At 40.7% G+C, this 144,179-nt stretch overlaps 1 long non-coding RNA gene across 1 annotated transcript; it reads right to left on the bottom strand.

The window, feature by feature from the left end:
* Positions 1 to 70,124: 70,124 nt before the first annotated feature.
* On the bottom strand, positions 70,125 to 131,078 carry LOC119512726. The gene is made up of 4 exons (XR_005212449.1): positions 130,953 to 131,078; positions 111,433 to 111,576; positions 71,764 to 71,855; positions 70,125 to 70,243 (listed from the first exon to the last, which is right to left on the bottom strand). It is a non-coding gene; the product is annotated as an uncharacterized LOC119512726 (long non-coding RNA).
* Positions 131,079 to 144,179: the final 13,101 nt, after the last annotated feature.

The following is a 144,179-nucleotide window of genomic DNA, read 5'->3' as shown; positions in this document are numbered from 1 at the left end:
TCAGGAAATACAGTTAAGGCAAAACAATTAACTCATCTGTGCATAACACTCACAGAGTCTGCTTATGTTTTGAATCATTTTAATGTACATTCATATTCCATTCCCTCATCTATGGAATCTTGTTATGAGCAGGGGAACGGATGTTTCACCTTTCCTAGATTGGGATGAGAATTCTTTTCTAATTTCCCCCTTTCTATGGTAAAGGAAACCCTCTCTGAAATCAAAAAGGGTTTCTTCATGAAGGTTATGATAAACAGGTTCAAGAATCTGAAAGTAGGGAAGGAAGCAAACATTTGTTGGGCCCTTGCTAATGCAAGACACTGTCCTAGAAGATACAAATATTATCACAGTCTTATTACTCACAAAAACCTCCGAGGAAGTTATCGTCATCTCTGTTTTACAGATGGAATCACTGAGGCTCAGAGAAGATTCATAAATTATCCAAGGCCTCCAGTGGAGTGAGTGGTGGGGCCTCTTGGACTCCAAAGCCTTCTTCTTTCCACACCCCTTGCTACCTCCAGTGCATCCTATTATAATATAACACAATTCAAAGAAGGAATGTACAACATAAATGCTAAGTTTTGTGATACACCACTTAACTCTGTTTTCCAGCTCGCTGAAACTACCTTCCGTGTCTGGTGAGCAACTGAAGAAATTACATTTGTGATGCAATGACTTCAGTCTCCTGAAGAATAGGAGTTTTATAAATAAATGCAGCTCCCTTAAAAATAGTTCAAATGGTGTGCAAAAAGATAAATAGATGTTACAAAAGAAAAATAAAGAAAATAAATAAAAAGATAAAGACTATGCTTGGGAGATATGGAGTATAGGGCAAATCCATCCTCCCATCCCCAGACTCCCCCAAAATATTATTTGAACAAAGCCATGTAAGTTAAGGAAAGCCGTCTCTGATGGGTTAAATGCTCCTATTACAAATTCTCGCAGCACTGAGTACCTTAGCCCTTGGCACAGTTGTGAATTTACAATTGTGGAAATATTTGATGAATGTCTGTTTACCCTCAGAGATTATGTCCTCTTTTTTTTGGTCCTCCCTAGCACATAGTAGCTACTCATTATTTTTTGAATGAATGAGTGAATGACTTGCGTATTCCTGCTGTTCATTCCACTGGAATTTACCTCATGGACTGATCTATGTGCATAAACCCCAGGCCAGCTAGTAAAAGCACACTCCTCTTCTACTCCAGGTGCCTCTCCTGGCCCTTGCCCTGCAACCTGCTCCTGGCCATAGCCTGGAACCACCCCCAAATCCTACCACCACAGCATGGGGCCTGAAGAAATTGCTATGATCTACTCCAAGCGGAAAAGTACTCATGCGTATTTGTGTGTGTGTCAGCATGTGTTTGTACGTGTGTGCGTGGTGGTGGGGCTATGACTCTGTGCACTCACGGCATGTGGACACACGAGGGTGCGCTCTCAGGGCAGGGGAAATACCACAGTCTGCTTTCCTTTCCTGGTTACACTTTAAGTCCTGCCTCTCTTGGCAAGGTCAAAGGCAAGGATCTTGACTTGCAAATCTTTGTATCCTCAGCTCTAAGCAGAGGGTCTGCACATAATAAGGTTTCAACAAAGGAGACATTTGAACCAGGACTCAGAGGAGACGGATCCAAGAAGAAGCCTGAAATCATTGGTAGGGGTGGGCAGTGCCATCTTCTCACAAATTTCAAACCACAAAGGAAATAGCCTCAGCACCTCCATGAGGAGGTCTTAACCCTAGGACCTCTAGATTATCTCTCATACCTCTTGGCAAGCAGTTCAAGGGCCTAAAGCTCTGGCAGGAGAGAATCAAGCACCAACCATGTGCCAATGCCCGCATACAGCCACAGCCCTTCCCCTCCATCCCTTCCATGCCTTGTTGGCAAAGGAGCGGCCAGATACCAGATTCATTGGTCTGAAAAGCCTTATGTTCACCAGTAAGGAAATGTATCTGCTCAGCCAAAATCCATGTGAATACTGATGTTTTTGTCTTAATTGTTAGTTAATTTTCTTCAAACATGCATCCACTATTGCTTTGGCAAGGGCCTGTGGTTTTTTGAATTCAACTCTATTCAATGAGCACATGCTAAGTTCTTACTGTGTGCATGGCATGGTACTAAGTATAAGGGGAAACAAAAAGACCCAGATTAGTTTCTGCCTTCAAGAAGTTAACAGTCTAGTGGGGAAGACAGACATGTATGCAGATAACAGCAACATAGCTACTCGGCCTTTTGGTTTTCAGATTTTTATAAAGTTGAATTTGCATCTGCCAAGAAACTTGCTTAACGCCAGGCTCAATGATGGTTCTAAATATCTATACAGGAGGGTAGTGGGACAACAATCTGGTTGGAAAGGGCAATAGAAGTGCTTGAAATTAAAATTGTATTTAAAACTGAAAAAAAAAAAGGTCAGTTGTGCACTTCAAAGACTAAGAAGGCTTGTTAGAGGTTTGGTGTGGGGAGAGGATGAACTTCAGCACCAAGTGGACAAGTTTTCAAGAAACCCTAATTCTACTATTTGTTTATTTCTTCCCTGATAATCATCACAATCTAGAATTACCTTGTTTATTTATGTTTACGTGTTGATGCTCTCCCTTCCTCACTAGGATACCATCTTACATGAGCAAAGACCTTGTCTGTCTTGTTTACTCTGGACCTCCAGTGGCTTCTGGCTCCAGATCAGTATTTACTGAATAAATGTATGGCTAACGTCAGAGCTCATTAAAAGACAGATGCATATTGGTCTTGCATTTTGTCCAAGCCTAACTCTATGAGGACTAGATATAGATTTTCTCATTGGGATGAAACAGGCCTGCAAGGAGGGAATTATGACCATGTTGCCTGCAGTAATTATTTCATGGCATGTCATTCGTGATGGACAATGGGAGTGGTTTTGATTACATTCTTTATTGCCACACTCAAGTGCCCTTAAAAGAAAAGTACATAGTAGAAAGGAAATAAAAGCACCATCACCCAAGGACTTATTCTGATCCCAAGATTAGCACCGCTGGAGAAGGACTCTCATCAGTCAACACTCACCTCCCTGGAGAAGTAGCCCAAGCTGCTCCTAACCGCACTCCTTCACTTCTTCATCCAACATTTAGACAGCCTGTATCTGTCTAACATTAAAAAAAAAAAACCCGAAGAAGAGAAAGTTCCTGCTGAGACCACTTGTCTGGTATCCTGGGAAGAACTCAGGAGGACTGTTCATCTGTCTAGTGACAGGATTTTCCATGCTCAGTAAATTCTGTTGCTTGGTAATTGCAACCTTGCGAGTGGTGTATACCCTCTCCAATGCTCTAGATCCCTCTTTGTTTTTACAATTCCGGGTCTGGTATCCTGCAGGAGGTTTATTCTGGGTATTCAATGATCTTGAAGGTATCAAACAACAATTTCTCTACTTCCAATCATGTGTACTCAAGGAGGTGTCTACTTCTGAAAGTAACTATGCTATTTTAACAGGAAGTGATAATGGGGACAGAAAAGCGTGACTTTTCCCCAACCGGGATATACAGTCTCATCAAAATAATGGAAAGCTCAAAATTGAAGAGCAAGCCATTCTAAAAAAAAAAAAGTGAACAGGTAATGATAGTCTTCCTTTTATTCTAATTATTTACATATGTGTTCCTCATTAAAAGTCTGTAATTAGCCTAAAACTTAATGCTAAAAACAGCAGGCAGCACATCAGAGAAACATTGACATGGAAAGAACCACTGTCTTCCAGATCCAGACAGAAGCATGAATACCAGGCAGGCCCCTCATTCATTAAATGCCACAGATCACAAGGTGAGAGGATGGGTAGCTTTGTCCATTAAATCAGAGGTGTATGGAAAGGACCATACACATTGGTTGGCAGTTGGTAGAATCATTAAATTCTTGTGCCACTATCCACCATCCAAATCCATTCTAAATAAAGGGGAAAAAACATCAATAATCTATTGATGGTTTGGGGTGTCATCTTTGAACATAAAAGGTGGAAAAACATTCAGTCTTTGTAGGAGTGGTTTTTTAATTCAGAAAACACTATGTAATCATTTGATATTGAAGGACAGCCTTCTCCAAACCTCCAACAGACCTCCTACTTTTGCTCCTTGTTTATTTCCTTCCTAGCAGTCCTTTCAGTCTTTAATTTACCATATTTATTTATATTTACTTGTTAAACATTTGTCTACCCCCCTAGAAAGTAATCCCTTTGTGAGCAGAGTCTTGTCACCCACTAGGAACTAGAGAGAGACCGACTCCCTTATTCTCCCACCTTTTCATTCCTAAGACTTTGAATATAAATAATAAAAGACTACCCTCACCGAACACCTCTTCGGTGTTATCTTTAATTGTATTACATGCGGTGATTGTTACTCATCAGCAGAAAACTTCACTTCCTCCTCTCACGTGGCACTTTAGACTCTGTGGCCCCAATTTGGTTCCAAGTAAAAGAAACTCACTCACACTAGTGGGAAGTCAAGAGGAAGAGGAGTTTGTTGTAGGAACATAAGAGGTCTCATAGACTCTGGAAAAGCTGCAGACCCAGGCCTGAGCCCAGGAAACAGAAAAACAGGCAACCTCACGGACTTTCTCCTTCATTCTCTCATGTTGTTGCTGCTTTTCTCTTCGTGCCATTGTTTCTTCATAGGCCACATCTAACCCTCCTCTCCATCTCATAGTCTTCCAGTTTGTGCACCTACTAATCATCAACAATGGTCCCACAGTACCTAATTAAAAAAATGTGGAGCAAAGAATCAGATTGGCTCAACCTAGCTTTTCTCAAGCATGTGCCAAGATCTAAGTCACTGAGCATGTCTATCTGGGGCCATGCCCTTCTATCAGAGGACTATTTGTGGTCCGTCTTCAGTGGCCAAAGCAGACAGGGAAGAGAAGAGGTCAGGCCCATGCAGGAAACATGGGTTGCAAAGGGGCAGAGTCCAGGGGAAAGTACAGTGGACAAAACAGGGCAGGGCACATTTGGGTTCCAATCAGCCATGATGTTCTTTAAAAATTTCTTAGAACATTTTCAGTGTGGCTCAGACAATGTGGCTCACTCTTGTCTCCCATCTATACACAAAAACATGTTGAGGAAAAATGAGTACACTTTTCACAGTGAATTATATAGTATATTCCTCTCTCCAGCCTTTTGGCGTGACTCCGCTATGATAATGAATATGTTTGTAGTGATGATGATATTGATGATGATGATGATAAAATAGTTTATCATATCACACTTATTATATGTCAGACACTGTTCTAAGAACTTTACGTCTACAAGGTATTTTAATTCTCACAAAATCCCTATGACCTAGGTACCATTACAGATCCAAATTTGAGTTGAGAAAACTGAGTTACAGAGAGCTTAGCTTAAATAACTTAGTCAAGACTGCAGAGCTAGTAAGCAGTATGGATTTGAATATGGCTCCCATTAAATAATGAAAAAACAATTAGCAACTCTGATAACATAAAGTGCCATTTGATTCTAAATCCTTCTTGATATAAGAAGCTTCGCTAATGCCACGTTTCGGTTATAACTAATAAGTGCCAACTTCATGCCTTGCCAAAGAGAAGGCTATATGCTGCTCTGTATTTTGCCTTACATTTGTCAGTTGTTATTTAGAAGCAAGAGGGGTCCCCACTACTAAAATATAGAGAGTCCAGCGGAATTCTTTTCTTCAGCTCTTAGACAGCCATGGCTTATGAGAAAAAGATGCCACTCTCACTCTCTCTCAATGTAGAGAGGAGAAGAACGCTGATCAGTCTCACCCAGAGAGATTTCCCCAGCCTGCCCTCCTCACTTCCATTTTCAGAGATTTTTATTTCACCCTCTTGATAAACAAAAACAGATTTCTGGGGGAAAAAATAGCATAACAACTTTATGTTTTTTTTTTTCCAGAAAGACACTTTCACAGCAGATGGAACTCAGCATGCTATCACCCAAATCTTTAGCAAACCTAAAATATGAAGAGTCCCTTGTATTGAGGCCCATGCATCATCCCATCTTGCATCTTTCTAACTGATACTTTGAACCTGTGTATACTTCCTTAATCTGGCCCCATTATCAGCCTAATAATACCTCCTGATATTCATAAATGCCTAGCAAGACTCTCAGCTATTTTGTTCAAAGAAGAAATATCCAGCTAAATTGAGAAGATTACCACATCACCACATACATCAGTGACAGGCTCTGTGCCATTACAGTTGATTTTTGTTGACAGTTGGCTGTAGGCAGTTGTGTTTCAAATGCCTTTTTTCACTGGGAAATTAAACAAAATTCCATGCAAAATGCCGCCCTCCAGTTCAAAAACTGTAAATCCCAAATTAGCATTTCATACTTTAAAAGGTAGCACAGCACAATTTTTCATTGAAAGGTCTGCACCGTTGACACAAATGGGTACCTCAGACGTGACACTAATGCTACTGGTGCCTTTTAAGAAAGCCACCTTTTTCAGATATTATTTTCCTTCTCCCAGTAATCTGCATATACTATAGTTCTCGCCCATGAAAGTGAAAAAGGGAGGGTGAGGAAAAAACTCACTTACTGCCTTAAGCAAATTATGGGTCCAGAAATTCCTAACCTATAGGTTAAATTAAAGAGGGAGGGGTTAATTAAACTTCCACAAGAGAAGAAAGGAAACCTGGCAACAAAAGGTTAATAGGCACTTGCACCAAACATTATGAAGAAAATGATAGAAAGTCACCTGGGTCTAAGACAGTTCTCAGATAGGAGCCTCTGTCCTTTACTCTGAAACAGGGTAAGGCCCCATTTAACAAAATTTTAACATGTGGGGGGAAATTCACTGGAAGGGCATTGAATAGGATCATTGGATTCTCAAGACTGGAAATCTGTTTTCTTTCTTGCCCAAGAGAGTCTTCAAGTGAAAGTTTTAAACAGTACCATTCCTTCATCCAGAACAATTGCTATTTAATGGAAAACAAAAACAGAACAATAACAACGAAACAGACAATAGTTGTTGGTTGACTATCCAGAACACAAAATATTTAGAGAAAAAGATGTAATGTTTATTTCTGGACTGAGGCACAAGAGTAAAATACTAGCCAGGCAATTTCATTCCAAACCTTTTGCAAGCATCTCACCGACAGCACTTGTCTCTTGGCCATATAAAGTCAAATGTCCAGTGGTCAGAATTATTGTGCTGAAGCCAAATGGTGATGGGTAGTCTCAGGCTTTTCCTTCAACCATTTTCTAAAATTGAAGCAGAACAAAGGTCTGTACTCCTAAAAATAATAGCTTATGCCCCATAAGCTTACATGGCTGAAAGAAAACCATCAACTCCCTTATGAATGGTGAACATGTAAAAGTTAAAGATTCAAGCCCCATTCAGCTTAGTGATGGCTAAATGCATGGTACTGAGCCCATCATACGTACCAGTTTCTGTTCATGTGAAGAATGGGAAATTTATTTTATCAAAGCTGCTGGGGTAGGATCCTTCTGGGTCAAAAGATTCAAATGCAAATCTCATTCCAACTTTGTAGTTCTTGGTTAACCATGTCTTAGAGGTAACTAACTGGCCTAGGACTCAGGTAAACCTTGTTCCCACGAAGATTGGGGGCTTATCAAAACTGAATAAGCTCAACTCTGCTTTCTCCTTCATCCCAACCATATAGCTGATGTCTCCACAAAGGACTCACTTCAAAGGTGGACTCAAGAAAAGACAGTCAAGCAAACTAATCTAGGGTGACAGAAAGCAGATCAGTGGTCTCCCGGGGCTGGTTTGGGCATTGATTAGAGAGACACTTGAAGGAACTTTTGGAAGTGGTTGGAAATGTCCTGCACCTTGATGGTGGAGGTGGTTACACAGATTTTAAAAGGAATCTTGCTGGGTTGAATTTTATATATATATATATATATTTATAATATATATAATTCCAATATTGTTGTTCTTGGTTAACCGTGTCTTAAAAGTAACTTGCGATAGATAGTATATTGCGATCAAGTCCACTGGGAAAAAAAAAGAAAGGGCAATCAAGACCTTCTCCTATGAGCTAGAATTTCATATAGAAGCACAGCAGGGTGCAGAGTAGAAAGAACCAAGCCCCACATCAGTTTCTTCATAACATGGAAAATCTACACACTGTAGCTTGCACTCTTAATTGCAGAGTGAACAAAGCCCAAATTACACTCCTGTCCAGGTAAGGACAGAAGTGCCCTCATAACTTAGAGTAATTAATATCATAATGACTTGATAAACAGATACTATCTGGGGTTGATGTCTGAAGGAAACTCCAGAGTAGTTTTAAGAAGAGAAAGAAAATTTCCAATTCTCTAGGGAATTATTAGGTGACGTATCTTTTATCCTAGTTTAGAAGCTAGTGTTTCCCAGATCTCCTTAAAGCACCCTCTTAATATTTCTTTACCTGTTTCTCAAAGCAACAAATATGTGTGCCCAGTGCAGAAAGTTTTTTGTGTTTTTTTTTGCAGGGTAGTGATTGCTTTCTTGAACAAAGGTTCAGCTTCCTAAAGACTATAAAGGGACTTAATGGGAGATATTTCCTCTCCAATGCTGTTCAACAATAAACAGCTAGCTGAACAGAAAAGGAGATTTAGTCAGAGAGCTATACTGGCAGGCACTGATACTACAAGAAAAATTTTAACTGTAAGATATTATAATTCTAAATAATTGTTCCCCTTCAAAGGAACTCTCTATCCTACAAAACAGGTACATACCAAAACAAACAAATGCTTTAAATATAAATTCCCTTTTGTTCATTTAAAATGTTACTTAATTTTAAATTGTTTAGAGAAGACTTTTCATGAATATTTTGGTTATAAAGGAGATGTGCATCTGATTATGATCAGTTTTTAATCTATATCCAAGAATACATAACACAATTTTTTTTTAAATCAGCAGCCATAGCCTAATTGTTCTAATTTTGGCCTCTGTGACATTTCAAATGAGACAGACAATGGGTAAATCCAGCTTGCCCCATTTTTGGATGGGAAGTAGAGCTGCAGAGAGCATAAGTGATTTTCCTAGAGTTACACACCAAATGGCCCAAGAACTGATTTTCTGCTTCCAAATATAGTGCTCTTTCACTAGACAAATGTTTCTTCTTTCTGTAGTTATACTTGAAAAATAATATCTTGTATTGCTCATTGTCTTTTATTCTTCTCAAAGAACTTCTCATCTATTATTCATTCATTCATTTATTCACTCAGCTGAGAAATATTTATTAAGAATCTACTAATTGCCAGCCAATAAAATGGATGACACATGACCCTAGTCTTCAAAAGTCTAAGAATGTAGTTTGGGGTAAAAGTCACATTAACACCTTATAAGATAGTAAAATTCAATGATATAAGTAGGCATAGGGTTTTTAAACAATATTGAGACCTATTTAAGCCAGATTGCGGGTGGAAGGAAGAATTAGAGAAGAATTCTTGGAAGATGTGTCATCTGAGTTAAGTCCTGAAGACTTTGTTAAAGTTAGCCAGTGGGAGAAAGTGGTAGAGGGAAATGCATGTGTGTGTGTGTGTGTGTGTGTGTGTGTACATGCATGTGTTGCAGGATGGGAAGGAAATAGGATAAATGAAGATAAAACTTATCATAGCCTCACATTTTTAAGAATTTTAAGGAATACAGTCTTTGCACTTGAATGATGCAGAAGAACGCGACTCAGGGGTATTAAGCAACATGCACAAGCTCCCACAGCTAGTTGATAGCTGTGTTTAGACATTCTGGCTCCTACTTAGCTCTCTTTCTACTACTTCCCATTGTCAATTCAAATGAAAATGGTAATTAAATGTTCCTTAGTTCAATGAAAGGTGGTTGGTTATTGGTCATGTTTCTTCTTAAGAAAATTAAAATTGCTATATAAGTATCATGCTTTTTGAAACATTAATTTCTAGTTGGGAGCATCACCATTACCATCATTTGCATATCATTTTTCTCCCAAATGTTTTCTTTCATATTATTTCAAAATAACCCAGAAATTACAAAGGAAAATAATGTCATTATGTACAAATAAGAAAAAAAATAATAAGGTGAAGAAAAGAAAAGTGACTCAACAAAATCACATGGTAAGTGGTAGAGCACAGACTTGAACCCAAGCCTTCAGAATCCTGGGTCCAAGGTCTTCCCTGTACACTGAGGTTACCTCTGAGAAACAGGCAAGGAAGAATTTTTAATTTTTTTCAGCTTTAATAAGTCGCTGGTCATCATTTATCATTTATCATTCATATATATATGATTCCTCACCTTAAAATTCAGAAGTATTAATATTTGGGATGGGGAGTCAGGGTTACATGGTAATAAAGGAACCCAGAAACTTAGAACTATCAAACAGAAGCCACAGTATTCATGTTAATGCAATGCCATATACCTTTGATGTCACAGGTAAAGTGTGCAAAAGGGTAAAATATACTGATTTTTGAGAATAATAGCTTTTGTCTAAACTCATTCCAACCATCTATATGCACTGGCTTCTGTTTAAGACACTGGGGGAAAAATCTTTTGCTTATTTTGGTGCCATGTATTTGGGGAAAGAAACCATTTTCCATGTTATTTTTCAATCACCCGGCAAAATTCAAGTTCCCCTTGACAGGGATGCTATTCCCAATTCAACAATGCTAAATTTTAACTATCCTCCCTTTCAATTAGCTGGGTTTCTGTTTGCTTACTTTGTCCGTGGTTATAGCCTTTCCTCACAGATCTAAGATCACTGTTTTCCTTTCTCTTTATGCTCTGTGAGCATCAAGTATCATGGGGCATGCATGTAATTGTCATTCAGTGTGAAAAAGCCAGCTGGAGGTATCACAATCATGTCAATATACCAGTCAGCAAGAAAACCTCTAAGATGATTGTTTTCTATTTAGATATAATATTACATGCATTGAAAATTGCTGCTTCTACAAACTCCTAAGTGGTATAACTATGTTTTTCATACTTTTGTACAATCAACTAATAAAAAATGCATATATTCACATGTGTGCATGTATAAAATTGCATCAAAGAAAATAGCATCCATAGAACATCTACAGAATCAGAAATTATTGAATTAGTATTAAAAATGGAGACTTGGGGCTGTGAGAGCTTGTGAGAGGTCATCTGATCAGACCAGCTCACTCTCTTCAAGAACTGCAGTGAAATCCATCCAACGCAGGCTACAGCTTTCTCTTGGTAGAAAATTCTTCCACCTTAGAGAGCCCCTCTTCAGGTCCACCTTGATAAACTAACTGGTATCCCATGTCCTTCCTAGCTATCAATGTCTTATTCAATAATCACTCAAGTGCCTTTCAATTTCTCTGACACAATGACAAATGGGAAGAGGTTCACTGCCATCATACAGTTTTCTTGTTTTCAGAGCTGATGCCCACATGTAAATGGAGTTGCAAATTTAACAAAATGGAGAAAATTGTATTTTCTGGATCTCTTCTAGGGGAGAGAATTATATGTGGTAAGAAAAAATACTTTGATAATCACAGGGATAAGGGTGGAAAGAGAATCATTCTAGAGGCATTCTGCAGTAATAATAGATACCTGACAAGTTGCCTTCTAAGAAGTTTCACTCTGATCAACCGTAGGTCCTAGTGGTGCTAAGTGAGGATGCAAATCTGGGCCCAGAACTGAATGGTTTAAGATGACAGGAAAGAGATTGAGAACTGACACAATAATTTAATTCTACAACCTTCCCCCCACATAGCACAGCACCTTTACTCTAGGTAAGTGTTGGACAAACATACCCCCATGTTACAATCCTGGCAAATATGTTTATATGTCTCAATCCAGCTAGCTATGCTTATATGTCTCAATCCAGCTAGCTAGCTGCATAACTGGGAAGGTAGATGATTTTGAATGAGTAACCTGAACCTTCTTTGCTTAGCTCTGAACTAAGTACTTGCAATGGATCAACAATTTCCAAAACTTTTAAGCCACAAACTCTTTACTCAAATGAAAGTCTACCATTTTAAAAATAAAGGTGACAAACTTCAAAGTGATTCTATGTGCAGATGGGAGAGAGGGATGGGCCAAAGCGTCAAACATTCTGAGGTGGCCTAAGGGAATTCCATAGAACCCTTTGTGCTCTGGAGAGAAGGTACAAGAACAACCAGACTCCATGATCTCAAAAGCTCCTTCCAGATCTTAAATTGCAGGATTCTCTACAACCTTTCCAAAAGTATTAAGAGAGGAAGGAAGGGGTTAAAATTTTAGGGTGGGACCTGAGAAACCTGTCTGATACTTCTTAGTACTTCATCTTTATTTCTGGTTGGTACCACTGAAAGTTTAGTGGGGCCTTTTTGATGTATCCGACAATCCAGCAAGGTTCTCCTTTAGCTAGTACAGGAAAAGGAATGAAAAAAAGAACCTCGAGAAGATTGTATACGTATATATAGCAATAGATATAAACATGGCCCACTCTTATATTCAGAAATGCAATTATTTATCCATAAAGAAACGAATAAAATTAACTCACAAATATGAACACTACACATAAATATATAGAGCAAAGGGCATGCAATGTTTTTGCTGCAATAAAGTCTCTGTTATTACAATTTTGCTTCGAATTTTCCTGTTCTTCACCACGTTATCTCTAATCTTTTCATGACTTGTTTTTTCTCCTCTCTTTGTTTATTCTCTGCTATAGAGTTAAAATGTTAAAAATGACATCAACAGTATTTTGTTGCTTAGAAGCGATATTTCAATGAACTCCATTAAGACTCTCTTTCTTGTCTTATTTGGACCTAAAACTTCTGCAAATGTCTCCTGCTAGCTCCTGTCTTCTGTGAGCAACTTCTTCATCTGGGGTTTTCCATGTGCTCCAGTCTGGCCTTTGTCTCCCCCAAGCTACACCTGATTAACCCTATTCTTGCTGAGGAAATAGGTCAGGCCAGATCCACCTGAGTTGGAAAAAAAAATATCATTTTGCCATAAAGTCTAACATAAGCTAAATAAAATTATGTCATTCAACACCAACCTTAGATCTACATACTGATTTTTTTCAGTCTCCAGATGCAAAGGAAAGAGGAAGGGAGATGAAAAACATCCAGGTCTTAGTTTCAGGCTCCTGATGAATTTTTCCCTCCAAACATCCATGAATTTGGTGGATTGCTTTTGGGGAAGGCAGGGATATCTGAAACAGGGGTTGATAGTGGGAATGGAAAGAAAAAAAAGTGATGTAAAAGATATCAATGTGAGGGATAACTGACCACATGTATCAACTGATTCGATGTGAGAATTGTGGAAGAAGGGGTCTCAAAAAGATATTAAGGTTTCAGAGACTGAGAGAAGGGTATGAACAAAGCCAGTTGGTTTGGATATGAGAAGAAGGTGGAGTGAAAAGGAGTTTGAGGTTCCAATGGGATATTTAGGGACAGTTGTCAAGTAAGATCCTTGGGAATCAAGAATTGAATCCCAGGAGAGAAGACTGAATAAAGGACTTAAAGAAACAACAAATAACATAAGGAATAAGGGAATCACCCAAATGATAGGGAGGTGATTTCTCTGGAATCACCTAGATTTCAGCCTAGATTTCATTAAGTCACCTGTGGAATAAACAGAAGACGGTGGAGACTTTGCTCATGAGAGAAAAGGGTTCCTGGTGGACAGGCAGAGGGGCAGGAGAGGAGAATGGGTCAGGGGGCAGTACAGAACTGTGGGAGTGGAAAGAGGTGTAGATGCTGTGGTGGAATTTTACAAAAGATGTCGAACTCAGTAGTGGAAAGGCTACATGGTTCCTGATTGGCAAATGATGCTTGCCACCCCTTCCCGTAGGCTCAGGGGAGGAATGTGTGGTGCTGAAAGGGACAGATTTTGTTTTCACTCCTGTTGGCTGCCGGCATGGGACCTAGCAAAAGCAACAGCAGCCGAGTCACGCAAGTGCAAACTCGCTGCTTTTTAAGCAATGAGCTGGCAGGGAAGCGATCCTCTCTTTATCATGTATTTATTTATTTATAATTTGTATAACATCCATATCCAAGCGGGTATGAAGCAGTTTGCAATAAAAACACATGTACACATGTCACAGGATACTTAAAATAAAGGTCAGGGAGAGAGTAGAAAAAGGAAGATAGATCTTGTTGTAACATTTTCCTCTGCAGGAAAACTGGCTAGAAAGAGAAGGCCCGAGGGAGGACAAATAGGGTTGCAGCCATTTTTTCCCTAGGGGGCGCTCTCCCATTGCTGCGTTTTTTACATGGTAACCACCGGGCATATGAACAAAGTAGAGGTCCCAAACCCTCAGTGAGAGCAGAGTGGGGTATGGTATTCAGTGGGCAGAGATGCTGAGGGTGTGTGCCTTCCTTCCTCAGCTCCCAGCCCAGGAGGGAGCCCTGTGGGATCCGTGAACGGGCATCCTGAAGTCAGCAGAAGGGGCCAGTCCACCTTCTGTGTCCTGGAGGCATATCAAAAGTGGTGCAATATAAAGGGGAAAGGGCCAGACCCCAGGGCCTTGGAATCAGCTCCAGCTCACCCCTTCCTTTACATACAACCTCTCCTTCACGCCCAGAGGCTGGTTTCCAGCTCTGCACAAAAGATCACTGAGTGCCATTCAAGAAGTCCTCACTCTCCAAGAATCCTAATTAAAAAAGAAAAAAAAGAATCCTAAGAATCCTACTGGGGCTGCCCCACAGTGATCACACACAGGGTAGGCACAGTGGCCGAGCAGAAGGTGCCGAGGCTGCCATCCAGTCCCAATGGGTCTGCAACCTCGCTCTGAGCTCTTGCACAGCACAGGATTCTTTTAATATGGCATGGGCCACTCCAAGAAATTGCAGAGAGAGCTCTTCTCTTCCCACACTCTACACCCCTGCCAGTGTCCACCTGCCAAAACTGAAGAGATTGCTGCCGACCACAATGAAGAATTTGCCTGCAAGCCATGCCAAGTCGGGAGTGGGGTAAGTCTACCAGACATTTTCTGTGCAGTAGACACACTGTCCATAGTCTGCTGTGGTTGCAATTTGGACTTTTGATAATGGGCAGTGAAGAGAGGACTTTGCCTCACACCAAAAAGGATCCTAAATCTCCTGCTAGTAATATCTAGAGACAGATATGTTTATTAGCAAGAAAAGGAAGAAGCAAAATATAACTAACTAGGAAAATGCACAGAGTGCTGACCCAAAGAAGATGCAAGTTTAAAGACATAAAATAGAAGCTCTTGCCTTAGTCAAGTTTCTGACTAATTTAGATCTGCTCCTATTTGGTTGAAGGAAATACTTCTTTTGGACGTTGGGGCAGTCAAGACCACCTTAGGGGTGTCCCTGGTAAATGACAAAAAGAAGAGTCAGGTTTGGGCCCACTTACACTTTTCCTAACTTTGGCCTCTCCTGGAACTGAAGAAATGAGTCAAATGGGAACTGACAGAGAACAGTTCATTTACACCAGCTTCTCCAGCAATGCAGATCACAGCTAAGGCAGTTCATGTCACTCTGCGTGTCAACCAGCAAAGTCAAAGAGTAGCTAGGATGGGATATATTGTCCCCATCGAGGATGCTAGTTCTCAAGCTTCATGTGATCAGTGTTTACCGTATATCTTCTGGTATGCTGAGCACTACACTAATTTCCTAGTTCCCACAAGGAACGTGACAAGGATGAGGAGGGAGGGAAGCTATTGCCTCGGGTATCAAAAAAAAAAAAAAAAAAAAAAAAAAAAAAAAAAAAAAAATCATCCACTGAGCTGTTTTTTGTTTTGTTTTGCTTTGTTTTTTCATTAGAGACATGTTTTCTGTCCGCAGTATTCTGGGTAATCAGGTATTGACTCTTACTGTATCTGCTACACTGATGATTTCTGTTAAGACTCCTGCCCCCTCTAACCACTGGTTGAGTTCAAATACCTTCCCCTTTAGCATCTGTCTCCATAACTTCAGCCTTTCTCCCTACTCCGCCTGAGAGAGAGGCTTGCCTTCCCTCCGCTGCTCTGTCATGATCTATAGTAATAGGTTCAGGAGGGCGGAAACTTGGTTCCAGCCTCCCTGATGCTTTGACTCACCCTCGTAAAAAGTTATTGGTGTCAGCACTGGTCTAGCAATTGCCTCTCCCCCCATGCCCCCTGGCTTCTATAATTTCACTTCTCCTTGCTGCGCCATACAATAAACCCTAATGAGCTCTCACATTCCTTCGCCAAGCGCCCGCCACCACCAAGTCAAACAAGGAGAGAAAAATAGCTTCCTGCAGAAAATCCCAGTGGCCATGAAATTCTAAGCAACTTAGCCAACACACTGGAAGCACGCCATACTTCACAGAAATGGGACCCCCTTAAGTGCAGGGAAAAGAGGGGACACAATCTGTGTTCAGGAACAGCATCAGGCCCAGACCACAAAAATGTGTTGTGGGGAGTGGGGAAAAGGGGGCAGGGGCAGGAGGGGAACAAAAAAAAAAAAGTATTAGTTTCTCCTAGAATTTGTTTTATATTCTTTCAGTAGGTAACAGGGATCATTATATATACATAACATCTTCACCGCTTTATAATTAATTTCAACAGGAAATGAACCAACATTCCTTAGCCCCCTACTATGTGCTAGGCCCTATTGATTATCTTATAGTATATCAGAGTGGAAGTATAGGCTTAGGACGCTCTCCCTCCCCCACCACAACACACATTTTCTGAATAGTTCCATCAAGTATGGATGCATCATAAACATACACACACACACATACACACACATTTGTTTTCCGGTGCTTAGCTCCTTGTCTCTTTTCCTAGTCCACACCAAGTTGACTTTCATTTAGACTACTGAAAGCACCATGAGGGACAGGCAGTCATCCCTGTGTGTGGGACGGCTAGTTCCACAGGTTCCACGAGGCCATCGCTAGACCACTGTGGCAACTGTCCTGCATGGGACACCCTGTTTCTTGCACGAAGCAGGAAGACATAATGACGGGGAAGCTGCCGGCTGGACCTCCCTGTGACAGCACACTCTTCCTCAGGACTCTGTGGCCCACAGTGATCCTGTGATCACTTTTGCTGTCCTTCTCCTCCAGGGGCCACCGCAAGGCAAGAGGAGAGGGCCCACAAAAATGGGGGAGAGGCTCACATGGATTCCAGTGTCAAAGGGAGCTGGATTGGAGGGAACTGATTTCCAGGAGAAAAACTGACAGACGGGTACCCAGAGAAAGGGAGCCAGGAAAGTTACATTGGAAGATGAGAAAGAATAATTCCGGAACATATTTTTTTACAAGATATTACTTTGTAAAACCTCACGTAATTGTTCTTTTCCATTTGGTTTATCCCTATGTGGTGACAGCTGAAAAAACTCTTAGAATGTTCTTCAACAGTTTTCATACTTTCAAAGGGATAGTTCGGGATAGAGCAAATCCAGGAAACTGTGTCCCCATATGCCCTGTACCTGGAAGATGAGCACTCTGGGTAGAAAACTAGAGGTGGCAATTAAAAAAGGGAGAGCTTGTCTCATGGACCACTTAGTATATGAAGAAGAGGGCCCAGAGTGCAATGAAAATTGCCCGTGGGTGCACAGCAACTAATAGGAAGACCCGGAGCATGACATGTGTTTTTTTATTTCAACCCCAATGCTGAGCTACTTTAAACTCCAACCCCACGAGTTGGCCTCCTGGTCTGCAATATAGGCTCTAATAATCCTTTTTCCTTCCTGACCACTAAGTTCACCATAGAAAAATCACCTTCCAAAGACATGCCCTCTTTGGAATTTCAGTGGCTCTAGGACCATTACTTACAGCTGAGAGTCTCAGGCTTTTCCCCCTGCCACTTCCCATGAAGTGGAGCTGGATCTCCTGTGCTCATATACAATCAAATCTTCTAGCTGTAAAGCAACCCCCTTTCTCATTCAATGATCACATTGGAATGTAAGAGAATGAGTGGCACTGCCTACCCAAGTAATTGGTTATCTCCTTTGGCAGAAAGTCAAGTCTCCTACAAATATCCTCCCCACCTGCTGATGCCCCCGCACTGAGTATTTCGAGAAACCTCCTTAATATCTCACAGCATCTGAGCTCCAGCTTGTGCCTCAATATTTCTGGCCAGTTCATGAAGCCCAATACTTCTCTTCTGGCTGTCCTACTTTCAGGGAGCAAAACTAGCAACGAGTTATGTGGCAAAGCACACTCTCCACTCCATGTGGCGTTCTGCTGGAGGGGCCCCAGCACAGTGTTCTCTGGTCCCCAATGTGTAACATTTATTTATAGCCTTCTGTCTTCTCAGGACTCAAATATGCATCAAAGGGCTGGATCAGGAGCAGATTCCAGGGACAGCCACCCTCAGAACATAGGCTCCTGTCGGGTGGGAAAGGCTTTCTTGCTGGCTCATGGGCTGTGTGCCTGGCCGATTCCCCCACAGACTGATGTCATGGCTGTCATGCATGTGGCACTGCATGTCATCAGTCCTGTCCTGTCAGACAAGCTGGCCCAGCCATGCCTAAACCCCAGCAGTGAGCAGAAGAAGGCTTCACAGAACACTGAAATCCCTACCACATGTGACGATGAAAGAAGCCACTTTAATTTTTATAAAACAAACTTAAATAAAACAAAGCCTCCAGTACTTATTTTTTCTAGAATTAAATTACTGTGACACACCTCACAATTGATTATGAAGGTCAGCATGTTGCAAAACTGCAGGTAAAAGTGGCTAGTTCATAGGAGGAGAGCAACACTATCACTTGCCAATACTCACTCTCCACAAGTGGGTGTGTCCAGCCTCATTTTCCATTATTTTTTTTCATGGAGCACTTCCCTAGACAATGCTAGTGTTTTGTCATTTCTGCACCACTGGTGATGCTATTCTCAAAGCCTTAAACATTTCCCTCCTCCCTGCCACCCAGTGACTGTTTACATGTTAACAACCATTCAAAGCCCAAGGGCTCCTTCTACCCGGAAGCATTCTCTGATGACCCAGCCCACTCTTTCCGTCTCAACAATAAACCCAAGAGGCTGCAGAGCTCCCCTGGCACAGTGAGACTGCCCTGAATGGCATGCAACTCATGACATTTGGTGGATTAAAATGCTAGGGAGGAGGAAATTAGAAGGTAATTCTGGGCCTTTTTTGTCACTTAGAGTCCAAAGTTGAATTTTGTCATTTTATCTTCTTTAATAAATTTCACTTCCAAAGTGAACAGCACAAAATAAAATTTCTCACAATAGAATTTGTGAAAAAATACTATAGTGAGAGCATTTGAGCATTTCATGTATTCATGTGTCTATCTGTAGGTGCTTTCACAGGTTCAATACTTTTTTTCAAAAGAATAAATATAATTTATATAGGAAACATCATTTATAATTACAAAGAAAAATTGATCTGTTCAGTAATCCTAGAGTATGTAAAGCTACATATATCATATCTATCTTTCTATTCATCTATCATCTATCTATTTAGAGATAAATCTCATAGATTCATGGAAGGAAATACTACCCATCCATGCTCTGCAGTAAGGAACCGAAATTGAATGTTCTGTAAGGCTGTCTGAAAGCAGATTCTCTGCAGTTCCCATTTTCATAGAAATTTATCATGCTACATGAATCCTGGTGGTGTAAAAGCTACCACCTCTTCCTTATACCTTACACTCAAGTTGTTTCTTTGTCTTTCTTTTGGGAGAGGTAAATTTGAGGGGAGTAGCCTCTGTTTACAGTAAAAGGCTGTTACAGTTTTTTCAAAGGATCAAAATAAGATAATGTTATAAACAGGGGAAATGGTAAAAGCAAGAAACACTGTACCTTGGGGAGCTTTCAGAATTGAATAGCATCCTTGTGTGGTTAAATCTAGATGTGGGATGAAAGTAGAGATTTTCTTGTAACTCTGACTAAAAAAAAAAAAAAATGAAGGTAATCAAATGGACTATGATTTGCTTCAGGGGAATACACCGTACCATCATCCATGGATATTTATTGAGATCTGATATCATTCTGGATCCCAGTCATGCTACTCTGAATCCCATGCTTTCTGCACAGAGCACCGTGGAGACAGGGAAACCAGTTCCCAGAGCCTCTGCCCGTCCCAGGATTCTGCTGCCACTGACTTAGCTGTGCTCTTGATCTTGATGTGTAAAAGTTCCCAGGGATGGACTCAGTCTGTTATCTATTCCATATTTACCCATCAATTATCCTCTATTGATTCAGGCATTCTTCAATTATCCATCAATGTCTATTGAGGACTTCCAGGAGCAAAGTGAATGGAGGACTAAAGATTGACAGCTCACGATCAAACCTGGGAGATCATGTGCTATTAAAAAAAAAGTGACAAAGTAGACAGGAAGTGCTATGTTGGCTTAACGGAAAGAGAGAGGAAGGCAGGCAAGGAGAAGAGAGGAGAAGAAAGGGGAGGAGAGGGGAGGGGGAGAGTTGACTATGAATCTTGAGAATACACTTAACCCCAGCAGGGACACCTGAACAGGCTCATCAAAGAATTCATGAAGGAGGCAGACAGGTTAGACTTTTAAGAGCATTGATGTGGCCTGTGGGTTTGCCCAACTATCTGACAGTCTGACACTTGAGCTCAAGCAGCATTTCCCAACCTGTGTCCTGTAGCACATTTTGTGGGAATTATAAAGGTGATATCAAAAAAGGGTGAGGGGAAGAGGGCTGTAAATCAAATAAATTTGGGGAAGCCTGGATTAGCTAGTTTTTTTTTAACCACGGGACTACTTGATCTTTTAATATGCTAATGAATAGGTTCATTTTAAATCTGCAACTGGGCTGCAGGAAGTAGAGTTTCTCAAATTTATTTAATCAAAGAGTCTTTTTTTTGCATGTTTAAAATGAAGCAATTAACAGGACCAGTGTTAGAAAGGTCACGTTGTGGGGAATGCGGCTATCACAGATTAAGAGACTTACATCAGGATTGACAAGGTAGAAAATTCATCCCCTTGGATCTTCTCCTATGATGCAAAGGAATCAACTGTAAGATCAACTCTGAGCTCAAGACTTCTCTGACTTAATCCTTTCTTTGCCTCTTGATATAAACTTTGTCTTTTAATGTAAAAACAGCAAAAACATTGTTCCTACTGACCAGTGGGGGCCTGGGCTTCAGTAGAAGGGATGGATTTCTGAAAAACCTTCTTTTTTTGGGCTGTCACAGAGCACTGCTTGCTAGTTAATCTCTTCAGGGCAGACAGGAGTAGCTGCCCCTGGACATCAATACAGCTGGCAAAATATCTGTTTCCAGCAATATCAGAGTCATAAGAAAATCTTGCAGATTAGTTCTTTTAATTCAAGGTACCATCGGCCTGAAATGCTGCACAATTCCTGTGCTCCCTCCAAATTAACTGACTGGAGGCAATTTTCATTCTATTTTAAATTTTGTCTTTTCTACCAATAGCAAAGGGCATCCCTCCCTCCTCCATTACCAGGGATGGTGCCCGTTTTTGACTTTGATTTCCGAATCAGCTTTCTAAGGCATCGTGCTCGTGCAAGTGCACTCAAGGCCGTCAGAAGTAGGTCAGGCATTCGCTGGAGGTCATTACAAGGCTACAAAATAGAGCATGCTTAATTCTGTTATTTCTGAAGATTTTTTTTCTCCTCTCTCATGTGCATAGAAGACAATCAGTACTTAATTAAATTTTGGAACTGTTCCTGAAAATTTCAGACTGTCAAAGATGCATGCGACCTCCTTTCACTCCAGCCACCCAAGAGAGGTTTAAACAAAAGCACGTAAAAGGAACGAAGTGGGCTTGTCGACCAAAGACAAGAAACTGAACCAATTGTTGCACTTCTGTTTTAAACACAGATGCTTAAAACTTTCTAGCAAGAAAATCCGTAGCGTACAGAACTCAGAGATAGAAGTGACTTAGTCATTAGTTCAATCTCTTTGTTTTGGATAGAAGTTGTATGATTTAACTCAGATAGTCAATAATTCAGTGACATTCTAACAAATACTCAGTTAGAACCCAATTACAGGACTGTAAGCAGATGTTAGATAGTAAGTAAGTAGACTCTGTGGTGTCCAAATCCTGCTCTCCAAGACCAAGGCACTCGATTCCCCAGCTGCTGATGTGTGATGAGTGACAGCTGAGAATCCCTTCTGAGTGGGCCTGAGTGAAGACGGCCACCTCCTGAAGGTCAGGCCCTGTTTCTGGAGCAGCCAGCAGCCAATGCAGGATATAAAGAATCTGTCCCTGTGCCAATTGGGAGGCAACTCAGTAAGCCATGCCAGCTGCAGAGAGACCCAAGGATCAGACCAGGGCTTTGCTCTGATTATGTTACAGACCTACTGTTCCACTGGCCCAACCATGCTTGTGTGCCCCTCATAGGTGTTGTACTCGAGAGCATTCCTATTCCCTAATAAATTACTTTCATGCTAATCTCCATCTTAGAGCCTGCTTCCTACAGAATTTGATCTGCAACAGTCAGAATTCAAAGCCTCAAGGAATCCTTGCTATTCCCAGCTCAGAGTTGCACGCATCCTATAATACATAATTGGATGGGCATTCTTTTCTTTTTTTTTCTTTTATCTTTTTTCTTTTCATAGTTTTTTTTCCCCCTTAGCATTTATTTCTGATTCTGGAATTTGCAAAGGAAAATGGAATATAGAGTGGACAATTTAGAAGGTGTCAAGAAGCAATTTCCTGGCCAGAGTGGTCAGTTCAATGGAAGTTTCTCTCTCCCTCCGTCCTGAAAGGCAATGCAAAAAATATGAAACTAATAAAGGAAATAGAAGACAATGTCTCTTTATGGAAAGTTTTTTTTCTTTTTTTTAGTGAATAAGAAGGCATTTATCGAAGTGTGCCACATTAACAATTAACCCTAACTGCAGCCACCTTATTAATGAATGGGACTGGACAATTTTTAATCTGCTTGGGATCTCTTATCAATTGATTTCATGTGATTTACTGTGGGTTTTATTTGGCAAGAATTATGAGCTGTTTCCATGCCTGCAGAGACCCAATATTTTTATTGCATGGCATTGTCCTCGATTCTGCCCCACTCCATCTTAACATTAAAACATGCTCTCCACAGACACTGGCCAATCTTGCTTCATTTTATCTTGACATTGTTACCCTGTCACCATAGACTCACACTGGCTGTATCATGAGGTGATGGAAAGATAAGAATTCATCACATTTAAGTAACAGAGGAATTAGCACCACATGCAAAACTGAAAGGCTTCTGCATGTATTCTGCCTACCCAGACATTTGAAAAAGAGGGAAAGCAAGAGTCAAATGCTGAGAATTCCAAGGACTGTGGTGATGGTTCACATGGAATTGTTAGTTAATTCAACCAGTGGCTAGTTTAATCATTTTAACAGAGAGACAAAATTGATATAAGATCAAGCAACTAAACAGAGCATTCCCTTCTGGTGGAGACAGTCACTCAGGAAATTCTAGCATACATTGCAAGGATGCTCCTCACACAGAATCCAAACAATGGCAGGTACATGTTGGGAAGGGATGGTTATTCATGCTCTGGAGAGCTGATGGATTGCCTTCTTCCACTGATAAAATGCCTATTTCTGCCTGATATAGCAGGATCAGTGAGATAAATTGCAAAGGCCCTCTTCCTTTGATGAGTACATTCTGTCGGCTAAGAAAAAGCATATATAGTTATGGTTATTAAGCAAAATTTAAGTATATAGAGTAGTATCCCTGCCTCCAAACTGTAATTCCATTTCCTTCATCAAAGGTAACCAGAATAATCAATTTGGCATGTATCCTTGAAGGCTTTTTCTGTGTATATATATGCATAAGTATGGGCATATACAAATATGTACATTAATTTTTGCTTTATTTTTAACTTAAATAAGATCATACTGTATGGCTTGTTCTGCATTTGCTTTTAAAAAAATTAGTCAAACAAAATGCTTTGGTGCTCTTTCCATGTCTTATGGGATCTCCCACTGGAAGCTATTTGTGTGGTGTCACTTCTTCCTTATTAGCTAAAACACAGAAATTGACTTTTCTGTCCACGTTTGTTTGTACATGCATGAAGCATTATTTTTCCTGAGGCATAAACTTGAAAGTGGAATTGTTGGCATAAAAGATACATACATATTAAACATCCATAGATACAACCAAATGTTCGTGCCAGAAGTTCATTTCAACTCAAAACCCACCAATAGGTACTGATTTCATCAAATGCCTTTTTTTCTGAAAAATACTGATTACTATTTTATTTTACCTTTTTAATCTGTTGGTATAGTAAATTTCGTTAATGTGTTTCCAAATGTTGCACATCCTTGCATTCTCAGAATAATGATGATATAAGATTCTCTTAATGTACTGGTTAAATTAATTCATTTTTTTGTGTTTTATAATTTCATTTAAGATTTTAGATCTATAGTAGAAGTAATATTGGTTTTTATTTTAGTGTGCCACCGTTGGGAAGCTTTCCATCTTTTTAATGCTCTGAAAGAATTTATAAAACATAGGAAATTATCTGTTTCTAAAATTTTTGTTTGAGTACACTCTAAAAACTCTCTATATTGGTTTTTATTTTAGCATGCCACCTTTGGGAAGCATTCCATCTTTTTAATGCTCTGAAAGACTTTATAAAACACAGGGAATTATCTGTTCCCTTAAATTTTTGGTAGAGTACACCCTAAAAACTCTCTGAGCCCAATGCTTTAAAGAAGCAGAACTGTGACAAATGTTTCCATTATTATTATCCTTTTTGATCTATTACAATTTTCTTGTTTTTACTGGAAAAATTTTATTGAGCCAGTTCTAGAAAATCATGTATTTTATCTAAATTTTTAGATTTTTAGAAATATTATGCATATGTCCTTTCAATTTCTGAACTCCCCTTCCCATCTGTCAATTGTGCCTGAAGTAAATTAGAAAATGTATTTGTTTTTGGTTTTTAATTTCTAAGTGAAAATAACTTTTTAGCAATTCTTTTTTTCTAGTTAGTTTCTAATATCATTGTTCTCTCGTCAGAGGGGTGCTAACTCCAGGACTTTGGAATCTATGGCATTGTTTTGGGCTGAATAGCAGCCCCCAATGAGCTCCAGAATGTAATCCTTGGAACCTGTGAAAGTTACTTTACACGAGAAAATAGACTTTACAGATGTGATTAAGTTAAGGATTTTAAGTTGGGGAAATTACCCTAGATTTTCTGGGTAGACCCAAAATGTAATCACAGTGTCCTTATAAGAGAGAGACAGAGGGGGATCTGATAGAGAAGAAGATAGTGAGGTCTGAAGACTAAAGCAAGATGCTCCACAGCTGGCTTTGGAGATGGAGGAAGGGACCACAAGTCCAAGAATCTAGCTTTAGATGTTCGAAAACACAAGGAAACATTCTCACCTCAAGCCCACAGTGGGAGAATAGTCCTGCCTATACCTTTTGGTCCAGTGAGACTGATTTTGGCCTTCTGACCTCCAGGACCACAAGAGAACAGTATGTGTAGTTTTAAGCCACTAAGGGTGTCGTAGTCCTTTACAGTACCTATAGAAATTAATACAGGCACTCATTAAACCTGTTCACAAATATTTCCCTAGTCTTCCCAACCTATGGAAAGATGGATTTCTCTCCCACAATTTGAAGTTAGAAGGAATCACGTGACTTGCTCTAGCCAGTAAGATGTGAGCAGAAGTGATGTGTTCGTTCCAAGTGACAGCTTTAAAAACAAGTACACAATCCCCCACATTCCCTTTCCCTGGCTTGTGTCAAAAGGGTGCTTTTCTATAAAAGCTTCTTTCACTAAATTTATCTCCCAGAGACTTAAATCCACCAGAGTGTTCCTATGCCAGACAAGTCCTAAAACTAGAGGCAAGAGCCTCTTTAAGAACAACCAGATGCAGCCCCCTTCCCCATAATGTCAACACCCCTTTCCAACACAAGCAAGTTAGTGTGGTCACTGCCTAGACATCCCTGAAGATCAAGAAAGTGATTAAATGAGAGGAAGGGGAAGCAACAGACAAGATAGGATTTTAACAAAGGATTATGAATACTGAGTCTTTATATAATTTTCTTTTTCTTAGTTGTTAGGGTATTAGAATAGCTAGAAGGAAATAACTGAAATGGTGGAATTGACACATAACATTCTTTGAAATTTGCTCTATCGCTACTTGTTAAATGGTGCTTTGAAAGTTATCACCTTTCTGTATCTATCTGATATTTCACAGTAAGGAAATAATGGAAACTATGGAACTGTAACCCATAACATTCTTTGAAATTACCTATATAACCACTTGTTAAGTTGTACTTTGATAGTTATTGCCTTTTTGTATATATGTTATATTTGACAATAAGGAAATAACTGAAATTGTGCAACTGTAACCCATAATATTCTTTGAAATTTACTCTTTAACTACTTGTTAAATTGTACTTCGAAAATTATCACTGTTATGTATATATGTTAAATTTCACAATAAAAAATGTGTTTAAAAAAAAGAAGACGTAGAAGGGCGATTCCTTCAGCTTTGGTCCCTGAGTGAAGATGACGAGCAGAGCTTCCCAGCAACCTATACAGAATGAACAGCAGGAAGGAGAAGCCAACCTTTGTTGTGTCAAGCCACTGAGATTTTGAGATTGTTTGGTTCTGCAGCCTAACCTAGCCTACCTGATGAATACAGATTATAAATTCTATGCTCATTCCCCAGAACCAAGATACCCCCTACATGTGCATCAGTCTCTCCTCATATTCCTAACTTTCCTAACATTTTCAGGTTACTTTGCCCTGAATCCCTCACAATTCCCAACAGACTGTGGTGAACACTCTGGAATTGCTGACTGAATGGCTGAAGTGGGTGTCCTAAGAAAAATTAAAACGGAACCCTCCTTATCCCCCAAGCCCCACCATTCTGTCTTCACTCAAGGATGATCTTTGTTTGCCACCATCATAGAAATCCACGGAAGCTAGTGTTTCTGAGCTGACATCAAATGAGAGGGAGGCCCAAATCATCAGACTTCAGTATCAGAGTCACATTTAGTACCCAATCACGGACTATGTACACGTAGGCTCATCGGTATGGGACCATCCCGTCCCCCTCATCCACACAGCACTTGAAACTCAGAGTTGTCATTATTACCTGCTCAGTTCCCTTACCCAGTGGAAATCTGCTTTTCTCTTGGAGCATCCCAAGGAGCGGGGGCTATCCTGGCACCCCATCTCTCCCCTAACCTGGCCTTCAGCCCTGTGCAGGGTGGATTCACACGCACAGGGATTTGGTTTTCTTTAGAGGGATTAAAGGGGAAATATTCTGAAGCTGAAACTGCTACAGCTGTGTATAAATAGTGCAACCCAGATCCCCAGTGAAAGGCACCATCTCCAATATATACCTGCTCTTATACTGGGCCATGTTGTGCCAGGTTATGATGTGAAAATGCTTCTCTCCTGTCGCTATGATCTGACACGGCCTTAGGGAGTCATGGAAAATGTCAGAAGCAAGAAGCAACACGTTAGCACAGCCCTGCTTCAAACTAAAGCTCTGCTTTTATTGGTGAAGAGATCTGCTAAAAGCTGTTATTTGAAATATCTGTAGATAGTTTGAGTCTGTGAATAATTGCTATCTGCACATCTCAAATTCTTTACAGTTTTCTGTTAGACATATCTGCACGAGGCTATAAATAGTGAAGCAATGTCGCTCACTGTATAATACAGTCTCTGTGCTTTTACAACTCATCATGAACTTCTATGTAATTTATTTTTTATTGAAGAATTCCAATTAATGGCTTCCTGGTGATTTTAAAGCCTCAAATTATCAGTCTCTGAAAACAAAGCAGAGAACATAATTATCATAAACCGAGAATTTTTCATTTTGAAGCTTATCTGTTTGTGCTAAGTATCTTGTCTGTAAGTAATTAGTGCCTTTATTTTTTTTTCAGTAAAAATAATGACCATTCTATGATACACATCCAAATTTTGTTAACTGCTAGATGTACTGTATGTATTATATTTGAAAATGGACCACCTTGGACCAGTTATAAAGTATTTCATCAAATGATAATAGCAACAACAAAATACATCTGTTTGTCAGAATAAATTATGTGGCATGTATTTTAAAAACCTATTATATCCTTTCACTTTCTTTCTAAGAATAAAAGCCTCACAAAAACATGTACTTGCCGTTCATTACCAGGGCTGCATAACAAGAAAAGACCTGTTTTATCTGCCATTTATAATTCCTAACTGCTAATCAAATTGATCAACCAATAGCCTGGTTGTAGAGGGCCTTTCAAGCGACTATTTCAAAATGTTTTACTAGAGATAAAACAAAATTCAATGAAATTAAGGCAATTTGAATGACAACGTTAGCCAAACATTCGTGTAGGTATGCAGAAAAACTCAAGTTCCCCTGATTGAAAAAATAATGTTCTACTGATGAAGCAGGAATTGCTTCACCTTAAAGGGGACTTGGTATCTCTCTCTCCAACAAAATGCTGTCCATGAAGAGTTTTGCCCTAAGGCTGGGATATCCACTAGACCTGGTGTTAGGACCTGTTTTCTTCCTCTTTACAACAATAATAATAATAATAATAATATTTTTTCAAGTTGTATAACTAACACATTCCTTAAAGAAAGCTTGAAAGATAGAGAAATATATCTCATAAAGTGTCTATTTACAGATATAAAATGTACTTTTTCTCACTTTTAATATTTTGTCATTCTTTTTTCAGTTACAGAAGAAATGTACACAGATATTTTGAGCACTTCTGTTCATGCATACGTGAGCGTATACATAGACACATTTTACAACAGGGTGAAACATATATAGTTTTGTATCTGGCTTGTTAAACGTAACATTATGAGTATTTCCCCATAACATAAAATAGTCCTTCAGAACATGATTTCAAATAGCTGCTGCATTTGCTGTAATTTAACTGTTTCCTAATGCTAGACATCTATGTCATTTGTAAACTTCTTTCTCTTATAAATAATGCTGCTGCAAACATCTCTGTATGTAAATCTTTAAATACATCTCTGATTATTTCCTTCGGATAAAATCTTAAGAGACTACTATCACCTCATAGGTGTAAAAATTTTAAAGCTCTCTGCTCATGTCACAAAACGGCTGTGTAGAAAAGATGTAGCAGTTCACACTCCAGGACCGTGGTCACTAATGGAACACCATTGCTTAAATCTTTGCTGATCTGATAATAAAATGTAGATGTCATTATTTTTATTTGTATTTTTAGGGGATGGCTGTTGAGGTTAAATATACTTAATATACTTAATCTCCTTTCTAAATAAATATATGCATATAAATACATATATACACATACATATATATGTATCTTTATTTATATTTACTTTTCTCATGTTTGGAAATGGGATTACAATTTATTTTTTTCTCCTCTTTTATAGGATTCATTATATAGCAAGAATACCATTTGCCCCACATAATTATTGCAAAAATTTTATCCCAGTATGTCATTTGTCTTTTAATTTTATTTATATTTTGACATATAAATGTTTGAATTTTTATGTATTCTATTCCCATAATCTCTTTGTGACTTCTTTGTTTTATACTTTTAAAGACCTTCCCCATTGAAGATGTGACAAAAAAAAGACATGTTTTCTTTTATTTTTCTTTAGTGGTTTTGTATGTTTTACATTTATCTCTTAAACTCTTTATTATTCATTTTAGTATAAGAGGTAATGTTCTAAATTTATATTTTTCCAAATTGTAAAGCAATATTTCCTATACTACTTGTAGATTAATCATTTCCGTCCCTGGAGATCAGTGGTATTATGTGTATTACATGCTGAATTCTCTCAAATTTGGGTTTGGCTCATCGCTATCTAATTTACTCTATGTTTTACCATTTTGATTGTTTTAGTTTTGCTGTAGATTTCAGTGTAAACAGTAGAGAATTCCCATCTCTTCACTCTTGTTTTACAAAATACATTGGATATTTTCAATATATTCAATATATTTCAAAATGAATTTTAGCATCATTTTGTTACATTAAAGAAAACATTTTCCTTCTTGAAATTGCATTAAATGTATAAAAAATAATCTGGGAAGAGTTGACATCATTATAATAATCAGCCTTCCCACCCATGAACATGTTACGTCATCCTGTTGTCTAATGCCTCTCAGTAAAGCTCTGTGGGTGCATTCCTGCAGTTTCCCCTCCATCTTATTTGCTACTGAATTCCCAGTGTCTAGCACAGTTCCTGGCCCCAAAAGCTCATACAATAATCATTTGTTAACTGAAGTAACTGCTGGGTAGGTTCAAGTCCTTACTCTACCACTCATAAGCTCTGTGATCTCGAATGACCATCGTAACATCTCATTTGCTCATCTTCCTCTACCAGAAAATGGTGCAACCATTGTATTAATATAATTATTATGAGAAATAATTGAGATTAATTCATAAGCTTCTTAACACAGGGCCTTACATGTATTAAAGACTCATTAAATATTAGTGCATACTACAGTTTTCTGGAAGAATCAACAGAACATGCAGTCAGATATGGAAGGAAGGTAGAATGAGAAGCTGATCAAGACTCCAAAGTTTTAAGGCTGATATAAATAGAAAAATGTATAATAATAACTATTCATTGTGACTGAGAAGTCTTTGTCTTTGGATCCTGTAAGAAACAGAACCTGGCTTAGGCGCCAACCCCACACACCTGGCGGGTGGTTTGCAATGCTGGGAAAGAGTCTGAAGTGGCCAGTGCCTAGGACGGTCCCAGCCCAGTGAGAGCTTCGTCCTGTGAGCATTATGTTACAGCCCCAAATTCAATGAAGGAACACAGAGAACTATTCCTGGGAGAATTCCTCAGCTCAAATATAGGCAACATCTTCTCCACAAATAAAATGAGAAATTAAGGAAATTATCCAAATAACTCATATTCTCTTTCAAAAGCATCCCACAACTTGGCCTGTAATGATTTGAATACACTTGGATATTTGAGGCTCAAGTGCCCAAATTGGCTGGATAATAGTTTCCATTCTCCACTCCGATATTCATGTAGTCCCAGCCATTGTGCCTTAAAAAAACCCAAGGACTAACTTTAGCCACTGGCCCTGCTTTCAATAAAGCCCTATTTTAATAGAAACACTGTGTCTTTTTTCCAAGTCCCCACCTTTTTTCAGGCAGCTTGCCAGATGAAGGCAAAAAGAGAATTTTTGCATATTGTCCCCAAATTCCAAGCAGATCACAAAAATAAACTGTCCCAGAATGTATTCCTTTTAAGAAAAATTGCTTATTCAAGGCTTGCTTTTCTTGTTTGCCTTCTTTCTTCCTTTTCCAAACTCTTTTTCTTCTAACATCATGAAGTAAAGTTGCCATCTGTCTCAAACATACACATACACAAAAGGGAAATCCACTTACAATGAATACTGGGAAGAAGAAAAATAAGTGGGTTACAAGTAAGTTTTCTGTAGCATATGACTTTTCAAGCCAATGGCCAAGATCCGAATTACCTCCCAGTCAATTCATGCTCAGTTTGGATATAGAGAGAAAAGTACCTAAACAAACAGTTTTTTTAAAAAGGTTATTTGTTTTTGCCATATATTCATTCCCAAGGGAGAATTTTATATTTCCAATCCTGTGAGATAGGGATGGTCAGGAACTAAATTTTATAAATAAGGAAACTGAAACCCAGAAAGACTAATCAAATATTGACAATCCCAGATAAGCTGAGGGTTTCAAAGTGTACCATTTGAGGATCCCCAGAATCGGAATCATCTGGAAGCTGGTTAAAATGCATCTCTTTAGAGCATAAACTATATCACGTCCCCTTGTAGACATTACTCATTAGCTACCCATGGCTATTAGAAAGGAGTCCATGCTCCCCACCTCAGACCACAGAACCTGGTCATCTCAGGCCCACGGCCAGTTCTCCTTCCCTCCTCTACTATCTCTGCCCACTCCACATGTCTTTCTGTCCCTCACTCACCCAAAGTGTGTTCCTCTCTCGGGGTCCTTCCACAATCTGTTCCCTCTGATCGGAAATTTCTTCCATCAGATCTTCAAATGGCATGTTCTTCTGCTACTCAAGGCTCAGAAGAGCCCTCTCTTTCCATCCTAATGAGTCTCATCGGTGTATGGGACAAGGGCTCCATACCTCCATGCATCCATTTACTATAGCATATTATTTATAGTATTTATCAACCTCTGAACTCATCTCATTTATTTGAGATGAGTTTACCTGCTACTTCTCCTGTCTCCACAGCCACACACACTTTTTTAACTTGAAGCATCATGAAGAAAGGGATTTGTCTGTTTTATTCACAGAGATACTTGTAGCACTGAATACGGGACCACATGTGGGGGGGGTAATGCTCTGTCCCTACCATTCAATAAGAGACATATTACCAGGCAGCGCCTCAGACCTATTGAGTGCCGATCTAGGAGCAGGGGCCTGGGGATCAGCATTTTAAACAGTTTCTTAGATGATTTCAGTGCACATTAATGTTTCAAAACTCCAGATAATAGCTCAGCCAGGGCTAGAGCAGACTCCCTAACTACTGTTGCCATATTTCCTGCTGCACCAAGCCTCAATTATAAACAGGCTGCTCTGTGTTAAAGGGCTGCTCTAGCAGAAAACTCATTTGGAGATTCACACCTCTACTCTCACTGTAGATGCAGATTAAGTGGTACCTTACACTGCTTTTCCAAAACATTTCTCTCACTAGTGTGGGCCTGGGCTTTGATGGCAAGCCTCAGAAGTATTTGTGCAGATTGGAGGACAGAACATTCTGCCAGGAGCTGGGTTCCATTCTCAGTTGATGCACGGGCTGGTTGGGGGACTTTGGGAAATTCAGTTAAATTCTCTGGGTGTTATTTTACTCATCTGCAAAGTAAGGGTATTGAATTAGACTATCTCTGCAGTCCCTTTGCCCTAAAAATTTTGTGGTGCCAACTCATTCCGAGTAGCACGAAAGAGCCCTTAGAGTTGTATTCAGAATTGTGAAAAGAGCTCTGAAGAGCCCAGCATTCACCCCTTTTGGCCCAGTCCGTACACAATCACCCAACCCATGTCTAAAGCTGTGCATCTTTCCTTGCATCAGAAAAATGAGAAAATATTCAATTCACATTGAAAAAAATGCATTTGTGCTGAGTCCATCCGATTCCATTAGATGCCAGTAAAGGATGTTTTGTTTGGCACCTGGTAGGATACACAATTTTTCTGTTTGTTAGAAAATTCTAACATCTGTCAATGACCCAAATAGAATGTTCCCCTGTCCTTTATCACACATTCACACACACACACACACACACACACACACACACATATTTTGGGAAAACCTACAAAAAGGAATTCTCAGTTGTGCTTTTGAGGGACTCTAAAGCCTGAGCATTAAGCTTCAAATTTCAACTTGAAAATAACAGTGGAATAAAATCATCCTGATGACTCTAAAGGAAAAGAGGAGGACTGTCTTTATTTGCCAGAACTGGCACTAGGGTCTCTGATATTCACAGCCAGGCAGTTCTTTCAAATAGGAGCCAGTCGTGTACAATGGATCAGGGAAGTGTTCTGGGCATGGAGAAGTGTGGCCTGGTGCTAGAGGCAGGTGGGGACGGGAGCCATGAGTGAGCGTGACTGGGCTACCACATTCAGAAGGCAGGCAGGGTGGGTCATTTTGCTTATGTACGTCAAGGGGAAGGAGTTGAAAAAAATAGAGGCGTAACATTTGCCACTATGATAGGAATTTTCGTAACTGGATTCTTAGAAATTTGGTTTGCAATCTTGGTGTAGATTCCTTTCTGATCCTTAGTATTTACAACACCTTCTACCCATAGTACACAAGTCCCCTCCAATTAAGAAGGAAACATATCACCTGATTAATTACAACTCCATTCCCATCTCAGTGTCACTCTGTATGTCAGTTAGATTAGATGATGTATATGCTTGAATACAAATATAAGATACATGAGGCATGAGGCATGAATGTAAGAAGACTACCTGGTTTCTTAAGGCTCGCACGCAAGCCCGTCTTCTTACTTAAGTCTCATTTCTTAAGTAACAGTTACTATCATTGGTACCAAGTTTCTAGGTTAAAAATATGAATTAGCTAGTACTTTATATAGGTGTTTCTGTTTAGTTTTGAGGCCCCAGGATAAGTCCTAGGAGAAAGAGAGGAGGACTTGCCATAAATTTGATAAATTCATGCTACCTAATGGGGACCAGCAGGCCTTATTTGTTCAATCAGCAAACAATGGGGTTGGAAACAGACCCGGATCTCAACTCTCCCCAACCTACAAATGTGCTTTCCTTCATCAAATATTAGCCAGTTGTTGACAGTTGGCCACAACACAGATACAGGGTTCCATTAAGACTTTGTGTACTTTTCAATTTCAACAGCTCAAATTGTAGATGTGATCAAAAGAGCCTGTAAATGCTATTTAAAAGGCTAACAGCATTAAAATAGCTATCCAAGGAGAAATGGCTACCAAAAGTTAGAAAGGGAATGTATTATATCCAATGGCTAGTAGAAGTTTTGTAGCCTGTATCAGCTGAGGGAAGGAAATCCATTGTTCATGACCAGAAAGGAGATATTTCTCCATCAGTCCTATAGGGTAAATTATGAAAGTTTGAAGTTAAAATGTAAAAGTGGACAACTGTTCAAAGATCTTACAAAGATTCTTTTCATAAAGGCCAAGGTCTTTAGCTCAATTCTGGAGAAGCCACATGCTGTAGAAGATGTGTTGACACAACTCACTAATTTGTTGGGTCTCCTGGAAAACCACAACTTCAGATTGAAATGGGATCATCCAAGTAGCCAGAGGACTCTAGTTACTAAGAGTTTTTCTTTCTGCTTTAGCAATGTTAGGGGGATGAGACAAGATGGATAGTAACCAGATCCAGAATTTTATAGGAAGTCAGTCTCAACCAGGCTCTAAGAAAAGTCACTGAAAATGTCAGCCCAGCCAACAGAGAAAGGTCCAGCGAGCAGCGAAAGCATGACATATACTTTTTCATCTCTTCAATCTGACCCTGAGCCCACTGTCATAATCTTTTTTAAGGTTAGTAGTGACAAAGCTGCTGTCTTAATGTTTGCAAGAGGTCCCTTAACATCCTCTGCTGAGGAACCTTAAACCTCAGGTACTTTTTCAGAGGAAGTGGACAGGACAAAACACGGACAGAAAAGTAGCTATAGCAGACCCTGGCCTAAATAAGTTCCTCTAGCATTTCTGGAATCACTCAAAGGTTACGGTTGAGGGGAGCAGAGATTGGAGTGAAGGGTGTGTGTATTTGTATGTGTATTTTTCCCCAGTTTGGATCCTTGCCCACATACTTTAATAGATGAAACACAGAAAAGAAAGAAGGAAATAAGGAAGGAAAGAAATTATTTAGCTAGGCAATTTAAAAATTCTTTGCAAAAAAAAAATAATAAAAAGAAACACTTTAACAAAATTGCAGCTATAGCAGGTCTGTGGGGGTAACTTAGTAAAATACTCTGTGGATGGCTGCAACCCTCTAATGGAAAGTTGTGTAAGTGGCTGAGGCCAAAGTAGGCATTAATTACAATGAAAAATCAGTTTAGAATAGGCCACAACTAAATTGGAAGCTGGTCCTCTAGGTAAAACAAAGAAAGTGAACAGCAGCCTCAGATTTGATTACATGGCAATACAAGAAAAATGCGCTGTATGTTGTCTATTATTAAAGCTGCTTTGGGGCTCCGGGTTGGGTGCCTCAGGGATTTTAATAAAAAATTAGTAATAGGTCCGCTGCCCTGGCTTACTGTGGCTTTTTGGAGTATTTGTGGGTTCAGGGCTTTTCCTGCAGTGCAAACTACGGCATTTCAGACAAGCAGCCTTGGCAACTGTTAGGTGATAGAAAAGTTCAAATGCTGCACTTTGGCTCTAAAAGGACACAGCTGCCCACTGGAGGCTGATTCAGAGTTTCAAAGAAATAATAAAATTTCATCAGAAGGAGGAGAAGGAGGGGAAATAAAAAGCAAGGGGGGGGGGGGAAGGAAGAAGCAACTGGTTGTTTTTGTGTCTTTGATTATCCTTGCCAAATACTGGTCCTGGTATGTAAACTATACGAGTACATTGAATATTGCCAAAGAGTGAGTTAATGGCAGAGAAGGCAACTGTTAAACTGGATTTTTTTTTGCCTTATAAATGTTAACTCTATAACTCTTTTTATATTGATGTAGTGATATTAATAATATTGTCTTTATTACTAATATCACCACTGGGTCGATGGCACAACCGTATATATCCAAGCCATGAAACATTAACAAAAGTTCACCCTGATTAAGACACCACGCCTATAAATCTACATTCTCTCAAAGATGAAAATGCCTGGGTCACATTATTTTCTACAAGAGAGTTACATGAAGAGGATTTTTTCCATCTTTTTATAGGTATGCCATGAACCTGATGGTTAGCATTTGCTATCAGAGAGAACAAGTCCCTGGTCTGATTCAAATAAAGAGAAACATGTGATGCAGAGTTAGATTCCTAATAAATGCCGTGGAGACTCTATAAATTGTGAGTGCTTTGGCACTTCCAACCTGGACCTTTGCCTAAATATCTTAATAGGCTTGATAGGAAGAAAGGATAAAGTATTAGCATATGATGCATATGAGAATTGTGTGCCCACGTGAGCATGGGTGCATATGGGTGTGTTTTCACGTGAGTGTGCGCATGGCTGTGGTAGCGTGGGCAGGGGTGGTAGGTCAGAAGAAAAATAAACTTTTGTCCTAATAACTTAAAAATTCTTTGCCATAATCATTTTTTTTTAAGTTTAATAAATAAGGGGAATCCCAATCCTTGTCCATGAGGAATTTCCCTTGCCAACATCAAATAATACTTAGCTCTAGAGCTTATCTAACTTGTTGGCAGCATGATTTTAGGAGGTCCTAGGAAATCCCTATTGCCCCAAACATCCTCTTTCCTCTACCTGACAACGAGTACTTGAAATTCTGTGAGTTAGAGAGCTACTCCTTTAGTTTAAAGCATTGGCTGCTGTTAAAATGCAAATTCTCCTGGAAAGGCTTCTTCTTAAACTATTAGTCGCACATACCTTGTAGTGAATGAAGTACAGAAAGCAGAGGAAAAGAACAGGGGAGCAGCTGGATGGGGAACTGGTCTAAAACTGAAAATGAATTTTATTGAAGCCATAACTTCACTAAAAGTCATCTCTCAGAGTTGCACACATTCTCTCTGGAATCACAGAGTAGTCGTCTCTCTAGAAGAAACCCTGTGCAGAGGCAGAGGAATCGGGAAGGCGATCTCCAAACAGGAATTTACCATGGTTTCAACCACAAAGTTCACGTACCCTCACAAAGCAGTCAAGCCCCTCCATTCAGTCCCACACAAAAAATATCTGTTTGAGCACTTATAACGTGCCAGATACTGTTCAAGCTGCAGTGAAACCGAAATGAAAAAGACAGCTCCCTTTGTGGTCAATCCCAGGTGCCAGTGGCCAAGTCTCATGAAATTTTGCTCTTCTCAAACTGCTGAAAGATGGAGCCAAAAAGGAAAAACAGGATGGGAGAATGAATGCATCAGCAACCTGGAAGAAGATGGTGAGAGTGCCCCAGTTTAGCTCAAGCACACAACGACAAGATAATACTGATACTTGTTCCTAGTTATAGGGAAGAAGAGGCTAACAGGTGGTTTTCGCTCTTCCATCATGTGCCTGGGGTGATCATAACATTTTTCACTGCATTGCATATTTCATATATACAACCCTGGTGGCAATGACTAATATTTTGTACTCCAGCAAAACCACCAGTTTCAAAACAAACTGTATACTATCATCTTGTACTGATAATACATTACATCATTTTAAATATTTTCAAAGTAGGGTATTCAGTTTTCCAGAAGTTACATAATGATCTTGATAAGGATATTGCAAATGTATCTCTTGTTCAATAAATAGCAAGCGACTGAGTTATGAAATCCATATATATATGATATAAATATAAATCTGGGAATCTCAGAATAAAAACTGAGAATGGAAAAATCACATATTGAGATTTAAAGTGATGATAGACTACTTCTGTTTCTGTTTATACATATATTTTTAAAGACTATTTTTAAAGTTCTTCCTTTTAAGCTGGAGATTTTTCCATAATTACTTATAAACAGAGAACCTTGAAAAAGTAAAACTTTTCAATCTGGATCTTTTTTCCCAGCACTTATTACTCCTTTCCAGACCTATGCCATCCGCACAAAGACTTTCACACAGGGGCTTGATGAAGTCAACAACTGCTTAATATTTAAATAATAATAAATATACATATTCCCACATTATCTGATCATTTTTATCTGGAAATCAAAAATACTTATTGGAGTTTAAACTGAGCTCATTGGATCAAACCCTGGAGCCAGATGAGTTTGAAGAGAAATACATTTTCTATCAAGTGAAAAATTATAGAAATTTTCAGTAGAATTCCCTTCCCCAAAGAGTACTAATTGCCAAGCTTAAAATTTAAGTGTTTAATGGTTGTTAGTCGTGCCGTGGGGGAGGGGCAGATACACAGAATTCACAAATCCTTGAATCCTCAGTCAGGCCCTTTAGGCAGGGGCTGTGTTGGTCTTAGGTCATAATCACGCCTGACTCTTCATTTCTCTTGCCGACCTAGCACATCAAAGGCAGTAAATACCTACTGACTGACTTGTGGCAGTGTCAGAGATGTCCTGGTGACACTTACTAAACATGCAAGGATTTCCCCTCTTAGCCTTTAGGAACCTCAGGATTATATACAGGAAAATTTTTTATGTCAGCTTTCTTACATGGGACAATGGGCTTTGACGTCAACAAGGTTAGCAGTGTGTGTGTGTGTGTGTGCATTTATCCTCCCGTTTTGCAAGATATTTGTCGTCTAACAAGCAAGAAAAACAGAAACCCAATAACCTTAAAACAATGTGTACAATGTCGTAAGTCTGAATAGAAACAACGTGTAATGGAAGCACAGTAAGAGCAGTGCTCACCTCACGTTTTCTGAGGATGTATTATTAGAGCTGGGCTGAAACTGAGGCCCAGTTCCAATTGAAGTTGCCAATCAGGACTCACTGGGACCTTTTACAGGAAGTTTCAGTAAAGGGGTTAAGGAGAAGCCACAGAGCAGGAGAGTGAAGTGTGAAAAGGAGTGCATTTGTGAGTTTTGAATAGATTTCTTTTCAAAAAGGGTTGCTGAGCTGGAAAGGATGAGAGAGATTGGGTGTTCATGTGAGGAAGATAAATGGTCACCCAAATAGAAGGTGCAAGAACAAGATGCAAGTGTCCAGAAATTAGTCTTCCAATCATCCATCTGTCCTCCTATTGTTCATCCATCCATCCATCCCTCCATCCATCCATCCTTCCAACCCATTAGGGAAGATAAGAAAGGCACAGATGTAAACAAGCTTGGAGTGAAATGAAAAGGAAGTTGAGCACTGCTACTTAATAAAAATAATAATAGCTTCAATTGTGGATGTACTGTGTTCTGAGCTCATAGTCTACATCATTTCATTTACTCATCCCCCAAAACCTGTGAAGTAGGGTTTTGGAAATAAGAAAACTAAAGTTTAGAAGATCCAAGTCACTGACCAAGGTCACACAGATGGTAAAGTGGTGGAGCCAGAATTCTAACTTAGACAAATCCAGAGGTCATCATTTTCCCACTGTCCCAGACCATCACCTGTGACTTTGCTTTTCTTTATAAAACCAAGAGAATAAGTTGTCCACTACAAGAAAGGGATCTAAGGACACAACTAGGAGATCTAGGCAAGTGATAAAATATCCGAAAGGAAAGGAAAGGTATTGTTGACAGCATTAAAATTCCATTTGGGATTGGAAATTATAAATTTTAATCAATCAATGAAGCCACAAGATTTCCTTCAGCAATGGCAAGAAAAGAGAGAAAAGTAAGTTGGTCCACCTAGACTGAGAGAGGGACAAAGTCAATAATGAACTGAGTGTGTGAGATAGTGTGATTGACTCTTGTGCCCACAGCAAGTGGAAGGAAGTGATTATAAAAGACAGGAATAAGGAGGGGTACAAAGATGATAAGATCCTGGTAGAGGTGTACTGACATGAAAGCATGGGATGAAAGGATAGCTGGTACCAAAAGGAAAAGCTCAGAGTTAAAGGTTAAAGAGTTTGGATGGTAAATCATAATTCATACCACTCAGTTGAACTGCTAAAGGACTAGAGGTAAAAGATGATAGAAAAAAGGATACCAAGAAACCATATCAGTAGGATATTGGCACATTATCAAAATGGAATTTGTATATACCTAGGATGATGGCAGGAGACTGGCTAAGACAGGAAGACCTGCCTGAATCAAAAATCCCTAAGGAAATTGGAGAAATCCTTAAAGCTCTGTAAGTAAACATGGGAAAGATGGATGGATGGATGGATGGATGGACGTACAATGGGTGAACAGATGGACAGCTGGATGGAGAATGGTTGACCTGCATGACATTAATTCAGAGAAAGAGATTTGTTGAACAAAGGTGATGTGCATTGCCTTAAAATACAAAATTGAATGGATCAATCATGCCACAATTTTTTGTTTCACATAAAGATATATCACCTTTCAAAGGATAAAAAGTTAGGGACAACCAAAATTAAAAAGTAGCCTACACAATGCAGAATATGACTCCCAGGGAGGAATGTGGACCTGGCATCGTGGGACTAAGAGTATCTTCTTGACCAAGAGGGGGATGCAAAATGAGACGAAATAGTTTCAGTGGCTGAGAGATTTCAAATGGAGTCGAGAGGTCACTCTGGTGGACATTCTTATGCACTATATAGATAACACCTCTTAGGCTTTAATGTATTGGAATAGCTAGAAGTAAATACCAGAAACTACCAAACTCCAACCCAGCAGCCTGGACTCCTGAAGACAATTATATAATAATGTAGATTACAAGGGGTGACCGTGTGATTGTGAGAACTTTGTGGATCACACCCCTTTATCTAGTGTATGGATGAGTAGAAAAATGGGGATAAAAACTAAAGGACAAATGGGGTGGGATGGGGGGATAATTTGGGTGTTCTTTTTTCACTTTTACTTTTTATTCTTGTTCTGGTTCTTTCTGATGTAAGGAAAATGTTCAGAGATAGATTGTGGTGATGAATGCATAACTATGTTATCATACTGTGGACAGTGGATTGTATACCATGGATGATTGTATGGTGTGTGAATGTATTTCAATAAAACTGAATTTAATTAAAAAAAAAAAAGTAGCCTACATAAAAATAGCAACAGCAAAGTAATAGGGGTTATCTTTCTATGATGGTATTTTATGATTTTTTGCATGATTTTTATTTTCTCCTTTGTAATTTCCTATACTTTCCAAATGTTCTACAATTAACATGTTTTACTTTTGCAATAAAAAAACTAATGTTTTAAGGAAAAATATATTATATCATACCATGGACATAAAAGACATTACAAATTATAAGCATGCTGTGGGCCTTGTTGGAAGGCCAGAATTTTTTTATAGTAAACATTTCAAATTAAATATAAATAATAATACATACATATATACACACACGATATTCTGCACATTTACGCATACATATATGTATACACACATATATGTTCTGTGCAGGCATGCATATATGCATTTATGTGTGTATATATTTCTATATATGTACTTGGGTTTTAAACGTAGGTACAGAAGACACAAACACATTACCCTCTAGAAAGAGAATAAATATTAAGTAATTTTATCTACTACTATAACAACAACAATAACAACAGCAACTTCATTCTGAAAAACTGAGCTAGGTGTCAGGATTTCTCTCCCAAATTCTGTGGGTGGTCAGCTCTCATTTAAGAATAAACACATCTACATTGCTTGATGATGTTAATGAGTGTCCAGACCTATACAGGCCTTCTTAATGTAACTGTTCTGTTTGTTTCTCTTTTGATCTAAGCAATAAGCCTTGGGACCCTATTTTCTTCCATTCTTTGCAGAGGGTCTTGGGCTGCGGCGCCCATTCCACTGACTTTCTGCACACTGCTCTTTGGAAAGGCATGCTCAGGGATATGAGGGCATAAAGGATGCAGACACAGAATGAGGCCTGTCCTTATGGAAACAATTATGTGCCAGATTCCACTTGGTTTGAACAACTGGGCTACAGCCGGGAAAGGCAGCCGGGCTTTGTTTTGCAGGAAGGTCCCTGAAAATGCAGCCTGGGAATATTGTTCAACACAGCTCAAGATGCTCAGGCCCACAATGGGGGCCCTGATTAGTTCTACTTTCATATCTTTAAAGAAGAGATAGCATTGTTTCTTCAACAAAGATGCTTCTGCATGTGTGAGCATCAATAAACGCTTTGATCAAAGCATGTTTTCTAAGTCAATAATGGACATCATGCATTTGATTTTAAACCAAAGTAAATGATTTTGAACAGGAATCCATTCAGGAGTTGAAAACAAGGATATGGAACCAAATACAAACTCAAAATTTGGGAAGTTTAGGATCAGCAGTAAACATATGTCACAAACTGCCACCAACTACCATTTGCTTATAGGTTTGTCTGAAGAAAGCAAACCCTTGTAGATCTTTTCAAGGCTGTTCCAATAAGCTTTTCTAAAACCATTTCTTCCAAAGCCACTCAAAAGAAAAAATTGAAAGGACAACTTCCCAGGAAAGTTACTTTTAGATGCATTTCTAGACTGGCTGCTTCTCCCATACACACCCCTGTTTGCTCAGAGATACCTCAGGAAAAAGGTTTGCAAAACCATTCATTTGAAAACCTAATTAATTTTCCCTGTATCATTATTCAGTTGAACCAAGCTTCTGTGTCTATTATAGCCCCAACTACCAGTGGGGAACAAAAAGACTTAAATTTCATGAGTCTGTGAGATTTTCCCTTCTTAAATGTATACCAAACCCCTCCTTAGTCAATATTTTCACAAACAGACAGTTGTAATTAATCCAGGTTTTGCTAAAGCTAACAAATGGTTCTCCTTCACAAGGCAGAGTAAGCTGATTCCTGAGTTTACTAATGCTCTCTGGGTTGCTGACCAAGAGCTCACAGTTGCACAGTAAAGGGGGAAATCATGAGTGATAATGAGGGTCCCCTCCATACTCTTTAAAGTGAAAGTCAGAATTTCAGGCTCTCTAAAGGCCTTCTCTGTGCCACAAGGTTTGCATGTGGTGTGGACCCCTGGGTTCTTGCTGCCTCTCTGTTGGGTGGGGGGGTGAGGGGGGTCAGACTTGACCTTGGCTTTCTGAGCTAAACAAGCATGTCTCAGCCCAATCTACTGGTGTAGCAATAAAGATTGAGAGGACCTGCAGAGGTTTGACAGAAACAGCACCCCATGATTTAGGAGCCAGGGAAATCTCCGCCACATTTCCATGACCACTGGTTTCATGAGGATTCAACCCAAGCCCAGAGACAGAGTAGATGCCCCAAATCGCATCCTTATCAAATTCTACTTCTCCCTTTCCTTCTTCTTTGTCCTAGAAGTACACTGTGATGAGTAACAAACTGATTTATTCTCATTAACCATAGTTATCTTTATTTGCAAGCCCTTTTCCAATCCCTCATTAAGATAAATATATAGAGAGGTAGAGTGATGATGACAGGTAGATGGAGACAGAGATAGAGAAAGATAGAAATAGATTAAAAAAAGAGATAGAAATATAGAGAGTAATGGAAGTAGAGATAGAGATAGAGCTACAGCTACAGCTAAAATGTAGCCACAGATACAGATACAGATACAGAAACAGATGATACAGATACAGATACAGATGACAGAGAGATTATTGACTTGAGCCCAGGACTGAAAATTAGGCATTGGCAGTTGAACTGTCACTAGTTTCCTCTGTAGCATTGGGTGTTTTCCTTCTAAAAAGCTAAAACAGACATCAGTAAAGCTAAGGTTTGAGGTGGGGAACACAGATATATTTGAGGATGATCCATTTTTTTTTTCAGCTATTTTTTCTAGCTCTAATACTGTTTTGAATTTCGGTGGGAGATCCTATAGCAAGCAGCCTTTATGGCCATTGAGGTTCCACAATAATTGATCTAGTCAACATTGACACAGGGGAAGTGGCATGGAGGAAAAAAATCAGTCCTTACATATTTTTGGTCATGTAGAAAAAAGCAAAATAAAACAAAACAAACAGAAAACCTCTTTGTTGTTTTGCTATGCTTTTTATCTGCTCCCGTGGGAGTGAGGGTGAGGGGGTGACTAAGTAAAAGCTACCAACCTGAATAGAATAAAGCAAACTCTCATAGGCCTAATTATATATACTAATTTAGTGGCATGGATTCTCATTCTTGATCTGTTTTGTCATGGCTTTTTTCTTTTCTTGCTGAACGTCTTCTGGTGCTTTTGTATTCTTTTAATGCATCACTCTACATCTCCCCTTTCCTAAACTTTAAAGTTCATTTATTCACTATTCATGTCACAAACATTTATTGAGCATTAGCTATATTCCAGTTGCTATCCTAGGTACTTAGGGTACAATGGAAAAAAAAACAAACAAAAGTCCCTACCACTTAAAGCTTCTGAGACAAACAGCAAAAATAATAAATGTATTACAAAAAAATACATAAATTACATAGTATGTTCAATGAGTTTTATAAAAAAAAATGAAAAATACATCATGGGTAAGGGGGATCCTGGGTGCCTAGGTAGTGGGCAGGCTGTAATGTCAAATAAGGGGTGGTCAGGGTAGGCTTCCTTGACAAGGGAAGTTCCGAAAATAGACAGGGTGATGAAGGGGTTGAGTGTCCCAGGCAGAGGTGCTCCAATGGGAGCACTCTTGGGGTGTATTCATGAAAAAAGCAGGGCAGCACTGTGGCTGGAGAGATGATCAGGGGAAGAAATAGTAAATGAAGTCAGAGAGAGAACAGGGAGTCAAACCATGTAGTCTCATGGATCTTCCCAACAAACATGATGTGACTGATGGTTTAGAAAGTCCAATCTTGCAGCTGAGATGGAATAGATTAAAGTGGGGCTGGAGATCTCTGAAGGAGCTGTTGGGGGAATAGAGGTGAGAGATGATGGTGCTTCAGACCAAGGTATCAGTGAAGGTGGCTGAGTTGGGTCCCACTTTGAACGTATTTTGAAGGCAGAGCCAACAGTACTTTCTGACACATTGGAGGTAGTTAAATAAGAGGAAGACAGGAGATGGGAAGACTCCAAGGCTTCTGACCTAAGCCGTGGAAAGTGGCAGTTGCTATCTGGAGAGACTGTGAGCAAAGCAAGTTTTGGGGGAAGGAAATCAAGAGTTTAGTCCTGGATTTGTTGAGTTTGAGATATCTGTTAGACATGCAAGCATAGATGTCTGGTGGGCAGTTGGGTATGTGTTTAAAGTTCCAGAGAGGTCCCCAGGCTAGGGATATAAAATTAGATGTAGTATGGTTTCAAGGATATCTTGCTTCACCATTCTTAGCAGTTTGGAAAATCTATGCTCTCTATATAATTAGTATATCCATATCCATATTCCTTTATGTGAAGACTATTTGAAAAGGAAGGGAAGGAGGGAGGGAGGGAGGAAAAGAGAAAGGCAAGGAGAGAGAGGGAATCAGCAATTGCAGATCGGGAGTTCACAACCCAAGTGTGCTGCAACTCCAAACTCAACCTGCTTTGTAAACCATTTCGGTCAAATCCTAAAAACTCTGTATCCTATTTTCCCACAGATACACATCTTTCAATATTTCTAAGTCATTTCTGGTAGATTTTCCATTAGAAATGGTTCAACAACATTTTAACTTTATCTACCTCCAGCCTTTCAAATAACTAAGGATTTAAATGCTCTGGGAAACTGGCTTTTGTGAAGCAAGAATTCCTTTGCAATGCAAATGATCACCCTTAATTCTCTGCTGGCTAAAATGAGAGTTACTGGGGCTGGGTTTGCCTCTGGTGAATGTAAAAAGGAATACTTTCCCCATATTCTGAGTTCTGGGTGCCCACTCTGTGTCAGCAGATGGCTCTCACACAAGATGAAAAGGGTGGAGGAAGTAGAGGGAAAAGACAATCCCATCTTAATCGCCTAGAGTACATTTTCGAAGCTGGTCACCATCCCTTTTCTCTAGTATCAGCTGCTCCGGGTGGAACCAGGATCAGCTTGAAGCCCTCAGAGATGACCTGAAGCTCCAACAATCCCCAGTGTGCAGGGGGCCAAGCTCACAGGTGACCCGCGGAGCACTGGGGCTTGTTTGCTCGCATTCCATTGCTGATGAGCCTCTCACCACCTGCCCAGCAAGACGCAGATAAGGCAAGCCAAAGCCACTTGCTAAAACATAGTTCCCATGCTCTCTTAGTGACCCCCTACTTGTGGGAAATCAGTCTGTTTACATCTGCTAGAAGAAGGGTTAATCCAGGCGGCTGTATTTGCCTCCCCTCTGCCCTTCTTTTTCCTAGATTTCTTATGCATTATTGTCCCGTAATTTTCCTCCCATAAATATTTTCTATGGCAGGCAAATCTTTCCTCAAGACTGTCTTCATTTACTAAGAGAAAAAGAAAGGGAACTCCCCTTGCCCCTAAATTTAGTTTTGAGGACTAAAACAGATGCATTTGAGCAAGTGTGGACAAAGAAGAAGAAGGAGAAAAAGAGAAAGAAAGAAAAAGAAAAGAAAAAACTTTAGTACCGGGACGCAACAGAGCCTTGTCTCGGCTGTCTTCATCTGCATTAAATTGGTCCTGACCTTCCAGGTGTCTTTTAGGTTGAAGTGGTTGCTGGACCATTTCGAGGCGAGCTAGCCGGTCCACGTGACCCTCCTGACACCGAGAGGCAGGCTTTTAAAAGAACAGAGGCACCTTGTCAGGGCTCAGGGGTCACTAATAGCCTGCCTTGGGCCCTCCAATAGGTCAGGTTCAGCTTCCTCGTCCAACACAAAGGGAAAGGCGAGGGAGGCTGGGGAGGGTAGGGGGATAATTATCATTCTGGTGTTTTTTTCCTCAGGCCCGGAGTTATGCTCCATGTCACTGTGTTAATGTGCCTGCAACCAGGGAGACACATAATGCTCCTCTCAGCCCTGTTTATTAGCAAGATCCATTTGCAAAAGGCCCTTCTTTTGTGCCACAATATGAATGTGCTTTGATGGCAAATAATTACGGCAGTCCTTTTGACATGAAGATCCATGGGCTGCCCTAGTTAAGCCAGTAATTAGCCTGTCCTCTTTTTTTTTTCCCCTCTCCTTTTTTTTTTTTTTATTATTGAGAAACTACAAATTATCCTCATATGTGCACCGGCCATTGCTTTTTTTCTCCTTTCTCTTTTCCCACTCTCTCCTGCTCACTTGCTCCTGCTCGCTCGCTCCTCTTTTCTCTCTCCCTTTGCCTCATCTCCCCCAGCACTTTGGATAAGCGGAATGCAGCTGCACAAAAGCAAGATAAAGCTCGACCATCAAGATGATGAACAATCTGGATGAAGAGGCTTCGAGATGAACACAAAAGCTGGAGAAGTGCAGTTGATGGAGGCCGGGACAGCTGAAGAATGCCGCAGTCTAACGATGAATAGCCCTCATTTGTGAATATACAGATTTTCTGCGATGAATAAAAACTGTGTGGAGGTCACAATAAATAAACTTTTTCTCCCCTTCTCCTTAAATAATAATTCAGGTTCCCAGCACCAAACAGCTGTAAATTGAAGGTTGTGCTTAGTTTTCTCAACTCTCAAAGGGGATAATTAAGCTAAGATCACATTGTTTGATATATTAGTATAATGATGAGCTACTATATTCTGCTTGTTTCAAGTTATTTTCGTTTTTCTTTCCCATTATCTTTTTTTTTTAAATTACATTTCAAATACATTTTAAATGGAGGAACAGCAGTTCTGAAACATAGTTTGCCCTGTGTTTGGATCTATCTGAAATGTATTCATATAACATTTAATTAAAGCTGCAACCAGCCCCCTTTAGAAAATGTGTGGAAGTAGAAATATCTATATTATCTGACTAGTTCTGACATAATCTTGCCAAAAGGCTGGCTCTTTTCCCTTATTGGTTCAAGATAATTAGACCATCATTAACCTCCTGAAGCATCACTGTCAGAATTTCTTGGTGTTATAAAATCAGGATTTGGGAAGATTTTCATAATTTTGCTTAAGATCACTGAGGAGGCAAAGATCAGTTCTGAAACATGCTTGGCTTACATGATTTCTGAAAACTAGACTTTGCAAGGGTATGCTGTATAAAGGAACTCAACCCATAGGTAAAGCTACAAATGGTATCCCTCTACTGTTTATCATACCCATCGCCGCTTGTGAAATCTCAACAAAAAGGCCCAAATACTGTTGGTGTTTTTTTTTTATCAGTATAGAGTAGATTGTCATTTTCTTCAAAGTCTGAATATCTATAGCAAGTAAAAAAGAGAAAGTACAGTTCTGGAAACTTTTTTGGTTGTTGGTTTTTAGTAACACATACAATATTCTTGATTTCAAAAGTAATCCAAACCTAATGTTTGGTGGGCTTTTTGTTCATTTGGGTCACTGACTTTGTTAGTTATTTTCCTAGGTATAAAGTAGCCCAGAACTTTTCTATTCTCCCCAATTAGTCCAATCTGGAGTGGGCTCTACCATATCCATATTCAGGAAGGGCTCCAGATTTTGAACCAGGTATGGAAAACTATTTCTGAGCAGGAACACTGAAAATATGGAGAAGTACAAAGAACCCACCCTTGACTCCATTATGATTTAAGCCCCACAAAAGAAGAGCAACTTCCTAAAGTCTTAACCCTGGAGACATTTAACTCAAGGTCAGCTCACCACCTTGCATGGTAGGGACCCCCCCCTTCCCATGTCTCCCCCAGTCTATTCAAAGAAACCCTAGGGGAGAGCCAAGCAATTAAATGTCCTCTCTGCATGTGCAGCATCAGAAAGCAAGGGCCAGAAATAAATAATAATTATTTTTTTATTATTAAAAAAATAATCCTGTAGCAGCCCAAAGCAGAGGGGGACACTCCTAGAAGTGTCTGAACCTGTTCTCAAAGTATACCTGAAAGAGACTCCTCGGAATCATGAAACCAGAGCCAAAGAGAGATCTGGTGGTGGGCCTCAAACAAAGGCAGTCACTGCCACCTCTGCTTGCTGCCATCTTGGGGCTGGTACTTAAAGGATGACAGCATCCAGTTGGAAATGTTACACAGGATTAGGCCATGGAAACTTAGGAGTTCACCTGATCGAATGTGAAATAGCTTAATAAGCTTTAAAATGCTGGGAGCAGGCCATGTCTGGTATGATATCCAGCCCCAGCTAAAAAGGCCAACATCTAATTAGCATTTCTCTCACTTATCTTTCTCCTTGAGATTTATTAATTCTGCCCACAATTCAATACATGCTTGCTGTATGCTGGGTGCTTTTCTAGTCTTTGGAATATAGCAGTGAAACAAAATATATCAAGTTCCTGCTCTCATGGAACTTACCTTTCAGTGGGAGAAGATAGACAATACCCAAGTGGACATATGACCAGAGACCGGAAGGAAGTGAGGGAAGGAGCCATGCAGGTGTGCGAGAAAGATTTCCAGGTAAAGGGAACCTTAGGTCAAAGGCCTTAGGGCAGGAGCAAGCTTAGCATGTGTCTGGGTGGACAAGTACGGCCATGAGCCTGAGGAGGAGTGAGCAAGGGGTTGAAGGGGGAGAGAGAGTGAGAGAACAGGTGGAGGCTAGATCCCATATCGTGTCTCACCACCAAGGTGACAGAAAATCCTGGTAATTTACTCATTCTGCACTTTTAAGTAATTTGGCTTTTCTAACTTTCTTAACTTCTAATAACGTTTACACACATAAGGTAAAGAAAGGAATAATATAGGGTGAAGGGAACTGATTGATACACTGCAGTTTCACATCATAAAGTGGTGGGTGCTGAGTAGAAAAAAAAAATACAGTACAATTAAAAATCCCTATTATGAAAACAAACATCTCACCCCTCCCACACCCCCACAAAAGAAAAAAACAGGAAAAAGATTTGAACAGACACTTAACTAAAGAAGGTATGTGGATGGAAAAGAAACACATGAAGTGAGGCTCAGTGTCATTAGCCATTAGGGAAATACAAATTAATACCACAATGAGATATCACTAAATACTAGAATTGCTCTAAACAAGATGTCAGTGCCAAAGGTTGACTAAAATACGGAGGAATTGGAACTCATACATTGCTTGTGGAATGTAAAATGGTAAAACTACTTTAGAAAATAATTTTACAGTTTCTTATAAAGTTAAGCATACATTTGCCATATGACCTAAGCAGTTGCGTACCTGAGAGAAAGGAAGACATGAATGCACAAAACCTGTGCGCAAATATTAGGAGACGGTGCATTTAAAATCACTAAAAGCTGGAAATACCCAAGTACCCATAAAAGGGTGAATGATATCAAATTAGGATATATTCATACAATGGTATCTCCTCAGCAACAAAAAGGAATGAACTACTGCTACAAACAACAATATGGATTAAACCCAAAAGCATCTTGCCAGGTGAGAGAAGCCAGACTCGAAAGAGTACACACTGTATGATTCCATTTATATGGCATTCTGGAAAAGGCTAATCTATAGGGACAGTAGGCAGATCAATGATTGTCAGAGGCTAGGGGTAGGGTAGGGGAATTGACTACAAAGAGGCATGAGAAAAATGTGGAGGGGTGACAGAAAGAATCTCTGTCTAGATTATGGGAAAGGTTACACAATTGAATTAGTTTGTCCAAATTCATGGAACTGTCTGCCTAAAAGAGTGAATTTTATTGTGTGTAAATATGCCTCAATAAACAAAAAATGCTTACTGCTGTATTGCTACATTCTTGGGGTGAGATAGCAGATCCACAGATGATAGACTTGTAAAAATTCATTTAAGAGCTGTCCATCTTCTGTACTGAAAGAATAATGAGTTGTTTAAGTGGCTTATCTCCAGCAGTATATATGGTGTGGGGAAGCAGAGTTCAGAGACTCAGGCCCTGGTGAGTAGATCCAGACATTAAAGAACTATCTCCATTGCCTATAACACTCCCATTCTGCAAATGTAGACATCTGGGTATCTAAGCGAGGTGGAAATACTCTCTCCTTTATCACACCCAGGCACAATAGAGTTCTCAATCCCTTCTCCAACAAAATACACACATTCTCTTTGCCCTGATTTCCCTCTGCAGTTGCTCAACATAGCCAGGGCCCAGAATTAAGCCAGATATTTATTAAGCACCTATTATTTGCAATACACCTGGGCAGATACATAAATGCAGAGCCACTCTTAAAGTCTCAGAATTTAATTAAGTAGGGGAAACATGCATGTGAAACGATATGCTAAAAATGTAGGACCACACGCAGAAACTGTCACTTAATTGGTACAGGTAATTGCTGTCATTCAAAACAAAAGTGTTTCACCTAAGGAAATTATTATTCTCATTCACCAAGCCCTTTACATGCATCACCCATTTAATCTTCATAACAACTCTGAGAGTTGAGTCTGCGATCCGTTTTACAAATGAGGAAGTGGAGGCTCACAGGAGATGAGTAACTTCTTCACAGCCCCTTAGCCACGGAGCCAGGATGTGAACCCAAGTCTACCTGGTTCCAAAGCCTGTGGATTTTCCACTATCCTCGGCCAAGATGGGGTGAAAGTCAGAGGATTTCAGCTGGACTTTACAGAGTGCAGAACTCGATAGAGGCAACAACAGCAAGAACAGGTGGGATGAAAAACCCAAGATCTGTTAGGGGGAAAATGAAAGCAACAGAAGCACAAAGTCTACATTGTCAATGTTGTTAGATTGCATCTGATGTGTTTGAGCTTCCAAATATTTTATCCTAAGTTTCATAGGTGAATAGCTCCCGATTCACAGACTAAATATTTATGTATATCTAGTCTCCAAATCTGGTCAAAAGACTTCAAAAATAGACACCTCTTGCACTGAAATGAATTTTCCATGTTAGGCATTTTCTTTAGGGAGGTGATGGTGAAGAATTCATTCAGGTTGGCTTAGGTGAGATATTCCCGACTATGAACCTCTCGGCTGGCTCTAAGAAGACAGAGAAATGCAATAAGATCCACTACAAACCACAAATAAAAATACCTACCTCTTTTATCCCTGAGTTATAGCTATAAGATTAGACATTTAAAATCAGAATTATCTAATGCAACCTAAGGCCTTTTCTTGAAGGGTCACACTTCTTGTTTTGCACAAAGAGAAGGGCCTTCTTTTACCATCCACTCTCCCCAATCTCAATCTTCTGATGCCCAGATAGCAATGAAGTAGGCAGTGGAAAATTTTGAAGCAGACTTATATGTGACCTAGTAAAACATAATTAGAAAAATGGGCACCTTAGACCATCCACAAAAAACTTCTTCAACTTATTTAACCAATTACTTGTTTACTAAGACTCTAGAGCAGGCATATGCAATTTTTTTTAATAAATGGCCAGACGGTAAATATCTTTGGCTTTGCAGACCATAATGTCTCTGTCACAACTACTCAACTCCGACGTTGTAGCACAAAACCAGCAATAGACGATGCCTGAACAAAGGGGCACGGTGGTGTTCCAGGAAAATTTGTACAAAGCACATGTTCCCTGCTTTGGAGTGAGCTGGTATCCTTGGAGCTGACCTGCTATACAGCTCAACAGGCCAGGAATTCTAAGAGTTGCAACCGGTCCAAGGAGGTGGCCCACTGCTTCAGCTCACACACCACACGCATTGCCCATACGTTCTCATCCACCGCATCCTCCATTCTCAGTTTGGTCTTTTTACTTGCCCAGCACTTAAACTGCCGATGGATTTCCATTAGCAATTGTGGCAAAGGCAGTGGATTTATTAACTCTTTTTCTTCACTCAATATCCTCATTTATAAAAGGTGTGTGCTGGAGAACACAGAGCAAGATCAATAGCCAGAACGAAATGGGGAGAGGCACTTCCACTTAACGCTTGTTTCTCTTCTCTTCTCTTCTCTTCTCTTCTCTTCTCTTCTCTTCTCTTCTCTGTCTCTCTTGCTCTCTCGCCCTCTCCCTCTCTGTACCCCCTCCCCATTTTCTCTGACCCAAAACAAAATATTAAATGCATGGCTCAGTCGATTACATCCAGGTTAAGGAAGAATTACTTCCCAAGCATGAGCAAGCAGGAAAGTGAGATTTAAATCTTCAAAAGAGACTCTCTTCTTCTCCATTCAAGTCCCAAGACTCACCAACGCCATCGTCAATCAGCAACTGGTTTTAAAATTCTCTTAAAAATGTTTTACTAGTTCACTTTACTTGGCATTTTTATCACTATTTATATCTGTAAAGCAGTGATATAATTACTAAAGCTGTTAATGTTTCTTATGCTTAGTATTACCAATGCTACAAATCTCTATAAATCTAGCTTATAGCAAAATAAATAATGATGATAACACTGTCAAGCATCACAATAATTGCTGGCCTGCTTTGTGTAAACCAAACAAGCATCGGTCCTATTAAACAGCTTAATCTGGGTCACTTACCCACCCTCCCTTTGAACCATTCATGGAGACCAAAAGGAGCCATTGAACAAATGAAGTCCAAACCACCCTCCCCCTGCCCTGATTTTTCATAGCACAGGACAGCACAGGAGGCCCAAGCTTCCTGACTGGTCCTCGAAAAATGGCTTCAGTAGAAAAAGAGGTTTCTTTCATTAGAGCAAAATAAGCATCATAAAATTCTACATTGACTCCAAAGCTGAAATTAAGGTCATTGAAGTCCCTGAACTCTCAGTCACAATATCTGGACCTTCTATGGACCATTAAAACATTCCAATTCCCAATGCCAAGAGGAAGGATTCATTCCGACCAATGTAGAACCCAACAGAGGATTCATTTAGCAGGTTTTCCTAAACAAATGCCCACAAACCCGAGGCTGGGTCCCATTTCTTAGGTTAATGAAAATTCCATTTTTTTCACTATCTGGTTCATACCCCACTACCTACCTACACACAGAGGCTGGGAATGTAATCTTATCTACAAACTCTTCCTAGCATCCCTGTTTTCAGTAACCAGAAAGGTTTAAAATGAACAGCTCTGCGCACTGGTTCTGAGTAATGGGCCTTCAAAAACCAAAGTATTAGACAAATATATCAGCTATGAGATATCATACCAAAGGCTGGTTCCACAGTATCAGCATTTTTAACTTTCATTCTAAAGTGACTGGATGATAAGAGGGTACAATCCGTATGTTGAATTCCGGGCGAGAAGATCTTTTTAATAAAACAGTTTTCCTATGTAGCTATATATCATTTCTTACCAAAATGCAAAACAAAGCCCAGATATTTTTTTTGCCTCTCCAAAACATCCATAATGATAGATTTCCATTGCATTTTTTTTCATTCCTTGAATGAATTTTTCAAGTCAAACTTTTGCTGCTGCTGTTGTTGATGGCGCCAAAAGGTTTCAGAGAATCTTTCTTCCTGCAGAAAGCAGCTTTCAGACCCAGACAGAGACGGAAAGGAAGTTGTTTGGGTGAATAATGAGAGCTGAGCCCGAGCCTCCCATGGTGGCATGTGTGAGGCAGATGAATAGGATAGCACTTTGTGTGTTCAAAAGGCAGTCTCTTTTTCTATTATCCTTGGCCTGTTGCGCCAGCCTGCTAACGAGTGGACACGCATTACCATTCATTAGCATTTTTATGGCACTTTATATTTGCAGTGCACGTTACAAATTGTATTTGTTAACCTCACAACATTCCTTGTGAGATCATCACTATCGACTCACTCTCTAGAGCAGCCCATGTTCAAGGTGCTATGAGTGAATAAGCAAAATTAAGGACAGGGAAAATTATACAGAATTTTGGAGCAGAGTCTAACAAGGACATCAAAGTCAGAGGGTTCGCCAGTGCAAACGGATGGTAGCTCCAGCTCTCCACAGTTTCGCTTATTTGTCACTTCTGTCTGTCACTTGAGAGTTCATTCAAATCCTTCTCGAACCTTCTCAAATGTTAGACCCATTGCTTGATAACAAGTATCATATGTGTTGTATTCACTTTATAAAATCACCTTTTCCTCTTATGTTCTTAAAACTGATCCTTCCAATTTTAACATGCAGCCAGCCTTTTAATTAGTATGGAATAGTGAAGAGCATCTGTTTGCTTTCCATGATCTTCTGCACTTTACAGATCATATCATCCCCCTGGTTTGGTCTTTCTGGAAACATGTCTTCTAAAAACATTGTTGGTCCTCGTGTTATGTCCCCTTGGTAGATTTCATCTCATTTTCTTAAGTTTTCTCCTACTATACATACTGTATTGATAATACGGATGTCAGATTTGGACACTTAAAATATTTTGAAAATCCATTATTCCTCCTCCCAGTTTCCACTGACAGAGAAGCATAGCACAGTAAAGGAAAGGATAGTGGTAGAATTCAGAGCAAAATTAATGGCAGAGCCACAGAGAGAATTCTGAGCAAATCTTTTCCAACTGGACAATCTTAGTGACCTATAAGAAGAGTTCAATTTCTAAAAACTGTTAGAGACTGACCCACTGCATGTCTTGAACTTCTTCATAAAAAAGGGCTGTGGAGATGGACACACCATAGGGAGAGGGCCAGAGAACCAGAAATGTACTTGCAAATGCTCAATGTCGTCATTGCAAAGCTACATACAGGCATTCAAAGCTGCCACCCTCATATAAATGGCAGGCAGAGTCAGGAAGATTCCCTAAGTCATAAAATGCTGTGTTGAATGCCTACTCTGTATGTTTTTTTTTTTAATTTTCATATTGAAATAATTTCAGACTTAGAAAAGTCACAAAATCGGAACAAAGAATTCATATATACCCTTCACCCAGATTCCTCAATTTTACATAATCACTTCAATTATGAAAATCAGGAAGTGGCATTGAAACAATATTATAATCGAATCTACAGACCTAATTCAAATTTTGCCTGCCCCCTTTGGTTCCAACCCAGAATCCAATCCAGGATCATATATTTTGTTGTCATGCCTCCTTAGTCTCCTTTGTTCTATAATGGATCCTCAGTCTTTCCTTTATCTTTCATGACCTTGTTACTTTTGAAGAGTTCAGGTCAGTTACTTTTGAAAATATCCCCCAGTTTGGATTGGTCTTTTGTTTCCCCAGGATTAAATTAAGGTTAAGCATTTTTGGCAAGAACATAACAAACACAATTTTATATCCTTCTCAGCGCATCATATCAGGAGGCCCAGGATTTAGATTTGCCCCATTGTTAGTAATATTAACTTGAATCACTTGTTATCAACAGGTTTATTCACTGTAAAGTTATTATTTTTCCCTTTGTAATTAATATGGATCTTGGGGAGATAGTTTGAGACTACATGCATTTTCTGTTTCTCATCATACTCTCACCTAGTAACGTTGGCATCTTTTGTGGAATCTTCATATGCCAGCATTTTGCTAAGCACTTTTCATGCATTATTTCATTTAATCCTTATATCCTCCCTGTGAGGTAGAAATTATTAGGCTCATTTTATAGTTGAGGAATCAGAGACTCAGAGCAATTAAGCAACTCAGCCCAGGTCAAACAGTTGATAAGTGAAAAGCCAAGGGTTAAACCTAAGTCTGACTCTACCACTCTTTTAAATGAGAGGAGAGGCAGCCCAACATCTAAAATCACCATTTAATATGACCCACAGGCTGTCTTTGTCTGATGCCAAGGGTGTATCACTACTTAGAAGCCTGTAAGTACACACATCAATGGCACAATTGTTGACATCCCAGGCCAGGACAAGAGAGTGGGAAGATGTTATAGAGGGAACACAGGAAAGTGTGCCCAATTGAACTAGAATTGGCACAATGTTTATGATTTCTTTCTTCCTCTTTCTTCCCTCCTTTATTTTTTCTTTCTTTTTTTCCCCCTTAATTCTGTATAGCCTCTCCGTCAGCATCAAGCAAAGCAAGCTAATGGCAATAGCCCAACCCTTAGGAATTTAACACTTATATTAATGAAGACCAATAGATTATGACATAAAGCACAGCCAAACTAGAAGACAAACCTTAAGAAGGAGTTCGAAATAACTACATTCCACAAGAGGTCTCTAAGAGAAAAGCTGTGAGGCAGGTACTTCCTGAGGCCCAGTAGAGATCTTGGACAATGTATATTCAATCAATAGAGAATGAAGGAAAAATTCCCTTCTCATTAAATAATACCAGTTTACACTATTTTATTGAGTCATAAGTTCTGTGAGGGCACAGACCATTGTCTATCTTGTTCATTGGTGTATCTTCCCAAACTCAGCACAGTGCCTGACTCACAGTGCTCAATAAATATTTGTTGCATTGGGTGTTCTGGTAAGACTATCATGTTGCAAAATGTGTTCTAGACAGAATATGAAGGCTCTGGGTAAGCTGCGTAAGTTCTTAGCGCCGAGTCAGTCTGATAAACATATTCCTAAAAATGGATGCATTGCACCTAGTAATGGTAAACATTCCTTCTTGCTTTAATTCTATATACCATCTAGTGTAGTTTGTCTTGAAGACGAAAGAGCTCGCTGGGATGACAGATTCTGTTGTTGCTGTTTTGTTTTGCTTTGAGTAAAGTTACTTTTACTGTTTATGAGCCACTGGAACTATATACCTGCTTCCCTGAAACATTCTTATTGCCCCCAATTCCCGCTTATTTTCCAGTTTAAGTGATAGAATCTGACTGGAAGTGATGGAAAAAATACTATTGGCTCACAATAGCTGGCTTTAAACACAGCTAGACACAGAAATTCAAACAATGTCACCAAATCATGTGAGTTTCTGTTGCCATCACTTAGCTCTGCTTATCTCTGCTCAGCTCTCTGATCAGGTCAGAATGGCTTTCTTCACAAGAGGCAGGAAGGCTGCCAGCAGCCCCTCACTCCTGTATGTCCAGCCTGGCCAGCCCAGGGGACAATGCAAGCCTTCCCTGTAGCTCAGTCCAAAGGTCTCAGGGAGGATTATGACTGGGCAGATTGGGTCAGGTGTTCATCATTGAACCAATCAAGACGGCCAGTGTGGAGAGATATGCTGATTGGCTAGGTCTTGGTCACAAGAACGGCCTTTTGAACCAATCACACGGAATGAACTCTCCCACAGGAGAAGGGTTTTGTTGCCAGAAGTGAATAGGGTGAAAGAATCATCAACAGCCAAAAATACCGGATGTCCATGAGAGCCTCCACTTCACATTAACAGAGAACAGGTGTCCCTTCCCGCTCCCATCCCACACCACAGCCATCAACCTTTCCTGACCTCCTGACCTGTTCTGACAGCACTGATACTCTCTTTTCTGATTTCCAGTTGTGTTAACTCTCTATCAGGTTCCATTCTACACAGCGCCATAACTGGGTGCAGCATTTCTAACAAGATGACAAGCTCCTGGAGAGCACAAGTCTTGTCTTGTCTTTGCAGCTCTCTTTAAATCTGGCATAGTACACATAAAAAGCACTCCACGATGACTCCTGAAATTATAAACCAGAAACTTCTGCTATCACGTCATCTCATCTCAGGCCTCCTTGTTGACTATCTGTAGGAAACTTAGTCCACAATGGACTTCTTTGCATAGTGGGGACCAGAACCCAGAGCATATGGCAGATGAGAGGCTCTTTCTTTTGGGGGTTACCCCAAAGAAGGGACCCGTGCAGTTGCCTTAGACTAAGACTACGACAGACCCCAAAATGTCCTTCTTTCAAAAGTTAGCCAAGACTTTCCAAACTGGAAAGCACAGAAGAAATTCTAAATGAGATTTTCGCCCCTGCCACTGTTAGAAAAGGAGCTGCCGTGGAGTGAAGGAAGTGAAGTGGAGTGAAAAAAAAAAAAAAAAAAACACGGACAAAAATCCCTCAGTCCTGTAATGCCAGCCCCAGTTCTGCCTCTGCTACAGCCGATGGTGTCCCCAGTCCCTTCCATCTCACACTGGTAAACTGGTCACATGGAGCTGAAGTTATCAGACATCACCTGCCTGGGTGCGTTCTTTTGACTTTACTCTCTGTTTCTATTACACAAATGCCACAAATTCTGCCTTTGCAAGATTGAATGGAAGATTGAGCTGCCTGAAAATCCGAAGAGGGGAACCTCTCCTTCCCTTCTGTTCCAGTTGGAGACCTGGGGCTGGTCTCCAGCACATCCCTCCCTGTGTTTGCTTCCCTCGAGCAGATCTGAAGGAGATTTATGTTTATCCAAGTTCCCATGTCCACTGGCCTTCCAAGTCAAAGGTGGAGTTATAAACCATGGAAATTTACTGCAAGACTCTAGTGTGGGCTTGTGAAGCTGAAACATTTCGCTCCTTTTTAATAAGGTTAAAAATAGTTACAAGTGGTGCATTGGAATAAGGGCTTGAAAGAGCTCGGTGGTGCATGTGTGACTTAGGCCTGGCCGACTTTTATGGCCCTGCCTATTAAAAAAGCCCAGGCTGGAGAGCCTCCTGCTCCTCGTCCCCACTGGGCACGCTAACGATGTAGCCTGTGGCCCCCTGGACACACGCAGCCATGGCGTCTGGCATCCTAGAACAGTAGACGGGGCCCAGTCAGCCTCTGGTTACAATTATGGAAGGCTGCTCTAACTACCCGTTGGCTTGTTTCCCATTAAGGACAGTCAGCTAATGTAGAAAGAGCCTTGGCAAAAGAGGAGAGCAGAACCATATACATAGGTCCAACTTAGGGACGGCTAAACACAAACTCGCTACCTAAGGGAGTGCATATGGCTACCACTGCCACTTGGGGCCGAAAGCAGGGAGGAAAGCAAATTAAACCCATGAAGCCTAAGGCCAGGAACGAGAAACTGAGTTAGGGTTAAGACCCGATTCCCCAACCCCCTGGCCCAGAGTCACAGTCCACCCACCTGCCGAGCAACCCTGTGCACTTCCACTGCGAAAACAGCAGCACATGCTCCGAGTCTCCTGCCTCAACTGAAACATAATTTGATTATAAAACCCCAGATCAAAGGACCAAAAGGATCCTGGCCAAATGCCAGGGAGAGTCATGGCTCCTGACAGAACTCAATCAGGTCCAATCTGGATCTGAGAATAATAAAGCAATTAACCACGAAGTGACAGAAGCTGAATTTCACAGTAAAAGCAGTGCTAACCAGCCATTTAGCATCATGAGAACAAGACCCCTTTCTTCAGCCACCTGCGGTCACCACCCCACCCCCCCTGCTCCATAACTCCCTTCCCCCCTTGCAACTCGTTGAAAGCAAAAGATTAGCCGAAGCCTGCACTGACAGGCAGACGGGTGGGGTCACTGGACAGACCCCTCCCACCAAGGCCTTCAGAGAACACTTGGACTTGGCTCCGAACAAAAAAAAAAAACACACTAACTACTCAGAACTTTCCAAACAAGGCTATGGCTATTTTTTAATTGGCAGAGATGAAAGGGGATGATGAGTTGAGAAACGGGAGCGTTATCAGAGATGAAGGAGGAAATAACCAATGGAAACTGCAGGCTTCATCACCAAAGAATCTCAGAAGACATAAAGAACTGCCCAGGTTTTTGAAAACCACATTTAAGCCCACAGATCTATATTGACGTAACCTACCAGGTCTGCCCATCTATGACTGCTTTACCCCCAAATATGCACATGTGCATGGACATTTGGACATATGCAGAGTATCTCTGGAATTCAAATTTTAAAACTGAGCTCTGTCCTTCTTCCCACCTCCTGTGACCAGGTAGTAGAACATATGGTCTGTCAGGACACCCACTGAGAGGGGCCACCTTCGTGACCAGCCACAATGGGTGCATTGGAGATGGAATTTTCGAATTGCACAACTTGTTTTTGAGCCCTTTGGTCAATTATTTTATATACAGAGGTTTATTTGTACCTTTCCTTCCCCAGGAGAGCCCGAGAAGAGAAAAGAAAATATGTAAAAAAGAAAGGGAAGCTCCTTAGAGATCGAATCTAGACAGATACATATACATGCCTGCATATCTGTAAATGTATAATAATAGCATCATTTAGATCTAGCTGTCTCTTATAACATGGTTAATACCTTTGAGCATTCAGCATGCTCCTTTCATCCTGGTAAGTTCCTGTGAAGGAAAATTTATTGGTATCTTCAAGAAAAAATAAAAGAATCAAGTCCTTTCCCCTCTCCTCTTTAGAGAGAACTATATATACAAATCACGTTAGGGAACAAAATAAATTGGGACCCTATTTGCTAACTCTTGGGGAGAAGAGCAGCACACAAATGGGGAGATAAGCTTTAATTCAGTGGGTTCCCTTAGTGATGTACATGCTCAATGCTAAGGTCCAATCCTTACTCAGCTGACTCAACAGCATGGAAGAAACTAGGTCTCCTTCAACTTGGGATGATGACTTTTCTTTGGAGAGATATTAATTTTATCAAGGAAAACCATCTAAAAAAAAATACTGTGAACGAGCTATTATCCAAAATAGGTCCACTGATGAGGTTAAATAAAAGAAGACCCAAAATGAAGACAGTGCCTTTCCTTTCTAACGAATGTCTTTGAACATGAATAGAGTCAGCCGGTGCACTTCAAATCCCTCCACCCACCCACCCCCTGAGCTCCGAGAAAAGAAAGAGAAAGAATAGAATATGCACACACGTGCACACACACAAACACATGCATACACAGTTAACCCGATTTTTTTTTATGGCTGTATTTTAAAACACTGAGAATAGGGGTTTATAATGGAAACATAGACCTGTAACTAGAGCAGCGTTAGCAGGCACCACCGCAATAACCATTTAACCTCCTTTTTTCTCAGAAATGATTGGCCCAGCCAATGAGAACTGGGTAAACACGGCTGGCATCTTAATGACCTTTGAGCATTAGCAGATGGCCTTTTTATGATCACAGATTAGCAGTACATGTTCGTTTGTTAATGACCAATAACAGGTGCCAGTGGTCCTCTACACTTCTTTTGGCTTTTCCCAGAGGAAGCAAGGTTGGTCTCTCAGTGGACCCCTTTCTCTGTGCCTTCCTTTGTTTATCTTTTGTCTTTGGCACAGCACATTCCCAGCCCCGGGCTCTAAGACATTGCTCGGAAGCACAACATGCCTCCCAGCCAACCCAAAAGAGATGGAAGCACTTCAGTGTCTCAGGCTTTCTCTCCTCCACCTCTCTGTCTCTATCTGTCTCTCTCTCTTCTCTTCCTCTCCTTTTCTATTTCCCTCTCCCCTTTTCTCTCTCTGAAAACACCCTCCTCTAGATCTTAGTGCCTAAGTCTTAGAATTTTTGATTCATATGAACCCAGCAGCAAGGGAAGACCACTGTAAATCAAGCTTATTTACAGGAGGATGCCTGGCATTGTGGATCTGAAATGACAAAAAAACACAGCCAAGGCTTCATGCAAAGTTAATTAAACGAACCAGCCAGAGTGGGTGAAGCCACCTCAACCCTTCCTCCCTGCCATTTACAACAGCCAATTAACTTCATCTGCAAGGACATTTCTTCTGCCTGCACCTCACCTCACCCACACCCCTCACCTTCAGGACCACTCTGCTCTGTCTGCCCACCTCCCACCTCTCCTGCTCTTTCAGCCCCAAGAAGAAAATCAGCTGTCTGGAACTAGTACCCAGTTATGTAAATGAGGCTTCCATCCATGTTTGGGTAAATATTCCCTTGGCCTAGTTTATTCCAGCACTGAGCAATTCAGGAGGGTACCAGGATGCGGAGTAATTACCAAATTGGTTTCTCTGCGTTCATCTCTGTGGGTGGGGAGAGAAAACCCCTACAATTAATCGCAGATGCTGACTGGTTTGATGGCTCTCGGCTGCAATCCCCAATGAAGGCGATGAAGCCCGCCTTCAAGATGGAACAAAAGCAGAACTCACTGCCCTCACAGAGCATCTGAAGCCAGGCACCGCCCTCGACCTGGAGTTAGAAGCCTACTTCTTCCAAATTGAGGCTCTGGAAGGAAGGCCGGTGGAGAGGGAGTTCTGTTTTCCAGGGGCAGTGGATATATTTCCCCTGAAATATGTTCATAAGGAGGCCCCTTTCTTTAAAAAAAAAAATTGCATTTCAAAAAATAAATTGAATGTACATTATTGGAAAACAACTTGCTTTCCGAAGGAGACACATTTTTTTTTTTTTTGCCTTTTCTAAAATGCTGCAAGATATGTGTCTATTGCAGCTGCCTTACAAAATACAGCTCAGGAAATTGCAGGCATCTTATTAAAAAAAAAATTAGAGATCCCCCAAAAAGGACAGATTTGTCACAGACATGAATGGAAATATGGACATTTTAAGAACGTTTTGGGTGGGTTGGGGGACTTTGTGTTTTGACAGCATTGTTTATTTTTAAAAGTCATATTTTCAGCTCCAAAAAGCTGTGTGTTTCTCCAGTGACTATTACATCTGTGGGGATGGTTGTTGCTGTTTTGGGGGCTGATCACTGAGAATGGGGGGAAGAGGATTAAATGATTGAAGGGAGATCAAATAACAAAGTTGAATTTTAAAGTAGCCAGTGCTCCGGCTTATACCAGAAGAGCATGAATCAACCACGGTCCTATAGCCTCTTGCCGGTTCCTTCTTCACCTTCTGAAATGGAGACGCTTGTACAGGCTCACTGAATCCCCTTGGGTCATGGCTCTCTCAATCCCTGGTCAAATCTCAAGTTCAATCGTCTTCACTCAAGTCTTTGCCTTTGCTCCAGCCCCTCACACTATGGCTGAGTTGTAAAACCAATTAAGAAAATGAATCCCAAGGCGTTGAATTTCGAGATCTGTTGGGCATTTTTTTTTCCCCTCTTTCAAATGTGAGAGAGCAAAAGCGAATGGGAAGAAAGGGAGCTCAACACCTAGCCCACAGGGAACACTGCGACAAAGGAGACCAAACGTTAGCAGAGACAAGTAAGCTCAGCCCCATCCAGGCTTAGGGGCTGTAAATGTGGCTGCATCCTTCCTAGTGACTCTGTTTAATAAGGAAGGAAATGCATAATGGGCAAATGTGTGGCTTAACGAGGACCCTGATTCTTGTACCTCTCATATGAGAAAAGATATGGCTCTATCGTCTCATGCCCACCAAATCTTCAGCAATTGAACAGCAAAAGCTCATTTTCCATCTAAACTATGCAGTCAGAAAGCCCTAATTTTAAACTACTAATGTATCAATACCCCTTCCCGGCCCCAGTCAAATCCAGACCTTATCTTTGTATCACTCAGAGTTAAAAAGATAAAATGAAAAATCCATTACTAATTAGACTGTTAAATTAAATTGCTTTAACTTTATTTTATGAGAGGCATAAAGTACGTAAAAGAGGAGGCACAGAGAGGTTCCGATGACCTTTAGCGGCCACTTGTGGCCCACCCGGATGCTTTTTGAACCACTTGCCTGAAAGCTCCTGGATTTCTTACCACCTTATATTCCCTCTCTACCACTTTTAAACCTGAAGGATTTATTTTTAACAGTCCCTCACCCACATAATGACTTTAAAATTCCTTAGGAACATACCTTAAATTATAGCTGTGAATTAAGAAATAATGTCAATTAATAGTTGAAGCTCAGAGACAGGAGTGGAGTTAGCTGCCACTTCCTTCCGGAAAGTTCCTGCTTACACAGAGGACCCTCACTATCCCAGGAATTCTGGGCTCCAGTGCAGAGGTCAGCAAACCAGGACCCCTGGGCCAAATCCAGCCCTCTGCCCATTTTTGTACTGTTGCTTGCTAAGGATGGTTTTTACTGTATAAATGGGTTTTAAAAATCAAAACAAAAATTATATTTCTTGACACAATGAAATTCAGCTTTCAATATCCATCAATAAAGTTTATTGGAAGATGGCTACATGCATTCACTAATGCATTCTCTGTGGCTGCTTTCATAGTGTAATGGCAGAGTTGAGTCGTCACAAAGACTGAATGGCCCGCAGATCCTAAAATATTTACTGTCTGGCCCTTTACAGAAAAACTTTGCCAAGCATGGCTTGATAAGTGGCTTTGCTATGTGCACAGACAAAAGGAAATTGGGTGCCACTTGCTCTAGCGAGAAAATTTGAATGTCAGTGCAAGTGTAGAACATTAGCTCTGTTCAAAGTGAACAGCTCTTTTAATATAATAGTGACGCAGAGATCTTAGCTGCTCCCCAAAGCTGGGACATTGGAGTAAATCGGGTCCCACATCTGGCATTATCTTCTTTTGTATTATTATATAAGTTGTTAACTTTGATGCCTTCATATATTTGTTCAGCAGAGCCAACTAACTGTTCAGTTTCCCGGCTCGTTTCAGATGTTCAGCCGTGTGCCAGCACTGGCAGAGCCTTCCTCGTAGCACCTCTGTGAAAGGTTGGCTACTCAGTGGTTACATGGATTTTATCTTCCATGATATTTCTACTTTACGAGATTTTTTTAAGGTTCGGGTTATGCTGTAGGACAAGTCACATTCCTAAGGTGCATTTCCCTCTCAAGTCAACGAAAGCCAAGTTTGGCCTCCAGGACCGCATTCGGTCCACCTTCTTCAGACACATATTCTGTCCAGATTTTTGCCTCTAAGGGCAATTGCTTATATCAAATGTTCATGTATTTTAAATTTCTTTTCTTGTTTTCTTTGTCTCCCTCTCTTCCTCCCTCCTTCCCTTCCATTCTTTCTCTTTCCCTCTAGGCACAGATTTTGGATCTGATAGATTCAAAATTCAATCCTGGCATTGTCACCAACAGGTGTGCTTCCTTGCACAAGTCGTGTAACCTCTCTGAGCCTATTTCCTCACCTCCAAACTGGAGATAAGATTGGACATCTTGAATATTTTTGAACCTCTCTGCACAATGTCAGGTATACAGTGCATTCTCAATAAATGGTTGATGAATGAATCAATGAGTATAGATAGATAAACATATACACATTCATACACAAATACATGTATTCATCCCTGTACCACTTGCGTTTTCTGCTCCTTAGGACAGTGGTGACAAACACATAGAAAGTACTAGGTACGCACTTGGAAGGAGACAGATGAGTCATCATTTCCTTGTCCATCCCCACAGTGAGTACAACTACATGGTCAGCTCTATGCTAGCAACACGGAGCCTTAAAAGGAGGTGAACTACACACACATTCAGGCTTTTACTTCACCAAGGAGCAACATACATTGACATGACCAAGATCTGGGTCACTCTTGTCATTCAACATATGCTGGCTGAATTGATCTAAACCAGAAAGAACCAAATGCAAACAATATTAAAAATAAATACCAGTGGAGAAGCAAAATAGTGGATTAAGTTAGTCAGGGAGAGTGTCTTAGAGGAGGAGGCATAGTTCCTGGAGGGAGTCTGGAAAGTGAGTAGATGTAAGAGAGCAGACAAGCATCACAGAGAGGAGGACCAGCATGACAGATCAGAGAGGCCGCATCGAGGTGTAAGACAAAGGTAGTGGCACAACTGAAGGCCTGGTTTTGGCCTTTGCCAGACCTGGGTTCAGAGTTTGATTTCTCCACTTACTAGCTGCATAAACTCTGTTTGCCAGTTTGAATGTATTGTGTTCCCCAAACGCCATTATCTTTGATGTAGTCTTGTGGGGCAGATGTTTTGGTGCTGATTAGATTTGCTTGGAATGTGCCCCACCCAGCTGTGGGTGATGACTCTGATGAGATATTCCCATGGAGGCATGGCCCCACCCATTCAGGGTGGGCCTTGATCAGTGGAGCCATATAAATGAGCTTACATAACAGAAGGACCTCAGTGCAGCTGTGAGTGACGTTTTGAAGAAGAGCAAGCTTGCTAGAGAGGAACGTCCTGGGAGAAAGCCATTTTGAAACCAGAACTTTGGAGCAGATGCCAGCCACATGCCTTCCTAGCTAATAGAGGTTTTCCGGATGCCATTGGCCATCCTCCAGTGAAGGTACCTGATTACTGATGTGTTACCTTGGACCCTTTATGGCTTTAAGACTGTAACTGTGTAGCTAAATAAACCCCCTTTTTATAAAAGCCAATCCATCTCTGGTGTTTTGCATTCTGCAGCATTAGCAAACTAGAACACTCTGGAAAGCAACTTACCCTCTCTAAACTTCACTAATAAAAGAATAATGATACTTACCTTGACAACATTATTGGCATAGACAAAGAACAAGAATTTGTAGCATACTTATAGTCTTATTTAATGCTAGGCATTGCAGTTATATGTATTGTTAGAGAGTCTTGAATTAAAAATGGGGCTTTCACTTTTGAGCCACTGTAAGTGCATCATCCTTCAAGAGAAAGACCTGCCATATATATGTTAGTGAGCCTCAGGGTTGTCCTTGACCTTCCTCTCATCTCATAGTTGACCTTCTCTCCTTAGGTGACCAGACAGACTGTTGTCCAGTCGATGCTGATGATGTTCAAAATGTTAGCTGCCCAAACACATAGGAGTCATCAATGCCTCCTATTTATCTCTCACCAGCCTCTTGCCTTGCCAAACAGACAAGCAATTCTTCTGTCAATTTAATCTCCTCAGATACTCCTTGTGATGGTTAAGGTCATGTGTCAACTTGGCCAGGTTATGGTGTCCAGTTGTTTGGTCAAGCAAGCACTGGCCTGATTGCTACTGTGAGGACATTTCTTGGACTTAAATCATCAATCAGTTGATTGCATCTATGGCTGATTACATCTACAATCAACTGAGGAGATTGCCTTCAACAATGAGAGAAGTCTCATCAAATTAGTTGAGGCTTTAAAAAAGAGAAGGGATGATTTCAACAATCAGAAGGGAGAATTTCCATCTCTATGTCAGCCAGCCAGCTTCTCCTGGAGAGTTCATTGAAAATCTTCATCGGGGTTCCCAGCATACATCCTGCCCAATAGAATTTGGACTTGTCCATCCCCATAGTCACATGGAGACAATTCTTACAAAAATCTCATAATATTTACAGGTATTTCTCCTGTTGGTTCTGTTTCACTAGAGAACCCTGACTAATACACTCCTTAATACTTTAAGGATTTACTTCCTTTTCTGTATCCTCACTATCACTGATTTAGTTTACTTCCTCATCATTTCTCCCATCATCCACATAAATTCTCTCTGTGCCTTGAGTCACGTCCTGTTGCTGTCATTCTTCACACTGCTGGAACAGTCTTCCACAAAAACAAACATGGCCATGCCACTCTTCTGCTTACCAGCCTTCAATAACTTTCCACTACCTTCAGGATAAAATTCAACTTTAGAGTGATGAACAAAAAATTTCAGTCTTGTCTCTTCTGATTTCAACTGGATTTTTGTACATGTGTGTAAGTTTATACACATAGACACACATGCACACACTGTGAGTTTACTGATGTGCTTGCAGTTCCCCAGGTAAGCCTTGTCTCTCTCTCCTTTTCCTTTTCTCTTGTTACACCTCTGACTAAAACATTCTTTGTTTTCCTCCTTCACTGGCCAACTCTCATGCATCCTTCCAAGCTCAGTGTGGATGTCATCCTCTCTGAAGGGAATGTCCCCTCCACCTTCCATGTGGAGATGGGTGTCCCCACTAGGAACACCCAATTCACCTTGCATAAATTGTACTTAATAATAATTGTACCACCATTGATCTGCCACTTCCCCTAGGGCAGAGACCATGTCTTCTTCATCTTGGTATCTCTGGCAAAAGGACATAAATAGAATATGTCAAGGGGCTCCATAAATGCTGCCAGGAGATGGGTGAATGGATGGATGGATGGATGGATGGATGGATGATGAGAGTTCAGAGCTAGGTGTGTGTATTTGGGAGCTGTTCTGGGTTGCTAAAGCTGCCATTATGCAAAATACCAGAAATGGATTGGCTTTTATAAAAAGGATTTATTAGGTTACAAATTTACAGTTGCAAGGCCATAGAAGTGTCCAAACAAGAGGGTATCTTCACTGAGGAAAGACCAATGGAGTCTGGAACTCCTTTGTTAACTGGGAAGGCACATGGCTGGTGTCTGCTGGTCCTTTGCTCTCAGACTCTGGTTTCAAAGTGGCTTCCTCCAAAATGTCTCTGGGCTTCTGTCTCTCTTAGCTTCTCTCTCAGCTCCTGTGTATTCTTTCTTGTTCTCCCAAGGTGTTTCTCTCTAAGCATCTGGGGGTTCTCTCTTAACTTATCTGGGCAAACTCTGAGCTTCATCTCTTAGTTTAGCCTCTCCAAACATCTTTCTGTCTTCATCTCCAAGCATCTGTGTCTGTGCTGGCAATTAACTTCTCCCGGGGACGAACTCTGGATTACATATCTCAGCTTCTCTCCAAAGTGTCTCTCTCAGCTTCTCTGAGCTCCTTCTCTCCCTGAGCTTCTTAAAAGACTCCAGTGATCTAATTAAGACCCACCCAGAATGGGCAGGGTCTTCCCTCCATGGAAATGATCTAATCAAAATGTCTCACCCACAGTTGAGTGGATCACATCTCCATGGAAACAACCTAATCAAAAGTTTCCACCCTAATCAAAAGACTAAGAAATCTGCCAAAGTGTGGGAAATCACTGGTCATATTCAAGCCCAGTACAGGCCTGACACAACTGCTCAGTTCTCTTCCTGCCATGTCACAATGCTCCTTATTTCTGGGATGGGTTGTCAATTGCTCCTACCTCACAAAATCACAGAAGGGTTAAGTGATTTATTTCCCTTAGTCACAGAGCAAAGTATTGTCTGGGCCAGAGAAAGCATCCCCCACCCCACCCCAGTACAGAGTCCTGGCCTGGAACTCATCGGCTGAGCTATTCTTTTCGCCTATTCAGTAACTGTGGTTAATTGATTAATATTTACACAAGTACTGTTGTCTCTGCATTTTCTTTATATGTGTTAGCTAGGCTATTAAGGGTTGTCTGTGCCCCTGGAGGGCAGAAGCTGTGACTTTTTTTAAACTTTTTCAGTAGTATCAAGCTGAGCACCACACCCTTGTCACTTGTTTGAAGATGATGTTGCCTCTGGTAATGACAGTGGAGATGACTCCATTTATTCATTGCTCCTTTTCATGTTTCCTACTGGAATGTACTAGCCCTTTGAAGCCTGGTTCTAAGAGCTATCAGGAAGGCTGATGACTGTCAATCATGGAATGAAGAGGTTGCCCCACTGCCCTCCCCTCCTAGCAAAGGGGATCAGAGGCTCACAGGATGCTCAGAAAGAGGACCCAAGTATTTAGCTGAAAAAGGGTGTTCTAAATATACAGGCCATGGAATAAAGGGTAAAAAATGTAAGACTCCTGGAAGGAAATAGCCCCAATCACCATTTGCCTCAATGGATAGTAAGGGGGAACAGAGGAGTGGACTGGCCAGAATCTCTGCAGCCTTCAGTTCCCATCTTCACATTTTACTGATAGAGCCGCTGAAGCGCAGAGAGAGGGAGAGAGCAACCCACAGTCAGGCTGGGGCAGCGCCAACTGGCCCTGGAGAGGCCCCCCAGGTATGTTTTTATGGTACACACAAGTCTACCAAATGTCACTATAGATTTGTCCTCCTCATCATCTAAGTGTCACCATCTAAAGTCACAGCAAATTCCCCTGTCTGGGAAATTAAATAATTAAAGCCTACCGAGAAGGAAAAAGACTTGGGAATGTAGACGTCAACATGGAGGGATATTTGTGTCTCCAGGATTAAGGTAGAAGGGCAAACTGTCGTGTGAAATTTGCCATGGGACACAACCACCTTTTCCAAATTAAGTGGTTCAGAATCTTGTTCAGATTCACTTTCTTTCCAGTGGTGGAGTCTCTTCTCTTGTGCCTCGCTCTATTTGCACGTTTTCTCAACGTGATCCTCTCATAAACTTGCTGTCATATGATGGACTCCATTCTTGCCCTGGAGATCAAAGGGTAGGTATTAGACATTTGAAATAGTGCTATTTCTAAACAAGGAACAGGTTTGCTGCTTCAAGGGGCATTCCAAATTCCCCTTTAGGAAAATATTTAAACTTCGTAGGATCACGGGGATAGAGAGGTGCCGAGGGACCAGTTCCCACGTAGCTCTGTATCTGCATGCTGCCAGCATGATATGCACATATTGACCCTAGTCTTCAAACAAATTAAGGCACTACTGTGGGTCTGAATTTTATGGGTTATGATGTTCCTCAATTGTGGTGCATCCCTATTTGAGAATCCAATGAGAATTTCTTTAGCTCTTCCCACCACAGGTGTCTCTGTATCAGTCACACCAAGATTACTGTATGAAATCTGAGACAGTTAATGAGGCAATATTGGTACTAGACAGATACAACCTGTTTTTCTACATTCTGCGTTTTTCTATGCATACAACTTGTATTTGTGAGGGGTGTGTGTGTGTGTGTGTGTGTGTGCAAGAGAGAGAGAAAGAAAGAGAGCATTTAGAGAATTTACTGGGATGCCATGGCCTATATAATTTATATAATTTTTTCTCTTCTGGAACCCAAGAGTTTCCCCTGACTCTCCACCATCCCATTGTCTTGCTGCTGCGGCAGGTTCTTGGGTCTCGAAATGATGTGTTGCATGCAGTGTGGGTGACAGACATCGACTGCTTTGTGAGCAGTAACGACAGCCCTGTGGCCTGCCTGTATTATATTGCTAAGCAACACTTGGCAATCTCTTGCCTGTGGTGTTACTTGCTTTTGATGCTTCACAGTAGCATGGCCATGTCTCTCTCCCTCAAGTCTTCTGGCCCTTGTCTGCTGAATTTGAGGTGTTGGCATGGCCGAAAGCCATCCCAGAGAGGATGTTCATTGAACTGCCAGAGGGAAAGTGATTGACATTGGGCACAAGGGTGTTTTGTGTAAGGGCTTTGGCAGGTCACTGTTGGATCATTTCCTGATAAATGCCATCCAAATCTACATGATGCACCACTGAACAATGAGCCAACCTGGTCTGGAGCCCTAGTAGATGCTCAGTGCTTCTCGTGGGCAGCTGCTGGCTTGTCCAGTCCATCCCTTTGTGAGGCTTCGGGGCATTGCAGTGGCTTTTGTACTTGCCATAATTAGGAAAGCTTGGCATTTTTTTCCAACATAAAAATAACTCACACTAGGTTGCCTGTTCTTCAGTTATTTCGAATATTGGTATGGATTCCATTCACACAGGCTGTGCCTTTCATAAGCAGGAGGGCACCCCAGCAAACATCAAATAACCACCAAAAGTATTTTTAGTGGATATGAGTGTGTTAATGCAAACACATGAAATTAATGAAATTAAAATATCATAAACCAGGCCTGCAGCCCTCAGCATGCTTTATAGAGTAACCCAATGATGGTTTCCACTGTGTGATGTGACTTGTACATTAAATCATAGCATGAGAAGGCATGGTCTTTGCACTTGGTTCGAGAAGAACTGAGGGGTTGTGCACATGCACTTACTCACCAGCTAACCTCAGTTAAGTTGCTGGACTTCTCGGAACCTCAGTTTCCTAATTCACATACTGGGGGATCAAATGTCTGCATGTCATAGAGTTCCTATGGGAATCAAATGAAATAACATTGGAGAATGTGCTGTATAATACACTCTCAGAATTTAATGGATATGTTTATCATCATCGTCACCATCTTATTTCCAATCATGTATTCCTGATTACAAACAATAGTTTTCCTTAAATATCACAGTCATAATATAAAATGATACCCCTCTAAGCCTAAGAATAAAAGTTGACAGGTGATCTTGAAAGTGAGACATTAGAATTTAGTTTGGTAACATACATGTTGTTTTTATAAAAACAGGTAAAAAAAAATCAAATAGCATTGCACTAACATTCCCTATTATGTATTATTTTAAATAGCACTAGTTTCCCGGGTTCTATATTTTTTGCCTTCTCCATTAATGGAAGGTGTTGGGAGTTTACACTGACACTTTCTAGTCACTGAACTGCCAGAAAATTTCTTGTTAATGTACATGCCACTGGATTATCTCTGCATATACCTAAGCTAGTTAAAGAATTCAGTGGATGAAGGATGGTGAATTCATTCAAGTCACCAGGGTTTTTCCCTTTTTTTCCTTTTCTTTTCTCTTCCTTTTCTTATCTTTTCTGTCCTTTCCTTTATATTCCTTGTTTATATTCCTTGTTTTCCTTTTATGTTCATAATCCAAATAATTGATTTTAATGAATTATATTATTTTTAAAACTGCTATTTTGCATTATTCAGAAATAAGCTTTGGATTGTGCAAGTTCCACCAGTGGAATCCCGGGTGTGACAAATGCTTAGCATTGTTTACAAGTATGGTGTTTCCTTTCTCTACATAATGAAATGATACTTATTTCTGGTGGAGTTTATATGGGGAGAATTGTCTACTTTCAACTTTGTCAAGGGCAAGAATGCAAACTGTATTAGGACATCTTCTCCCAAAATAGGCAATGTGCTATAAATTTTACTTATCAAGTAGGGCATTTTGACATTTGGCAAATGTGTACTTTGCCCTTGTTATGTACCAGGCACTGTACCAGCACCAAGGCCAGGAATAGGGTGAGGTGAGTGAGGTGCCTCAGGTACAAAATTTAAGGAGGCACTGACTTGCACAACCCAAGAGTAACCTCCTCCTTAAATTTTGCACCTTAGGTACCTCCTACGCCTCACCCTAGTCCCAGCCCTGGCTAGCACTGAGATATAAAGGAGAAAAAAAGACATGATGTTGATCCTCAGGGATTCATCTAGAAAGGGAGGCAGACACTAAGGTAAAATCCATTCAAAGTGATAAGAGAAGTAATGGAGGTAGGCACAAGGTTCTGTGCCTGGTGACATGATATCATGGGCTAATTTAATGGGAATGGGGAAGAGTGCAATAGAAACCAATGATGAGATTATGTGATGTTTTAAGGGTGTGAAATGAAATGAAGAAATTTAGGAGAGTGAAGGTAGCTTTATGCTTCTCAACATCCAGAGTTGAGGGGATGAGGTGGGGTGTGTGTTGGGGGTGGAAGGAGGGTTTAGGCCAGTCCTTGGTGCTGGCAACTCTAGAGCCACACAAGGTAACCATAAAGGAGACGCTTCCAGATCAGTCCTCACCACATCAGCAGAGCCCTGACACCAGATGTGACTGCAGATTTCTGAGCTTGTCCTTACTTTACAAAGCACTCCCCTCCAAGTTAAACATCTGAGCCATCATCATTGTATCTTCCATCTCCCAGAACTTTATCCCACACCCCTGAAAATTATCCCCCTGCTTTTTGTAATAAGAAAGCAGGAACATGAAAGAACACCATTGGATTTTCTTTACTAAAAAATGAGGGGACAAAGGAACATTGTGTTTACTATTGTGGGTATTTCCAAAGAGGTAACTAAAATTTTACGATGGCCTTGTTAGAAACTCTATAAATCAGTTGACAGCATCTCTGTTTTAAAATCTCTTCTGCATATAAGTAATAAAATGAAGCACACATTGGAAATTCTGATGATTTCAAACTTCAGACTTTCTTTTAAAGTAATAACTTTAATTCAGTTCTCTCTGGCATAAACTTTTTCATCCCATTATGTCAAAAATTGTATTATCCATCCATTTGTCTGTCAGAACGTCTCCCTGTGGGCCGATAGATTCCTGGCTTTTCGACTCAAAACCTCCCCATTACATCCTGCTATCAAGAGTCACAATTTTCTATGAAAGCCTCTGGTGACTTTTGACAATGTTTTACGGAGAACTAGACCAGGAAGCTGAGAGTTAAAGGAAATCTTCCATTCTGGCAATGAATATGTAGAAGCCATTACACTGTGCAGTATTCTAAAAAATGTAAGGTTCATTAAGTCTTTCTAAAGCAGGGACTTCTTTGTAGCTTTGAAGGAACCTGTCTTCACAATGGCATTAGCAAATGGCACTTTGGGGCAGAGAATATTAATATTGCACATTAAGAAACAAATTTGTTTAAATGCTGTAGAGCTATATGTAGATGCTGATGATCCAGAAATAAATAAAAAGTGAATAGTTGTCCAGCTTTGTATGTAAATTGCCTTTTGCTTATATACATAAGAATGCTTTTTGCCCCTAAATTCCTTCATATTAACAAGCAGGAGTGTAACTAATATATAAACTAAAGTCATTCTCTTGAATGAGAATGCTAAATATTTTAAAGAAATGCACGGCTGTGAAATATTGTCAAGGGCATTTTTATACTTAAGTTTAAGAACGCTTATGACTTAACTGTTGAATTATTTAACATATTCAGCCTGGAAGCACTATTTATGTATGTTTTTTAATGTTCATACTTATGTTGGCTTTTCTTTGCTAAGGATTTAGGACCTTTGATTTCTGTTTATAAAATTTACATTTTTAATCTCCTGTTTCTATGTATTTCCCATTTGACAGTGGCAACAATATCCAAAAGGAAAGGGGGAAAAATGGAAAAAATCTCATGCAGCCTGAAACAAGGACTGTACATGAGAGAAACTCAAAGGCATACTACCAAGAAAATGGAATCAACTTTGGAAGACCCCCAAAACTAAAAGTCCTTTTTAGTGAGCCACCTGTATAATGAAAATAATAGATATAGAAATATGCACCTGGTTTCCAAGATTTTCCCCAGGAAGTATACCATAGTTATCCTGGGCTGTAATGTAATCCTGTACAAGCAGCATTTGCTACTTTGAGTTGTCAGTGTCTATTTTTCACCTATGTATTGTTTCACAATTATTGCTTAGCCACAGATTTATCAGAGCAACATCAAAACACATTTTCTCTCATTTTTCTTCAATTAACCTTGATTTATATTTCTTAAATATAGAAAGATTCCTCAAAGATTCGGGAGGCAGTCTGAGTGGAAACCCCATCAATGCCACTCAGGAAATGGAAACTGACAGTCAAAGGTAGTGGGAAGGCAAGTTTTATTTGAGCTATTCCCATTAAATTCTACTCATGTGGTTAATAGTATAAAAATTGTCCAAGTGACTTGGAATAGAAATGTACCTAGAATTTGCTTGAAGCATTTGTGATTCTGTAAAAGCAACATTTGAAGGAAAGAATGGGCAATTTTTAAGACTGGTTTTAACTTGTCTACTGGTGTTTTATTTTGTAAACTATCAATATGTAAGCATGTGTGTATGGTGTATATATATGGACTATATGTGCATGCTATATATGTATTTATACAAATGTATACTATATGCATACATATGTGTCTGTCTATATATACACATGCAATATTATTAATGTTATTGAGCCAAAAATTTTTCTTCTGCTCTAAGTGTAAAAGGCACACACGTGAGGCTTTGAAGGGATGGGGCCCCAGTCATGAAGTGGGGGATGGAACTGAAGGCTCCCATGGCTTGTTTAAACCATCAAAGTTCTTGGCATAGGTTTTCACTTTCGTTTAGTCCATTGTTCCATCGGGATTATTAATTTCAACATTAAAAAGGGCACCCCGGCGGGGCAAGATGGAAGACTGGTGAGCTGTAGGTTTTAGTTACTCCTCCAGGAAAGTAGGTAGAAAGCCAGGAACTGCGTGGACTGGACACCACAGAGCAATCTGTCTTTGGGCATACTTCATACAACACTCATGAAAATGTCGAACTGCTGAGATCAGCGAAATCTGTAAGTTTTTGCGGCCAGGGGACTCGCGCCCCTCCCTGCCAGGCTCAGTCCTGTGGGAGGAGGGGCTGTCAGCTCCGGGAAGGAGAAGGGAGAACTGCAGTGGCTGCTCTTATCGGAAACTCATTCTACTGATCCAGATTCCAACCATAGATAGACAGAGACCAGACACCAGAGACTCTGAGAGCAGCCAGCCCAGCAGAGAGGAGACAGGCATAGAAAAAAAAAACAACACGAAAAACTCCAAAATAAAAGCAGAGGATTTTTAGAGTTCTGGTGAACACAGAAAGGGGAAGGGCGGAGCTCAGGCCCTAAGGCGCATATGCAAATCCCGAAGAAAAGCCCATCTCTCTGCCCTGTGGACCTTTCCTTAATGGCCCTGGTTGCTTTGTCTCTTAGCATTTCAATAACCCATTAGATCTCTGAGGAGGACCCTTTTTTTTTTTTTTTTTTTAATCCTTTTTTCTTTTTCTAAAACAATTACTCTAAGAAGCCCAATACAGAAAGCTTCAAAGACTTTCAATTTGGGCACGTCAAGTCAAGAGCAGAACTAAGAGAGCTCTGAGACAAAAGGCAATAATTCAGTGGCTGAGAAAATTCACTAAACACCACAACCTCCCAAGAAAACGGGGGTGTCCGCTCACAGCCACCATCCTGGTGGACAGGAAACACTCCTGCCCATAGCCAGCCCCATAGCCCAGAGCTGCCCCAGACAACCCAGTGTGACGGAAGTGCTTCAAATAACAGGCACACACCACAAAACTGGGCGTGGACATTAGCCTTCCCTGCAACCTCAGCTGATTGTCCCAGAGTTGGGAAGGTGGAGCAGTGTGAATTAACGAAGCCCCATTCAGCCATCATTTGAGCAGACTGGGAGCCTCCCTACACAGCCCAGCAGCCCAGAACTGCCCTGAGGGGACAGCACTCACCTGTGACATAGCACAGTCATCCCTCAACAGAGGACCTGGGGTGCACAGCCTGGAAGAGGGGCCCAATTGCAAGTCTCAGGAGCCATACGCCAATACCAAGGACTTGTGGGTCAGTGGCAGAGACAAACTGTGGCAGGACTGAACTGAAGGATTAGACTATTGCACCAGCTTTAAAACCCTAGGATCACCAGGGAGATTTGATTGTTAGGGCCACCCCCCCTCCCCGACTGCCCAGAAACACGCCCCACATACAGGGCAGGCAACACCAACTACACACGCAAGCTTGGTACACCAATTGGGCCCCACAAGACTCACTCCCCCACTCACCAAAAAGGCTAAGCAGGGGAGAACTGGCTTGTGGAGAACAGGTGGCTCGTGGACGCCACCTGCTGGTTAGTTAGAGAAAGTGTACTCCACGAAGCTGTAGATCTGATAAATTAGAGATAAGGACTTCAATAGGTCTACAAACCCTAAAAGAACCCTATCAAGTTCAGCAAATGCCACGAGGCCAAAAACAACAGAAAATTATAAAGCATATGAAAAAACCAGACGATATGGATAACCCAAGCCCAAGCACCCAAATCAAAAGACCAGAAGAGACACAGCACCTAGAGCAGCTACTCAAAGAACTAAAGATGAACAATGAGACCATAGTACGGGATATGAAGGAAATCAAGAAGACTCTAGAAGAGCATAAAGAAGACATTGCAAGACTAAATAAAAAAATGGATGATCTTATGGAAATTAAAGAAACTGTTGACCAAATTAAAAAGATTCTGGACACTCATAGTACAAGACTACAGGAAGTTGAACAACGAATCAGTGACCTGGAAGATGACAGAATGGAAAATGAAAGCATAAAAGAAAGAATGGGGAAAAAAATTGAAAAAATCGAAATGGACCTCAGGGATATGATAGATAATATGAAACGTCCAAATATAAGACTCATTGGTGTCCCAGAAGGGGAAGAAAAGGGTAAAGGTCTAGGAAGAGTATTCAAAGAAATCATTGGGGAAAACTTCCCAAATCTTCTAAACAACATAAATACACAAATCATAAATGCTCAGCGAACTCCAAATAGAATAAATCCAAAAAAACCCACTCCGAGACATATACTGATCACACTGTCAAACATAGAAGAGAAGGAGCAAGTTCTGAAAGCAGCAAGAGAAAAGCAATTCACCACATACAAAGGAAACAGCATAAGACTAAGTAGTGACTACTCAGCAGCCACCATGGAGGCGAGAAGGCAGTGGCACGATATATTTAAAATTCTGAGTGAGAAAAATTTCCAGCCAAGAATACTTTATCCAGCAAAGCTCTCCTTCAAATTTGAGGGAGAGCTTAAATTTTTCACAGACAAACAAATGCTGAGAGAATTTGCTAACAAGAGACCTGCCCTACTGGAGATACTCAAGGGAGCCCTACAGACAGAGAAACAAAGACAGGACAGAGAGACTTGGAGAAAGGTTCAGTACTAAAGAGATTCGGTATGGGTACAATAAAGGATATTAATAGAGAGAGGGGAAAAATATGGCAAACATAAACCAAAGGATAAGATGGCTGATTCAAGAAATGCCTTCACGGTTATAACGTTGAATGTAAATGGATTAAACTCCCCAATTAAAAGATATAGATTCGCAGAATGGATCAAAAAAAATGAACCATCAATATGTTGCATACAAGAGACTCATCTTAGACATAGGGACACAAAGAGACTGAAAGTGAAAGGATGGAAAAAAATATTTCATGCAAGCTACAGCCAAAAGAAAGCAGGTGTAGCAATATTAATCTCAGATAAAATAGACTTCAAATGCAGGGATGTTTTGAGAGACAAAGAAGGCCACTACATACTAATAAAGGGGCAATTCAGCAAGAAGAAATAACAATCGTAAATGTCTATGCACCCAATCAAGGTGCCACAGAATACATGAGAGAAACACTGGCAAAACTAAAGGAAGCAATTGATGTTTCCACAATAATTGTGGGAGACTTCAACACATCACTCTCTCCTATAGATAGATCAACCAGACAGAAGACCAATAAGGAAATTGAAAACCTAAACAATATGATAAATGAATTAGATTTAACAGACATATACAGGACATTACATCCCAAATCACCAGGATACACATACTTTTCTAGTGCTCACGGAACTTTCTCCAGAATAGATCATATGCTGGGACATAAAACAAGCCTCAATAAATTTAAAAAGATTGAAATTATTCAAAGCACATTCTCTGACCACAATGGAATACAATTAGAAGTCAATAACCATCAGAGACTTAGAAAATTCACAAATACCTGGAGGTTAAACAACACACTCCTAAACAATCAGTGGGTTAAAGAAGAAATAGCGGAGGCGGGGCAAGATGGCAGACTGGTGAGCTGTATGTTTTAGTTACTCCTCCAGGAAAGTAGATAAAAAGCCAGGAACTGCGTGGACTGGACACCACAGAGCAATCTGTCTTTGGGCATACTTCATACAACACTCATGAAAACGTGGAACTGCTGAGATCAGCGAAATCTGTAAGTTTTTGCGGCCAGGGGACCCGCGCCCCTCCCTGCCAGGCTCAGTCCCGGGGGAGGAGGGGCTGTCAGCTCCAGGAAGGAGAAGGGAGAATTGCAGTGGCTGCTCTCATTGGAAACTCATTCTACTGATTCAAACTCCAACCATAGATAGACTGAGGCCAGACACCAGAGACTCTGAGAGCAGCCAGCCCAGCAGAGAGGAGACGGGCATAGAAGGAAAACAACACGAGAAGCTCCAAAGTAAAAGCAGAGGACTTTTGGAGTTCTGGTGAACACAGAAAGGGGAAGGGCGGAGATCAGGCCTTGAGGCGCATATGCAAATCCCGAAGCAAGGCTGATCTCTCTGCCCAGGGCACCTTTCCTTAATGGCCCTGGTTGCTTTGTCTATTAGCATTTCAATAACCCATTAGATCTCTGAGGAGGGCCGTTTTTTTTGTTTTTTTTTTTTTTTTAAATCCTTTTTTCTTTTTCTAAAACAATTACTCTAAGAAGCTCAATACAGAAAGCTTCAAAGAATTGAAATTTGGGCACGTCAAGTCAAGAGCAGAAATAAGAGAGCTCTGAGACAAAAGGCAATAATCCAGTGGCTGAGAAAATTCACTAAACAACACAACTTCCCAAGAAAAGGGGGGTGTCCGCTCACAGCCACCATCCTGGTGGACAGGAAACACTCCTGCCCATCGCCAGCCCCATAGCCCAGAGCTGCCCCAGACAACCCAGTGTGACGGAAGTGCTTCAAATAACAGGCACACACCACAAAACTGGGCGTGGACATTAGCCTTCCCTGCAACCTCAGCTGAATGTCCCAGAGCTGGGAAGGGGGAGCAGTGTGAATTAACAGAGCCCCATTCAGCCATCATTTGAGCAGACTGGGAGCCTCCCTACACAGCCCAGCAGCCCAGAACTGCCCTGGGGGGACGGCACTCACCTGTGACATAGCACAGTCATCCCTCAACAGAGGACCCGGGGTGCACAGCCTGGAAGAGGGGCCCACTTGCAAGTCTCAGGAGCCATACGCCAATACCAAAGACTTGTGGGTCAGTGGCAGAGACAAACTGTGGCAGGACTGAACTGAAGGATTAGACTATTGCAGTAGCTTTAAAACTCTAGGATCATCAGGGAGATTTGATTGTTGGGGCCACCCCCCCTCCCCGACTGCCCAGAAACACGCCCCACATACAGGGCAGGCAACACCAACTACACACGCAAGCTTGGGACACCAATTGGGCCCCACAAGACTCACTCCCCCACTCACCAAAAAGGCTAAGCAGGGGAGATCTGGCTTGTGGAGAACAGGTGGCTCGTGGACGCCACCTGCTGGTTAGTTAGAGAAAGTGTACTCCACGAAGCTGTAGATCTGATAAATTAGAGATAAGGACTTCAACTGGTCTACAAACCCTAAAAGAACCCTATCAAGGACAGCAAATGCCACGAGGCCAAAAACAACAGAAAATTATAAAGCATATGAAAAAACCAGACGATATGGATAACCCAAGCCCAAGCACCCAAATCAAAAGACCAGAAGAGACACACCTAGAGCAGCTACTCAAAGAACTAAAGATGAACAATGAGACCCTAGTACGGGATATGAAGGAAATCAAGAAGACCCTAGAAGAGCATAAAGAAGACATTGCAAGACTAAATAAAAAAATGGATGATCTTATGGAAATTAAAGAAACTGTTGACCAAATTAAAAAGATTCTGGACACTCATAGTACAAGACTAGAGGAAGTTGAACAACGAATCAGTGACCTGGAAGATGACAGAATGGAAAATGAAAGCATAAAAGAAAGAATGGGGAAAAAAATTGAAAAACTCGAAATGGACCTCAGGGATATGATAGATAATATGAAGCGTCCGAATATAAGACTCATTGGTGTCCCAGAAGGGGAAGAAAAGGGTAAAGGTCTAGGAAGAGTATTCAAAGAAATTGTTGGGGAAAACTTCCCAAATCTTCTAAACAACATAAATACACAAATCATAAATGCTCAGCGAACTCCAAATAGAATAAATCCAAAAAAAACCCACTCCGAGACATATACTGATCACACTGTCAAACATAGAAGAGAAGGAGCAAGTTCTGAAAGCAGCAAGAGAAAAGCAATTCACCACATACAAAGGAAACAGCATAAGACTAAGTAGTGACTACTCAGCAGCCACCATGGAGGCGAGAAGGCAATGGCACGATATATTTAAAATTCTGAGAGAGAGGAATTTCCAGCCAAGAATACTTTATCCAGCAAAGCTCTCCTTCAAATTTGAGGGAGAGCTTAAATTTTTCACAGACAAAGAAATGCTGAGAGAATTTGCTAACAAGAGACCTGCCCTACTGGAGATACTAAAGGGAGCCCTACAGACAGAGAAACAAAGACAGGACAGAGAGACTTGGAGAAAGGTTCAGTACTAAAGAGATTCGGTATGGGTACAATAAAGGATATTAATAGAGAGAGGGAAAAATATGGCAAACATAATCCAAAGGATAAGATGGCCGATTCAAGAAATGCCTTCACAGTTTTAACGTTGAATGTAAATGGATTAAACTCCCCAATTAAAAGATATAGATTCGCAGAATGGATCAAAAAAAATGAACCATCAATATGTTGCATACAAGAGACTCATCTTAGACACAGGGACACAAAGAAACTGAAAGTGAAAGGATGGAAAAAAATATTTCATGCAAGCTACAGCCAAAAGAAAGCAGGTGTAGCAATATTAATCTCAGATAAAATAGACTTCAAATGCAGGGATGTTTTGAGAGACAAAGAAGGCCACTACATACTAATAAAAGGTGCAATTCAGCAAGAAGAAATAACAATCGTAAATGTCTATGCACCCAATCAAGGTGCCACAAAATACATGAGAGAAACATTGGCAAAACTAAAGGAAGCAATTGATGTTTCCACAATAATTGTGGGAGACTTCAACACATCACTCTCTCCTATAGATAGATCAACCAGACAGAAGACCAATAAGGAAATTGAAAACCTAAACAATCTGATAAATGAATTAGATTTAACAGACATCTACAGGACATTACATCCCAAATCACCAGGATACACATACTTTTCTAGTGCTCACGGAACTTTCTCCAGAATAGATCATATGCTGGGACATAAAACAAGCCTCAATAAATTTAAAAAGATTGAAATTATTCAAAGCACATTCTCTGACCACAATGGAATACAATTAGAAGTCAATAACCATCAGAGACTTAGAAAATTCACAAATACCTGGAGGTTAAACAACACACTCCTAAACAATCAGTGGGTTAAAGAAGAAATAGCAAGAGAAATTGCTAAATATATAGAGACGAATGAAAATGAGAACACAACATACCAAAACCTATAGGATGCAGCAAAAGCAGTGCTAAGGGGGAAATTTATAGCACTAAACGCATATATTAAAAAGGAAGAAAGAGCCAAAATCAAAGAACTAATGGATCAACTGAAGAAGCTAGAAAATGAACAGCAAACCAATCCTAAACCAAGTAGAAGAAAAGAAATAACAAGGATTAAAGCAGAAATAAATGACATAGAGAACAAAAAAACAATAGAAAGGATAAATATCACCAAAAGTTGGTTCTTTGAGAAGATCAACAAGATTGACAAGCCCCTAGCTGGACTGACAAAATCAAAAAGAGAGAAGACCCATATAAACAAAATAATGAATGAAAAAGGTGACATAACTGCAGATCCTGAAGAAATTAAAAAAATTATAAGAGGATATTATGAACAACTGTATGGCAACAAACTGGATAATGTAGAAGAAATGGACAATTTCCTGGAAACATATGAACAACCTAGACTGACCAGAGAAGAAATAGAAGACCTCAACCAACCCATCACAAGCAAAGAGATCCAATCAGTCATCAAAAATCTTCCCACAAATAAATGCCCAGGGCCAGATGGCTTCACAGGGGAATTCTACCAAACTTTCCAGAAAGAACTGACACCAATCTTACTCAAACTCTTTCAAAACATTGAAAAAAATGGAACACTACCTAACTCATTTTATGAAGCTAACATCAATCTAATCCCAAAACCAGGCAAAGATGCTACAAAAAAGGAAAACTACCGGCCAATCTCCCTAATGAATATAGATGCAAAAATCCTCAACAAAATACTTGCAAATCGAATCCAAAGACACATTAAAAAAATCATACACCATGACCAAGTGGGGTTCATTCCAGGCATGCAAGGATGGTTCAACATCAGAAAAACAATCAATGTATTACAACACATTAAAAACTCGAAAGGGAAAAATCAATTGATCATCTCAATAGATGCTGAAAAAGCATTTGACAAAATCCAACATCCCTTTTTGATAAAAACACTTCAAAAGGTAGGAATTGAAGGAAACTTCCTCAACATGATAAAGAGCATATATGAAAAACCCACAGCCAGCATAGTACTCAATGGTGAGAGACTGAAAGCCTTCCCTCTAAGATCAGGAACAAGACAAGGATGCCCGCTGTCACCACTGTTATTCAACATTGTGCTGGAAGTGCTAGCCAGGGCAATCCGGCAAGACAAAGAAATAAAAGGCATCCAAATTGGAAAAGAAGAAGTAAAACTGTCATTGTTTGCAGATGATATGATCTTATATCTAGAAAACCCTGAGAAATCAACGATACACCTACTAGAGCTAATAATCAAATTTAGCAAAGTAGCGGGATACAAGATTAATGCACATAAGTCAGTAATGTTTCTATATGCTAGAAATGAACAAACTGAAGAGACACTCAAGAAAAAGATACCATTTTCAATAGCAACTAAAAAAATCAAGTACCTAGGAATCAACTTAACCAAAGATGTAAAAGACCTATACAAAGAAAACTACATAACTCTACTAAAAGAAATAGAAGGGGACCTTAAAAGATGGAAAAATATTCCATGTTCATGGATAGGAAGGCTAAATGTCATTAAGATGTCAATTCTACCCAAACTCATCTACAGATTCAATGCAATCCCAATCAAAATTCCAACAACCTACTTTGCAGACTTGGAAAAGCTAGTTATCAAATTTATTTGGAAAGGGAAGATGCCTCGAATTGCTAAAGACACTCTAAAAAAGAAAAACGAAGTGGGAGGACTTACACTCCCTGACTTTGAAGCTTATTATAAAGCCACAGTTGCCAAGACAGCATGGTACTGGCACAAAGATAGACATATAGATCAATGGAATCGAATTGAGAATTCAGAGATAGACCCTCAGATCTATGGCCGACTGATCTTTGATAAGGCCCCCAAAGTCACCGAACTGAGCCATAATGGTCTTTTCAACAAATGGGGCTGGGAGAGTTGGATATCCATATCCAAAAGAATGAAAGAGGACCCCTACCTCACCCCCTACACAAAAATTAACTCAAAATGGACCAAAGATCTCAATATAAAAGAAAGTACCATAAAACTCCTAGAAGATAATGTAGGAAAACATCTTCAAGACCTTGTATTAGGAGGCCACTTCCTAGACGTTCCACCCAAAGCACAAGCAACAAAAGAGAAAATAGATAAATGGGAACTCCTCAAGCTTAGAAGTTTCTGCACCTCAAAGGAATTTCTCAAAAAGGTAAAGAGGCAGCCAACTCAATGGGAAAAAATGCTTGGAAACCATGTATCTGACAAAAGACTGATATCTTGCATATACAAAGAAATCCTACAACTCAATGACAATAGTACAGACAGCCCAATTATAAAATGGGCAAAAGATATGAAAAGACAGTTCTCTGAAGAGGAAATACAAATGACCAAGAAACACATGAAAAAATGTTCAGCTTCACTAGCTATTAGAGAGATGCAAATTAAGACCACAATGAGATACCATCTAACACCGGTTAGAATGGCTGCCATTAAACAAACAGGAAACTATAAATGCTGGAGGGGATGTGGAGAAATTGGAACTCTTATTCATTGTTGGTGGGACTGTATAATGGTTCAGCCACTCTGGAAGTCAGTCTGGCAGTTCCTTAGAAAACTAGATATAGAGCTACCATTTGATCCAGCGATTGCACTCCTCGGTATATACCCGGAAGATCGGAAAGCAGTGACACGAACAGATATCTGCACGCCAATGTTCATAGCAGCATTATTCACAATTGCCAAGAGATGGAAACAACCCAAATGTCCTTCAACAGATGAGTGGATAAATAAAATGTGGTATATACACACGATGGAATACTACGCGGCAGTAAGAAGGAACGATCTGGTGAAACATATGACAACATGGATGAACCTTGAAGACATAATGCTGAGCGAAATAAGCCAGGCACAAAAAGAGAAATATTATATGCTACCACTAATGTGAACTTTGAAAAATGTAAAACAAATGGTTTATAATGTAGAATGTAGGGGAACTAGCAGTACAGAGCAATTAAGGAAGGGGGAACAATAATCCAGGAAGAACAGATAAGCTATTTAACGTTCTGGGGATGCCCAGAAATGACTATGGTCTGTTAATTTCTGATGGTTGTAGTAGGAACAAGTTCACTGAAATGTTGCTATATTATGTAACTTTCTTGGGGTAAAGTAGGAACATGTTGGAAGTTAAGCAGTTATCTTAGGTTAGTTGTCTTTTTCTTACCCCCTTGCTATGGTCTCTTTGAAACGCTCTTTTATTGTATGTTTGTTTTCTTTTTAACTTTTTTTTTCAAACAGGTGATTTTAAAAAAAAATGTAAATTTAAAAAAAAAAAAAAAAAAAAAAAAGAAAAAAGACAAACAAGGGGAAAAAAAAAAAAAAAGATGTAGTGCCCCCTTGAGGAGCCTGTGGAGAATGCAGGGGTATTCGCCTACCCCACCTCCATGGTTGCTAACATGACCACAGACATAGGGGACTGGTGGTTTGATGGGTTGAGCCCTCTACCATAAGTTTTACCCTTGGGAAGACGGTTGCTGCAAAGGAGAGGCTAGGCCTCCCTGTATTTGTGCCTAAGAGTCTCCTCCTGAATGCCTCTTTGTTGCTCAGATGTGGCCCTCTCTCTCTGGCTAAGCCAACTTGAAAGGTGAAATCACTGCCCTCCCCCCTACGTGGGATCAGACACCCAGGGAAGTGAATCTCCCTGGCAACGTGGAATATGACTCCCAGGGAGGAATGTAGACCTGGCACCGTGGGACGGAGAACATCTTCTTGACCAAAAGGGGGATGTGAAAGGAAATGAAATAAGCTTCAGTGGCAGAGAGATTCCAAAAGGAGCCGAGAGGTCACTCTGGTGGGCACTCTTATGCACACTTTAGACAACCCTTTTTAGGTTCTAAAGAATTGGGGTAGCTGGTGGTGGATACCTGAAACTATCAAACTACAACCCAGAACCCATGAATCTCGAAGACAGTTGTATAAAAATGTAGCTTATGAGGGGTGACAATGGGATTGGGAAAGCCATAAGGACCAAACACCACTTTGTCTAGTTTATGGATGGATGTGTAGAAAAGTAGGGGAAGGAAACAAACAGACAAAGGTACCCAGTGTTCTTTTTTACTTCAATTGCTCTTTTTCACTCTAATTATTATTCTTGTTATTTTTGTGTGTGTGCTAATGAAGGTGTCAGGGATTGATTTAGGTGATGAATGTACAACTATGTAATGGTACTGTAAACAATCGAAAGTACAATTTGTTTTGTATGACTGCGTGGTATGTGAATATATCTCAATAAAATGATGATTAAAAAAAATAAAATAAAATAAAATATAAAAAAAAAAAAAAAAAAAAAGAAGAAGAAATAGCAAGAGAAATTGCTAAATATATAGAGACGAATGAAAATGAGAACAAACATACCAAAACCTATGGGATGCAGCAAAAGCAGTGCTAAGGGGGAAATTTATAGCACTAAACGCATATATTAAAAAGGAAGAAAGAGCCAAAATCAAAGAACTAATGGATCAACTGAAGAAGCTAGAAAATGAACAGCAAACCAATCCTAAACCAAGTACAAGAAAAGAAATAACAAGGATTAAAGCAGAAATAAATGACATAGAGAACAAAAAAACAATAGAGAGGATAAATATCACCAAAAGTTGGTTCTTTGAGAAGATCAACAAGATTGACAAGCCCCTAGCTGGACTGACAAAATCAAAAAGAGAGAAGACCCATATAAACAAAATAATGAATGAAAAAAGTGACATAACTGCAGATCCTGAAGAAATTAAAAAAATTATAAGAGGATATTATGAACAACTGTATGGCAATAAACTGGACAATGTAGAAGAAATGGACAATTTCCTGGAAACATATGAACAACCTAGACTGACCAGAGAAGAAATAGAAGAACTCAACCAACCCATCACAAGCAAAGAGATCCAATCAGTCATCAAAAATCTTCCCACAAATAAATGCCCAGGGCCAGATGGCTTCACAGGGGAATTCTACCAAACTTTCCAGAAAGAACTGACACCAATCTTACTCAAACTCTTTCAAAACATTGAAGAAAATGGAACACTACCTAACTCATTTTATGAAGCTAACATCAATCTAATACCAAAACCAGGCAAAGATGCTACAAAAAAGGAAAACTACCGGCCAATCTCCCTAATGAATATAGATGCAAAAATCCTCAACAAAATACTTGCAATTCGAATCCAAAGACACATTAAAAAAATCATACACCATGACCAAGTGGGGTTCATTACAGGCATGCAAGGATGGTTCAACATAAGAAAAACAATCAATGTATTACAACACATTAACAAGTCAAAAGGGAAAAATCAATTGATCATCTCAATAGATGCTGAAAAAGCATTTGACAAAATCCAACATCCGTTTTTGATAAAAACACTTCAAAAGGTAGGAATTGAAGGAAACTTCCTCAACATGATAAAGAGCATATATGAAAAACCCACAGCCAGCATAGTACTCAATGGTGAGAGACTGAAAGCCTTCCCTCTAAGATCAGGAACAAGACAAGGATGCCCGCTTTCACCACTGTTATTCAACATTGTGCTGGAAGTGCTAGCCAGGGCAATCCGGCAAGACAAAGAAATAAAAGGCATCCAAATTGGAAAAGAAGAAGTAAAACTGTCATTGTTTGCAGACGATATGATCTTATATCTAGAAAACCCTGAGAAATCGACGATACAGCTACTAGAGGTAATAAACAAATTTAGCAAAGTAGCGGGATACAAGATTAATGCACATAAGTCAGTAATGTTTCTATATGCTAGAAATGAACAAACTGAAGAGACACTCAAGAAAAAGATACCATTTTCAATAGCAACTAAAAAAATCAAGTACCTAGGAATAAACTTAACCAAAGATGTAAAAGACCTATACAAAGAAAACTACATAACTCTACTAAAAGAAATAGAAGGGGACCTTAAAAGATGGAAAAATATTCCATGTTCATGGATAGGAAGGCTAAATGTCATTAAGATGTCAATTCTACCCAAACTCATCTACAGATTCAATGCAATCCCAATCAAAATTCCAACAACCTACTTTGCAGACTTGGAAAAGCTAGTTATCAAATTTATTTGGAAAGGGAAGATGCCTCGAATTGCTAAAGACACTCTAAAAAAGAAAAACAAAGTGGGAGGACTTACACTCCCTGACTTTGAAGCTTATTATAAAGCCACAGTTGCCAAAACAGCATGGTACTGGCACAAAGATAGACATATAGATCAATGGAATCGAATTGAGAATTCAAAGATAGACCCTCAGATCTATGGCCGACTGATCTTTGATAAGGCACCCAAAGTCACTGAACTGAGCCATAATGGTCTTTTCAACAAATGGGGCTGGGAGAGTTGGATATCTATATCCAAAAGAATGAAAGAGGACCCCTACCTCACACCCTACACAAAAATTAACTCAAAATGGACCAAAGATCTCAATATAAAAGAAAGTACCATAAAACTCCTAGAAGATAATGTAGGAAAACATCTTCAAGACCTTGTATTAGGCGGCCACTTCCTAGACGTTCCACCCAAAGCACAAGCAACAAAAGAGAAAATAGATAAATGGGAACTCCTCAAGCTTAGAAGTTTCTGCACCTCAAAGGAATTTCTCAAAAAGGTAAAGAGGCAGCCAACTCAATGGGAAAAAATTTTTGGAAACCATGTATCTGACAAAAGACTGATATCTTGCATATACAAAGAAATCCTACAACTCAATGACAATAGTACAGCCAGCCCAATTATAAAATGGGCAAAAGATATGAAAAGACAGTTCTCTGAAGAGGAAATACAAATGGCCAAGAAACACACGAAAAAATGTTCAGCTTCACTAGCTATTAGAGAGATGCAAATTAAAACCACAATGAGATACCATCTAACACCGGTTAGAATGGCTGCCATTAAACAAACAGGAAACTACAAATGCTGGAGGGGATGTGGAGAAATTGGAACTCTTATTCACTGTTGGTGGGACTGTATAATGGTTCAGCCACTCTGGAAGTCAGTCTGGCAGTTCCTTAGAAAACTAGATATAGAGCTACCATTCGATCCGGCGATTGCACTTCTCGGTATATACCCGGAAGATCAGAAAGCAGTGACACGAACAGATATCTGCACGCCAATGTTCATAGCAGCATTATTCACAATTGCCAAGAGATGGAAACAACCCAAATGTCCTTCAACAGATGAGTGGATAAATAAAATGTGGTATATACACACGATGGAATACTACGCGGCAGTAAGAAGGAACGATCTCGTGAAACATATGACAACATGGATGAACCTTGAAGACATAATGCTGAGCGAAATAAGCCAGGCACAAAAAGAGAAATATTATATGCTACCACTAATGTGAACTTTCAAAAATGTAAAACAAATGGTTTATAATGTAGAATGTAGGGGAACTAGCAATAGAGAGTAATTAAGGAAGGGGGAACAATAATCCAAGAAGAACAGATAAGCTTTTTAACGTTATGGGGATGCCCAGAAATGACTATGGTCTGTTAATTTCTGATGGATATAGTAGGAACAAGTTCACAGAAAGGTTGCTATATTATGTAACTTTCTTGGGGTAAAGTAGGAACATGTTGGAAGTTAAGCAGTTATCTTAGGTTAGTTGTCTTTTTCTTACTCCCTTGTTATGGTCTCTTTGAAATGTTCTTTTATTGTATGTTTGTTTTATTTTTAACTTTTTTTTTCATATAGTTGATTTAAAAAAGAAGGGAAAGTTAAAAAAAAAAAAAAAGAAAGAAAGAAAAACAAGGAAAAAAAAATGGTGTAGGGCCCCCTTGAGGAGCCTGTGGAGAATGCAGGGGTATTCGCCTACCCCACCTCCATGGTTGCTAACATGACCACAGACATAGGGGACTGGTGGTTTGATGGGTTGAGCTCTCTACCATAAGTTTTACCCTTGGGAAGACGGTTGCTGCAAAGGAGAGGCTAGGCCTCCCTATATTTGTGCCTAAGAGTCTCCTCCTGAATGCCTCCTTGTTGCTCAGATGTGGCCCTCTCTCTCTGGCTAAGCCAACTTGAAAGGTGAAATCACTGCCCTCCCCCCTACGTGGGACCAGACACCCAGGGGAGTGAATCTCCCTGGCAACGTGGAATATGACTCCCGGGGAGGAATGTAGACGCGGCATCGTGGGACGGAGAACATCTTCTTGACCAAAAGGGGGATGTGAAAGGAAATGAAATAAGCTTCAGTGGCAGAGAGATTCCAAAACGAGCCGAGAGGTCACTCTGGTGGGCACTCTTACGCACACTTTAGACAACCCTTTTTAGGTTCTAAAGAATTGGGGTAGCTGGTGGTGGATACCTGAAACTATCAAACTACAACCCAGAACCCATGAATCTCGAAGACAGATGTATAAAAATGTAGCTTATGAGGGGTGACAATGGGATTGGGAAAGCCATAAGGACCACACTCCACTTTGTCTAGTTTATGGATGGATGAGTAGAAAAATAGGGGAAGGAAACAAACAGACAAAGGTACCCAGTGTTCTTTTTTACTTCAATTGCTCTTTTTCACTCTAATTATTATTCTTGTTATTTTTGTGTGTGTGCTAATGAAGGTGTCAGGGATTGATTTAGATGATGAATGTACAACTATGTAATGGTACTGTAAACAATCGAAAGTACGATTTGTTTTGTATGACTGCGTGGTATGTGAATATATCTCAATAAAATGATTAAAAAAAAAAGGGCAAGGGAAAAAATGAGATGGAGGGGGAGTTCTATGGATTAAAAGAGACTTAAAAGAGCAATGTACAGACTTTATTTGGATGCTGAATGGAATAAGCAAACTGTTTAAAAAAAAAAAAAGTCAGAAAAAAATGAGGGGAAAGTTGAACACCTGACCAGATTTGATGATGCTAATGAAATATTGTTTAAAACATTTTAGGTGACTTGGTAGTAATTTTATAAATTTATAAAATATATATAAAAAGTTTCCCTCCACTTTGTGTGTTTGGAAAATTTCTATAATAAATCTTTTTTTAATAAAAAAAAAAAAAAAAGGGTACCCCAATTAAAGTATCCTTGGAAAAGCTGGGTTAGACAAAATTAAGTAAGATTCAGTCTTAAATATATGCCTGTGCTTTGTGAATCCTCAAAAGAAGTAGGTAATAGCTACCATCTGCCAAATATTTTAATCAGGAATCTTTTTTACATTTTTTTCCCCAGAGCACTTTTGGGCTAGTGTTCCACAGAACATGCTTTGGGAAACAAAGATTGTTGTCCATAAACCCTACTGGACCCAGGTTATGGGCCAGGTTCTCTGCTGAGAGTTCATTTCAGAGAAACACGGTTTGTTATCAGCCCCACTGTGGGAGAAGACCTTACCAAATTCATGCGTGTGCCCCTAATGTTGCAGTGTCAAGCACATATATGTGCTCAACATACAAATGTTAAATTTATGAATAAATGAACCAATTCATTGGTTTTTTTTAATTCATTTTTACTGAGATATAATCACATACCATACAGTCATACAAAATAAAGTGTACATTCAATTGTTTACAGTACCATTACATAGTTGTGCGTTCATCACCAAAATTTATTTTTGACATTTTCATTACTATACACACAAAAATAATAAGAATAAAAATTAAAGTGGAAAAGAACAATTAAAGTAAAAAAAGAACACTGGGTGCCTTTTTTTTTTCTTCCCCCATTTTTCTACTCATCCATCCATAAAATAGACAAAGGGGAGTGTGGTCCATATGGCTTTCCCAATCACATTGTCACCCCTCATAAGCTGCATTTTTATACAATTGTTTTCAAGATTCATGGGTTCTGGCTTGTAGTTTGATAGTTTCAAGTATTTACTGCTAGCTATTCCAATTCATTAGAACTTAAAAAGGGTTGTCTATATTGTGCGTAAGAGTGCCCACCAGAGTGACCTCTCAGCTCCTTTTGGAATCTCTCAGCCACTGAAGCTTATTTCATTTCCTTTCACATCCCCCTTTTGGTCAAGAAGATGTTCTCCATCCCACGATGCTGGGTCTAGATTCATCCCTAGGAGTCATATTCCACATTGCCAGGGAGATTCACTCCCCTGGGTGTCTGATCCCATGTAGTGGGGAGGGCAGTGATTTCACCTGCCAAGTAGGCTTAGCTAGGCCACATCTGAGCAACAAAGAGGCATTCGAGAGGAGGCTGTTAGGCAGAATTATAGGCGGGCCTAGCCTCTCCTTTGCAGCAACAGTCTTCCCAAGGGCAAGTCCTGTGGTAGAGGGCTCAGCCCATCAAACCACCAGTCCCCTATGTCTGTGAGCACATCAGCAGCCATCGAGGTGGGGAAGCCCAAAACCCCTGCATTCTCCACCAGCTCCTCAAGGGGGCTCTGATTTTTTTCATTTTTTTTAATTGATTCTGTTTTTTTTAAATCAACTATATCAAAAAATAAAAAAAAAAAAAATACAATAGAAAAAAACACTTCAAACAAACCATAACAAGGGAGTAAGAACAGGACAACCAACCTAAGATAACTACTTTATTTCCAACATGTTCCTACTCTACCCCAAGAAAATAGCCTAATATAGCAACATTTCTGCGAACTTGTTCCTACCATACCCATCAGAAATTAACAGATCATAGTCATTCCTGGGCATTCCCAGAACGTTAAATTTACCCATGATAGCTTATCTGTTCCTGTTGGGTTATCATTCCCCCTTCCTTAACTGCTCTCTATTGCTAGTTCCCCTACATTCTACATTATAAGCCATTTGTTTTACATTTTTCAATGTTCACATTTGTGGTAGCATATAACATTTCTCTTTTTGTGCCTGGCTTATTTCACTCAGCATTATGTCTTCAAGGTTCATCCATGTTGTCATATGTTTCATGACATTGTTCCTTCTTACAGCCACATAGTATTCCGTCAGGTATATATACCACATTTTATTTATCCACTTATCTGTTGAAGGATATTTGGGTTGTTTCCATTTCTTGGCAATTGTCAATAATGCTGCTATGAACATTGGCATGCAGATATCTTTCACATCACTGCTTTCAGATCTTCTGGGTATATACCAAGAAGTGCAATCGCTGGATCAAAGGGTAACTCTATATCCAGTTTTCTAAGGAACTGTCAGACTGGCTTCAGAATGGCTGAACACTTATACAGTCCCACCAGCAATGAATAAGAGTTCCAATTTCTCCACATCCCCTCCAGCATTTGTAGTTTCCTGTTTGTTTAATGGCAGCCATTCTAACTGGTGTGAGATGGTATCTCATTGTGGTCTTAATTTGCATCTCTCTAATAGCTAGTGAAGCTGAACATTTTTTCATGTTTCTTGGCCATTTGTATTTCCTCTTCAGAGAACTGTCTTTTCATATCTTTTGCCCATTTTATAATTGGGCTGTCTGTATTATTGTCATTGAGTTGTAGGATTTCTTTATATATGCAAGATATCAGTCTTTTGTCAGATACATGGTTTCCAAACATTTTTTCCCATTGAGTTGGCTGCATTTTCATCTTTTTGACAAATTCCTTTGAGGTACAGAAACTTCTAAGCTTGAGGAGTTCCCATTTATCTATTCTTTCTTTTGTTCCTGTGTTTTGGGTGTAAAGTCTAAGAAGTGACCTCCTAATAAAAGGTCTTGAAGATGTTTCCCTACATTATCTTCTAGGAGTTTTATGGCACTGTCTTTTATATTGAGATCTTTGATCCACTTTGAGTTAATTTTTGTGTAGGGTGTGAGGTAGGGGTCCTCTTTCATTCTTTGGGATATGGATCTCCAACTCTCCCAGCCCCATTTGTTGAAAAGACTGTAATGTCCCAGTTCAGTGGCTTTGGGGGCCTTATCAAAAATCAGTCAGCCATAGATCTAGGGGTCTATCTCTGAATTCTCAATTCAAATCCATTGATCAATATGTCTGTCTTTGTGCCAGTACCAGGCTGTTTTGACAACTGTGGCTTTACAATAAGCTTCAAAGACAGGGAGTGTAAGTCCTCCCACTTTGTTTTGCTTTTTTAGAGTGTTTTTAGCAATTTGAGGCATCTTTCCTTTCCAAATAAATTTGATAACTAGCTTTTCCAAGTCTGCAAAGTAGGTTGTTGCAATTCTGATTAGGATTGCATTGACTCTGTAGATGAGTTTGGGTAGAATTGACATCTTAATGACATTAGGCTTCCTATCCATGAACATGGAATATTTTTCCATCTTTTAAGGTCCCCTTCTATTTCTTTTAGTAGTGTTACGTGGTTTTCTTTGTATAGGTCTTTTACATCTTTGGTTAAGTTTATTCCTAGGTACTCGATTTTTTTAGTTACTATTGAAAATGGTATTTTTTTCTTGAGTGTCTCTTCAGTTTGTTCATTTCTAGCATATAGAAACATTACTGACTTATGTGCATAAATCTTGTACCCCACTACTTTGCTAAATTTGTTTATTAGCTCTAGTAGCTGTATCGTTGATTTCTCAGGGTTTTCCAGATATAAGATCATATCATCTGCAAGGAATGACAGTTTTACTTCTTCCTTTCCAATTTGGATGCCTTTTATTTCTTTGTCTTGCCGGATTGCCCTGGCTAGCACTTCCAGCACAATGTTGAATAACAGTGGTGATAGCGGGCATCCTTGTCTTGTTCCTGATCTTAGACGGAAGGCTTTCAGTCTCGCACCATTGAGTACTATGCTGGCTGTGGGTTTTTCATATATGCTCTTTATCACATTGAGTAAGTTTCCTTCAACTCCTACCTTTTGAAGTGTTTTTATCAAAAACGGATGTTGGATTTTGTCAAATGCTTTTTCAGCATCTATTGAGATGATCATTTGATTTTTCTCTTTTGATTTGTTAATGTGTTGTAATACATTGATTGATTTTCTTATGTTGAACCATCCTTGCATGCCTGGAATGAACCCTACTTGGTCATGGTGTATGATTTTTTTAATGTCTCTTTGGATTCGATTTGCAAGTATTTTGTTGAGAATTTTTGCATCTATATTCATTAGGGAAATAGGCCTGTAGTTTTCCTTCTTTGTAGTATCTTTGCCTGGTTTTGGTATTAGATTGATGTTAGCTTCATAAAATGAGTTAGGTAGTATTCCATTTTCTACAAAGTTTTGAAAGAGTTTAAGTAAGATTGGTGTTAGTTCCTTTTGGAAAGTTTGGAAGAATTCCCCTGTGAAGCCATCTGGCCCTGGGCATTTATTTGTGGGAAGATTTTTGATGACTGATTGGATCTCTTTGCTTGTGATTGGTTGGTTGAGATCTTCTGTTTCTTCTCTGGTCAGTTTAGGTTGTTCATATGTTTGCAGGAAATTGTCCATTTCTTCAAGATTATCCAGTTTGTTGCCATACAGTTGTTCATAGTATCCTCTTACAATTTTTTAAATTTCTTCAGGATCTGTAGTAATGTCACCTTTCTCATTCATTATTTTGTTTATTTGGGTCTTCTCTCTTTTTTATTTTGTCAGTCTAGCTAGGGGCTTGTCAATCTTGTTGATCTTCTCAAAGAACCAACTTTCGGTGTTATTTATTCTCTCTACTGTTTTTTTGTTCTCTATGTCATTTATTTCTGCTTTAATCCTTGCTATTTCTTTTCTTCTACTTGGTTTAGGATTGGTTTGCTGTTCATTTTCTAGCTTCTTCAGTTGATCCATTAGTTCTTTGATTTTAGCTCTTTCTTCCTTTTTAATGTATGTGTTTAGTGCTATAAATTTCCCCCTCAGTGCCGCTTTTGCTGCATCCCATAGGCTTTGGTATGTTGTGTTCTCATTTTCATTCATCTCTATAATTTAGCAATTTCTCTTGCTATTCCTTCTTTAACCCACTGATTGTTTAGGAGCGTGTTGTTTAACCTCCAGGTATTTGTAAATTTTCTAAGTCTCTGATGGTTGTTGACTTCTAATTGTATTCCACTGTGGTCAGAGAATGTGCTTTGAATAATTTCAATTTTTTTAAATTTATTGAGGATTGTTTTATGCCCCAGCATATGATCTATTCTGGAGAAAGTTCCATGAGCACTAGAGAAGAATGTGTATCCTCGTGATTTGGGATGTAATGTTCTATATATGTCTGTTAAATCCAATTCATTTATCAGATTGTTTAGGTTTTCAATTTCCTTATTGGTCTTCTGTCTGCTTGATCTATCTATAGGAGAGAGTGATGTGTTGAAGTCTCCCACGATTACTGTGGAAACATCAATTGCTTCCTTTAATTTTGCCAGTGTTTGTCTCATGTATTTTGTGTCACCTTGATTGGGTGCATAAACATTTATGATTGTTATTTCTTCTTGGAAGTGCACTTATGTAGATGATTACTGTGATTGTTGTTTTAATATTTATGGAATATTCTAAGGAGATATCCACATCCTGTTCCCCTAAGTATTGTAGTCACCCAATCTAAAATTCTGTTTAAGGGAAGAACCTGAAAGAAGAAAAGTAATTTAATTGTATGAAAGGTAAAAGGGATCAAAATGCACTTACTTGTTTATAATGACCATGCTAGTAACACACCATTACCAGCTGTTTGAAGCATTTGTACTGTTAATAACTTTATGTTTTCCACAGTCTATTCACTTCTCCAAAAACATTGCATGTTAAACGCACGCACACACATGTGCGTGCACACACACACACATACACAAACATCAACTCCATCACAGAAAGACAAAAACGGGATCTGGCCAAGGCTGAGAATTTTACTAGATTACGGGTATTGACTCTGTGCAAAGCTAATTGGTTTCATAAGGAATGTATGTATTGGTTGCCTCATGTAGCTTGTATCAGATATTGTCACCATACTCCAGACTGAAATTCTCAACTATTTTTGAGGTAGCAATACATACCTTTTTCTTATAGAGCTGACACTGCATGTGTTTATGGAATATATCAATTTAAATCAATTGCATTTTGGTAGTACACTGCACTGAGAATTCTGAGACAACTCAAGGTGTCAAGTATGGCATTGCCCAGGATTATAAATGAGTGTCCAAGGTGAGGTCACCAACTAGCTACAAGCCATGGTAATAAGGGTACTTAAGTGAACAGGGACTTTTCTTTCTGTATATTGCACTTTTCCCTCAAAACCAGTTTTGAGGATAGGAGGATACCCTCTCAGGAACAGCTATTGAGTTGCCCTATTAACATTTTTCCATTTCCGAAAATTTTTTAACAAGGATCAAAAATCCACTGACTCCTCCAGAAGTTGTGCAGGAGAAAACAGCACTCTGACTTCACGTGTGTGCAAACAGCACTTTGTACGTGCAAATCCATGTTCTCTACAGCAGAGCATTTGCCACTATCATCCCAGAATCTACAGTAGTCCGCCTAGACAGAAGGGGCTTACAGTCACCAGTAGGGCAGGCATCAAAGTTCCAGAGGTGTTGCCAGGGCTAGAATGTTCAAACAGACATTTTCCTATAGTCAGGCCTAGGATGAATCTGGGGGATTAGCAAAGTCATGAAAATTCCCCTAAGCACATAGGATCCCGAGACTGGTCAGGAGACTTTGCCAAATTCATGCTTGTGCCCCGATGTTGCAGTGTCAAGCATACACATGTGCTCAATATACAGATGTTGAATTTACAAATAAATGAATCAAGCACAAATAGCTGTTAGAACAGTCTCCAAGGTGAATTCTGAAATTAGAATAGGAACTTCCCTTCCCACTCCGGGCAGACAGTTCAGCAGGTAGATGACATGCCATGATTCTAGCAGCAAAGCACAGAACACAGTTCCAACAAGAAGGTCTTTACTAACAGAGAATTTTTGCAAGAAAGGTGAAATGCAGCTCCCAGTTTCCAATAGAGCTGCAAAAGACAATGTAGGCAATTGGATTAAGGAAGTAAAAAGAGATACTTAGTTGCTAATACAGAAATATAAGACAAGAGCTTGGTTGAAAACACCAGGCTAGGGGCAAAAATCCAATCAGTGGTTACTGGTTACCCAGGGGGAAGGCAGGTAGGGATTACCAAGGGGCACAAAGAAATGTTGGGAGGGGTGTTGATAGACATGTTCATTATCTTGATTGTGGTGATGGTTCTTGGGTATATAAACATGTCAAAACTGACCAAATTGTATGCTTTAAATGTGTGCCATATAGCCTGTCAATTAAATCTCAACAAAACTCTTGAAGAAATGAAAAAAAAAAAAGCTTACAAAGCTAAACCCAACCGTAGACCCAGTATTCAAGGCATAAGCATGACAAATAGCAGAATAGAAGATGCAAACCTGTTGACTCGTGGACCCAGCAGTTCTTTTGCCTACAGTGGTAACATGGGCGAAAGAAGAGAGGCAGAGCTCTCACTTCCCTACTGGCATGTGTACTCACTTTACCTGTTACAGATGGAGAATTCCAATTAGAAAGAATGGTGCCACGGAGCAGCCATACAAAAACGCATGTTCATCGGGGAGGGCCCAGCGAGCCATCACCTATGAGTCCTCGTGGGGCAGCATTCATTTCCTGGGTGCCTTCACCCCAACGGACACAAAGCCACAGGTCCATGGTTAATGAAAGTCTGGTCTACATTTCTCTCAGCCTTTGGGAACTGATTTGTCAGCACACCAAGAACAGCCTCTTCTCTCATAGGTAGAGTCATGCAAACCAAGCTCGGGAGACCCATGTGTAAAACCTGAATGAGCGTTTATTTACTTACAATGAAAAATATTACTCTCATTCAGACCGAATTCCTTAAGTCTGGCTGCTCAGGCAGTTTTCTTCCCAAAGTCGGATCCTCAAAGAGAAGAATCACCTTCATTAGAAGTTAATATGGAATCAGAACCAGGAAAATCTGTTGAATGGCTGGCATGTTAAACGGCCCAGCTTGGCATACTATAGTTCCCAGAACAGGGACTCACCAGGCACAGGCCCCTCTCCCCTGGTGGGTACCTAGAGCGGCCAAAACAGCTCCTGTGATTCTCTCTCTCTCTCTCTCTCTCTCTCTCTCTCTCTCTCTCTCTTTTTTTTTTTTTTTTTTTTTTTTTTTTTTTTTAATACTTTCTGATTAGTCCTTCTGGTAAGGGACTTATTTGTGTAGATTTGGCATTATATTTACCTAGCTTTCAGGCGGGTAGTTTTAAACATGAAAGTCATTCTATCGCTGTAAGGAGATTTTTGTTTATCTGTACCCTGACCCAGTAGATGTTGAGTTTACAGCTCAACCCGCAGGAGGCAATTCTCTTTGTCCTTATTTATGCCTTCCTGTATAGACATTTCACTATAGTTCCCAAATGCTGACAATAGTATGTCTACAATACAATTGTCTCATAGATTAATTAGTGCCCTCTGAAGTACTGAAAATAAGTAACCATGTATAATACTTGTCATAATAACTCTCAAGTAATCACATTTTTTGATTACCCAAATCTTTCAGTTATCTGATTTTCCTGGCAAAGGGTTGACCCTCCTGTGAGAGAATGAAACGTTTATGATGGGTGCAGGCCCTTCTGCCTGGGCAGCAAACAGAGCCCAGAGCTTCCTTCTTCACTACAGCTATACATCATAATGGAGAGACTCCTGCAAACTTTGTGATAATTCATACAACAGAAATGAGGAGCTTGGATTTGTGTGGGTGCATACTCAAAAAGCATTTTTCAGAAGTCTATGGAATATGGGATACTTGTCCTCTCTGGATTAGATAGTTCTTTGATTCTTGTGATCACTATGGTATAGAAATCACAGGACTCACAAGACAGAGCCCCACTAAGGGGTTTCATTCTGCCCTAATTCTCTATACCAAGCAATATCCAGTTATCACCCACTGTGGGTGAGGGATTCTTCAATGGACCAAGTGGTCTTGAACCTAAAACTGTGGTAGGGTGGCTTACCTGGATGGGGTAGCAGCTGAGTGGCTTTGATCACCATCTAAAGCTAATGCCTTGGAGGAAAAACTGTGACTTTTGGCCAAAGGAAAGTAAAGGGGGAGAACATTTGATTCCTTTTAATACCTTTCCTGGGTAGAGACTAGGGCCAATAGTAACATCCAGTCACAACTTCCCTTCTCTTTATTTAGAATATGAGTTTCTCCCCCAAAGATTTATCAAGATATTAACATCAAATGAGCAATCACTCATGATAGCTAAACAAATAGACCTTAGCATGGGATTTACAGATATCACATGTTCTTGCTTCATGCCTGTATGTTTGGAAGGGGCACACAGGCCTTCAACACACCTTAGTTAAAGATGATGGATATCACCAATCTGTTGCTCTCCTTTACTTCTCTTGAGAAGTGGGAGATGGGTCCATGTCCCATTTAAAGGACAGGCCAGAGTATCTGGCATAAAAATAATATTTTCATATTGACCTTAAGCCTGCTATTGTCCACAAAAGGAAGGGCCAAGCCACATGCCGAGAGCTGGCACTTACAAGTGTGCAAGACAATTAATTGTTTGGACAATTTGTTCTCTTTGGCTCTGGAGATGGAATTGGTAATTAAGCAACCACAGTGGTCTATGAGTCAGAGAATGAGGGTCGTAATAATTCACAGAATGACAGAATTTCAGGATTTTGTGGCTGAATGGGACATTAGGGAACGTCAAATCCAGTAATTAGGGAACCACTAATCCAGTGACTTGTAAACCTTTTTTAATTGTGGACCTTTTTTGTTCAGTTTTGAAACAAAATTTTACATAGACCCACTGTATAACATCTTCTAATAATGGAACTGATCTGGCAGAAGTAGATACCCAAGTCTCTGAAGATTAAACAGCTTAAAAATTGCTGATTAGTAAAATACCCCTCATTTCACACAGATAAGTACTGAGATGCTTTGTCCAGGGTCCCACATAGAGAGAGTGGCTAGGAGAAGACTAGAAACTCATCTACTGAACTGCAGTCTACCACCTGCTCCTTCTCTAAGGCAGAGCTATCTTTCCAGGAAAGACTCTAGAATTGAGGAGAACCAGGGTCTACAATCCCCAGCCACATGAGCAGCCAAATACCAATAGTTGGATGTGCAGTATTAGTTATAGCAGCAGCTGCTGCAGCAGTGATAGTAACAGTAAACCTGGTAGTAGCAGCGGCAGGACTAGCAGCAGCAAGGGCACCTCATCTTCACAATGTTAAAGGTCGCACATGCTATCATTTGCTACTCAGATCAATGGTGCAAGGTAGATAGAGACGAACATCATTATCCTCATTTTACAGATGAGGAAACAGGTCCAGGAAGGTTAAGTGACGTACCTGCTCAAGGTTATTTGCACTCAGTGGCAGAACTGGGTCATCAAGTTCCAAGTCCTATGCTCTTTTCCCTTCTCCATAATGCTCTCATTCTATTTTGAATACCAAACTCTCCCAATTTCCTTCATTTCCCTAAAAACAGGAGTGAAAACCCAGCTCATCCAAGAAAGTAGCCATTCTGCTTGGCATTCCATCAACAGTTTTAAATTGAGAGCATTGCGAGCCTCTACAATGAGGACCTACAGCTGGCTGGTCGACTGAAAAAGTCCATTAAAGCCTGGAACTGCAAATATCCATCCATAAATACTTTAAACATTTTATTTTAACTTGGAACTTATAAAAGTAGATTCTTTGCCAATCTTTGATCTAGACCTAAGCTTTTTCTTTGAATCAGCTGTTTGGCATTCAAGTTGTCGTTCTTGCACAAACCACACTCATAATTTACATCAGCTACATCTTCCAATCTCAGTTTCTTTAAAGTGGGGTGAGAACTAAGAGACACTTGCACAGCAGTCTGGATGTCAAATGATTATTTGATATTTTTATGATCTTCTCCCCAATTCTTTGCAGATGTGTCACGCATGCCTAATTCCACAGCACACTTTTTTTAGTGTCGTGCTTTCATCAAGTGGTCCCAGAGTGCACATTTCAATTACAGAAGAACAACTCCCTTATTTTTGCAGTCATCTTTCATCAGTGACCAAATATTCAACAAAATCACACAATAATCATAACAAGAACAACCAGTATAAATCCCTTGGAAAACAAGGACGTGGGACTATTGGTTAGCAAATAACTCCACTGGTGGTGGTGGAGGGGCAACGGTGTACCAAAGAGTAACCTCCTAGCACACGGGTCCATCAAGCTGTGTGCATGGTTTGTATATTTTACAGAGCTAATAGGGAGCTCCACTTAATCCAGCAAGTTGTTAGGCAGAGGTCTGTCCAAAGAGCTTGTCCTGAAGACTGCATTAACCGGCCCGATTACATTACTTTGCAGATGTACTGGGAACCTGTTTCATTGGTACATATTCTGTTCCACAGATGGCCCAAGCTCTTGGAAAATGAAGACCTGTTTCTTCATTTTTAAAATCCTCTGCTTCTCTTCACCTATTGCAATGATTAATATGGGACACTTCATCTAGTAGGTCCTCAAAGAAATGTCTTTGTCCAGAACATTGGGATGAGGAGAGCAGACACTGCTTAGGAAAAATGTATCCCGAGTTTGGTCAATTACATGTTACATGGTGCTTAGCTTCTTGGAAGGCCTCACTGAGTATGTGAGATGGTAGATGTGAAGGTACTTTGGAAACCAGTGCAAAATATGATATAAAGTTTAGCCTAGGTACTATTATTAGCATTTCATTTTCCCCGGCAATGCCCTTTCTCTGTCTGCACCCCACACACTTCTCCCAGGAATCACTTCCAGTCACGGTCCATTTCTGGTCACATGTTTAGATATTCTAGGACTACAATCTGAAGGGGGCAAGTGAAGGGGACAACAAGACCTTCACTGTTTTATTTTAACTTGGAATTTATAAAAGTAGATTCTTTGCCAATCTTTGATCTAGACCTAAGATCAGGCTGTGATTAAGCTTCACAAGCCTCATCTATCTTAGGATGTCCTGAAAGACACGCCAAGTTGGAAGCTTTGGTGAGCACCCAGCATCAGAAACTGTAGAGGAAGGAGAAAGCATGTCCTGTAACTGGGATCCATACAAATTCTCTACTACCTGGAAATGGTCCACTTGAAAAATGGCAATATTTTTGCATGCCAGCCTCAAAGTCCCTGCTCAAAGAATGCTTGTAGCAAAACTGTATTTCCTCTTTGAGGGTTTTCTGAAGAATGCATTTAGGTAGGAGCTAGCCTTTTTCTAGAAACACTGAGGGCTATCCATCAATCTACCAGCAAGCCACTCATCAAGTTCACTCGACAAAGGGTTAGGGCAGCAAGCCCCCACAATAATGTGGAAACAGAAATATTACAAAGTAAAGGCTTATAAAATAATAAAGACTCTACTTACTCCAGATACCTCCCTGTGCCTTTGGCAAAATACCTTAAGCATTCCACATACGGCGGGCATTGTCTTTATAAGATGGCACCTCATAAAATGGTATTAAATATCACCAACGGGGCTTCATATTTCATCCAGCAGGGTTTAGGCCAGGCATGTTCTATATCACACATTATTAGAATGACATCTGCTTTGCAAGTTGTGTACCCAGGAGCCTACCCGGATCACTCATTTCAACACTCATTCTCGAGGCTTCTGTGCCTTCATAATGCCTAATATGTTTAACTCATTTTGAACAGCAGTCTAAAGCCTGCCACGGCCCTCTGGCCAAAACTGTAGCTGTCAGACAATGGAGCCAGCTATCAAACATTCCTCATTTATCATTAGTGGTGATGCAATTGTACAGAAAAACGTGCCCACTGTACTGAGAGGCTGTCAATTGTTCCCCCCTATAAAACTCCTCTCCTCAAATAGGGGCATTTCTCTGTGGAAGCCTTTCCATTACATTCCGCTCCTTTTCCCACAACACTGAATTTATAATGCAAAGAAAATGGGGAACATATATTCATCCAAATGGCCTCTCTGCTACGAGACGAATAAGGAGATCGTCAATGGCGGCGACAGAGCAGGGCTGCACATGCCGTTGGGGAAAATTAATAGAATCAGCCCAGAAAGAACAAAAAGGAAGAGAAAGAAGGAAAAATCACCCACAGGTTTTGTGCTGAGGTTGAATCTTGAATAATCAAAGAGCCCACTGGAAAGTTGGAATCCTCTTTGGAATTACTGTTTTCCCACCAGAGTAGGATGTAGAGAACACAAACCTGCCTTTGGAGGCAAGTTCTCTAACTTTCCCTCTTCATTGGAGTCCTGCCAACAAGCTTTCTTGTGGGTTTTTTTTCCCCACCTGTAAAGTGGGCTTCCTGAGTCAGCTTCCAACCCCAGAGGTCACCCAAATCTTCACTGTTGTTTACAGCACACTCACGGAGCGTCTTTATACTAAATACATATATACATATATAAGGTTAGATGGTAGGTAGTCCTGGCAACGATTGACGTAGTTATTATTGGCCTTATGATTACTATTAGGATTTCGAAGTTCGGCCCTTAGCATTTTATGCCTTCTCCACCCACGGGGTGGGGGGTGGGGTTGGGGCTTCCTCCCACTCAAGCACTGTAGCTGCCCCCTTGTGATTCTGCTGGGAGAAAAATGGACTCAATTAAATGCATTTGAAATGCCTCTAGCTCTTTGCCAGGGTCTTCAAAGAGAGTGTAAGAGCAGTTATAGTAATGATAACACATGCTTATTGACTTCAAAGGGAGACACCTGGTGCATGGATTTATTCCCACGATATCTCTGTCAGAGCAAAGTTATTATCCCATTTTAGAGATGGGAAAACAGTGCCTTGCCCGAGGCCATGGATAGGAATCAGTCCCAGAAAGAGAAGGAAAGCCTGGCCATGGGCTTCTGGTTCTTCCTCAAGTTCAAGCCATTTTCTTTCCAGCAACAACAAATTTCATCCTCAGAAATAAACAAACTTCAGGGTAACTAGAAACAGCCACTACGGCCAAAAAGAAATAATCCATTTCACACTCCCTGTAAGGACATCAAATTGTCTGTGGAGTGGTTTAAAGAATGGAGGGGAGAAGAATTGCTCTCCACCTGCCCCTTTTTCTCCAGAGCCAAATCCTGCCTTTATCCACAGTATAGTGTGCCCGCCAGGTGGGTAGGCTGGAGCAGAACAGGGCAGTGGAAACCAGTCCATTGGTGAACATACCCTATTCAGTCTGGGATTTAAAGGAGTGTGATTAATTTCCCTGACATCCCACCACCTTGGTGTTTCCCTAGCTTTTGGAGAACCCTCTCCTTCCTGTATGGGGAAACACACCAACGAGGTGAGCTCTACAGCCCAGGTGAGTTCTGTAGGTAAATGTGTACAACTCCCTGCATGTTCTTCAAAGTTCACCCTGGCCAACTTGCACAACTTCCTACACAGTTTGCCACATATTTTCTAATCTCTAGACCAGGGGGTTGCCAATCCAATTTTTCTCATTTCCATAACTATGCTTCTCCAGTTCTAGAACTCTTCCTCTTTTTCTCTCCCAGTCATTTCCAGGAGCTCACACATCATCAACTGAACAACTTCTCTGCCTCAGTATTTTTCCTCTAAAATCAGACTTTACTACAAAATACTTGCCCTGGAAACACATGATGATTAACTGTCCTCTTGGTTATAATCTCAAAATACAGTCTCTAGGTTCTCTAATCTTTTTTAATTTTCCTTTCCTTCCCTCTAAATCACCCTTCACCTTTTTTCACCTGCTTTCTGACAGTGATCCAGGGTTATGCATTCACAGCATGTTCTTCATCTGATGCTCACAGGGAATTTATGGTTTCTAGTGGAGTTGTTCTACAGAAGACTTGATCAACTTTAATATTTGTCTTATATCCTTTGGCACTGTTCATTCCAACTCAAGGCAGGCAACTTAGCCCTCCAACTGATTGGAGATAAATGAGTCAATTTAATTCAATTCAAAAGTACTACAGTACCGTGTAATTCGTTAACACTGGAGGTATATAAGACACTGTTCCTCTCCTTAAGGAGCATGCAGTTTAGTTAGAGAGATACAAAGAATGCCTGTGAGCTCGATTATAGCACTGCAGAGCAATAAAATGGTAAAGTCTAAGGAAACAATCATAATAATAAAAGGTCAGAAGAGTGGGCTATATGGACAAGGATGGAAAGGTGGTATTTTACCTCCTTAAGTGGCCAAATCTCAAAGGTATTGTAGGATATGGACAATTAGGAGGGATGGTTGAGACATTTCAACTGGAAGTGACAGCAGGTTCAAAAGCCATGAATAAGGTCATTGCCTTTAAGTCACTTGTAGAAATGGAAAGGAAGAATTGTGGGGTCGGTCAAATTTATTTGCTCATTACCTTAGTCACGGCTTGGAAGAACTTTCTATCACTTTCTCATGCAACCATCATTGCTCCTCATTGGTTCAACTACATAAAATTGGGGAACAAAGTAGCAAATGAATTTCCACTGGACTGGTGGCTTTTGGCAGAGTATTTGTTTTTTGGCCACTGTAAAAATGACTCTAGTCACCTCCACAAATGGGAGTAACACAAAGTCAAAGGGATCACTGGTGGAACCTTCTGATAGCAGAAAACAACTTGCATCTTCCCCACAGTCACTCCTTTTCTGCCTTCTGGAGCTCTCTAGGTCAAGCTGTGCTGCAACAGCATTGCCACAGCAAGGTTTAGTGAAGATGCTCAATATTGACTGGGTATTTCTGTGTGATTGTCCACCTCAACAAAGCCATGAAACTTTGATTTTACTGCCTTCACCTCGCTAAGCTGTTCAGTCTTTACTCCTTCACTCCTATGGGTGATAACATGATGGCACGTAAGTGCCCACTCCAACCCAACCACTCCCCCACTCCCACCAACTCCTTCCTTTCCAATCCCCAAGGCTTTTCTCTCAGCTGTCTGTGTTGGGAAGAAAAAAAAAAAAGCACAACAGACTACATGTTGAGGTGCTCACTGAAGGAGTGTTTGCAATTTATTAGAGGATAATTCCTAAATTCAAATTCAGAACAGCAATGTATCTCTAATGGTGACATTTCAGACACTGTAACAAGTTGTTAGAATAGCTCTTGGGGACTGGGTGGGGGTTCTTGTAGCTGTTCTTAATTCTTCCTATGTGAGTAGCACTTACCCTGCCTAATTATAAACCCAGCCTTTATCTCAGAACCCATCTTTACTTAGAAAGGTAAAGATCTAGGAAGTTGTAAGCCTCATGAGGACCAGGATTTTGTCTGATGGTTACTTCCCGATATCCTAAGGCTATCAGTCCACATTTGACCAGCCTCTCCACGTGCTTCAGGCTGGGCTCCGGAGAGAGCTTATTCTAGCCCTGGGAAATATTAAGTTACAGACTTCCCTGGCCTCGGAAATCCCTCCATCTGTTGCACAAGCTTTTTCAATGTCTTCCTGGCAGTCATTTTCAATTTTCATGACAGAAAAAAAAAAAAAAGAAAGAAAGAAAAGAAAAAAAAAAAAAGAAGTTGTGGTCTGTGCCACAACTTGAAGTTTCATTTAATGTCAATCCTGATGCGTGAGCTGTACAATAACTCCGAGTTGGAGGTGCATTTTTTATATTGAAGGTGAGAGACCAATTAGTAGCTCTAACTCCTTAAGCAGATGGTTATCATATGATAGTGGCGCCTGTCCTGTCCTTTGCCATTAGGAAGTCATCTTTTCCCTAATATCTTTCTCTACAAAGGAAGGATATTATGCAGACAGATTGCATGGCCTAGACACCTCTGTGAAGTGGAGTTTATAGCAGGACATGTGGAGCTGGGGAATCTTTTTTGTTTTTGTTTTTTTAATTATTGGTCAGATTCAGCACCCAGAAAACTGGCTGCAGGATAAAATGCAAGGGAATAATTTCAGATGCAGGCAGAGGCACCAAGGAGATAAAATTTGTAGGTTCTGGACTTCACCCTAAACTGGAAATGGTAAGCATGACTCAGTTGGCCCTCAACTTCCTGCAAGGCAGCCTTCCTTTTTGTGGCTTGGAAACCCAAGATAAAGGGGAAATAACATGGATTTTGACCAGAGAGAGCTGGGTTTGAATTCCAGTTCTGTCCTTTACAAGTTAGGTGATCTGAATCCATTTACTGCACCTCCCCAGCCTCAGTGTCCTATCCTGCCAAACTGGACTGATGCCAGAAGTGGGGATTAAGTGAAATTCTAAGAAAAAAATCACAATGCCTGTAACTCTTGCCTTCCCCCAAATAATGAGGCTGAGAGGAAGGGCACCAGGCCTTTACTCAGCAAGAAGCTGGGGACAAAGCATAAAGTCATCTGGATACCCTTCTTTTTTACACAGTGCAGTTGTTAAGAGCCCAGACTTAGGAGTCTGGTTAACATGGCTTGGAATCCTGGCCCCACCAGTTGTTGAGTGTGAGATCTCAGGCAGGATATGTAACCATTCTGAACTTCAATGCCCTCATCTGTAAAATGGGGTAAGACCCACCTTGTTCATAGGAGTAACACAATGATTAAAGGAGACAGTTCACATAAAGAACTTAGCAGAGTGCCTGGACCATGGTGGGCATATGTTTTTTTTCCCTTCCCTTCCTCTTCCCTTCCTTCTTTCTCCTTGTCTTTCTCCTCCTTTACCTGTTCCTTTAACTCCTTTACTTGTTCATCTTCATCTACTTTTTGACACACTCCAAGCCCCTATCATTCTCAGTAATCCAGAATGGACTGCAGCAGCACTGCTGCCCCCATGTTTTCCTTTGTGCTCGGAGAGCCAGTGCTCCATTCTCTAGGTAAAGAAATAAAGGAGAGGGAAGTCTTTGAACAAGCCAAGGGGTTGCTGTTAGCCAGGCAGGTCCTTGGTCCTGATTTCATGTCCTGTCCCTCTTGCTGGTCCCAGTTTCCTCACCTTTAAAGTGAGAGAATGGCCTCGGGTCTCCTATAGCTCTAACAGACCAAGACCCATGTAGTCCCCTCCTCCGAAGTTTCCCTTCCTTTCTAGACATCAAAGCTCCATTTAGGGGTCACATTCTAGCTCATAGACATAGCACAGTGCCCTGGACTATTTCCCAGATGTTTACTGAATAAACAAACAAATGCATGTTGCAGGTGAAACACTCAGACAGGATTTCTTGGGTGTCTGCTCTTGTCCCCATGACTTGGTCAACTCTGTCCTGGTCGCTCATTCTGAACCTTGATGGTCTCCAAGTGCAAGCAGCATAGTCGAGCATTTATTCTCCACCATCTACTTCAAGGCAAAATGGTGTTTTATTTATAGCTAGAACCTTACTGCCTAGCTCAGTACCTGGCAGTTTACAAGCATTTCATAAAAGGCTCTCCAAAACTTCAATGATTAAATGATGAAATACTTAAAGGAAAATCTCAGTTAGCAACTGGATAGTAAATCACCATATTCTATACAGCATCTAAACTGGATACAAAGTTTGGTAGGTGCTCAAAAACACATGGTGGGCCTTATATTACAAACTTTACCTCTATATTTATGATGAAATTCTTCTGTCCTGGGGGAGGTACTGAGGGATGGTCTTCAACAAAATCCCAAAGCTAGAACTCTTCCTAAGGCCAACAAGACAAGGCTCATCATGTGAATGACTCTTGAAAGGATTGTGGAAAGAAAGAAAGTTGCTCTTCCTTGGTTGTAAAAAATGATCTAACACCCATATGATGCATATAATTGAGCAGGCAGAAACCCTTTCCTCACTACCCACCACCAAGAAACTCCCCTTCATCATTGATATACATACATACCCCACCTTTTTGATGACTTGCCTCCTTTAAGGACATCCCTGACATTCAGCATGCTTTCCCTTCTATAAAATGTCAGAGTTTTGGGGGCTGGGAGAGAGAAGATGGCAAAGATTTGGTTCCCTCCCCACCTTGTATCCTGTACCTGCTCAAGAGAGAGTTTGAAATCTCTAGGGATGGGTCTATCTAAAGTAGTCATCAGCATAGTTATCATCACTACCTTCTTCTCCTTTTCCTCCTCCTCTTTCATCTCATCTCTGGGTATACGTCTTCAACAAATGATGCCAAAGCATGTGCTGCAAACAGGTTCCCAGCTCCTGGGTTTGAGTAATTGCCCATTCAAAATAGCCCTGAAAAACATCCTGGCCCTTGTTGGAACAGGTACAGATCTCTGACCACAGGGGAAACATCATCCCTGCTTATTCTTGACCTGCAAGCCCAACTTGCTCTTCTCCTTTTTGAAGGAGGCCACCAAGGCTCAGGCACTTCTCCAACTGAAAAGTGAGATCTTGTGAGTGATGAGGAAACTCCTGAGCCCGATTAAATATTGAGTAAGAGAGTTCATTGATTGACTTTCCCTCAGTAAAACAAGGTTTGGAATGAAGCCCCTGGAATGCCACACCCTCTAGTCTGCTGGGGGTGGGGTGGGGGTTCCTCTTAAAGGCAGGGCCATTATAATTAACTGGGTGATCCCACAGAAAGCATACATGCAATGAAAAGCACTGCAAGTATCACCCCTTTGCATATCTGCTAAAAGCCAGATGGGCAATCTGGGGGTTAAACCAGGATCAGCAGACCAAGGACGCCAATCCTGCCCGTGGCTACCACCAGTCAAGTCTGCTGCTGAGGGTTTTAGACTCAGCTGGTACTTTCAACTCAGCACAGTCGTTTTTAAAGAAAGAATCCCTCAAATACAGTGGCATCAAACTGGTAATTCTGAAGTGTGTTTGCCTCTGCAATTAACCAATTATTCCCCTATCTTTAAGGGTGTAAAGAAAGAATATATTAGCAGATCAGTAATCAAGCAAATTCCATTTTTTTCTTTCTTTCTTATAGATTATATCTGTTTACTTGAGTAAATTTTCAAATTGTAAAAAACAATAAATGATTCTTTGAGCTTTTTTTTCCTACCCAGGATCAATGTAAAAAATGATGGGAGCTATATGCCTTTGGTATCTATGTACACAGTGCTGGGCCACTGTGCTGAGGGCTTTGGACACACTCACCAATTTAATCTTGGATTGTTTCATCTTCATAGGAGGTCAAGGTTGGAAGAGTTGGCCTTTTAGGGCTGCTCCTGAGTTTCATTTTTTTCTGATATGATTAGGCCATTTTCTCCTCATTTCTTCCTGTTATTAAGTCCTCATATGCTGTTTAAAAAGGTAAAATCAAGATATATATTTAGAGTGTGTATGTTTCCAAATTTATGCAACTTTTCCCAAATTGTCCCCATTGTTATTAACTTGATGCTCTTTCAATGACCACATTATAGGATTGCTCCAGAATTTATGTAATAAATTCAGAATATCACTATAAAACCTTCTATCCATACTTTTATACATTCGTCCCAATATTTCAGTAGGACACATTCCTGAAAATGGGGTTTCTAGGTCATGGGATATGTACAGCTTAAATTTTGATAGTAACAAACATGCTTTTAAAAAGTTTATACAATTTACAATCCCACCAATTCTAGATGAGAGTGCCCATTTCCCCTGCCATCACCAGCTGCAGCATTTTTTACAATTTATGTTTGCATTTATTTGATTATTAGTGAGAATGAATACTGAGATTAAATGATTAGCCTTAGGGGAAGGTTTAGAACAGTATCTGGCACATCAAAATTTAAAAAGATTTTCTTATTGATAGAGCATCTTTCTCTGTTTGTTGTTCATTATTTGCTCTTCTTTGAATTTCTTTTTCTTATTCTTTGCCTATATTTCCTGCCCAGGATTACTGTAAAAATTGATGGGAACTAAAATTTACTTTATTTCTTTTTCATACTGATTTGTGGAGGTCCTTGCATATTCACTATATTATTCCTTTAAGAAATAAGCAAACTTCTTCCTGTCCTTCATCTTATAATTTAGTTTAATGTTGAGTAGAATTCAGATGGGTGATGTTTTGGTGAGGAAGGGATTTAAAGAAGGAGCAGAATCTGCAAAGACACATGGATTTTAAATGGAGATTGAACTCTGAGAACACAGAGCAGACTTGTGTGGCTGGAGCATCCATGGATATGAAACTAGAAGAGTATTCACACGAAATGGGCCTTAAATGCCATTTTAGGAAATGTGAGTTTTATTCTGAATGTAATGGTAAGCCAACAAGAACTGAAGCACAGAAGAGTGACAGGAGCACCCTGGCAGTCCTTGCTCTAGGTCAGTGTTCTCAAATTGTTTAGGATAAAGACAACACCACCATGTTGCTCAAATCCAGGGGATACCCAGTCACCATTCAGTTCCGCAGGTATAGTGATCCCCTGGAGTTGTACAATGGGAATATTGTTCAAGGACCCTACGGGTAGTGTAATGGTTAATTTCATGTGTCAACCTGGCCAGGTTATGGTGTCCAGTTGTTTGGCAAGAAATCACTGTCCTGAATTTGTACAGTGAGTATATTTCGTAGATGGATTAGCATCTACAGTCAGTTGGTTGCATCTACAGCTCATTTCATCTACAATCAACAAAGGAAATTGACCTCAACAATCAGTTGGAGGTCTAAAAGCACAACTGAGGATTTCAGAAGTCAGGAGGAATTTATTTCTTTTCTTCAGCCAGTCAGCTTCTCATGAGGAATACAACTTCATCTTCAGCAGAGTTTCTAGCTTTCAGCCTATCCTTCAGAGTTCGGGTGTGTCACATTTCAGAATCACCTTTTTCAAGGTTTCCAGCTTATGGCCTGCCCTATGGATTCGGATTTGCCAATCCCCATGATCAAGTGAGCCAATTCCTGTAATAAAGCTCTTTATATATATATGTGTGTGTGTATATATACATATATATACATATATACACACACACACACACACACACACACATATATATACTGTTGGTTCTCTTTCTTTGGACAACGTTGACTAAAACAGAGGGTCTGAATAAAGTCAAGAAATTGCTCTTTCATGTAATTCACTTACACAAAACACTTGGTATCAAATAATAGAGTTTTCAGAGATAAAATAAAAGCCACCCACAGGCTTCCAAAGGTTCATGTACCCAAATGTCAGAAGCTCTACTCTGGAGCCTTTATGCGACATTGGAATTAATTGCTCATGGGACTGGAAACTACAGTACAGTTTGGGTTAAATCAAAATTAGGGTAATTTTAAACTTTCACTTTCAGAACATTGAAATGCATTCTATTCTGGAGAGCAAGTCCATTTCTGGACAGCATTCTAAACCAGTGTTGTCCAAAAGAAATAAAATGCAAGTCAAGAATATGAGCCACAAATGTAATTTTAAGTTATCTAGCAGTCACATTAAAAAGTAAAAATAAACATGTGAAACTAGCTTTTAATGATATATGTCATCTAACCCAATATATTGAAAATACAATCTCTTCAATATGTAATCAGCTAAAAAAAATTGAAAGGATGTAGAGAGATTGGAACTCTATTGTGTTGGTGGGAATGTAAAATGGTGCGGTCTCTGTGAAAAGCAATATAGCAGTTCCTCAAAAAGTTAAATATAGAATTACCATATGACCCATCAATTTCACTTCTAGGTATATACCCAAAAAAGTAAAAACAGGGTATCAAACAGATACTTGTACATCACAGTTCATAACAGCATTATTCACAATAGCCAAAAGGTAGAAACCACCCCAATGTCCATCAACAAATGATTGGATAAACAAAATGTGGTACATACACACAACAGAATATTACTGGGCCTAAGAAAGTATGAAGTTCTGAGATACACTGCAACATGGAAGAAGCTTGAAAATATTATGCTTAGTGAAATAAGCAAGGCACATAAGGACAAATTTTGTATGATGTCATAAGAGATGTCTAGAAAAAGCAAAGTCACAGAAATAGAAAATAGATAGAGTCTACCAGAGGATACAGGGAGAGGAAAGGGGTAGTGCTTGTTTGGAAGCGGGAAAAAAAAGAATCTTCTATGCCCCAAGGCCTGTGCTAGCTGCAAGCAGAGGGGCAGAGATGAACCCAACTCTGCTAGAATTCCTGACCTTTGACAAACTCCTGAAAGGAAGATTGAAAAGTTCTCTGTTACTAGACAGTAAACAAAGGCTAGTGGGGGAGTGAGCATAAATTTTTTTTTTTAAAGTTTAATGAGTAATTTTACATTCCTTTTTCATGCTAAGTCTTTGAAATCTGGTGTGTATTTTACACTTATGTTGCATCCCAATTCTGACTAGCCACGCCTCAAGGGCTCAATAGTCGTATGTTACTAGTGGCTACCAGATTAGACAACATAGTTTTAAATAATCTCGTAACATATCTCTTTCTCTTAACATACTCCATTTCCATTCCAAAATATCTATTTAAACCTAGTTAGGTATCACTAAACATTCTAGTTCTCATCTTATTCCACCAAACTCTCTTCTTAGATATTCTCACTGTAGTATGAATGGAAAACAGTAAATTTTCTCTCCAAGGAGCAATATACTTGAACCTTGGCATCCCATTGCAGAATAGGAAATGTTAAACCCATGGGAAAAAATTCTAAAATCAAGGAAGAAGAGAAAAGTATCTCCTTCAAAGCAGACAGTGTTTCATAAATAACAGTATTAGGGGGACTACTGGGGTCTTCATGGATATACATTATATCCCCAGAATAAAGTTTATTTGGGAGATAGTGAACGACAGGATAACATTAATCCCACTCACATGCCTAAAGAATTAACCAAAACTTCCTGAAAAAAGTAAATTTAAATAGGAGCCGACAAGTTTTATTGACTTGAGGGATAGATGTTAAGATTAAATATGCTCCTCTGAAGAAAAAGAAAAAAACAAAACACAGACTTAAAATGATTCTTATTTCTAACTTTGTAATAATAGCACTTCTTGGTATATCTAAAGCCATTACTAAATAATGCAGAGATCATCCTACGGCCGCATGCCACTGAAAAGCAGCAAATTTACAGGGGTGTCGAGACCAAGAGACTCGGAAACTGGCTCAAGTTCAAAACCCTCGGAACCCTCCATTCTCTCCTTCCAAGTGAGAGGAAGACGTGCTTAGTAGTGTCACGATTTCAGCTATAAGCAGCAGCCTTCTAATTAAAAATAAACCAAGTGCATTATTTCTATTTATAGCATTCCCACAGTTTAGCAGCAATGCGAAGATAGAGAGAGATTCTGGAAGCATATGTTGAAAAATCCCAAATGCATTTGAGAGCATCATTAGAGTAAACAACCTCTGAATGTGTTTCTTTACCACCAATGCCCATCTCCAAAGGGTTTGCCAAGCTGCGATAGGGCAGCATAAACAAAGTTATCTTCAGAAGGAATTATCCAGAAAAGACATGACTACAATTAAGTTAGCAGCTAGAGAGAGCAGTGCTTTTGAATACTGACATTCCCTCCTGCAGTATACTTTCAGTTTTTCCCATTGATATTAGAAAATGGTGGTAGGAGGAGACAGGCAGAGGGGAATTAGGAAAGGGAGGAAGAAAATATCAGAAGGCTTTCTGGGTAGATGCTTCAGTTGAATTTCAACATCAAAAATGTTCAATAAATACTTGCTGAATGAATCTTCCAAAGACCAGTGACCATCTTCTAGGCATTTTGAAGGCATGTAGTATTATGGGATGAAAATACTTCTTATCCACTGTAGCTTGCAGGGTTCCTCCTCCTCGGAGCCATTAACACTGGGGCTGGATAATTCCATGTTGTGGCGGCTATTCTGCAGTGTGGGATGTTTAGCAGCTGCCTGGTCTCTACCAACTAGATGCCACTTGCATTGCCCCCAACCAGTTGTGACAACCAAAAATGACTCCAGACATTGCCAAATGTCCCCATGGGGTGGGGAAGGGGCCAAAATAACCCCTGATTGAGAACCACCGGTGAGTTTTGGTATCATAGGGTATGTCTTCATCCATTCATTTATTTGACAGATCTGACACATGTATTAAGCACTATTCTGTGTCAGGCATGATGGAGGCACTTGTCCCTGCCCTCAAGAAGTTCCCAGGGTAGTGCTGGAGAGAAAGTTTCAAATAAGACTTGAGAGATTGTGGATTGACTCAAAAAAAAAATGGATGTGCACCCCTTTCTGAAGACATTCAGAAAATGTGCATTTAATTGCAACAGAGGTTATACATTTAGAAAAGTTCTCAGAGAAAAGCCCATTAAACTGAGTGAGGGTTTCTGCTCTGCTAGTGGGTTACATATTAAAGATGAATTTGAAGGCCCTCAGAGAAGCGGCGAGCCTGGCCCCTACACAGCTCTGCTGACTTCATAAAAAACAAGGGTGCCATTCTGTGACCCGGGCAGCTCTACAAGAAGATTGTGCAACATGCAGTATGCCTTCGATCCAAATAAACTCCCAGATTATTAAAAGGATGTTTTTCCCTCTCGAGGTCAAGGTATGTCACCAGAGCTTTTTCCCTGTTATTAACCAAGCACTAGATGTACAAGGCTTAGATATTAAAAGGCATTAGCCAAGCATTGTGGCCATCGAGTTTAGAACAAATGCAAAATTGAGGGGAAAGTTGCATTACTTACAAAGCAAGTAAATGGCCTGGAATATTAGACGCTGTGTATACAAACTCATTCAAATTTCTATGGCCGAGTAACAAGAGGTATAGTGAGTTTTCTGAGCACCTGAGGCCAGCCTCTCCCGAGGGTAATTCTAAATAGAAAAATATATACCCACTGACTTACCTTGACCCAGAACTGCCAACAAATTTCTACATTCCTTCAATAATCTGGGTGTTTATTTCCACCAAGAAGCATGGTGCTGGTAGCACAATGAAACAGGCACCTTCCTGAGCTCTTCACCCACCCCCTCACCCCCTTAGGAAGCAGGTAAACCCACCTTGCCCACTCATAGAAAGCTTGCAGGCCTCCATGGAAAGCAATCAGAATATTTACAGAAAATTCAAGTTCAAAAAGTATGTAAACCTAACCCAAGAAAGTATCCAAAGCTAGAATTAGACTGTCTCTATAGGTATTTGTTTTAATTAATTTTATTTACAAATACTCCACATCCACAAAACATGCATTCCCCTTTCCTCCTCCCGCCATCCTCTGATAGCCTCTAATCTGCTTTCTGTCTCTGAATTTGTTATTTCTAAACATCTCTTATGACATTATACGATACGTCCTTATACACCTTGCTTGTTTCACTGAGCATAATGATTTCAAGTTTCTTCCATGTTGCAACATTTCTCAGCACTTCATTCTTTCTCACAGCCAAATAATATTCCATTGCGTATGTGCACCACATTTTTTTATCCATTATTTGTCGATGGACACTTGAGTGATTTCTACCTTATGGCTATTGTGAATAATGCTACTATGAATATTGGTGTACAAGTTTCTGTTTGAAATCCTATTTTCACTTTCTTTGGGTATGTACCTAGAAGTGGAATTGATGGGTCATATGACAATTCAATATTTAACATTTTGCAGAAACGCCATATTGCTTTCCATATTGGCTGTACCATTTTACATCTAGAGTGCTGATTTCTCTACAGCCTTTCCAATGATTGTTTTCCTTTTTATTTATTTATTTATTTTTGTGATAGCCATCCTTGTAGGCGTGAAGTGGCATCTCATCATGGGTTTGATTTGCATTTCTCTAGCAGCTAAAGATGCTGACCATATTTTCATATGTTTACTGACATTTGTGTATCTTTTTTGAAAAAATGCCTGTTCAAGCTCTTTGTCCATTTTCATTGGTTTGTTTCCCTTTTGGTTGTTGCATTATAAAAGTTCTTTATATATTCTGTATATTGAGCCCTTACCCGATATATGGCTTACAACTATTTTCTCCCTTTCTGTAGGTTGTCTTACCACTTTCCTGATAATATCCTGTGATGCATGAAATTTTTAAGTTTGATGAAGTTGAATTTATCTATGTTTTCTTTTGTTGCTCATGTTTTTGGTGTCATATCTAAGAATCCATTACCAAATGTCAGGTCATGAAGATTTGCCCCTATGTTATCTTCTAAGAGTTTTATACTTTTAGCTGAGATAAATTAAAGAAGGCCTAAATAAATGGCAAAAGATCCCATGTACATGGATTGGAAAACTTAGCAATGTTAAGATGTCAATGTCACCCAAAGCAATTTACAAATTCAATGCAATCAAATTCCAGGAGCCATTTTCACATAAATGGAAAAGCCAATCTTCAATTTCATATGGGACTGCAAGAGGCCCTGGCTAGCCAAAACCACTTTGAAAGAGAACCAAGTTGGAGGACTCACATTTCCTGATTTTTAATTGTACTACAAAGCTACAGTAATCCAAACAGTGTAGTACTAGCATAAAGATAGACATACAGACCAATGGAACAGAACTGAAAATTCAGAAATAGACCCACACACCTACAGCCAATTAATTTTCAACAAGGATGCTCTATACATTCAGGGAAGAAAAACAGTTTCTTCAACAAATGGTGTTGGTAAAACTGAAGATCCAGATGCAAAAGAATCAATTTAGAACCTTACCTCACACCATATACAAAATTACCTCAAAATAGATCAAGTGCCTAAATATAAGAGCTAAAACTATAAAACTCCATAGCTTTTGAATGACAATTTTAACACAAATTGAACTGGATGTGCGTGTGTGTATGTATATGTGTGTGTGTGTGTGTGTGTGTGTGTGTGTGTGTGTGTGTGTGTGTGTATATATATATATATGGAGAGAATTATTTTAGGCCAAAATGAGCACCAGGCTTTGTGACACCCTTGTGATGTCCTTTCATTTCAACACTGTTTCTCAGACCAGAGGCCACTGTTTGTACTTATCACATCACTTTTCTTCCCTGTTCCCTATGAAAACAGTCTCTAAAGTTCCAGAATGGGGAAGATGGTGCTGGGACAAATGATGCAGACAGGTTGGAAAACAATTGCTGCTCCCAGATCCAACAGACCCTGAGATGTGCTTGTGAGGTTTCTCTAACTGGGCGCTCTGTGGGGACAGACTGTTCTATTACAGGCTGCCTTTGAAACATTCTCTATCGCTTTAGGAACAGAACCCACCTAACAGGCCTAACTTGGGGTGGGGTGAGGGGGATGCCTTCTCATGGATAGTTTTCATCCAGCTTCCTGAGGACATGGTGGACAGTAGTCTTTTTGACTTTCATTCTTCAGTGGCCCAGACATTGAGAACGACCTTGAAAAGACTCTGAAATCTTCCCCTGATTCTTTATTCTCTTCCGTGTTGCAACTGAGGGGCCAACATTTTCTGAATTCCCTTCCTCATGTGTACTACCTTAACTTGTTATTACTTTTTCAGATTTTTTGAATTTTTAGTGAGGCACTATAAGAAGAGTAAGCTGAAGGGATAACTAATGTTGAAATTTTACCTGCAGCTGTGGGTAGGGGAGATCTGACTGGATGCTCTAAATTATACTTGAAGCTGCCACTACTGACTGCTGGTTGGGGTCCAGCCAGGGACTATATTTCCCAGAAACACTTGCAACCTCTTGGTCTGAACTGGTCCTCACCAGCGGAATGTGAACAGTTTCGAGTTTTGTGTCTTTGGAAACACTTTCTTCCCCTGTTTCCTGTCTCCAAGGCCCTAAGGCATGACAAAACCATAAGATGGAAGAAGCCTGATCCCATATGGTGGAAAGCTGCCTGACAACCAGGAAAACCCACACAAGACTGTTACGTGATGAGAAATAAAGTTCTAGTGTTTTAACCCAGTGAAATTTGGGGAGAGAGGGTATTTGATCAGCATCCTAACATGGTGTTAATCTCATGAATACACCAGGCCAATAGAACATGAAAGAAAGGAGGGGGGAAAAGCTAAACTTAGAGAGTATCCACTTATATTTATTGAGTATCTGGGTCTATAATACTTAGTTACTCTATCCTTGTCCTTTCTTGCAATTTCCCTAGTGTTGTATCAAATTCAATTCCATTCATGAAACTTCCACTGAATGCCTATATTTTGCCAGGTTCTATGCTGGGGTTTTGGAGACAAATGCTCTAGATCTGAAATCACTCTGCTAAAGCATTTGTTTCTTTTAAACCTGTGAATGATCTGACACAAACATTATTTTTGAGCAACAATTATGGGCCAGGCACTGTGCTAGACCCTCCTCCCTCAAGGAGGCCATTCAGCTTCCATTTCCAGCTTCATTCTACCACTTTCTATAAGGAAGAGAGGCTTTGACATGCTCTGACCCATAGAGAAGGTAGAAGAACACATGCAAAAGCTTCTGACAGTTGACAAATTTAAAGCATGGATATTTGAGGATAGACAGTTTGTATCATATTTGTATTTATTTATGCATCTCAGGCTTTGTTGCTTAGTGGTTGCTACTTACATATTCATTTTGCTCCTTTTCTAACTAATAGCTTACTTAAAATCTCATTTTTTAATGTAAAATAAAGCTTTCAGAAGTCCTAATTCAAGTTGGAGTCAAGAGTCCCAGTGTCAGCTTGTGTTTGCTTCTGTAGGCTCCTCCCACTGTGCTGGTCTCCTGCAGAGAATGGTACTTCCTCCAGTCTGTCTCTCAGCCACATGACCTTGTCTTTGGCAGGCCAACTTCCCCCGAGTGCCACGGTGTATCAGACAGCTCAGCAACCAGAATGTGTGTTCTGAGGTTAAACCTTAGACAGGTTCACTGATGTAGCTACATTGCCCAAAAGAGAACCTGGCAAATAATGGGTATTTATTATGTTTAAATGGAATGAAGGAATGAAGGAATGAGAGACGGGTGCCTCATGTTCTTAGGCTGACCACTCAGAAATTTGGTTTCTGCTTTAGGAGAGACATTGGCCAATTTCTCCTCTTAGTGAGAGTGTTTTTCCAGGGGCCTTGAGATTGAACAAACTAATGAAGCAAGAGAATAACAAATAGTTTTACTCTAACCTGCCAAGTTTGATCAACTTATAATAGTTCCTTGGAGCACAGAGTGAGAAGGATATTGAGGCTCAGTAGAGGACTATTACTTAGTCTATTATTAATGGCCACTACACGATGTAGAGAGGTGTGGTGAGATTGCCCCTCCAGCAGATCCTTACAGAGAGCATGGTCCATAGGCAGAGATTGCTGGAACTGTGTGTTCTCAGCTATGAGATCATCAGGTAAGTAAACAAGTTAATAGATATGAAAGCTCATTGAAAAGATGAAAGAAAAGCTATAAAGCTTCAGTGTTGTGGCAATGTAAGCATTTGCTTCTCTGAATGGAGGACAGTGGATCAAATGACCATGGATATTCCTGAATTTCATGAGCATCTAGGCAGGTATGGCCACCCATTAGCCACTCACAACCACCAAGCCCCAGCTTGCAGTACTCATCTGCCTCAGTTTTCCAGCGGTTAAAACACATACCATACAGTAGGGTGGCTTAACAACAGGAATTGACTGGCTTACAGTTTTGAGGCTGGAGGAAGTCCAAAATCAAGGTGTCAACAAAGTGATGCTTTGTCCTCAAAGATTGTGGCATTCTGGGGTTGGCTTCTGGTGATCCTTGGTCCTTGGCTTTTCTGCCACATGGCAATGCACATGATGAGGTCTTCTCTTTTCTCTTCTCGGTTCCATTGACTTCCAGTTTCCTGATTCTCCACCTGGTGATTTTCTCCCAGCAGCCTTCTCTGTAAAGCCTCCAGTAATAAGATTTAAGACCCATTCTGATTCAGTTGGCCACAGCTTAACTAAAAATAACGTCTTTGAAAGTTCCTCTATGCAATGGGTTCACACCCACAGGAATGAATTAAGATTAAGAACATGATTTATTCTGGGGTACATAATTCAACTTACCATCCCATCCCATGCTGGGAGTGTGAGTTGCAATTAATAAGTTGGGTTATTGGAAGCTGGAATGCATTTTGAAATATAATACTTTTTTTTTTTTTTTTTTTTGGTGGCTTTGGTTACCACAAAAGCTGATTCACAGCAAAGTTACAATTAACCTTAAACTTAGGGTCCAGGAAAAGGACATAGGGACATCTAATACAGAAAAAAGGAGGAAAGTAAAAATATTGTTCTTTTCCTTCCATTTTTTTGGTCAAATTCCCAGCCCTAGAAAACATTTTGAAATGGGCTAAGTTATTTTAGCTCCACTTTTACCTTCTTTCCTAGATATCTCTTCTGCCATCTGCTGCTCTTCTCCCCAGAACTCAGTTCCTCCAGGGTATTTTAAATCCTACACTGTTCAGATCCACCTAGACTTATCTTTTCCCCCTCTCCCAACTTCAGTGTTTCATGATGCAAAATATCCTATGCCCTCTAGATTTTAGAAGGAAAGCAAATCTGATGTAGCAGTTTCATACTAATGTGTAAATGATTTATAGCTTCCTATCCTTCCCAGAGGAATTTGCATTTTTAATGGGGTATTATTGAACCAAACCCACTCTCCAGTTAGTAGATTTTCCAGCAGCATCACGGAGCAAAATGAACCTTCAGGAGGAGGTGTGGGAGGGTAAAGTCAAAGAACCATGCCAGTATGCTTGCCCTTTGTCCGTTCCCCCCTTCCTCAAGAAAGCTCGCTGAGGTTGTTACTTTCTGTTCTGCGTAATTTCTTCCCCTGCTTCTGTTTCTGACCTCATACCCTCTCTAAAAGTTCCAAGATTTTAATAGCTGCTTCTGCCAACTTTCTAGGTAAGAGGGGCCTCCATCCATTAAACTCATGGGATATTTGCAAATAGGGTGTTTGTAAGTAGGGGAATGGAGGTATTCATATGCTCCCTCCACACACAGCAAATAAATTAAAAACACAGCAAACCAAGACCCTAAAGATCAACCTGCATATGTGCATGCAATAGAGGGCACGTTTCAGAAGGTTGTGGAAAGAGTAAGGGGCTGGGTCCCTCATCGTTTAAAGATGTGCATAGTTGAAAGTTGTATCTAGAGTTAGTTACTGTGCCTACCTTCTTGTTTTCCTGAATTTTTCAGCATCACCTTTAAGGATAAGAAGATAGGCTAGCCCCTTATGCTGAAAGTATATTAATGTATTTTGATATTCATTTGCCAATTTTGAATTGGATTTCTAACAAATAAAAGAACAATTAAAGATAAAAGGTGTCCTCCCTTAAGCCAAACAAAAATGGACCCAGACAATAGAGAATAATTTGAGCAAAGAAGTAGGTGGAGTCTTCTTAACTCACGGAAGAAAGTTCTCACATGGGAAAGGCCATATAATAAAGTCATGAACTTTTGAGCCTTTGCTTTAAGAACCTTTCATTGGTAACTTCTTTATCGAGAAGCAATAGTAGGGTCACTTTTTGGACATTCCCTCCTACCCTTCCATTCTTTTCCTTTGGTCTCCTTTTCCCTTCTTTGAGTCTTCATACGCCCTCCCTTTCCCACCATGCTTTGCCAAACAGCACCTGGGGCAGCCAGGGGAGCTTGAAAATGATCAAAAAAAAAAAAAAAAAGAGGGAAGCTGGCGATTGGTTGGAGAGACAGTAATGATTTGTAATTGCAATACTTTCATTACTGTCTTTTAGCTCTTTGCAGAGTAATGTCAAGAGCTTCGTCTTTGTAGTGTTATTGGCATTTTTCATCATATTCATGAAGTGTGGGTCAATTTTCTTCAAAAGGCGCACTTCGCCAACTTGCCACAGAGACAGACAGTAATAAATTCTACTAGTGCACTGTGCAGGCTTCGTAGCTGCAAGCAACAATAAAAAGCAATGAGCTGGGTGTCACTAAGTAACTCCAGTTTACACTGTATTTTCTTCTTCTTTTATTGAAAACTCAGAATATGAATTTATTAATGAATACACAGGCATACTTGGGGGGGGGGATGGCAGCCTAAGAGGGGGAGGAGGTGTACTGGGGGGAGGGAGACACCATGTCAATTTATTTGGTATTCACACTGCGTGTCCCTATATTGTATTGTTCCATCATTTCATAGCCAGGCTTACCTTGTTAGGCTGTGGCCCTCCAGAAAAAACCCAGGCTCATATAGCAACACCTTGACGTGGATCTACAGCTGCTCTCGCTGTGGCTGTCTCACCTTTAGCCCCGGCTGTCGACTGCCGCCTTTCATTTTCCGCATTCATACATCAATAAGCTTTGCATGCTGACACCTAATTTTGCAGGCTACTTTGGTTATGGAGGCCGTCTTTTGCATATCACTACCCACCCCCTTCTGACACCTACTGCCTATAAAGGGAAATGAAGAGAAGAGAGGAAGAGGCAGAGGAAAGAGAGAGGAAGAGAGAGCAAGAAAGAGAAAGCAGCTTTTCTTCTCCACCTAATCAGAGATTTCTTTATATTTGTCAAAAGCAGATATGCCAAATCAACTTTAATTGATTCCTCGGTGGCGGCCGCGGATGATTTTTGAAGGACTGGGCTTGTGTTCCCACACACACTGTTGTGTTTCCAACAAAAAGGAGATTTCTCCCACAAATCAAATTTTGATGCCAATTAGTTAGCATTTTCCATTCCAATTAAATTGGAGACTTGGAGACCTTTCTGATTTGGGAAGACTATATATATTTTATATTAAAAATGCTGTTCAGGGCTAATAAGCAAAAAGGGAAGGGCCCTGGGTGGCAGCGGGCAATCCTGGGTGGCAACAGATAGGTATTGTGGGTATTTTCAGCTCCCTTCTCTTGTTTATTTCACAAAGGTTTGTCAAGCCCTTGGCAACCTGTTATATGACATCACAAAGGCTTGTAACTTGCAGTTAGATGGCAAATGTCATTAGAGCTTTGACAACCCCTAAAATGTTATAATCTAGTATTTTTTTCTTACCGTAACCTACCCCCGACACCCCATGAGACCTCATTGTGCAGAAAAGAGAATTGTGGATAAGGGTGAAGGGGAAACGAGATTGATGTAAAAAAGAACAGGCTGTGGCTGGGTTTGAAAGATTATGCAAACAAAACAAACAATGGCACAAAATAAAACATTGAGGGAGGCACCAAAGGCACTAGAGAGATGTCGCTGCGCCTTACACACTCCGTGAGCTCAGGGCTGGGAGGGATACCTGCTAATGACTTGTCATCAAGAATTTCCAAAATTGACTGAATTAAGTATTTATCATGTGTACCGAAGCATTTTAAGAGGAAGAAAATGTCAGTGCAAATCTAGTTGAAATTTTAATTTCATAGTAACTAAAATTGGTTTGAAATACTGCTAGCGATTAGTGTTCCTTTTCCCCCTCTCTTCTCCTTCACGTTCCCAACCTTTCTTTATTTTTCTCTACTTTTATCTTCTAGATGAAATCGGCCTTTAAACAAAAGGCCGTTTTTGGGGGGGCAGCCTTGGGGCAAAGGCGAAGAACGTGAGTGGAAAGTTTGGACTCCAATGGCCAACTTGTAGTGCTGCCACTTCTCTGCCTTATTGTGTGGACAGGGCCTCTCCAGTTCAAAGCCCGGTGCACAGCTGTGTACACACACAGACTCCTGGTGCCCACATCTTGCACCCACCCTGAAGACCTTTTAGGAAATCAGGCGCAGTACTCAATATCTAGATTAGCGTATGCGTGATATTTAGATAGCTCTTAAAACTTTCCAAAGCACATTCTCCTGTTTTCACTCATTTATCCTCAGAACAACCGCATGATGCAGGTAGAGCAGGTTTCCTTGAACATTAAGAGGCTTGGTTAGAACCACCCCGGAAATGAGGGGTGTGGGCCTCGGTGGGATGGCTAGAGGTCACACCTTAGGAATAGGTCAGAGTTGAGTCCCTTCTCCTGCAGGCTGATAGGAATGAGGTCAAAGGAGATAATGTCATCTATTATTATTTTAAAGTCGGATTTCAGCACTATCTGGCTGAACCCAAAGCCAGTCTTCCTTTCACTATAGACAAATTCCTGCCAAAACACTAAATGTTTTCTCATGAGACCTTGGCGTATGCCAGGCACCTTGTGAAGTGCTCTAAATGGATTATCTCATGGAGCCCTCACTACACCTCTAATAATATCCCCATTTTACAGATGAGGAAAAGCTGATATTCAAATGAAATAGTATACGCTTCAAGGACACACAGTCTAGAGGTTAGAGTCAGGATTCAAACCCAGGCGGGCTCCTCCAGAGACCAGTGTTTAGCCTTCTCTCTCTTTGGACTCCCAAGAGGCAGCATACTGATTTTCAGAAAGGACTGGCATCCTGGTGAGTATAACTAGGATTCATTTAGGTTAAAAAAAAAATCTGGCATTTTGCATACCACACAGCCCTCTGGTAAGTGTATTTTTTGGTACAGGAATGTACTCCACCCTCATCATTGCTAGGGAGCCAAATAGTTTAAGGCCACAAGCTCATCTCTGAAATAAAAGGACAGTCCCTAATTTCCCCAGGTGGGGATGACTAAGTGGGGAAAGCAAAATAAAATAGCAACCAACCTCCCACACCAAGAAACAAAGTCTCTTGCCTTTGGAGTCTAAAATTCAAATTCTAGGCACAGCGAGCCAGATTAGGGTTTGAACAGTATGGTAAGACCTGTGGGGAAGATTAGACAACATTCCAGTTAGAGAAAAGTTTCCTGTGTTAGAAGGCTGGGTATGACAACCTCTGGTCAAGCTCACCACCAGCCACCAAGGGTCCTACTGCATTGTCAGCATGTGTGTGTCCATAATTGTTATGCAAGACCCTTGTATTCACGTTTCTTTGTGAGTTTTTGTCTAGCATTAGCACGGATGACTATCTCCAACATTGCTTTGCCTCTGAAGACAGAAGCCACTCACATAACAATGGAAGAGACACATCAGAGGAGAAGATGGATGCATAGATAGACACATGACAGATGATAGATAGATAGATAGATACATACATACATACATACATACATACATACATGGACTTTTTTGGCAGGAGGAGGTTGTTGCTCTAATGTTTACTAGATGCCTATCATTTGCTCATGCTGGTCTCTTCTTAAGGAGGTATATTTTGGATGAAAGTTCATATTTTTAAGTTCATATTTCACACTGTGTGTGTCCACCCACCTCCAAGGAGAACAAGGGAGAACATCACTGGAAGACTATATAAGAGACGGAACTTGCAAAGGAATTTCTTAAAAATATAAACAAAAAACTCCAAGAGTTGTTGTAGATTTCAAAGTAGGTTAGTCCTTCATCTGTCTAGATAATTTTGGATATGGTTTGGTCTAAAGACAGGGACTGGACCAGATGGTATCTTAAAGTCATATTCAGTTCCTGATTCTGCAAACCTATACCCCCCATACTCAATACACACATATACACCCAAATACCACACACAGGCCTCATGTACACATATATCCACCAAAGAAAGAAACGCCCAAACAACAACATGGGTATCAGTAGAAATCTCTGAATTGTCATATAACCTCACAGTTCTCCAGAACCATAGAATTTAAGGAATTTAGAAAGACCCTGGATAAATGGAAAGCCTGACCCTTTTATTTTATAAAGAAAGGTTCAAGGAGGTTAAGTAATTTGTCCAAGGTCACACAGCGAGCTAAACCAATGATTATTTGTCACCATTTAGTTATTTCCAAATATCAAATGTACCCTCAAAGAAGCAATGTTTACCATTTCTAATGACATTCAAAAGAACAGGTCACAGGTATTGGTCTGATATTTATTTATTTATGTATTATTCACACTCTGGCCCATAAATCACTTAAGAAAAACATAAAAGGCAAATGCAAAAGAAGAACTTAAAAATAATGATGATGATAAAATTTTGAGTAAAGTCATCATAGTTTTGAGTAAATCCTTGTGTACTGGTTTGAAAATCAGTTACATTATTTTATCATCGCATCTTATTTCTGAAAACATAAATATTAGTATGAGATAGGGATGCCCTTGGGCAGGGTTGGCATCATCGTGGCGGCTCTAGATCCAACTTCTAGACAAGAGGAAGCCATGCTTCAGTCGTCAACATGTTTCTTCTTGCCTCAGTCCTTTGTGCTCAAAGGAAAACTGCTGAGGTGCTCTCCCAAGGGTTCTGGAGTCAGGGCCACACAGATACACAATCTAGCCTTACAGAAGCAGGTTTGAGAGCAAGAATGCCATGGAGGACCAGAACTAGGGTTAGACTCTAGAACCACAGTCAGAGCACTGGGGCTAACTAGTGCAGCATTCACCCTCATCTCAGTGAAAAAAATGCACAAGTCTCCCGATATCATTGTTGCCAAAGATGTGAAAGAAAGGGGACTTTCCTATCTGAGGATGTAAATCGAGTATATGATGTCACACGTAAGGGTAGAGGTTGGTGATAGAGATGTAAATTGAGAAGTCAAGCTTCAGTGTAAGGACAATATTTAAAGTCAAGTGGGAATTGCCTAAAGAATAAGGTTCTACAGAAACAAGAAGTACCAATGATGGAAACCTGAGGAGCTCCCATATTTAGAGATTGGGAATCTAAGAAGGATCTAACAAAGCAGACCTAGAAAGAGGAAACTAAAAGAGAGTGGTGTCGCAAGAGTCAAGCAGAGAAAGTGTTTAATGAAGGACAGAGTAATCAACTGTGGACACACTGCTGGTAGTTCAAGTCTGATGAGGACTGAAACTGACCTGGCTTGTTAGTTAATGCTGGCTTAAAAGATCATGCTTCCCTGGATATTTTGCCTGTTAATGAGGGATCTTGAGGACCAGATATTAAATATAGTAACAATAACTGTTGCTTATTACCTACCCTGTGACTGCTCCAAATATTTAATATACACTAATCTAATTTGGCCTATGCAACAACTGTGAAGGTAGATGTAATTATCCAAAATCACAGATGAGAAAACTTAGGCACAGAAAGGGTAAATGACTTATCTGAAGTCAGCTAGCAATCTGAAACTGGGATTCTAAAAATATATTACAGGGTTATAAAAAAAAAAAGAAAAAAAAAATACCCACGAAGCTGAGTGTTTGGAGTGTTGTGAAGACGATTGGGTGCAGTAGACCTTCCCCAATTATTCCCTCAGGGTACAAGCCGTGGCTGCCTGGGCCCACTCATTCTATTAGAGTGACCAATCGTCCAGTTTGTCAGGGACTGTGGAGTTTCCCAGGATGCAGGACTTGCAATGCTAACACTGGGCAAGTCTCAGTCAAACTAAGGCAAGTCAGTCACCCTATATCTTCTTTCCGAAGGCCTTTCAGGGAGAAAGCAGCAGACTTAGTTACCAGTTGGAGCCTCTGCATTCTGTGTGAGCTTCCCTGGGGTGGTGTGGAGCCTCTGTAGATTTCTGAACCAGCTCTCCTCACTACTCCCACTAAGTGGGACCCAGGAGTTGGGAACTAGGAGCAAGGTCACTCCTCCAAACCTCTCACATCGATGGGCCTGTTCACCTGGCTCCCCTCGGCTTCCTGCTACCTCCCTCTGGGAAACCCAAAGGTGCACCCACAGTGGTACCAACCCCCCAGCTCCCTGGGAAACTAAGGGAGGCTCCCTGGGCATACAGGGACCTGTTTGTCAAATTCCCTCTGATCTTCCCAGCTAATGAGGTCAAAATAGCTACACCCATGAGGGATACATTTTCTCAATGGGAGTATATGCCTCAGAAAACACATTGAAAATATTTATCTTTTCTTGGAGTGCAGGCAGAGCAATATAGAATACCAGCTTGTAAAAATGCTCTTTGAAAAGCAGTAAAAAAAAATCATGAAACATAGGAAAAGAAAAGGGAATCCTCCCAAACCATGCTGCCAGTTGCTGTCCAAGAGATTTGCTTCTGCTATTTGGAAAGCTTCGTTACAGGCTCAGCTGATAATACATTGAAGCAAACACATATGCCTTGGAGATCCTGGGCCTCTCTCAACATTGAGAGAGGTCACCCAGCCCTGCGGTGGGAAGTTGGAAGGAAAGCCATTTTTGGTCCTTGCTGTGACTCTCCAGGCCCCACTGCCTGGTTGTCCATTCCCCAGTTCTCCTGCCTTCATTGTTTCTGAGACCCATCATATAGAGTCCAGCACGTTTGCCCGAGATCCTGGGGACACTTCCCAATGGGGCCGGTAGTGAGCTGCTAAGCTTTTGGCAATGGACAGAAATCTGAGCTTTGCAGAACTATACGTGCACCCTGATTATATGATTCTATAGGGCTCATCACAAAACCTAGACAGTTCAAGCTTATCTGCATCTCCAGCTCTCCTAGACCAGTGCTTCCTAACTGGGGGGGATTTTGTACCCCCATCCCCACTGTGAAGGGACTTCTGGCAATATCTGGAGATATTTTTGCTGGGGGTTCTACTGGCATCCAGTGAGTGGAGGCCAAGAATGTTGCATCCTGCAATGCACATCCTGCAATGCAACATCCTGCAATGCACAGGACAGCTCCCCTCCAACAAACAACTACCTGGCCCAAGTGTCAACAGTGCCCAGGCTGAGAAACCCTTATGTAGACACTTTCTCTTACACCATAACCCCCCACTCACCACCAGTAGGGTACATTTCATCATCTTTTCCCCCAGACCTGTCCCACCTTCTGCTATCTTAATTTAGGTCAATGGTATCACCATTTTCTTAATCTCTAGACTAGGAAATCATAATCATTTTTGGACTCATTTTTTCTCTTTCACCCTGGCCCCCTCCACACACACACACACACACACACACACACACACACACACACTGCCCCATCCAGTTTAGTCACAAAGTCAGGTGAATTTGTCCAAAGGAATATCTTTCACCTATTTTTACTTCAACCTCCACCAAATTAGTCAGAGCTTTTCATTTCATACCTGAATCATTGTAACAGCTTCTTGTTCCTCCTTCTGGTCTTTCTCTGTTCCAACCTGTATTAGAGTAGGCCGATGGCTGTAACATCCTCAAGCTCTCAGTAGCTTCACACAGTCAATGTTTATTTCTTATATAAAGTCCAATAGGTGGCAAGGGAAGGGGGACTCTGATCCACACAGTCATTTATTCATCCGGGCTCCTTGCAACTTGTGGCCCCTCCTTCCCCCAGGGTTCCAAGTTCTCTGCCAGATCCTCGGCTGCCACTCAGAGGACCACATTTTATGGGCCAGGCCTGAAAGTGGCACGTACCGCTCCATGGACATTTAATTGGCCAGGACACAGTCCCAAGGCCTCACCTTGCTGCAAGAAAACTTGGGAAATGTAGTCTAGTTGCATACTCAGGAGGAAAAGCAAGCTGGCTTTGGTGAATTGATTCCATCTCTGCCACAAATCTTTTTTGCACATTACTGTCTGATTATTCTTTCTCAAATACCATTTAATGACATTTTTACCACATTACAATTCTGTTCAGAAAGTTTCTGAATGATTCCCAATTACCTATCTAATAAAAACCCAAACTGTCTTTCCCCCCAAATTCTCCAATCTACTCTTTCCGCTGCACATGCCCCTGCTGCCCTAATGAACCCAGTCACTAAGGAAGTCCATCCCCTTCACGCTGCCTCCCACCCCCACCCCCACTCTGTGCTTTTGCTGGTGGCTTTTCCCTCTTCTGGAACCCTTTCCTCCACCTCTATAAAAGCCCACAAATCCATGTGCAATAATAAACACCAATCAGGTACTGTGTGCTACATCCTAATATGCCAAACAATTTGCACTTGCCTGATTTCATCACTATAGCACGGGTCTTATTATTCTTACTTTTACTGTCAAAAAAATAGAAACTGAGGCTCAGAGAGATAAAGCTACTTGCCCACATCACCTAACCGGTGAGCGAGTGGTAGAACTGTTCCCTCCCCAGTACACCCATGCTGCCTCTGAAGTACATTTCCAGATGTCTTCCTCTGAACTTCCATTTATCACCGTCTCCTTATGGGTTCTGAAAGAGAAAAAAAATATGAAATGGGTACAGCATCAGAGAGATGGCCCCTTATGCTATGGAAGGGAAGAATCAACAGTCTTCCTTCTGTCCAAGCCTCGGCTATGACCATGGGCAAGTGAGCCAGACTCTGGCTTTCACATGGCATTACAAAGGGGCGTCGGCGGGTCCCAGGCAGGGCCTCTGACCGTCAGTCACAGTGTGTTCTTGATGGATGATTTGGGCTGCAAGGCCCTGGCAGGTCACACCACCAGAGAAGCAGCCACGAGTGGGAAGTTCAGAGAGAGAGGAGTCGTGTGCTCTTTGAAAGGCACACTCTCTTGTCAGAGACGGCTGGGGCAGCGTGTGGGGATGTGTGCCCAGCCTGGCACCGCAGAGGCAGGAGCTAGCTTCCCTTGGAAACCTTTCATTCCCTTGCCCAAGACCTGTGCAAAAATCCCTTTTCATGCCAACAGCCTTTCCAACCACGTGAAAGGGAACTTTTATCCCTTGTGGAGTGAACTTGAGAAAGTTCCCTACCTCTCTGTTTCTTCAGCTGTAAAATGGAGTTAACCCTCTACTTACCTCATAGGGTTGTTGTGAGGATTACATGAGTTAATACATGCAAGATGTTTTCAGTGAAAGCTACCGTTATTCTATATCTTGCAAAATGAAGATATTCCTTAACCAGCTTGAGCGTGTGTTTAGTTTTTGTTTTGCTGTCACAGATCAAAGCCCCAAGGAGCTGGAAGCATTCCTACAGACCATCTAGATCAGCCCCTTGCTTGCTATGAAGCACCACATCCCTTGGTAACTTGGGCACTTCTATTGCCCATTCTTGCCTCACCTGAAGGTCAGAAGCCCATGGCACCAAAAAGCACCTCCTACACCCACCTCCTGTGGCACCTGAAATTCAGCCACTAGAGAAGGATTCCTTTCTCTTCAAAAATAGTTCTTAACCCTTTAGTTCATGGATCACCAGGCGAATATGATCAAAGCCACAGAACCCTCCACCCACAGCCAGTCACACACATACATACAAACACAAACTTATGCATGTTCCCTTGTAATTTGATGTACAGTTGCAGGGAGTTCAGGGACCTTCCAAACCCTCACCCAGTTTAGCAAACCCCAGCTTAAGGTGTTGATATCTTTTGAAATGCAACTGTCCCTGGGAGGGGCAATGCAACAAATGTATAGTTATGGAATCTATAAATAAATTTGAGAGTTTTTTTTTTTTAATGGCAGTTACTTTAAGAACATTTTTTATGATGAGAGAAGTGGATATTGAAGGTTCCTGATCATCTTACAAGGATGAAAGCACTGAGTGGAGAATTGCTCTTAATTTTTCTGAAGCCATCCCTCATCCAGGATGGTCAAGGGCTCTCACTCCCAGTTGGTGAATCCCAAATCTCCCCCCTCTCTGCTCATAAAGCTTTGCTCCGACACCTTGAGCAGGACCTTGGCTGGGTCACATCCCTCTCTCTGCCAGCATCCCCAAGAATCACTGGGACTCACGTATGTCCCTGCTGCCTTGTCCACCTGTGCCAAGATGGCTCTTCTCCTCTCCTGCCCCACTAGGGAGAGAGTTTATTAGCGAACTACCATATCCTTACCTACCCAAACTCCAGCCTAACTTCAAGGGTTCTCTACCATGCCCTTCCACATCCTTGCAAAGTAATAAATCCTCCTTTCCTGGGATCACCAGGAGATTGGGAGCAAATGTATGATTGAATTCTGGAATAAATTCCTTTGCAATCCTTTCCACTGTGCTACCTTCTCACCTGTGGAACCTATAAAAGAAATCAGGTGGGCTCTCACAACATCCTGAATTCTGCAGTTGCCCCAGTCCTTCCCACTGAAAGAGACACAATGCAGGAAGCCCACAGAAGTAAAAAAAAAAACTAAAGAAAAGAAAAGAAAAGAAAAAAACTTGTGCTGGAGCCTGAAAATCAACTTCTTCAACCACCCTGAGCTCTCAACAGGAGGGTTCTCCATACCAGGATCTCAGGCCTGTGCAAAAAGGGTGCAGTGGAAAAGCTGCTGCTTTTCAGCCATTACTCAAGGAAGCTCCAGCAAGAGGAGGAGGGATGGAAAGGAAAAGGTTAAGAATGGAAAGCAGTTTTTACTTTTTTTCTACAGAATCTTGCGACTCCTAGTGTCACCATTTAGGTTTCCGTGCAGCAAAAAGAGGAGACAAAGGGAAACGGGTGAAGAGTTTGGGTATCTGAGGACTTTTTAAGCATTTTAAAGAGATTTTAAAGGGATTGTAAAGAGCTAGATGAAATACCTCATGTGGCAATAGAGTAATATGGATTCCTGAGAGTTTTTGTGTGTGTCACCTCTTGTGCACCCAAATGTGTCCGAGAATATACACCTGATATTGCATGACTCTTTGTATATCTGTGTGTGTATCTGCATTCGCACTCATGGATTTTATAAAGAATTGATGTCAGCATCTCCTTGTGTCAGTGAATGTTCAGCTCATGCAATGAGAAAAGAAAAAATTGTTTTACAAAGCACTAATGATATTCTTTAGCACTGGAATGTCCCACCTTCTCTTCCCCATCCCTTTAAATTCACCTGGAAAAAACACAGAATCCACACCCAATGTTGGAGTGGGACTTGGTTTTGTAAGAAATTAGAAGATTATCTCATCTTTATCTTTATAAATCAAGGGTCAGGAAATTGTTCCCATGGGCCAAACCCAGCTCTCTGCCAATTTTTGTTAATGAAGTTTTATTGGAAAATGGTAAAACCCATTCATTTACATAACTGTGACAGAGACCATTTTAGGCTCAAGAAACGTAAAGTATTCACTGTCTGCCCCTTTACAGAAAAAATTGCCCACCCCTGCTACGTGCCTTATCCTTTCAGCAAACTCTACCCCGAAGCTCCCGTAGCCATTCCAGAAAGGCTGAAACTGTCACATGGAGCAGTCCTGGGTGTTCAACTTTGGCTTGGAGTTGAAGTTCACCAGCAGTTCTCTGGGAAGCTTCTGGGATAGCCTCTCTTCAGTGGCCTCTGTTTTGGGTGCAAGAGCTGTGAATTCCTCCAACCAGTATAACTTCTGGCAGGAAGGATGCTGACTTCCACAGCAGGTTCAGGCCATAGCTAACCATAAAACTCTGAGCCAGTTACTTACATCTCTGGGCTGGTGATCTGATTGATAAGTGACAAAACTATTTAAATCTTGAGGAAGGCAAGTTTAATTCAATTTCTAGGGCATGTTCTGTTGGATCACAATATACCATCCTACCTTCCCCATCTGTGGCTTGAAGACATGACTGTACATAACCTAGAATGCTGGAGATGATCTCTTTGGATTCACAAAGCAATCCTGGAAATGGAGTAAATATATGGATCATTATGACTGTACTACTTGAGAGCTTTTTTTTCTGTGATGTTAGACCTCTCCAATCACCAAATTCTTCTGCGTTAAGTAAACCTAGATGGGTGAATAGAGGAATATTTGGCCCTAAGTGCTGCTGGTTCTCAATAAAGGACATCAGAAGGTAAAACCTTTGGGCAGGTATATCCTGTGATGTGAGCAGGTATATGCTGATATGGAGAGCATCGTCTACTCATGAGAAGTCCAACTTTCACAGAAGTATGACTGTGTACCAAGATTCAGAAGCCAGATTCCCCTGGTCACTTATCTGAGAGCCTGAGATATGTATAGAACCTCCTACGTTTGGCTTTCCCAAAGCTAAAATACAGCATGTGAGCAGCTTTCCTGCTGCTTCACAGTCATTAGGAGACTCTGTCCCATAACCATGAGCTCCTCCTTCTAGAGGTGCTTAAAAACCAGGTCATTGTCTGGCAATATCTTCCCCATCCAGCTGTTTGCCAAAGTTGCAATCAATATGCAACTCCACAGTCCATAGCTCTCTCATGTTACCCGCGATATTATGTTTCCTAAAGGACTGAGGGAGGGAACTTGAGAGATCCTGTTGGAGGTGTGAACTCATCCTCTGCTTTTGCACCGATGATTCCTCCAACTCCTTTGTGGAGCTGCAGCCTGGCATATTCCGTCTGACTTTGCACACACACTGTCTTTCCTAAAGAGACGTTTATTATGACATATAATATGAATAAACATTGAAACCATCCACTGTACTCTGATTTGCTATAAATGTCACCTGCAATGCTTGCCTCTCATTTATACCCAAAATGAAACTCTCCAGCATGGCAACGATCCCATCAAGTACCTTTCCAGAGGAGATGGTGTTGTTTTCAGCCCCTTCTCTACTCAGCTCTGGTGAGAGGCTTCCTGGAAGCAGCGGCTCCAGAACAGACGTAGGGCTGTGCAAGAAAGCAGAGAATGAGCCAGGCAGATGCTCCCAGGGGCGCTGCGTGTGCCTCTGCTGAAGGCGGAGCTCTTCCTCAGAGCCTGCCGTCGACGGAGGAGGAGTGGGCTCCTCTGCCTCTGCTGACCCCCAAACAGCTGGCAGGCAGAGATAAATCAGTTTGTATACGTCTTCCCCTTTCCACTGCCCCTGCAGAAGGAGGGAGCCCTCGTTGCCTTTGAAAAGATGAGCCGAAGAGAAGAGAAGGGAGAGGGACATATCCCGGGCACACTGATCCTTCAGTGTAAAATTAAGAAATTTAAAATTAAGAGACCAGGGGGACAATGGGCCGAGGCAAACATTTCGTCAGAGGAACAGTTTCCTATAGCATGAAGTTGTATTCAGATAGGATACCTTTAAAAGATACACACACTTCAGTCCAGTGGCTTGAACCCTCCACAGGCCAACTTCCCAAGAGTCTGCTGAGCCGTCACTGCTGTATCTATCTGGATGCCCTGGCACTGGGCGGAGGGGCACTCCTTGTCATGGAGTTACGGGGCCTTGGAACCACCTAAAGAATAAACATGTGACCGGCTTCTCTGGAAGGAGCAGTGTTGGTTGTTTGAGTTTCACTGTGAACAAATGCTGTTCGTCAAGGCACGAAGCTCGTCAGCATCACGGTGGCACACACAGGCTAAGACATTCACTCAGGCCTGGTTTAGAGAAAGGAGTCGCATATCCTACCCCTTATTCTGTTACTCTGTGTCAGTCTGAGAAGGTACTGATGTCCATGAGCTTCCGTTTCTCTCTCTGTCCAATGACAGAAGCTCTGACCCCCAAATTCCTTCTCTGGGGATATTTACGAGCAAATCTTTCAGACTGCCCTTTGAGGATGGTGTCAGTCTTACATGGCTTTTTTTTTTTTCTGAGTCATAACCAAACTTAAGAGCAGAACATGTGCATTCACAAATATTCCTTCAAAGAAAGCATTACCCATTGAGGACAACTGATTTCTCACACATTTAGAGGGCATTGGTTTTGAGTTCTATGCTCATAGATGTAATGTCCCTGTGTTCATGGAAATGGGGGGGGGGGTGGGAAGAGGAAGGTACCAAAAAGTAAGATGATTAGGCAGATAAATGGAGACAGAGCAAAAAAGCCAGCTGGAAATAAAGCAACTAAAATACAAATCAAATTTAACTCAAGAAGCAAGAGTGAAAGACGACAGAAATGCATCAAGATTTCTCCCGGAGAAGCCACCAGTGACTCCAGTGTAATAATTTTTAAGAACTTGGAGACAAAATGTTGCCACAAAAGGTGATGGCAGTTAAAACATAATCATATTTATAGCCTTCTGGTCATCACCAAATGCCCTGCTGATTATATTTCCAGTCCTGGTTTCTTTGAGATGCCAAGTCTTCTATAAACTCACATTAGCATTCCATGATTATGTCATCTCATTTGGAATTGCACTATTTGGACTCTCTTCTTCTCTCTCAAAAAGTCTCGTTTGAAATGGGCATAGAGGAGCTGTCAGTAAAGGAAGGCTGATGGGAGCCAGGCTTGCAGCCTGCTGGTGACCTCCCTGTGATGTGTCTGCAACACGTGGCCTCGATGTGCTGGCCTGGGAGCCCCATCACAGCTCCAATGCATGTTCCTGTTTAATGGAGACAGCCAGGCCGTTCGGGGGATGAAAGGAATTTGGGAGATGAAAAACACACTCTTAGCACTTTCTAAGAAAGATTCCAATCCAGAGTGGGAGACGTGAAAAGGAAGGGCTTGGGACCTTTCAATGAAGGCAAATCATGGGTGGGGTTCCCTCTGGTAGACTTTCAGCCAGAAGAGGGAGCGGCAACGGAGACATCAAAGGCAAATGCCAATCTGGAGGTCAGATTATCGAAATGGGATCTGCAACATGGATATGGAGGTTGGGGTGAGAGAAAAGGTGCTCAGAGGAAGGAAAATCCGGAACACCCAGGGTTCCAGCCAGGACAGCTTCTGGGCTCACAAGTGAGGGTAACAAGCTGGCAAAGAAAAAATTACAGCAGAAGGGAGAGGGCCTCAGGCCTTCACTCCCCAAGGCATCACCTTCATTAAGGCCTAGATTATAGATCAACCCCAGCTGCCCGTTCCTGCTTCCCATAGTCATCTGCCATTCACTGGGCACAGAACCCACCACCATCCAATACAACCTCTTCACACCAACTGGGAACTCATCATGCCAGAGACTGAGCTACCATATTCATCTTTCTTGCTGGATTGACAACTAAAACGAAGCAAGTCCCCTAGTTTCTTTAAGAACCCACTTGCTGTCTATCAGAAAAACAACCTGAAAAATTATTTAGCCAAAAAAACAGTGCAGAGAACCCAGAGGACCAAGTTACAAGAATGCAGAATAGACTGGGCTATCTCCACGGCCTGAATACACTGGAAGTGGGAGCTACAAATAGGCACCCAAGCCCTGCCAATGGTAGCCCCATTACATGTCTCCAGTGCCTTGGGGAATACACAAATAAATAATCAAGAGAATATTAACCCTGGCTTCAGGGCAAGGAGGTAAGACTTACTCTGAAACAGCTATTAGAAGACAAAGGGCAGTGCTTTGGATGCCAAGTTTGGCTGGCAGAAGAGAGAAAGGGTTCAGTTAACAAAAAGACTGCTGAAGTTTCTGCTTCATAGAGGAGAGGGACTTCAGGGTGTCTTGAAGGATGGGTAAAGATTGCGTAGCTAGAGGAAAGGGGGAGAACTTCTGGGACGGGAGTTGAGCTAAGTAAAGAACAAACACAAAAACCTATGTGCTATTGGTGATGGAATTAGGAACTAGCAATGGGTACCTACGTGTTTGAATAAGGAAAGAGTAGAAGACAGAGTTGGGTAGGTAAATGGAGGACATGACCACAGAGCTCTGGGAAGCCAACAGAAAAGACTGGACTAAATAAGCTGGCTCATTCAGGAAGTTTCCTAACCTTGCATGCTGTAAGGAAACGGTTTCTTCCAGAACCCTGTGCAAGTTGCTGCTCCCTAAACAGTGCTGTGATGATTAATTAATAAGCACATTGAAAACCTAGGCAGACAGACCTCCAGTTAAGGGGCCACGGAGACCCAGAGTGGCTGTCTCAAGGGGCTGCCTCTCTGCAGTCCAGTTTATGACTCTTCAGGGAAGGCTAAGCTACAGCCTCATTATTTTCCTTCTGGGACTAAAAAGAGAACCGTAGTTTCCTGCCCTATTAAGCCAGTACCTTTCATGGTCATTAAAATACCTTTAAATACTTCATTTCTCCCCCTTAAAGTTTTCCAGGCATAAAGGAAGCTCTCCTTCCACATAACCTTGTTGCAAAATAACAAACACATGATGCCATTCGAATTTGGCTTCTCTCTTCTTCCCTTTTGGATGTTCAGAAATAGCCACTTACAAACACATGAAGGCATGTGCCCGCCTGGTAAATGTGTCTTACGTATTGATTTCAGCAGGCGACTCTGCAGACATGCACATGTGTGCTCATTTCCTGCCCTCCAAAATCATTTTTTTGGTTGAGGACATATGGTAAGCAATAGTTGGAATAGTTATTCAGGGTGCGGACTCTCCTCTGGGATCCGTGGGACAAATCTTGCTCCTTCTGTCAAGTCAGAATCACCAAGAATGTATTGAGCATTGCAATAAGCAAAGGGTTTTTTCCTGTGTGTGTGCTTACCCCTATACTCACACTAAAATCATTAACAGTCTTCTGTGGCATGTTAATGGTCAAATGGGTAATAACTAATGAAGCAGCTCACACTTAGCTATGATCCAGGTACTGTTCCATATAACTTGCAGATATTAGGTAATTTAATTCTCCCAAAAACACTGGGAAAGAATTATTATTATTTTCATTGCCATTTTACAGATGACGACACTTGCACAGGGATAGTTTGTCGAGGCAGGTAACTTGGCTAAATCTAGAATTAAAGCATGAATGGGACTGGGACTGGGATAATTTCTTGACATATTAATTGGAGGTTGAGTTTCATTCTGATTTACTCTCCCATCTCTCATGGAAATCCCACCTGTCCTTCCAAGTCCTTGGGGTTTCCTTGGCTCGGGAACATTTGTGTAGCTAGGTGGAAGCTGAGGATTCTGATGTCCACTCTCTTCCTGTCTTCTATGAAAGCCTAAATTCACTGAAGAAGTTATGCCAAAAGCTCTATGGACACAGAGAGGTGTGAGAAACTTTGAGAGAGGCAGAAAGACAGGACAAGGAAGGTGACCAACAGGTCCCAGAAAGACAGAGACCCAAACCCCCTCCCCACACCTCAGAAGGGAACAGCCATGAGTTGTCCCCAAGAAGGACTGACTCTGGGCAATGGGCTCCCAGCCTAGGTCCACATCCTGCATGTTCTGCAAAGCCTGAGAGCGGCAGAGTCACCCCCTCCAAGGAGGACTTGGGCTTGGGCAGAGTGGAGATCTGAGGCAACTGGGATGAGCTGAAAACTAGAGGTCCTTCCTCCATTTGCAGGGAAGCTGTGACCCCTCGGGAGGACGGGGGTACAATAACCATCGCTGAGATTGAATTTACCATGATTCTTTGGATACAGGAGCTTGGAGTCAGATTTTATTTGATTTAAAGAAAGCTAAGTAATGGGAAATTTGAACAGAACTGAGCTTGTGGTGTGAATCTCCTACCTATTATAAAATGTTTAGTGAAGACTTCCTAGAGGAGGTGAGAAGGACTCGGGTGCTTGAAGAAAAGGACTGGGCTAATCAGGCAGAAGAAAGGAAAGTGAGCATCCAGGCGGATTCAGGAGCAGGGCTCACCTGGGAGAACCAGAAGCACGAGGTCTGAGCAGAGTCCAAGAGCAGCGTGGGGGCTGGATGGGGAAGGCAGGCCCGTGATGAGACAAGGTGTGAGGAGGGCCTTGAACGCTGGACCAGGTCGCCCTTAGCCCCCTCCAAGCAGGCCTGCTTTGCAGCATACAGCATCAACACGTTGTCAAGAGTCACTTTGAGCTAAGAACACTGGGGCCTTCTGGATCACCACTCAGCGGTCAGGCTCTGGTCCTGCTGTGCCCTCACCTGCAGTTCCCCTTGCTTTGTACCTACCCAACCCCTCTTCAGCACCCCACAGTCCCCCAACAGGATCATCACTGTCACTCGAGACTCAGTTCAACCATCACCTCCGTGCAAAGCTTGTCCTGACGCCCTTGGCAGATCTAGCCCCTCCTTCTTTTGTGGTCTCACAACCCTCTCCTGGACTGTCATTTAGGGTGGTTTCATTTTGCCCTGTTCTTCTGTGAGCATCTTAATGTCAGGAAACGGCATTTTTTTCACAGTTGCACCCTTGTCCACCTCTGTCCAAGGGCACCCAACCCCAACAGAAAGCTCACTCCCCTGGGCTATTGCTGGGGCCGCTGCCGGATGCCAAGACCATTCCCTGGGCTGGGTCACAATATAGTCTTCCATTGTCTCCAGAAACATAACAGAGAGCACATTCCAGAGGAATCAAGACCAAAGAAGGAAAAGTTTTGATACAGAAGATAGAAGAAAACAGCTATAGGACACAGAACTCAGCCTACAAGGGCAGCTATGGGTGATCACCACGCTGGAACACCTTAGAGCACGTGGGGCAGCATCAGAACTCAGAGTTCTCAGAGCTTCAGAAGACAAGAGCAGAGCACAAAAAGATAATTCCCAGATGTGGAGAATCCCCTCCCCAGGGCAGAGGATTTGAGATGCAGGGAGAATCCAGCCTTCAGAGGACTCCAGACCAGAAAGCAGCTCCTCTCCCTGCAACAGGGAAAGATTCAAGAAGCAGTTCGCTTTGATGTAGAAACAGCATGGACTGCAATTCAGGGGAATTAGACTTTCATTTTGACTCAGCCATCACCTAGCTGTGTGACCTTAGGCAAGTCACTCTCCCTCTCTGGGCCTCCATTTCCTCATTTATAAAATGAGTGAGTTCAACTAGAGGAAAATGATCATTATGGTCCTTTTTAGCTCTATCATTCCAAGACATTATTTATTCCTCATCACAGCTGTAATGTGACAATACTATTCTGAGGCTTTCCTTCCTCCATCCGGTCTAGGTACAGGGGAAAATACATGCATTATAATAGAGCATTTTGGGAAACAGTGTAAGCAGAGCATCCAAGACATTTATCAAGAAAAACTGCATATCAACTTCAAGCCCCAGGCCAAGGGGAGCTGGGAATCTTTCAGGGCACATTAACCACTGTTGCAGTAAGTAATTATGCACAGTGACTTTGAGTCTGTTTTCAACGGTCACATCTCCGGGTGTAATTCCTGCACTGTTTCCAGGGAGGGAGGGTCCGTGCAAGTGCTAAGGAGTCTCCCTACAATCTGAACTGTGACTGGTAATAGCTGGCATTTCAAAAATGTAGCTTTTTGTTTCTCAAAAAAGTGCTTAAAAGCATTCAACTCCCCCATCTCTGATCCTGCTCTGAAAAAGAAAACAATAAATATGATTTCAATCCATTGTGTTAAATATCAGGATGCACACACACACAGAAGTCTCTGGAATCCAGCATTGAGCAAAAACCCATCTGTGATGCCAGCTCTTACAATAGACAGAAAGAACATTAACACTTTCGAGACTTGCGAGAAGTGAGTGCACAATGGCCACTGACTCCAAAACTGTAAAGCAAGAGAGATTGTATACATAGGTGCAGTTTTAATTTCTGAAAATAAAAACTGGTGAAATGTATTGAAATAATTTGACAAATTTCAGTGCGCGTTTTCCCACAAAATAGTTTATCTCTGCAGAGATGCCGACAATGAAACCACTGGCCTAACCAAATTTCCACTATTTTCCATTCGCACATAACCTTTTCCATGTCTCAGTTAAACTCCCTGTTGGCAAACTCTATGAAAGATGTCAAAGAAATTTTTATGAAAGAATAGAAGGAGGAAATCACACAGACTTGTAACATTGTATCAGTTGACATGAAGGCAAAGAGTGCTATGGAGGGACCCTATTGGGGAGTAGATGCATGAAGGCTTTTTGTTGTTTTTTAGTCATCAGACCTTGCTTGGCCTTCTTGGATTAGAGAGTATGTCTAACCAATCAATCAATCAACAATTATTTACCTAAAACCCAACAGGGAAACTTATTTATAATATACCTCTTTGGGAGGAGGGATTTGGGCATGTGACATAAAAGCTTGGCACTGGAAGCATGAGCTTGTAAGGGGAGCATCTTAGCATCACCTGGGAGCTTGTTAGAAATCCAGATCTCTGCCCCAGCCCTACTGAATCAGAATCTGCATTTTAACAAGGTCCCCAGGTAACAGTGATCCCCATGTTTATTAAAGTTTAAGAAACATAAGTATTATCCATGGATTCAATAAACTAAACTAGTTTGTGTGTGTGTGTGTATGTGTGTGTGCTGGACAAAGATTCGAGGTGCCCTAAGTGGAGCTGGGATCTTGAATCTATCCAATTTACTCTCAAACCCATGCTCTTAGCCATCAAGCAGTACTGCCTTGGAGGCCAACTCTATGTGAATCCTTTTACATTTCTGATATATATGCATAGTCTCTACTTGAATGCATCCAGCAATGGGCATCTCACTCACTCGTATTTGGTGGGGCAATCGATTCCATTTTCAAATAGAATTATTTGGATGTTGAGATAAAAACTGACACCTCTCAGTGATCTTGAACCTCTCTGCAATGTATATAAATCCCTCATCCCTTTTCTTCATTTAATCCTTCAAATACCTGGAGACAGCACTCAAGGATATAGTCGTCAGCTCCAGGCAATGCCCACCCAAAAAACATCCTTTGGCAAGATAGTGGGGCACATTCCTAAACCTCTGTGTGTGTCAGTTTCCTGGGCTCAAAAACAGGGCAAGGAATAGTACCTATCTCATGGAGTTTTCATGGATTAGTGCAAATAATCCACATGATGT

Source organism: Choloepus didactylus, chromosome 17, assembly GCF_015220235.1.
Source record: "Choloepus didactylus isolate mChoDid1 chromosome 17, mChoDid1.pri, whole genome shotgun sequence".
In the NCBI taxonomy this organism is placed as follows: Eukaryota; Metazoa; Chordata; class Mammalia; order Pilosa; family Megalonychidae; genus Choloepus; species Choloepus didactylus.
This window is presented reverse-complemented; position numbering and strand designations above follow the sequence as displayed.